Source organism: Phocoena phocoena, chromosome 10 (assembly GCF_963924675.1).
Source record: "Phocoena phocoena chromosome 10, mPhoPho1.1, whole genome shotgun sequence".
Lineage (NCBI taxonomy): Eukaryota > Metazoa > Chordata > Mammalia > Artiodactyla > Phocoenidae > Phocoena > Phocoena phocoena.
The window spans coordinates 1,171,621-1,312,996 of record NC_089228.1 but is presented as its reverse complement, the minus strand read 5'-3'; the positions used below and the strand labels follow the sequence as shown (position 1 = coordinate 1,312,996).

Sequence of the window (141,376 nt, the reverse complement as noted above, 5' to 3'; positions counted from 1 at the left end):
GTATCTACTCTTTCCTGTAACCCCAGTGCCTTCTCTTTCTTAGCTGAGTCATTTGTCTGAGAACATCCTCCAGGAGTTTCTCGAGGGAGGTTGTGTGGGACGTAAGTGTTTTGAGAATTTACTCTGGAAAATGTCTTTATTTTCCTCTCCCACGTGATTGATAGTTTGGCGGAGGAGAGAAAGCTTCCAGGCAGGAAGTGATTTCGTGCAGAATGGAGAGGGGTGCCGAACTGCCAGCTGTGTTCCAGGGCTGCTCTTTAGAAGTCCAGTGCTGGGGTGGGGGGCACACTCATGCCCCCGACCCAAAGGTCCACAGCCGTAACCCTGGAGCCTGTGGACATGGTGCTTCACATGACAGAAGGAACTCTGCAGGTGTGACTGCATTAGGGGGTGTTGAACGAGGGGAGCTATCCTCACAGGTCAAATGGAATCACAGGGGTCCTTACCAGAGGGGGTAGGCGGGTCAGAATCAAAGGAGGAGATGTGAGAGTGGAAGCAGAGTTGAGGGTGGTTGGCAAGGGAAAGGAGGATAGAGAGGCTTGAAAATGCTATGATGCTGGCTTTGAAGATAGAGGGGCCACAAGCCAAAGAGCACAGGTGACCCCTAGAAGCCAGAAAAGGCAGAGAATCGGATTCTCCCTCAGAGTCTCCAGAAAGAGACAGCTGACCCTACATCCTGCCTTCAGCCCAGTAAGATCCATGTGGGATTTCTGATCCCCATTTAGTATCAGATACTAAATGTGTGTTGTTATTAGCCATTAAATTTGTGGTTATTGTTTATAGTAGTAATGGGAAACTAATACAATGCCAGCTTATCCAACCGATTTTTTTATTTTAATATTTACTTACTTATTTGGCTGCATCGGGTCTTAGTTGCAGCATGTGGGATCTAGTTCCCTGACCTGGGATCGAACCAGGGGCCCCTGGCTTTGGAAAGAGCGCAGAGTCTTAGTCACTGGACCACCAGGGAAGTCCCTATCCAGCTGATTTTTGAAAAAATTAAGTAATTTATTTTTGGCTGTGTTGGATCTTCGTTGCTGCACGCAGTCTCTCTAGTTGCGGCGAGCGGGGGCTACTCTCTGTTGCTGTGCACCCGCTTCTCATTGCAGTGGCTTCTCTTGTTGCGGAACACAGGCTCTAGGCACGTGGGCTTCAGTAGTTGTGGCTTGTGGGCTCTAGAGTGCAGGCTCAGTAGTTGCGGCGCATGGGCTTAGTTGCTCCGCAGCATGTGGGATCTTCCCGGACCAGGGCTCGAACCCATGTCGCCTGCATTGGCAGGCGGATTCTTAACCACTGAGCCACCAGGAAAACCTTCTATCTGATTCTCGATCTTTCCTTCTCCGTCTTCTGCTGGAAGCTCCTGCGTCTTTTCTGTCTCCAGCGTCCTGAGGTTTCAGGACCATGTGCCTCATTGGGCACTTGGTGGGTCTTTGCAGTGTGGCATCTCATCCTCTGGGGAGGTTTTTAGACCCTTCCTGCATCTGTCCCCACCCACCCTCTATTTGATTCTCTTTTTTCTGAAACTGCGGTTCTTTGAATCCTGAGCTTCACAGGCCAGTCCTTAAATTTTCTCAACTTTTCTCCTTTATTTTCCAACTTTGGTCTTGTTGTCTACTTTCTGAACTTACTTTCATCTTCTAAACCTTCTACTGAGCTTCCCATTTTGGCAATCATGATTTTAATTACCAAAATTCTTTTTTGTTCTCTGAATGTTAATTTTTATTACATCCTGTCTGTTTCATGTTTGCGATATCTTGTTTTATCTTTTTGAGGATAGTAATGATTTTTTTTTAAAGCTTTCTTCTCTTGCAAAAATCCCTGTTTTCTCCAAATTGCTGTTCTTTTTTTCCATCTTGGTCCACCTCCATCTGCATTTCGGCCCATCTTTCAGGTTAGGGCCTTTCCTCTGATGTCTGATGACCTTTGCAGGTCTCCTCATATTCGGGCATGGGACACTAAATGCCGACTGGAAACCGAGGGCCTGAGTGGGGCCTGACAACTTTGAGCTTCGCGGCAGGGTGGTGTGGCCGGGTCGTTTAGTTGGGATGTCCCAGTGTCACTCATCAGATTCCATCTAGAAAGGTCCTCCAGTCTCCTGCCTCAAGGGCTAGATTTCTGGAGACTGAGTCGGGGAGAGGGCTGGGGATTTCACCATCCAAAATACACATATCTTTTTGTTTTTTTGGTATCACAACACTCAGTTGTCCCTCGTGTCCCCCAGTCCAGAGACTCACTTTTATGTCCCCCCAAATAAATTTCTTGTCTTCTGCTAGGCTGGGGGAGGGGCAGTCACCAGTGATGCAGCGTGGGGAGGGGCCTGAGTGCCACCTGCCTCTCATCACCCCGCCTGCCACAGGGGCCTAGCACCCCAGCCCGGGCACTCCGGGGCTCTGTAGCCTGAATCTGGCTGCGCTCCTGCTCCCGCCCCGCCCCTCCTGCTTCCTCTGATCACAGGCGATGGCTTTAAAGCAACGCTGTGTTCACCTAAAAGGGAGTTCAGAGCAAAAGAGATGTCTGGGCTCAAGCTGCTACCTGTACCGGGCACGCCCTGCAAGAGAGTACTTTGTTAAACATCTCTCCTCTCATACAACAAAATTCTTTTCGGTAATCATCATGAAGTCATAATAATGAAGAAGAAGACTGTCTGGAGGAGAAATGCTGCAGGCTGAGCATCTTTTATTGAACTTTGTACGTATAATCATGTCAGTGCATACAAACACACACGTGCACACGCATGTCCAAAAAGGAAGAGGCAACATGAAAATTTTAATTACATTAATTTTCAAGAGGGGAATTTATACTGTATTCATACTCAATTTCACTGTTTTAACTTTTCACCAGAAGTAGAAACTCCAAGTCATCAGTAAAAGATGAAGAACTGAAGTAACTCATGTTCCCTTTCTTCCTCAGTGAAATGACTGTGCTATCATTTTTTGTGTTGAATCTCCTGTTTAAAAGCAGGAAGATGAGGTGTCCATACCATTGATATGTGGAGATAGGAGCCCAAAGGGAGCGAAAATGATTGCAAACTTACAATGAACATGTGTGGCTGGGTCCTCCCCGTTGGGGGCCAGCTGTGTGAGTGGGGGTTCTCCAAATTCACTGGGCAAACTGCTCCCCCCACACTGCCCTGAGGACATATGTCACATTCTGGAAGTTTCTTGAATGAATGAATGAATGATTTTGGCTCACCAGGTCTTAGTTGCGGCTCGTGGGATCTTTAGTTGCGGCATGTGGGATCTTTTAGTTGCAGCATGCGGACTCTTAGTTGTGGCATCAGACTCTTAGTTGCAGCATGTGAACCCTAGTTGCGGCATGCAGACTCTTAGTTGCGCCACGTGGGCTTCTTAGCTGCGGCGCACAGGCAGGATCTAGGTCCCTGAGCAGGGATTGAACCTGGGCCTCCTGCACTGGGAGCATGGAGTCTTACCTACTGGACCACCAGGGAAGCCCCACCCCTTAAATTATTTTTAATGTAAAATTTGTTGCCTACCTCCTGCGCTCCAGGAGCTGCTAGGAGCTTTTTCACATGTGTTCTCCTGATTCTTAGTTGAGTCCTCTTCTGTGTCCTCTTGGCGACATTCCTTGCTGCAGAGCCAGGCAATTCCCTGTCAGCTGAGCCGGAGTTAATCACTGAAATGGAAAGTCCTCCTCTAATGAAATTGAGTTTCGGGTTACTCCACCATCCAGCTGCACGAGAGTAAACCACTTCTACACACTCACAGGAAAATGGAGGGAGAGATTTCAGATCCCCCCAGAGGCCTTTGCGTTCCTTGGTTCTACCAATTGCCCCAGCAGCCAGAATTCCCAACTCCTGACAAGCCTCTGTCCTCAGGCTTAATCTGTCAGCGGCTGCTTGATGCTTTTTGATCTCATGTGTGGAAATTCACGTTTGTGTGAATATATTTTACAAGACAATCAGCCCCTTTCCTGCCTCAGCTTGTGACATTATCTTACGTGTTGTTATCAGTGGCAAACCTGATGAGGTCCCAGAGGGAGGGGTGAAGCTGACGGCCATCTTGTCCATCCAGGTTCAGCCACTGTGCACCGACAGTGCTGGGCCCACTGTGAGCCAGGGACCCCTGTGTTATGGACTGAATGTTTGTGTCTCCCCAGATCCATATGTTGAAACCTAACCCTCACACTGACAGTACTAGGAGGTGGGGCCTTTGGGAGGTGATGAGCTGATAAGGGTGGAGCTCCGTGGGTGGGATTAGTGCCTTGATAAGAGACCACAGAGGGCTAGCTCATGCTCTTGCCACCGGTGAGGACCCAAGAGGTCAGCCGTGTGCATCCCAGAAAAGGGCCCTCCCCAGGACCCGACCGTGCCAGCATCCTGACCTCAGACTTCCAGCCTCCAGACCTGTGAGCGATAAATTTCTGTTGCTTATAAACCACCCAGCCTGTTGTGCTTTGTTGTTATAGCTTGAATGGACTAAGACATCTTGCTTTTTTCCTTTTTTTAAAAAATGTAAATATTTTAGTATTTTTTACATTGTCACTGGTAGAAGCAGTAGGTCAGTAGAATCAGAATTTCTCTTGAACACATTGCCCCAGTTTAACCGTATTTTTTAAAATACATTTTATTTATTTGTTTATTTATGTCTGTGTTGGGTCTTCGTTGCTGCGTGCGGGCTTTCTCTAGTTGCGACGAGCGGGGGCTACTCTTCGTTGCCGTGCGCAGGCTTCTCACTGTGGTGGCTTCTCTTGTTGTGGAGCATGGGCTCTAGGCATGCAGGCTCAGTAGTTGTGGCACATGGGCTCAGTAGTTGTGGCTCACAGTCTCTAGAGCGCAGGCTCAGTAGTTGTGGTGCACGGGCTTAGTTGTTCTGCGGCATGTGGGATCTTCCTGGACCAGGGCTCGAACCCGTGTCCTCTGCATTGGTAGGCAGATTCTTAACCACTGTGCTACCAGGGAAGTCCCTAACCCTCTTTTATGTAATTCAAGTTCTTTCCCTTCATAGCATCTTATCTTTCTTCTCCAACTTTTATTTGAAAAATCTGAACTCCACCTCCAAATTTAAAGGAGTAATACAGTGAAAAATTATACACTGTATCCCAACTCACTGGTTGTTAACATTTTGCCACATTTTATTTTACAGTCTCTTTCTTCACGTATACTTACATACACACATTCACATTTAAAAAATCATTTGAGGGCTTCCCTGGTGGCGCAGTGCTTGAGAGTTCGCCTGCCGATGCAGGGGACATGGGTTTGTGCCCCGGTCCGGGAAGATTCCACATGCCGTGGAGCGGCTGGGCCCGTGAGCCCTGGCCGCTGAGCCTGTGCTCCGCAGCAGGATAGGCCACAACAGCGAGAGGCCCGCGTACCACAAAAAAAAAAATCATTTGAAAGTAAATTTCAGTTATCATGATACTGCACCTCTAAATAAATCAGCATGTGTTTCCTGAGAGAAAGGGCATAAGCCTACTTAACCATCACAAGATTCTCTGTCAACGAATTTAACATTGACACACACTATTATTTAATGTATAGTTTATATTCAATTTTTCCCAGTTGTTACAACAATGTCCTTTACAGGTTTTCCTGATGGAAGATTTCCAATGTTTGTGTTCATTAGTTACACTTCTTCACCTCCTTTAAGCAAGAATAGTTCCCTCTCCTTTGTGTGCACATGTGCATGTGTGTGTTCCATGACACTGATATTTTTGAGTCCAGGTCAGTTGTTTTCTAAAATGTCCCTTGATCTGAGTTTGTCTGCGTTTCTTCATTATTAAATTCAGATCACGCGTTTTTAGAAGGAGCATCATAGAGGTGATGATTCTCTGTCCCCAGTGCAGTGCAGTAGGTGGACGTGATGTCACTTTGTCCCCTTATTACACCTGTTAGGATTGATCACCTGGCTAACGCATCATTAGAAACATGCCCATGTCTCTTTACAAGAAACTAGGTTTTTAAATCCTTTCTTGGGGTGTAGTTTCTATCCAAGCGCTCTGCACATAGTAACTGACAGCCGATGTCCTGAGTTCGAAGGAAAGCAAGACGTTTTTTGAGCTTCCTCTATGGGTCAATTCTAGTACCTCATTTAATTTGGCCAAGGAGAGTCATTATTATCCCCATTTTACAGGTGATGTAGTTGAAGCCAAGAAAGGTGAGTAATTTGTCCCCAGTAGCACACTAAGTGATACACTGGGCTTCCAACCCCAAACGGTGAAAGTTGACATCAGCCTCATTGCCCACCGCCCCCCCCCCCCCCAACGCTCTGTTCTTGTCTCCTTAGCCTGGGGACACGAGCTCATGAATTGCTAGTATAAACTTGGGCACTGGATACATGCCAGAGGTTCGAAAGGGTCCTTTGAAACAGTGTCCGAATTTGTGCTTACAAAGCACGTGAGTGGGTCAGCACTCATTCATTACTCGCTGGCATTGAATAACTGCTCACATCCTGAAAAGTCTAGTTTTGAGGAATCGAAAAATCACTGTCGAGCCAGCATGTCAGAATAAGTGAAGCAGAAAATGCAAGGCTGTTGCATCAGTTTCTCCCCCAAAGCATTGCAGAGATCTCTGGTACAGCGAGAAAAGCAGCTGACGGCCCCTGCAGGCTCCATCCTCCCCTTCCTGTTCCTGGAAACAGGACCTCCCATGTTTAACTTGGCCCCCGGTTGCCCATACAGCCGCCCAGAGCAAGAACTACATTTCCCAGGCTTCCTCGCAGCTAGGTTTTCCCTGTGAGCCGTATGTGCAATATCCAGGTGTTCCCAGAGAGGGAATTCGTTTGTCCTCCTCTTCCCCCTTCCAGCCAGAATGTAGAATGTGAGTATATAAAAGTGGTAGGGGTGAATTTAGGATGTGCTGTGAATATCGAAGTGGTAGGGGTGGATAGGGAGTGCCCGGAGGGTGTGCTGTCACTTCAGCCGTGGAGAGGATAGAGTGCAGGAGTCGAGGGGGCGGGTACAGGGTGCAGGGGCTGAGCCTTGTTGGACCATGTGGGCGAGGACCAGGCGTGGCATATGGAAGGAGCCTGGGTCTCTGACACAGAGAAGACTTTCTGCCAGCCCTGGACCTCTCATGCTCATATTATTATATGAGAGAGAAATTTTGTTTGTTTGATTGATTTTATTCAGTTTTTCATTTTAGAAAGTTTTAGATGTACAGGAAATTTGGGAAGATAGTTCAAAGAGTTCCCATATACTCCGCGTCCTGTTTGCCCTCTTGCTAACATCTCACGTTCGAATAGTGCGTTTGTTACGATGAATGAATGCTGAGACACTTCTATTAACTAAAGTGCATACTTTATTCAGGTTGTCTTAGTCTTTCCCCAGTGTCCTTTTTCTGTCCCAGAGCCACGTCCACGACACCACACTACATTCAATCAAGTCTCCTTAAGTTCCTTGTGGCTGTGACAGTTCCTCAGACTTGCTTTTAAAACATATTTATTCTTAAAGCCATTTTTATCTGGGGACATATTTTTGAAGACAGGCTGAACCCATGTCCAAACTAACACTGAGGCCGCCGTCAACTTCATCTCACCCCACTTTCCATCCTCCTTTCGCACTGCTGGTCTCTAAGGATGCGCAAACTTACCCATACATGCTTCTGCTTATGCGTTTTGTACATGGTCTTCCTCGGCTTTCATCTGCCTGGTAAACTCCTACTCACCCTACGGTACTCCACTCAGACATCCTCTCCTCCAGAAGCCTGCTTGGACCCCCATCTCTCGCCAGCCAGGAGTCATTATATCCCTTCCTTGAGCCCATAGTAAAGTGTCCAAACCTCTGTTATACTTACCTCGTGGCACCATAATTATTTTCTCACATGAGGATCTCTAGAACTAGACTGGTTTTCTGGAAGTCAGGGACCATATTTTATTCATTTTTTGTATCCCTAAAAACAAATTTGTAAGAGGCACATAAAGATCTTTGGTGAATGGATGAATGAGCTCAGATGATTTAATTACATGTATGCCCACAAATCCTAACCTTAAAAGTGTTTCCTTTTTTAAAAAATTTAACTTATTTTTTTATACAGCAGGTTCTTATTAGTTATCTGTTTTATACATATTAGTGTATACATGTCAATCCCAATCTCCCAATTCATCCCACCACCACCACTACCACCTTTCCCACCCACCGCTTTCCCCTCTTGGTGTCCATACATTTTTCTCTACATCTGTGTCTCTCTTTCTGCCCTGAAAACTGGTTCATCTGTACCATTTTTGTAGGTTCCACATACATACGTTAATATACGATATTTGTTTTTCTCTTTCTGACTTACTTCACTCTGTATGACAGTCTGTGTGTCCATCCATGTCTCTACAAGTGACCCAATCTCATTCCTTTTTATGGCTGAGTAATAGTCCATTGTATATATGTACCACACCTCCCTAATCCATTTGTCTGTCGATGGACATTTAGGTTGCTTCCATGACCTGGCTATTGTAAATAGTGCTGCAGTGAACATCGGGGTGCATGTGTCTTTTTGAATTATGGTTTTCTCTGGGTGTATGCCCAGTAGTGGAATTGCTGGGTCATATGGTAATTCTATTTGTAGTTTTTTAAGGAACCTCCATATGGTTCTCCATGGTGGCTGTATAAATTTATATTCCCACCAACAGTGCAAGAGGGTTCCCTTTTCTCCACACCCTCTCCAGCATTTGTTGTGTGTAGATTTTCTGATGATGCCCATTCTAACAGGTGAGAGGTGATACCTCAGTGTAGTTTTGATTTGCATTTCTCTAATGATTAGTGATGTTGAGCAGCTTTGCATGTGCCTCTTGCCCATCTCTATGTCTTCTTTGGAGAAATGTCTATTTAGGTCTTCTGCCCATTTTTTTGGGTTGGGTTGTTTGTTTTTTTAATATTGAGCTGGGCTTCTCTGGTGGTGCAGTGGTTAAGAATCCGCCTGCCAGTGCAGGGGCCATGGGTTTAAGCCCTGGTCCAGGAAGATCCCACATGTCATGGAGCCACTAAGCCCGTGTGCCACAAGTACTGAGCCTGTGATCTAGAGCCTGCAAGCCACAGCTACTGAGCCCATGTGCCACAACTGCTGAAGCCCACGCACCTAGAGCCCTGCTCCGCAACAATAGAAGCCACCGCAGTGAGAAGCCCGCGCACTGCAACGAAGAAGAGCCCCCGCACGCCACAACTAGAGAAAGCCCCTGCACAGAAACAAAGACCCAGTGCAGCCAAAAATAAATAAATTAATTAAAAAATACATTGAGCTATATGAGCTGTTTTTATATTTTGGAGATTAATCCTTTGTCCATTGATTCGTTTGCAAATATTTTCTCCCATTCTGAGGGTTATCTTTTTGTCTTGTTTATAGTTTCCTTTGCTGTGCAAAAGCTTTTACGTTTCATTAGGTCCCATTTGTTTATTTTTGTTTTCATTTCCATTACTCTAGGAGGTGGGTCAAAAAAGATCTTGCTGTGATTTATGTCAAAGAGTGTTCAACCTACGTTTTCTTCTAAGAGTTTTATAGTGTCCTGTCTTACTTTTAGGGCTTTAATCCATTTTGAGTTTATTTTTGTGTATGGTGTTAGGGAGTGTTCTAATTTCTTTCTTTTACACGTAGCTGTCCAGTTTTCCCAGCACCACTTATTGAAGAGACTATCTTTTCTTCTCTGTATATCCTTGCCTCCTTTGTCATAGATTAGTCGACCCTAGGTGCGTGGGTTTATCTCTGGGCTTTCTATCCTGTTCCAATGATCTATCTTTCTGTTTTTGTGCCAGTACCATACTGTCTTGATTACTGTAGCCTTGTAGTATAGTCTGAAGTCAGGGAGCCTGATTCCTCCAGCTCCATTTTTTCTTCTCAAGATTGATTGGGCTATTCAGGGTCTTTTGTGTTTCCATACAAATTGTGAAATTTTTTGTTCTAGTTCTGTGAAAAATGCCAGTGGTAGTTTGATAGGGATTGCATTGAATCTGTAGATTGCTTTGGGTAGTAGAGTCATTTTCACAATGTTGATTCTTCCAATCCAAGAACATGGTATATCTCTCCATCTATTTGTATCATCTTTAATTTCTTTCATCAGTGTCTTATAATTTTCTGCATACAGGTCTTCTGTCTCCTTAGGTAGGTTTACTCCTAGATATTTTATTCTTTTTGTTGCAGTGGTAAATGGGAGTGTTTTCTTGATTTCACTTTCAGATTTTTCATCATTAGTGTATAGGAATGCTAGAGATTTCTGTGCATTAATTTTGTATCCTGCAACTTTACCAAATTCATTGATTAGCTCTAGTAGTTTTCTGGTAGCATCTTTAGGATTCTCTATGTATAGTATCATGTCACCTGCCAACAGTGACTTGTTTACTTCGTCTTTTCCGATTTGGATTCCTTTTATTTCCTTTTCTTCTCTGACTGCTGTGGCTAAAACTTCCAAAACTATATTGAATAAGAGTGGTGAGAGTGGGCAACCTTGTCTTGTTCCTGATCTTAGTGGAAATGCTTTCAGTTTTTCACCATTGAGGATGATGTTGGCTGTGGGTTTGTCATATATGGCCTTTATTATGTTGAGGAAAGTTCCCTCTGTGCCTACTTTCTGCAGGGTTTTTATCATAAATGGGTATTGAATTTTGTCGAAAGCTTTCTCTGCATCTATTGAGATGATCATATGGTTTTTCTCATTCAATTTGTTAATATGATGTATCACGTTGATTGATTTGCGTTTATTGAAGAATCCTTGCATTCCTGGAATAAACCCCACTTGATCATGGTGTATGATCCTTTTAATGTGCTGTTGGATTCTGTTTGCTAGTATTTTGTTGAGGATTTTTGCATCTATGTTCATCAGTGATACTGGCCTGTAGTTTTCTTTCTTTGTGACATCCTTGTGTGGTTTTGGTATCAAGGTGATGGTGGCCTCGTAGAATGAGTTTGGGAGTGTTCCTCCCCCTGCTATATTTTGGAAGAGTTTGAGAAGGATAGGTGTTAGCTCTTTTCTAAATGTTTGAGAGAATTCGCCTGTGAAGCCATCTGGTCCTGGGCTTTTGTTTGTTGGAAGATTTTTAATCACAGTTTCAATTTCAGTGCTTGTGATTGGTCTGTTCACATTTTCTACTTCTTCCTGATTCAGTCTTGGCAGGTTGTGCATTTCTAAGAATTTGTCCATTTCTTCCAGGTTGTCCATTTTATTGGCATAGAGTTGCTTGTAGTAGTCTCTTAGGATGCTTTGTGTTTCTGCAGTGTCCGTTGTAACTTCTCCTTTTTCATTTCTAATTTTATTTTTATCTATTTATTTTTAAAATAAATTTATATTATTTTCATTTTTGGCTGCGTTGGGTCTTTGTTGCTGTGTGCGGGCTTTCTGTAGTTGTGGTGAGCGGGGGCTACTCTTCGTTGCAGTGCGCGGGCTTCTCATCACGGTGGCTTCTCTTGTTGCGGAGCACAGACTCTAGGTGCGCAGGCTTCAGTTGTTGTGGCAGGCAGGCTCAGTAGTTGTGGCTCACAGACCCTACAGTGCCTGCTCAGTAGTTGCAGTGCATGGGCTTAGTTGCTCCATGGCATGTGGGATCTTCCCAGACCAGGGCTTGAACCTGTGTCCCCTGCATTGGCAGGCGGATTCTTAACCTCTGCACCACCAGAGAAACCTCTCTAATTTTATTGATTTGAGTCCTCTCCCTCTTTTTATTGATGAGACTGGCTAAAGGTTTATCAATTATGTTTATCTTCTCAAAGAACCAACTTTTAGTTTTATTGATCTTTGCTGTTGTTTTCTTTGTTTCTGTTCCATTTATTTCTGCTCTGATCTTTATGATTTCTTTCCTTCTACTAACTTTGGGTTTTGTTTGTTCTTCTTTCTCTAGTTCCTTTAGGTATACAGTTAGATTGCTTATTTGAGATTTTTCTTGTTTCTTGAGGTAGGATTGTATTGCTGTAAACTTCTGTCTTAGAAATGCTTTTGCTGCATCCCACAGATTTTGGATTGTCGTGTTTTCGTTGTCATTTGTCTTTAGGTATTTTTTGAATCCCACTTTGATTTCTTCAGTGATATGCTGGTTATTTAGTAACATATTGTTTAGTTTCTATGTGTGTTTTTTACGTTTCTTTCCCTGTAATTTATTTCTAATTTCATAGTGTTGTGGTCGGCAAAGATGCTTGATATGATTTCAGTTTTCTTAAATTTACCAAGGCTTGATTTGTAGCCCAAGATGTGATCTATCCTGGATAATGTTCCATGTGCACTTGAGAAGAAAGTGTAATCTGCTGATTTCGGATGGAATGTCCTATAAATATCAATTAAATCTTTCTGGTCTGTTGTGTCATTTAAAGCTTGTGTTTCCTTATAAATTTTCTGTCTGGATGATCTGTCCATTGGTGTAAGTAAGGTGTTAAAGTGCCCCACTATTAGTGTGTTACTATCGATTTCCTTTTTTTTTTTAAATTGTATTTATTTTGGCTGCGTTTTTTTGGATCTTTGTTGCTGCGTGCAGGCTTTCTCTAGTTGAGGCTCACGGGGGCTACTCTTCCTTTGGGTGTGCAGGCTTCTCATTTCATTGGCTTCTCTCGTTGCAGAGCACAGGCTCTAGGTGCGTGAGCGTCAGTAGTTGTGGCACACAGGCCCAGTTGCTCCGCGGCATGTGGGATCTTCCCAGACCAGGGATCGAACCCATGTCCCATGCATTCGAAGGAGGATTCTTAACCACTGTGCCACAAGGGAAGTCCGTCGATTTCCTCTTTTATAGCTGTTAGCAGTTGCTTTATGTATTGAGGTGCTCCTATGTTGGGTGCATATATATTTATAATTGTTATATCTTCTTGGATTGATCCCTTGATGATTATGTAGTGTCCTTCCTTGTCTCTTGTAACAGTCTTTATTTTAAAGTCTATTTTATCTGATATGAGTATTGCTACTCCAGCTTTCTTTTGATTCCCATTTGCATGGAGTATCTTTTTCCATCCCCTCACTTTCAGTCTGTATGTGTCTCTCGGTCTGAAGCTGGTGTCTTGTAGACAGCGTATATATGGGTCTTGTTTTTGTACCCGTTCAGCGAGCCTGTGTCTTTTGGTTGGAGCATTTAATCCATTCACATTTAAGGTAATTATTGATAAGTATGTTCCTGTTACCATTTTCTTAATTGTTTTGGGTTTGTTTTTGTAGGCCCTTTTCTCCTCTTGTGTTTCCCACCTAGAGAAGTTCCTTTAGCAGTTGTTGTAGAAGTGGTTTGGTGGTGCTTAATTCACTTAGCTTTTGCTTGTCTGTAAAGCTTTTGATTTCTCCAGTGAATCTAAATGAGATCCTTGCCAGGTAGAGTACTCTTGGTTGTAGGTTCTTCCTTTTCATCACTTGAAATATATCGTGCCACTCCCTTCTGGCTTGTAGAGTTTCTGCTGAGAAATCAGCTGTTAACCTTATGGGAGTTCCCTCGTATGTTATTTGTCATTTCCTCCTTGTTGCTTTTAATAATTTTTCTTTGTGTTTAATTTTTGTCAGTTTGATTACTGTGTGTCTTGGTGTGTTTCTCCTTGGGTTTATCCTGCCTGGGACTTTCTGCACTTCCTGGTCTTGGGTGGCTGTTTCCTTTCCCATGTTAGGGAAGTTTTCAACTATAATCTCTTCAAATATTTTCTAGGGTTCTTTCTCCGTCTCTTCTCCTTCGGGGACCCCTATAATGCGAATGTTGGTGCGTTTAATGTTGCCCCAGAGGTTTCTTAGGCTGTCTTCATTTCTTTTCATTCTTTTTTCTTTAGTCTGTTCTGCAGTGGTGAATTTCACTCTTCTGTCTTCCAGGTCACTTATCCATTCTTCTGCCTCACTTATTCTGCTATTGATTCCTTCTAGTATAGTTTTCATTTCAGTTTTTGTATTGTTCATCTCTGTTTGTTTGTTCTTTAATGCTTCTAGGTCTTTGTTCAACATTTCTTGCATCTTCTTGATCTCTGCCTCCATTCTTTTTCTGAGGTCCTGGATCATCTTTGCTATCAGTATTCTGAATTCTTCTTCTGGAAGGTTACCTATCTCCACTTCATTTAGTTGTTTTTCTGGGGTTTTATCTCATTCCTTCATCTGGTACAGAGTCCTCTGCCTTTTCATCTTGTCTGTCTTTCTGTGAATGTGGTTTTCGTGCCACAGGCTGCAGGATTGTAGTTCTTCTTGCTTCTGCTGTCTGCCCTCTGGTGGATGAGGCTATCTAAGAGGCTTGTTCAAGCTTCCTGATGGGAGGGACTGGTGGTGGGTAGAGCTGGCTGTTGCTCTGGTGGGCAGAGCTCAGTAAAACTTTAATCCACTTGTCTGCTGGTGGGTGGGGCTGGGTTACCTCCCAGTTGGTTGTTTGGCCTGAGGCGACCCAACACTGGAGCCTACCTGGGCTCTTTGGTGGGTCTAATGGCGGACCCTGGGAGGGCTCCCGCCAAGGAGTACTTCACAGAATTTCTGCTGCCAGTGTCTTGTCCGTGCAGTGAGCCATAGCTGCCCCCTGCCTCTGCAGGAGACCCTCCAACACTAGCAGGTAGGTCTGGTTCAGTCTCCCCTGGGGTCACTGCTCCTTCCCCTGGGTCCCGATGCGCACACTACTTCGTGTGTGCCCTCCAAGAGTGGAGTCTCTGTTTCCCCCAGTCCTGTCAGAGTCCTGCAGTCAAACCCCAGCAGCCTTCAAAGTCTGATTCTCTGGGAATTCCTCCTCCCATTGCCTGATCCCTAGCTTGGGAAGCCTGACGTGGGGCTCAGAACCTTCACTCCAGTGGGTGGACTTCTGTGATATAAGTGTTCTCTAGTTTGTGAGTCACCCACCCAGCAGTTATGGGATTTTATTTTATTGTGATTGTGCCCCTCCTACCATCTCATTGTGGCTTCTCCTTTGTCTTTGGATGTGGGTCTCTTTTTTGGTGAGTTCCAGCGTCTTCCTGTCGATGATTGTTCAGCAGTTAGTTGATTCTGGTGCTCTCGCAAGAGGGAGTGAGCGCATGTCCTTCTACTCCACCATCTTGAACCAGTCTCCTCAGTGTTTCCTTTTATAGTAAGACACCACTTGTGAATAGCACACCCATCCGTCCTGCAGAAATTCGTTGGGCATCAGTGTAGTAGTACATAATTCATAAGCCAGGGACTGATTACGTATTGCCCAAAAGCCTGCATTACAGTTTGCCAGGTCTCCTTTGCTGAGCCACCCTGCGCGTGGGCTCCCTGCCCTGGTGCTGCGGTGACTGCAGAATGTTAAATCAATGCCCTTGTTCGTTGTTTCTGGCTCCTTTCAGCTCAGAGCCAGCGATCTGGGCGGTAGTGCTAGCAGTTTCCAGAAGGCGCTGGGGCATGCTCAGAGCATTTTCCTGCCCTGGAGCGCTGCAGAGTTCAGGGCTTTTCAGGCGAGCGAGTTCTATTCCAGTGGGTGTCATGTTTTGCTTTTCTTTCATTCTGTGCCAAATATCATAGCAACACTAACAACTCTGCAGGTGCGTTTTGTACTACTTTTGTACTAATGCTAATACTGGTATTAAAATGACTTTTTCTTCTCTAGAAATGTAATTTTTAGCATTTTCTAGGTTTCGACATGCAATGTATGTGACAAGTCTTGGAGCTGTCCCACATTAATGGCACTCAGCTGGGACTAAATGCTCCTTTACACAGTGGCTTCTGTGTTCTCAAATCTAGCCTGGGTTTTATTTCTGCAGAGATTTATCTTAGATATCCTTAACTTGTAAAAGTCCTAGAATTATACTCAAACAGTTCCACTGCCCAACTTTATCCACCAAGCTGTGGATTTTAAAATTGAATTGAGAACATGGATTCCATTCTCTGAGCGTGCAGTAATAAAGCACATAGAATACATATGTATGTATGTGCTTGTGTGCTCATTTTCTGTCTCCTTCAGACAGAATATAAGCTCCAGTAAGAGACCTTGTCTGTTTTATTCTGGCTGTGTCCCCGGCACTGGCATATAGGAAGTGCTCAGTAATTCTGCAGAGTGACTGAGTGGGCGGCATCTCTCCGCAGGTAGATGTCTTTGCTGCTTCAGCAGCTGCTCCGAGTGGGGGGCGCCTGCCTGGGGCCGGGACGCAGAGGCTGGTTCTCAGTGCTTGCCCCTCCTGTCCTCACTGCTGACCCCTCCTTTCCTGCTCAGGCATCTGGCACCTTTCTGACCCCCTGGCCTTCGCTGTCTCGGCTGCTACCCCACACTGCTCCCTCTGATGAGATTGTTTGTTTGTTTTTCTTTCCCTTTCTTCCACCTGTCCTTTCAGGATAATTAGATTACTTTATCCATAAAACGGGCTCTTCAAAATGCAGTAACTATTTTGGAAAAGAATTAAGGTTATTTCCAAACACACTTTAAGATCTAACCAAGAAGGGAGCAAATCAGGACAGGGGCTTAGTTAAGCGGACAAGGAAGGGTGTTGGCATCCTATGTAATGATGTCGTCAGGGGGCAAGGAATTGCGAGAGAGTGAGGACAGAGGGAGAGAATGCAGTGGACACAGGGTCCCGCTAACAAGTGACTGAAGCCTGAACTGTGCACCAGGTGCTCTCCTAGACGCCGGGACAAGACAAAGTCCGTATTCTCACAGGATGTTCATCCTAGATCACTGCTGTCCAGAGGAAACAGGACGAAAATCACAAATGCAAGCCACATGTGGAAGTTAAACTTGTCTAGTAGGCACACTGACAGAGTAAAAAGACGTAAATGAAATTGATTTCAGTATTAAATTGTGGGTAACCCAATATATTGAGTTAATCCAAAATTTATTGTTTCAACATGTAATCAATATAAAAATCACTGGTGAGATCCTTTACCTTCTGTCTTTTTGCTAAGTCTTCAAAATCCAGTGTGTGTTTTACACTTGTAGCACTCCTCAGTTCAGACCCGCCGAACCCCAAGTGTTGCTAGAGGTTACCGTGCTGGACGGTGGTGTCCTAGACAGTAAACAAGTAAAGACAGAAAGATATACGAAGTATTAATGCATTTATAAATACTATAATTTTAGTATTGAGTGCTGTGACCTATTATGAAGTACTCAGAATAGTGAGGGTGTTGTGAAGGGAACAGAAGGAAGGAGGTCGGGCGATAGAGGATCAGGGGCTACTTGGTTGGGAGAGGGCAGGGGGGCCTGTCTGGAGCTGACACCCGAGCAGAACCTGAGAGAGTGAGGGACAGTCCTGCTAATAAGGTTGGACAGCACAGGGCTTCCGGGGTGGAGGACCCACAGGAACAAAGGCCCTGAGTCAGGACCAGTGGGCGCGTTCAAAGTGGCGGGTGTGGAGGGGGCAACAGAAGGGTTAGATTGGGGGGGTGGTGCTCAGAGCTGTCGGGGTAGGGCCGGACCCGTGGAACCTTGCAGGCCAGGCAAGGAGCTTGTTTCTGGAGGATGTGAATCCGTGCTCCTGTTTCCTAGGTGCTCCCAGCTCTTCCATGTCAAAGGATGCTGTCTTAGGCCTTAACCCTTAAATGCAGCCGTGTGTGTGCCTTCTGTCAGTTTCCCTGAGGGTTTCTTTGTACAGCAACTGCCATGAATCCTCTGTGATTGGACATGGGGACACCTTGTCTGGGGTTTGAGAGCGTCACATGCCAACGCACCTGCTTAAAGGCATTTTCTCCCTGCAGGTGTCACAAGTCACCGTCATGCCCGCTGAATGTATCTATTCCACACATATCACGATCATGCTTTAAAAGGGTTATAAATGTGCCTCAGCCTTTCTCTAGGATCAGATGTTTGGAGAGGTTTTCCTCTTCCTTAACAGAGGAAGGCAGCTCTTGTCTGCGCTGCTGACCAGCTCAAGTCCCGGCACTCTGAACACACACTGGTGTTTGCAGCGCTGCCTAAGGGCAGAGCCTCCCCTCTGCCACCACCACGCCCCCCGCCCCTGCCCCCGGCTGTGCATCTGCGGCTCTGAGGCTGCAGCGCGCATCCCTGCAAGGCTGACTTTCTGCTGCAGCCCCTTCCGCTCTCCCTGTGGACCCCTCAGTATTTACAGATGTGTTCTCCCTTTCCCAGCCCCTTCCCTTGCAGCGCCCTTCCGCACCAGCCCCAGAAGCTCTGAGCTTGCCTGCTGGCCTCTGGGGTTGGGAGGCCGGGGTGCTGTTGTCACTTCCTCTGCTGAGCAGGTTCTGACCCGTGCTCAGGAGGCCGCCAAGTCATGCTTGTCACTCTCGGGAAGTGATTTAAGATCTTAACTGGGCTACGCGCTCCCCCATCTGGGTTCCTGTTACAACAGGTGGGGGGGCTGCTGGCGATGTGAAAACAACTTCTTTTGACCTCAAAAAAGAAACTCTAAGTGTTACCACCCCTGTAATAGCTTTGCCTGACCGGTGGCTCCCTTCCGACCCAAGCTGCCCGGTGCCTGATCTGACCCAGCGGTGCTCCTTCACCGCTGCGCCGGGTAGGGGCTGCAGTGACGCCACCGACTCTTCTGGGTTAATCTCTAAATCAGCTCAGGAGAGTTTTAACTTAGAGAGAGAACCACACGTTGTTTTCAGCATTTTTGAACTTGATCCTCGTGGTCGCTTCAGGTGCAAGGGTGTCTGGGAAATGTCTGGTGGTTGCCGTGAGCTGGCAGTCTTTGCACAAATGTGGGTATAAAACGTCCTGTGCATCACAGCTGCACAGTGGGTGAGCCAGGTGGTCTGAAAACTGAAACAAGTGTATTGGCTCGGCCAAAAGGTTCGTCGATTAGTGAATACGGTGTTCAATACAGTTCTTGGTGAAAATGAAAAATCTTTTATTTTTACTTAAAACCGAACGAATTTTTTTTGCCAACCCAATACTTGTTTTCAGAGGGACACTCTGCCTTTTCAGTTACTTTGCCAAAGCGTTGAAATCCCAGCTTCTGAGAGTCAGGAGGGACATGAGAGTCCTGGCTTTCTGGTGGTTTCTTTTTTTTACATCTAGATCTCTGACCCCTTTGTAATTTGTTCTTATGTATGGTGTGAGCTGCAGATCTGGTATCTTCTTTCAAACAACTAATCAGTTTCTTTGTTAAAAAGTCCTTTTTTGCCCCAATGACTTGAGACGCCACGTTTATCAAATGCCAAATTCCTACATGTGCCTGGCTCTATTTTTGGACTTTCTGTTCTTTTCCACGGATCCTTCAGTCATTTGTGCGCCGATACCACACTGTCTGAAAAGCTTGCTTCAGCGTCTGGTCAGGCGTTCTTGCCTGTCAGGCGTTCTTGCCTATCAGGCATTAAATTTGATTCTTGCATTTTTAAGGTTAAGAGCTTTCGTATCAGTTGTCTAACTTCACAAAGAAGCTTGTTGCTATTTTTGTTGGGATTGTTTAAACTTTATAAATTAATTTAAGGAAAACTTAATTTTACGATGATGCCATTCTAAGAACAAGGAATGTCTTTTCATTTGTTCACATCTATTTTCCGTGTCTTTCGAAGGTGTTTAATGTAGGTTTTGCATGTTTCTTATTAAGTTTATTCCTAAATATCTTATCTTCTTTGTTGTTATTATAAAAGGGATTTTATCTTCCTAATGTCCTCGGAGATATATATTTAAGGCTGTTGATTTCTGTGTGCTAATTTTATCTTTTGTGCATTTGCTTTATTGCAGGCTAGTGGTTATAATAAAATTAGTTCTATTCCACATTATTGGTTCATAATTAGAAATACATGAACAAAACAGATACCATCTCCCCAAGTCTTCTATGGCTAAACAATTAAACTGTCTATGTGCTAATTTTAGAGCCTGTCTTACAGTTTTTTGTTTTGTTTTGTTAAAAAAAATCAGCATTTTTCAACCTAAGAGCCACCTAAGGAACATTTTCAAGTAGAGATGCTGAGGCTCCCTCCCCTGTCCGAGGTTGCAGAGAATGTCAGGAAACGAGGGGAGTTCAGGTGGCACTCTGCTCCCTTGGTCAGAACCCACTGATTAAGACCCAGAATGTGAGGAGCTCAGATCCACGAGTCAGAGAGAGTGGGGCTGGGCTGAGTAATGGGTTCACCCGCTGCTTGAGTGATTGCATTTCCCCAGGAGAAGGAGGGAAGAACTACCTCTCAGCAGTGGGAATCGGGGCATCCACATGCAAGATGCAGAGACAGTTTGCATGAAAAGGGCAGCAGGCCCAGAGGCTGGGCAGAACTGAGCAGCAGCCGGGAGGCCAGGGCTCCCGAGGGTCAGAGAAGTGGGTACCTCGGAGTGAGCCCCAAAGGGGACGATGACAGTGACTGTAGACCCCCATGGTTACTTATTTATTTACAGGTTTGTGTTTGAACTTCAGGTGCAGAGGACTGGGCCGAGAGTACCCCTCATTTCATGCTACTTACCATGCCTGGTTTTTTCTTCTTGCACTTTATTTACATTTTTCTTCTTTACTTATTATTTTATTGTTTGCTCTTTATTATTTTTATTACTTCTTTCTCTCATTTATCATTTTCTGTATCTCTGCATCCTCTCCCGATTCTCCTTCCAAGCAAATACAACTTTTCTATTCTGAATATGTAGCTCATGATTGCAAACTATGTTTGGGGTGCCTGTGTTTTTAAGTACATATAAATGGAAGTGGGTTATAGATTTCTGTTTTTCACTTTGTTTACTAAGTGCTCTGCAGGTGTTTCTGTTACTTTGGGTGTGTCTGGCCATTGCTTTGAATTCTGCATAACCTTCTGTGATTGGTCCACTGCCCCAGCAACGGCGCTCAGGGAGCATGGATGGCTGCCCACAAAGGGTTGTGCTGCCCCCTCTGGAGCTGTGTGAGAATGGGACTGGGAGGTGCCGGCCGGGGGTGCGAGGCTGTCCACTCCCACCAGCCGGGTGCAGCTCTCCTGCAGCCCCTTCCTGAGCCCAGCCTTCTCTCGTTGCCAGGCTGACACAGGCTTGTACAGAGTGATGTGTCGATGTTATTTAGTTGTGCATTTCTCTGATTACTGATGATTTTGAGCATCTCTTTGATACACTTGTTAGCTTTTTGGTATTCTGTTTCTGTAAATCCCCTGTTTATATTCTCTGCCCACTTTTTTCCCTCTTAGGCCAGTTGACTTTTTCTTGTTGATTTTCAAGAGTTCCTTGTGCCTTTTATAAATTAATCCCTAATTTGTCTTTGGTAAATATCTCCACCTTGTCCTTGTCTTCCCCTGTTTGTCCTTGGTGTCCTTTGTCGAACGGAAATCCTTAATTTTGATGTAATCAGATTCTTTTTTTTTTTTTTGTCTTATGGTTTGTATTTTTAAAATTTGCTTTAAGATGCCTTCCCTACACCTAGGGTAACAAAGACATTCTCTGGTATTTTCTTTTAAAGTCTGTCTCTCACTGTTGGGTCTATAACTCGTGTGGTATTAGGTAGAAATTCAGCTTTATTTTCCAGTACTATTTACTAAACCCTCTGCCACCTCTAGTTCTTGCTCTATTGTGGAGAGAAATTGGTGATTCAACTACATTCATATCAGGGTTGAAAATATAATTAATTGTACTCAGTGTCCCTTAATTGAAGCCACTCATTCTGCTCTTTTGGTTCTTCTTAATGAATCCCTTTGTTTTAAAAGCTTCAAGCCCTTTTAGATGTTGAGAGGTTAACAGCTGGATCCTGGTAGACTAGGGTTGCCAGATTCAGCAATTAAAAATACAGGACGCAAAACAGTTCCATTTGAATTTCAGATACACAATGAGTAAAAACAGGAATTCTACTAAAAATTTAAAAATATTACGTGGGGGACTTCCCTGGTGGTGCAGTCGTTAAGAATCCGCCTGCCAACGCAGGGGACACGGGTTGGAGCCCTGGTCTGGGAGATCCCATTTTCCGCGGAGCAACTGGGCCCGTGCGCCACCACTCCTGAGGCTGCTCGTCTGTGAAATGGGGCTAATTGAAGAGCTCCCCCTTCCTAAGGTTGTGGTGAGCGTTACATAGGCCTGTAGACACAGAATATCAACCCGGAGCCTAAGCGGTGGGTGTCATCAGGCCTTACCATCCCTATTCGTGACTTAATTTCCATCCCCTGGGGGATGAGGTCCTGGGGACTCAGGAGAAACACAAGGTTATTTGCATGGTGTCTCCACAGAGTCTCCTGCAGGTGAAGAGGCTAGTCTTCTAGGCTCTGCATTTTATTCTATTTTATTTTATTGGCCGAACCACACAACTTGCGGGATCTTAGTTCCCTGACCAGGGATTGAACCCACGCCCTCGGCAGTGAAAGTGCGGAGTCCTAACCACTGCACGCCAGGGAATTCCCTAGGATCTGCATTTTAGTCCTTCAGAAAAATAAGTGAATAAAATTCAACTAAATGCAGAGTTGGCTGTCTCCATTTGCCATTAGACAGTCTTATTAAGGGGCAGGAATCCTAGGAATATGTCTGTATCTGTGTTTTGGAGATTGTTCGGTGCCACAGACTAAATGTTTGTGTCCCCCACACCACCACCACGCCCAAGTTTGTATGTTGCAATCTATCTCCCAACGTGATGGTATTAGAAGCTGGGGCCAGGGACTTCCCTGGCCGTCCAGTGGTTAGGGCTCTGTGCTTCTACTGCAGGGCCCATGTGCCACAACTACTGAAGCCTGCACGCCTAGAGCCCATGCTCCACAGCAAGAGAAGCCACCTCAGTGAGAAGCCCGCACACCGCAACGAAGAGCAGCCCCCGCTCGCCGCAACTAGAGAAAGCCCGCGCACAGCAACGAAGACCCAGTGCAGCCATAAATAAATAAATAAATAGGGAAAAAAAACAGGTCTTTGATTGCAAGCAACAGAAATCAAATCTGGCTGACTTAAGCCAAAAGGGCCTTTATTGGAGCCCTGTTGGATCCACTCACAGGATGCACCAGAGCCTGGAAGCTTGGAAACCACAGATCAGGGCCCACGACGTGCAACAGGCATCCTGCAGCAGGAACTAACTCCTCCCCACCCCCCAGCTACCATGCCCAGAAAGCATAGGTGTGAGTGAGCTCTGCCTGTACCTTCCATCCCATGTCACTCTGTGCAAGGGTCTGGGAGCCTCCAGTGGCCTTCCTTGGGCCCTGGACCAAACCGTCTGGAGGGAGGCACACACTTTGATTGACAGTGGCCCCAAGAATTTACACAGTGGTGGAGAATTCCTTAAAAGGAAATATAACTGTTGTTGGAAAAGAGAAAGTGTTGCTTGGTGGTCAAAAAACAAATTAGAGAAAACAAATGTCCACAGAGACCTCTTGTGGACTTGAAGGAAATGAGCGGGGGAAGGTCTGACACTGCCTGTGGCAGCATGTGGGTGAGGGACCCCAAGCATCATAATCCCTGGTTTCCAATTGCTTTTTATACCGGAAACACTAAGAATCCACTGGGAATGAAAGCAGGTGATGTAAATTGTACCCAAGATGCAAAAGGAGCAGCCTGGGCCCTGTTCTGTACTTGACCGCCAACTTGCTGTGCAACCTTGGGCAAGTCACCTCACCCCTCTGGTTTCAGTTGTTTCATCTACAGAATGGTGGCTTTAGAATGGATGATGTCTAGGACAGCTTTCAGTTGTAAAATCCTTCCTTAAGCTCACCAGTTTTGCTTGACGTACAGGGAAGTGTACATTTAACATTGTATACGGTCACACGATTTCCTAAGACACAGGTTCTCAGGCGTGTGGTATTTACAAAGGCAATTTGGAGAGGGAGTGTTGATGCTGTGTTACAAATAATAATAATAATAAAAGAATATAGCTCACACGTAAAGCATTTACTGTATGCCCAGCATTGTTCTCAGCATTTTAATGTGTCAGTTCATTTAGTCCTCACAGCCATTCTGTGAAGCAAGTAATATTACCACATTCCTTTTACTGATGAGGACACTGAGGCACAGAGAGGCTAAGTAACTTGCTCAAAGGCACAGAGCCTGAAAGTCCAAGAGCTGATTAAGACCCCAGGGTCTATGCCCATAACAAGCCTCTCTGACCAAAATCAGCCAGATGAAAACAGACGAGAAAATATGACGTTGTTTAGAGATGCTGTGCACCGTGCCTCCCCGCAGACTGCCTTGAGTGTCTGGAAATGTCCGTACCTGTGCACCGTGCCTCCCCCCAAATTGCCTCGAGTGTCTGGAAATGTCCATACATCTGCAGCGCTGTCTGCAGTTACTCAGCCGTCACTGGACTTTCCCTGCCTGAACGTAACCACGACCTCATTTGCCTTCAGAGGCCAACCTTCAGCACTAGGGGAGTGGCATCTATTTCCAGTGAAGTTGAAAAGACATTTTTAAAATAAAAATAGATGTGTGTTACCCACCACTGTTACTTGCTAGCGGAGTCCGTTTTACTTGTACTTAGAATGACCCTGACGGAATATTTTTCGGTGTGTATAACCTTAACTGCTCCATTAACCAGATTAGTCAGTGGAAGCATTTCTCCTTTACTGCTGAGTGCAAATCTCATTACAGTGATTGGGCCCGGTTACTAATTGCTGACATTGTGGACTTGCCAAACGCATTTAAAGGGGGTGGCATGTGGATGGGAACCTGCGTTTTCATCTTTGTGGATCTGATTGGACTTAATGGCCTTTCCCAGTAGGCCTGGCCCTGGTGCTTAAATATATAGCAAAAATAGCCCTCCTCAGATGACTTTCTGAGAATGACCTTGGAGACCCTCTGTGCCGACCGTTATTCTGACCCACAGGAGGCTGAAGCCTAGCAGCAAGGTCTCGGGCTGGCGTGGGAGGAGCCTGAACCAGGACGCGCTGTCGGCAGGTAGAGGCCGAGCGCCTCCACCCCGGGGCTCCTCCCTGGGCGTCCCTGACTCACTCACGGCCACACCACTGACGTTGTAGCTTCGCCGTGTCTGTGGACCACATGCTCTGTATTTACTTCACTGTCTTTCTTTACATTAACTGGTGTTAAACTTCATTTATTTTAAAGGTTTCTTTAAATAGAAAATGAACTCTTGCCACAAATTTAAGGTAACCCTACAAATAAATGAATGAAGACAAAGCCAAGTGGTTAACTTCTAGGGACGCGTGGTTGCCTTTATCAGAAAGGGAGATGAGTGAGCCTTTACGGATGCATAAAAACCTAACGAAGAGTTTTCCTCAGAAAGATGCAGGCACTGAAGGGGATTTTCCCATGATGCAGCTGAGTGGCACTCAACCCCTGCCTGTGAGCACCTGCATCCATCCTCCCCAGAAACCTCGGCCCACATGGCAGTCTGTAGGAGAGGAAAGGACATGGGGTGCGGACAGATGGGGTTCAGGGGCTGCTTCTGCCTCCCAACATGTGGGCTGTGGCCAAGGAAAGGCAGTGCAGTTTCTTCAGCTGTCAAATTCCCCCTTTTAATTGAACCCCCTGTTTTGATTCCAGTGGATGTAACTGCTGTGGGAACCACACTAAAAGGATTAGAATTCCACTGTTTTGTCTTTCCTGCAGAACTCTCAGTGGTCAGGGAAAGCCAGGGATGTGCCTTGAGCGCCGTGCCGCCCTGCCGGTGTAGCCACCCTCAGTGTCCTCGGCAAGAGTCCGTGGAGGCGGAGTCACCTCAGGAGTTTCTCTGCACCCACACGCGTCTTAGGACTTCCACGTGCATTTAACACCCAGCAGCCCTTTCTCAACCATGGCCGTTAGTGGCCCCAAGTCTCCTATGCAGGAAGAATTGATGAAGAAGGAGCTTAAGACTTTATGGGAAAAGTAAAGAAGGGGGGCCAAGGCAGAAACGATGTTAGGGAATTTTAAACACACTTCAATAAGGCAGAACAACAGAATCAATATACTCTGTCATAGTAGCCCTAGGATTTTTTTTTTTTAAATGACCTTTTTAGCTACAGCTTTGGGTACATCCTATTAACCTGTTCGTTGTCATCTGTAAATTCTTTTTTGTAGATAGTGTATACACTACAGTGTTCCCTTTTCCTTCCTCCATCCAAATTTTCAGTGATTTTTAAAAAACGTTTACACTTGGAACTGTTGAATCCCACCTCCCAGGTCCCGCAGTGATGCCGGAGAAAGAAACCTGTGAGTGTGGAAGAAGGCACATGTAATGGGGGACCTGCTGTGTCACGAGTCACCCCAGGACTTAGGGCTTCAAACAGCCACCATCTATTCAGCTTATGATTCTGGGGGCTGGACTCAGCCAGTGGCGGTGGATGTTGGTCCCGGCCAGGCTCCCTCAGGCACTGTGGGCAGCAGCAGGTGAGCAGGGCACAGCTGCTTCTGGACAGGCTGCTTGTGAGCTGCGGAGCCTCTGTTTTCTCCACGTGTTCATTCTCCCTGCGCCTTGATAGTGGCTCCATTGAGCTGTCCAGGCGGGTTGACACAGCAGAGGGAAGGGAGAGGAAGCATGGCAGGTCTCTTGCAGTGGCTTGGAACAGGCTTAGAATGAGCACAGCATCATTTCCGCCACATTCTATTGGCCAGAGCAAGTCGTGGAGCCAGTCCAGATTCAAGGCAGGGGATCTGGACTCCATCTCTCCATGGGAAGAGCTGCACAGTTACAAATGCAGATGGCGTAGGGAGTGAGTGGCCCTTCACAGGGGCTGTTGATGCAACAAACCTCGACACCTGCTGAGCAGCAGTTTCACGGGCCCTGTCCTCACCGCCCACGCCCAGCAGCTGGTTCTGCCTCTTTAAGGAGCCACTAGAAATTCAGTTACTCTCACTGGCGTTTGGTGCCCTTGCATCTTAGCTCCTCCCTTCTTCCTCATAGATGTTTCCGGCATTTCCCACTCTCCTCAGACCTCAGAGTGGGTCTGGAAGGTCACTCGAGCACCTGCAGGGAGGTTACCCCTGGGGACAGGAGTGGGAAGGAGACTCACCATTCACTGATTACTTTTTGGTTCTCGCTGGCATTTTTCACACATGCACATATATTACCTTAACTTAGAAATCGTGAGGTTTTATTGTACCGGGCGCTGTGCTAAGTACTTGACCTGCGCTGTTCTATTCAGCCCTGTGAACTAGAAAGTAATCGTAATTATCCTCACTTTGTGGAGGCATAAAGAGGGTAAACCACCCGCCCAAGATCATGTCGCTGAAGTCAGCACAGCTGGGCTCTGCATCCAGGCTGTCTGGCCCCCGTCCGGCCCCCAAACCCATCGACTTCACCACTGTGCTCTTCTGCCCCTTCTTCACAGAAAATATCCTGAGACGGTTGTCTCCACTCGCTGCCTCACTCCCTTTCACTCACTTCATAATGCAGTTCGGGCTGTCTTCTGCCCTGATGAACCATGAACTGGGTTATCTCCAAGGTCACATGTGACCTCCCTGTCATCAAATCTATTGTGCACACCTCAGTCCTCTTGATTGATTTCTGGACAGTAGTATTAGACTCTGTTGGTCCTTTTTTCTTACCATATGCTGTACCTTTGGATTCTGAGATCACACCCTCCAGATCATCTTCCTCTGTCTCCATCACCTTTGCAAACTCCCCTCCCCCTCCCCTCCCCTCCCCCTACCCCCTTTTCCTTCCCCTTCCCCTCCCCCTCCTCCACATTTCTTGGACAAGTTACTCCATTCTCATGACCTCAATTACCAATTATTTCCAAATGCCTGAGTCTCATTCTGCACCTGCCCATCAGGCCTCTCCTTGGATGTCTCAGAGAACTCAAAATGTCTAGAATTACATGTCACCCCACCATCAACACCTACTCCCCCTCCTTTATGTTCCAACCCAGTAAAATAGACCAGAAACCTTAGGATTGGAGTTTTGGGAGGTGGGCATGGCAGAGGGGCTGGCAGATGGGCACATACATGCACCACCTGAAATAAAAACCCCAAGAGATGGGTTCAAAGGCAGAATGGAGGTGACAGAGGAAAGAATTAGTGAACTGGAGGATAGGACACTAGAAATTACCCACTCTGGACAACAGAGAGGAAACAGACTGGAAAAAAGTGAGCAGACCCTCAGGGACCTATGGAAATATAATGAAAGATCTAACATTTGTATCATCAGAGTCCCAAAGAGAGAGGAGAAAAGATGGTGGGGCTGAAAAAGGAACAGAAGAAATAATGGCTGAAAATGTCCTAGATTTGGCAAGAGACATAAAGCTATGAATCCAAGAAGGTGAACAAACCTCAGATGGTATATACTCTAAGAAATCCATGCTAAGACACATCATCACCAAACTTCTGAGAACTGAAGTCAAAGAAAAATCTTGAAAGCAGCAAGAGAGAAATGACATGGTGCCTGTAAGAGAAAAACAATTTGAATGACAGTGGATATCTGTTCAGATTCCATGAGGCCATAAGAGAGTGGCAAGACCTGTTTCAAGTCCTGAAAGAAAAGAACTATTAACCAGAATCCTATATCCAGCAAACATATCCTTCAGGAATGAAGGGGAAATCAAGACATTCTCAAATGAAGGAAAATAAAGAGAATTTTTTTCCAGCAGACCTACCCTCAAAAAATGGCTCAAGTAAGTTCTCCAAACAGAAAGAAAATGATAAATTGATCCTTGGAATACCAGGAAGGAAAAAAAGAACATGGTGAGCAAAAATACATGGAAATAAAATAGGTTTTACTTTTCCTCTCGAGTTTTCTAAATTATATCTGATGGTCAAAGCAAAACTTATAACACAGTCTGATCTGTTTCTCAGAGTACATAGAGGAACTATTTGACAAATGTAGTAGAAATGGGGGAGAGTGAAGGGACATAAGGAGATGTTAGGTTTTTGTAGTTCACTAGAACTGGTAAAATGATATCAGTGAACATGATATATGTGTACATATATGTATATATATGTAATATACATGCAATATATGCTCTCTCTATATATTTGCAGTACTAGAGCAACCACTGAAAGTCTATACAAAGAAATACACTCAAACACAGTACAGATAAATAAAAATGTATAGAATTATAAAACGACCCTGTTCCAGTAACCCACAGGAAGGCAAGAAAAATAAAACAGAAAAAGGAAAAAGAGAAATAACAGAAAACAAATAAAATGGTGGACTTAAGCCCTAACTTAACAATCGTTACAGTAAATGTTCTAAATATACCAATTAAAAGACAGAGGTTGGCAGAATTAATTTTTTTTAAATGAACCAACTATATGTTGCCTACAAGAAACGCCAAATATGATGATAGTCTATATGGAAAATCCCAAGAAGCTGCAAAAACGAACAACAGCAACAGACACCCTCCTACTAAGTGAGTTCAGCAAGGTCAGAGGATACAAGATGAACCTACAAAAATCAGTTGTCTTTCCACGCACTGGAAGTGAACACATGGAAACCGAGGTTAAAATTACATGACAGTTACAATTATTTGAAAAAAGAAAGATGTAAATGTGACAAAAGATGTATAAAACGTGTATACTAAAAACTATACGACACCGAGGGAACTCAAAGAAGACCTGAGTAAATGGAGTGACATACCAAGAAGAATCGACATAGTAACAATGTCATCAGCATAATTGATGTGCATGTTTAACACAATTCCTATCAAAATCCTACCAAGACTCTTTATAGATATAGACAAGCTTATTCTAAAATTTATATTGAAAGGTGAAGGAACTAGAAGAGCTAAAAAATGTATAAAATAAGCATAAAGTGGGAGGAACCAGTTTATCCAATTTTAAGATTTCTTAGATTGCTACAATAATGAAGACAGTGAGGTCCTGATGAAGAAATAGACACATAGATCAAAACAGAATGGAGAATCCAGAAACAGATCTAACAAGTTGGGCAGAGTGATTTTTGACAAAGTTGTGAAACAGTTCAGTGGGGGGCAGGGGAAGCCTTTTCAGCAAACTGGAGCAATTGGACATCAACAGACAAAAAACACAAAAAACAAAACTGATCTAAGTCTCACACCTTATACAACAGTTAACTTAGACTAGATCAGAGGCTGAAATGTAAAACATAAAGAGAAAAACATAGGAGAAAATCTTCAGATGTAGTACGAGGTAAAGAGTTTTTAGACTTGACACCAAAAGCAAACTCTGTAAGGTGAAAAATTGATAAATTGTATCATAAAAATTAAAAACTTCTGCTTTGCAAAAGACCACATTAACAAGATGAAAAGACAAGCTACAAATGGGAAAAATATGCAAATCATATCCAACAAATGATTAATATCTAAAATATAGAACTCTCAGGACTCAACAGTAAAAACTAAAACAAATAGAAACTAAAAAAAAATCCAATTAGAAAATGGTCAAAAGCCATGAAGAGGCATCCAGTAAATTAGATATACAGATGGCAAATAAGTACATAAATGATACTCAACATGAGCCATTAGACAAATGAAAATTAAAATCGCAGTGAGATACCACTATATATCTAACAGAATGGCAAAACAAAAACAAAGAAACAGTGAACGGTAAATGCGGACAAGGTTGATGAGAAAGTGGATCTCTCATACATTTCTGGTGGGAATATGAAATGGGACAACCACTCTGAAATACGTTTTGGCAATCTCTTAAGAAACTGAACATGCAGTTTCCATAGGGCCCAGCAATTGTACTCCAGGGCATTTATCCCAGAGACGTGCAAAACCTGCAGATGAATGTTTACAGAAGTTTTATTCGTAGTAGCCAGACACTGGAAACAATCCAGACGTCCTTCACCTGGTGAACTGGTTAAACCATGTGGCACGTCCATACCATGGGATGCTACATGACAACCTGGAAATGCTGAAAGAAGAAAGCGAATCCTAAAAGGCTACGTACTGTGCGATTCAATTTATAAAACTTCTTAAATTAGAAAAGCTTAGAGATGGAGAACGTCTTAGTGGCTACCAGGGCGCGTGGGGAGAGTGCGGATGGGAGAGCAGAGGGTGTGACTAAGAGGGCAACATGAGGGATCTTTGTGCAGTTGGAAGGTTATGTCAACATCCATATCCCAGTTGTGACATGGCCCTGTAGTTTTGCAAGATGTTATCTCTGGATTAAAGGGTACACAGTATCTCTCTGTATTATTTCTGAATTGAATCTACGTTTATATAATTGAATAATCGAGCCTACAATTTTCTCAAAATAAAAAGTTTAATTAAAAAAAAAAGCCAGATACGGAACAGCACAATCCCACTCTCTTAACTCCCAGTGTGGGTGCTGACCAACCCCCGTGCTCTCGTTTACGTTGGTAACCAAACTAGGAGCGACTCTTCAAGCTCTTAACCATCACTTCCACTGGGGTTCTGCTGAAGACTGTCCCCCAAACTTTCACAGTGTGTATTCAAAATCATGAGATGCTGGAGCTGGGAAAATGTGAAACAACTGCATACAGGGGACTCGGTGGGCTTTGGGTCCCCCACAGTGTCCATTGGACCCCAATGGCCACTCCTTGAATAAATTCTAATCCAGGTGCTTGCAGTGTGACAGCCTCCACCTCCGGGCTCTCTGCTCTGAGATGGCTGCTGCAGACTTGGCGTGCCTGGGTCCTGTCACTTAGCCACCCCTCTCCGCAGCCCTTACACCCAAGCGGCTTCTCAACGGCTTCTCTCGTTGTATTTCTTAATTTGGAGCACAGGCCTTCAGCAGCCTGGGTCCCCCCCCTCAAGACGTGTGACCCTGAGATGGGAGTTTCTGGAGGACAGTGGTTCTTTTTAACACTGCTATGGTGTAAAGTTGTTTGTGAAAGAAGGAAGGACGCAAAGGCCTTCCGAGGTCAGTGTGAGCAGGGGCACCTGTCACTCAGGGACAGAGATACTGTCAGTCGTGGGTTGCAGGTGAGGAGACGAAGCCTCACAGGCAAATTGGAGCTGCTAATGTGGAGCCCAGGTGGTCTAGACTCCCTGTGCCCCAGCTACACTGCCAGCTGCACTGGAAGCTGTTCAGAATTCCCGTTCCCAGGGGTTTTGTTAGGAGCCCAGGGAGGGTTTCTGGGGCAAGGCCTGCCCTTGTCTGCCTCTCCCCTACCTCTTGGGGATTGTGCACATCCTCCCCCAAACCCCCAGCTTTTTGTGTGTGTGTCTGTGTGGTGTGTGTGTGTGTGATGTGTGTGTCTCTCTGTCTGCATGGGGTGTCTGTGTCTGAGTGCCTCTCTTTTCCTTTTTATGTGTTATGTGGGTTTGTGTGTCTCTGTGGATCGCGTGTGTCTGTCTTTGTGTATTGAGTGTGTGTCCGTGCAGTTTGTTGTTTGCATGCGTGGTGCCCACGTGTGTGTATCTGTGGGGAGGTCTGTGTGCATGTGTGTCCCTGCATGTGTCTCTGTGCGGGTGGCTGTGCGCGCGTGGGTGTGGCGTGTCCTCCCGCTCGGAGGCTCCCGAGAGCCGACCCCGTTCGGGGAGTGACAGTCCCCGGCGCGGCCACCCCGGGGCGCGGCCGGCGGGGAGGAGCGCGTGGCGGGTCCGCCAGCCGCACACGTGGGCCCGGCGCCGCCTCTCGCGTTCCCACCCCCTCCGGCCGCCCCCGCCGAGAGCCGGGATAAGTGGCGGCGCGGACGCCGCGCCCTGTCTCTGCGGAGTCGGCAGCGCGCAGCTCTCCGGCCCTGGCCCGCCACAGACGAGGACCGCGCTCGGGGACGCGACAGCGGCGCTCGTGGCCCCGGTAACTGCCTCCCGTACCCGCCCCCGGCTGCCGCGCCGTCCCCGGGTGGGGCAGCCCCGGGTCCCCGCGTTCCCGCGTCCGGGCTCGGCGTGGGCTCCCGCGCCCCTGCGCGCGTGTGCGCGCGTGTCTGTGTGTGCATTGGTGCGCGCGCGCCCCGCTCCCCAGCAGCAGCCCCGAACCAACTTGGACCCGTCAACTCCGTGTCCCCGTGCCCGTCCGCGAGCAGAGCAGCTGGCAGCACCTCCAGAGACAGCGCGGGGCTGTGCTGCCTGCGCTGGTGGAGACAGGAGGGGAACAAAGTTTGTCGGGAGCCCGGGTGACTTTCCTCGGGGACCCGCATGTGTGCGTGTGCGGGGGGCCTGGGAGCGCGGAGCTGGTTCCCTGGCTTCCCGGGCAGTGGGCGCCGGGCTCCCGGCCCCCCTTCACGCCGCCTCAGTGGTTTGTTTAGGAAAAGTGATGGTGAACTAGTAGTGGAGGTTCGCAGGCGCCCGCTGCCCGCCCCGCGGAGGGAGGGCGGCCCCGGAGGGCTGAGAGGGCGCCGCACCCTTCAAGCCCAGGCGGCATATGTGAGCCAGGGCTCGAGGTGGGAACCTGTGACCGCCGAGATGAGGGAACAGCCCGTGTTTGCCTGGCTCTAACTGTCAAGGCTGTGTGGTTGTGGACCGCAAAAGCCAGGACGTGATGGAAACAGGTTTGTCACGGCATCCTTGGAATTTCAGACAGGAGGAGTTAATCGCAATATCATCCACCTCATTATCGTGCCCCTTTGAAACTTCCTGGGGGATTTTAAGATAGATGGGTCTTTTGCAGCTGGGTCTTTATACCCATAGAGCTGACTATGATTTCCACTTGATTACAGCTAAAGTAGTCTTTAAGATGAAGTTTCCTGAAATGATTTAAAATAAACACAGATGGGAAGGGGGAAAAAGCTGTAATGAGGCACTTAAAAAAATAAAGTGAGCATTTTTCTTAACGAATGGGATTTTTCAGTCTTAAGGAATATATATGTATTTTTAAAATCTTTGAAATGGAGGTTTTTTGTTTTTAACCTGCTTTAAAAAATTGTTACTGACTCTGAACAAGGTTTCCCTCCTGATCTCTATGTGTTTTGCCATATCCCTGACTTTGGAATGTGTCCTCCTTCCTTCCCAGGACCTGAAGATCCTTTGAGAATGCCGGAGGAAAGTTCTCCCAGGCGGACCCCGCAGAGTGTTCCGTACCAGGACCTCCCTCACCTGGTCAACGCCGATGGACAGTACCTCTTCTGCCGGTACTGGAAACCCTCGGGCACACCCAGGTAAGTCTCCCCCAGGTGCTACCCGGATGTGCCCTGGGGGGGGTTCATGTCCCCTCTCCCCCTTTGTGTGCAGCTCCCGTGCGGCCACTTTCTCCATGACCAACTTCACGTGCCATTTTAACATCAGGCACAGTGGGCTAACAGAACTGAGATTTATATATCTTTTTTTAAAATTAAGAAGCAGACGTTCTATTTTCATTATAACAACTAGGATACGGATTCTACCGTATGGCAGTTTTCAAAAATTCCACATGACTTTATTTTTTGTACTGGAGTTGATTTCCTGTTGTACAGGCATTCCTTTAAAATCCAACCCAGCAGTTACAGAAAACCACCTAATCAGATAAGATCAAAATAATGGATATATAGTAACTTTTGTTCTCGTTTCCTGTTTGAGTATGAGCTTCAGAAGGTGTCATACCTGTGTAACAGAGAGAAAGGGGTCTGGGTGTTTCCTTCTGATTTCTTGCCAGCTCAGTTACTTTGTACATTTTCCATCAAGGAGTTGTCTTGCTCTTAGAAGCAGGCGTTGGGACCTGCACACAGTAAGATAGCTGGTCTCCTGCTTCCCTCCTCTTGTACGAAACAGGGAAAACCCTGCTTGTTTGCGTTGTTCAGGGAAAGAAATTATTTGTGGTAACCAGTTGGCCTAGTGAAAAGTGAACATTTTCTGTTCCATGGACATGTTACCTGTTTCACAGGCCTGTTGTCTCCTAGGGGACATGTATGGTGTGCTGTGGCTTATAGGATTATGTCTCCCTTTGTGTTTCAGTCATCACCCAACCCTAGTACAGATACAAAATTCCTCCTACATTTTCAACAAGGTGTGTATAATCCAGGTAGCTGCACATTAAAAAACAAAAACAAAAGCAGAGATATGGACTTTAAAGACCTGGTTTAAAATCATAGCTTCAGGGCAGCTATATAAACCGGCTATTGTAATGGGCAGTTAAGAGTTCCTACAGGGCTTCCCTGGTGGCGCAGTGGTTGAGAGTCCGCCTGCCGATGCAGGGGACACGGGTTCGTGCCCCGGTCCCACATGTGGGAAGATCCCACATGCCGCGGAGCGGCTGGGCCCGTGAGCCATGGCCGCTGAGCCTGCGCGTCCGGAGCCTGTGCTCCGTGACAGGAGAGGCCACAACAGTGAGAGGCCCGCGTACCGCAAAACAAACAAACAAACAAAAAAAGAGTTCTTACAGGTCTGGCCATGTCCTTCTTAAAGATTTCCTCTACAGGAGAGAGTATGTGTGTATGTGCATGTGTGTCAGACGGGGAGGTGGGGTTGTCAGGCATTATCATTAATTCTCCATTCTGACTTAATTGGCAGTACAAGTGCACACTCTTGGTTTAATTTCTAACAACTTCGTGGTATGTGGTGCATTATTTGGTCCATATACAAAAAGAGGACAAAGAATTGGGAGCTAAGTTTGTGATGTTTGAGTCTCAGACGTTGGGGGCTTTCCTGGTTAAGTGGGGAGGTTGTCCTCGCTGGAGGTTGATGGAAGGGAGACCCTGCGGTCCTCAAATGGGCGGGGCGGTGCTGAGTGGGTGGGCCAAGGCAGAATGGCTGCCCTTCCCTGGGCTGTGAGTGGTTTTCACAGTCTCCACCCTGAGTCGCACTGTGGGGAGCTCTGTGCTCCCTCGCTTTTGCTCTAGTTAGAGATGGCAAACGCCACTCCCAGTTGTTTAAACCGAGTGTCTCTTGGGGTTAGTGTTTACCTTGCAGCGGACGCTGATGGGAATAAGAACGGGGGCCGATGGTTGAGGCAGCTGGGCCCTGGGCTTTGGAAGAGAGGCTGCCCGCCTACCTGCTCGGCCTCCACCCCCTGAGATGATGCAGGTCGATAAACTCCCTCTGGGATTGGCCCCCCTCTTTCAGGGGGTCCTTAAAACATTTCACCACCAGCCCTGACCAGTTGGAAAGTCCTGGAGGCCCCCGCGGTGACAGATGCCGCATCCTGGCGTCCTGGGGGAGGGGTCAGGGCAGGCCGAGTGGTGAGGACGCAGCGGGGGGGCCTCAGGGCAGAGGTCTGTGCCGGCTGGTGAGGGAGCGTGTCCCTATCAGAGAAGCTGAGCCCAGCTGCTCTGGCAGATAGCAGTGTGGCAGCCCAGCCCTCTTGCTGCTCTGGGACAGCTCTGCTGCTTCGTGTCAGCACGGCTGCCTCTAGGAGCGGGAGGGGACCACTGGCCTCCGCCTTTCCCCTCCAGGGAGTGTCCTCCATGGTCTTTCCCCCAGTTAGCTCAGAGTCTTGTCTGCTCTAATCGGCGGGGAAAACACCAGCAAATGTCCCTTTTCTCTGCTCCTTTTAAAAAATCTTTCCCGCAGAGGCCCTTGGGACCTCAGAAGCCACTGTCTTACAGACTGTGTCCAACAGAGGGGTCGGTGCCTGTCTCTCTTAGTTGGCACTGGGATGGGTTGGATTCCTGGTCAACAAGTTGGGCCTGTTCAGAACACCTGCCAGAACATTCAGCCCCCGGAGGATTTGCTGGGTTCCCAGACCAGCTCTGCAGGCGGCTCAGAGCGACCCAGGGTCATGGCATCAGCCACACTGGGAAGTCGGCTTAACCTGCTGATGGAAACATTGTGTCTCTACAAATGCTGGCCTCCTCACCCTGGGCCCTGGGGTCGCTGTTCCCATGTGTGCGTCCAAACTCAGTGTTGTTTTTAACAGAGCTGGCCAGAGACGCGGTCTTTAATCACTATGAACCAGAGGCTTAAAGCCTACGCTTGGTTCCGCCAAGGCAGATTCGTGCTCATCTGGTAGTATTTACTGTAGCAACAAACATCGTGCTTAAGGTGTAGCAGAATTATCTCATATGAATCAGTATCGTGTGTTCTGGAGTCCGGACTAGTCTCTTAGACGTGATCTCGTTTTATCTTCACGTCAACCTGTGGGGCAGATGTTATCATTGTTTTCCCTCTTTTAAAGCTGGTCCAACTGCATTTTGTCCACATTCCTCTGGTTCCAAGTCTCTTACTAAGGAAGACAGACTTTTGTCTAAGTACTGTCTTCCTGATAAATTCTTATATTTTTTGTTAGGGTAAAGGTCACTTCTTATGGTAAAGAGGAATAGAATAATTAATCTTCCCTAATTGTTTCTTCATAATATATTAAAAGTGGGAAATAGATTAAGATATGATCCATTCTGAAACAAAACCTTCTGATGCCCTGGGGACTGGCTGCCTTATCGAGACTCGGTACTTTGGAATTGTAAAATACTGGTTCTTCAGCAAGTTTCCACTGATGGTGTTTTCAGGGTAGTGGAGACTAGCCCAGGTGAGGCTTGAGTTGCTCTGTGGGCTCTCGTGCCCTTGGGTAGTATTTCACACCTTTGGATTCAGTCCACCACCGGGCCCTCAGTCCACTTAAAGGGCAACTTTGAATTAACTTCTGAATGTTACTTAGCCATCCTGCCCCACAGGATGAATGACTGGGCAACATCATTGCGGGGTCTGAAACAATACTCAGTTTGGTGACTTGGCTGCAAAGAAGTCCTCCCTTGGTTCCGCTGGACCAGGAGGGCTAGAGAGCCCGCTGTAATTGTGTGATCGCGCAGCTGCCACCTTCTGGGCGGTTAGTTCCCGGCGTGGACCGGTCATGCCCAAGGCCGGTGTGAAATAGACACTTGTGGAATCAATGCCCAGATGCTCCTTTGAGCAGGGGCTCCCCTCGTGCTGAGTGTGCTCTGTCTCGGAGGAGCACCCCCTCCCCCGCCCCGCCCAACACTGAGGAACTGACCAGGCTCTCCTGCAGCTTCTGTGGTGATGACAGCCAGTGTATCGAGGGAGCCGTTTCAAAGAGCACTGTCCCTCCATGGGCCGATGGCCTGATGCAGATGCCTGGGTCACTCCGCAGTGGAAGCTCCAGAGCCCCTGCCTTTGCGGGGACCTCCCAACCTGAGCCCCGGAGCCCCTTCTGCAGTCTGCCTGGCTTTGCCCGCTTCTCCTTTCTTGCCTCCACTCAGGAGCTGGCCTTCCTCCAGTGACCCCGTGGCCACTGGTTGCCGTGGACGCCTCCTCTCCCCTCCCCAGCTCCACGCGTCCAAGCTGCCCCCTTGCAGTCTCAGCCGGTGTGGTTGTCAGGACTTTCCTCTTGGTGACAGGGTGCTGGGAGTGGGGCCCATGGCAGGGGCTGGACTAAGGAGGGTGGCGTGGCGTCGTTTCGGGAATGTACCTGTGTTCTCAGAGCCATGGCTGTTGTCGGTGGATCTAGAATCAACAAGCCAAGGCCCCTTCTCCCCTCTTTATTCCCATTCCCCAGAACGGGGCTCAGCTGACATCCCCTACCCCTGCTCTACCCTTTACTGGGTCACTTTGCTCCCTTTCAGACACGAGGACTTCGCAGTCTGTGTCTGGAGTTTCGGGCGATGCCGTCTTAGGGCACTTCCTCCCACCTATGCACATTTACCTGGAGAAGAAGCCATTCCCTGAAGCTGGGATATATTTAAATGCTAGAGAATGTCCTCCCTTCCTGCCACCCCTCACAATGTCCTTCCATCAGTCACCAGCCACTTGGGTGTGGCATCTGTGACTCCAGGAGCTGGGCCCCTCCAGGCCAACCTGGTCCAGACCACAGAGAGGCAGAGTCTCCATCATCTGGTTGGACTTGATTTCCACCGCCCGCCCTCTGGAAATTCTGTTCCCTTTGATGAGGTTGGCGTCTGCCCATCCTCCCCTCCGCCTTAGGCTTTCCAATCAGGTTGTGTGTCAGTTACTTGGTGCCTTTCTCCCCGCTGCTCACGGTGTGGGTTCAGTGTCCTGGGCAGCATTACCCGCGTTCTGTGTTTCTTGGAGTGTTTCTCCCTCTCTGTGGGCCCCTGCAGCCCTCATGACCCCACCCCCTCTGAACTCCTGCCACCTGTGTGGCTAGGCGTCACCGAATCACTTACCTTTGGTTGGTACATCCCCAGGGCCAAGCATATCACGTCCTTTCACTGTCCCTAAAAGTAGCCACTTTGAACTCCATTCGCTTGGTCTCCTTGGGCGTGAGGGCCACCACGCATCTAGCTCCCAGCCCAGCCCCTTGGACCTTCCCCCAATTGTGAGGGTCTGGGATAGCTCTTGGGCTCCCCAGAGCCTCTGCAGGAAGGCAGGCCCTGAGGGCTCAGCTCCGTGAATATCCGCTCTTCGCGCTTACCCATAGCCACACTGCCACCCAAAAAGTCGGTTAGCAGACCCTGATTTATTGAAGCCTGCGTGTCCCAGACAGAGCTGGGCACCAGGGTGGGGAGAGAGGAGCAAAGGCCGCTGTGTTGCAGGAAGCGGTGGGTGTAGTTATTGTATGAGGGGCAGGTACCTGGAGACGGGACCACTGCTGGCCACACAACACCTTGGTGTAAGTTAGACAAAGGAGCACATCCAGGTAGACGTGGCCTCACAGGTGTGAGGTTTGGTGAGGAGAGCGTGGGCTGGGTTTCAGCTCCTACTCATCCTTCCAGCCAGCGCCCTTGAACGGTATTGCACCTGTGAGAAGGGCGTGCAGGACAGGGAACCACGTGAAGCTAGAAAGGTGGGCGGGTGGGGCCAGGCGCCCAGGGTCCTGAAGGCCAAGCTGCAGGCTTGAACTTGAGCCTCAAGGGGTGGGTGGGGAGCCACGGACAGGTGTTAGGCCAGGAAGTGGTGCCGTCAGGCATGTGACCTGGACAGCCAGCTGGGTGGAGGTGTTTGCCATCATCCAGGTGGCAGGTGAAGGGGGCTGAGTCAGGAGTGGTAGTGGCACCTCAAGTTGCAAGGGACTGACCGTGTGTGGTGGTGATGGTGGTGGTGGGGCGCTCCCAGGTGTCTCCCTGGGTGACGGCGCACAGGGAACACCTCTAGATTGCTCTGCTCTGAAGACGCGGGGCTGCCCTCTGCCTGTGACGACATGTGGCACTCCAGGCGCCGTGGGACACCTTGCTGGAACATCCTTGATAAGCCAGTAGGAGAAGTGGAGGAGAGGTATCGGGGCCGCAAAACGAACCATACTGCGAGCATCACCAGTAAGATACTAATGCGGGGGCGGGTGGTTTCCTGAAGGTAAGAAAGGAGTCCTTCCTGGCTTCCACCTTCTCCCCACGCTGAAGAATCAAAAACCGCCCTTGACTTATATGTGTTGGCTCATGAAATTTCTACATAGACACTGAGAAAATGGACCTTACTATGAGTTTTATAGCAAGGACATTATTTTTAATGCAATCACTGCCTTCCAGTACGACTTCAGATTTCTCTTGCCTATTTTAAGAATTTCCAAAAGTTCCTTCCCCTTGTAAGGAGCCGCTGGTCCTCCTCCTGTTGCTTCTGCCATTCTTACAGCACAGCAAACTGCCTTAGTTTTAAATAGGGCATCTCTTCTGGGCTTTTCTTTTTTTTTTTTTTAAGATTCTTCAAACAGCAAAGATCTTTTGATGGTGAGAGGAAAGGCCGCAGCTCTTCTTGCAGCTGATTTTTCCAGCAGCTACATTAAGGGATGATTTTTTCCAGTTGCTTTGAGAATGTTCTGCAGATACAAGTCTGGCTTTGTTTGCAGTGGAGATGAAGAAGGAAATAGCAAAATAAGCTGCTTCCTGAACGAGAGCCATGTTCACCATTGTCTGTCTCTTGGCACCTTTTAGGTAGAGATGCTGATCCCAGGCACACTTTGTCCCCAGGGCCAGCCAAACATCGGTTATTGTGTCAATGGGGAAGCGGTCCTTAGTGGTGCGAATCTTTGCAGCTGAGATTACAGGATGACCCTTGTCCCATATTTAGGGTCAGCCAAGTCTCTTGTTGGAGGAGGTGCTTTCACTTCACACAGGCTTGTTCACTGGGGTGGGGGTGGGGAGGCAGTGGTGGCCATCGAGTGGGGCTGGGGGTGACGTTTTCTCTGTATCGAGGGCCTGGTCCACTCGCAGAGGGGTGGGTGCAGGGAAGAGGGCCGCCAGAGGAGCTTGCTCTGTGTCACGTTGTTGGGTCTCATGGCAGGCGTCCCTCCCCCACTTGCTGGCCATCAGTCTCTGCTCTGGCGTTTGGCAGGCTCTCTGGTATGCAGCGGTGGAAAGTTTCTCACCTTCCTCAGAAAGGTTCAAAGGAGCTCTTCTCGTTAACCTTCTGGAAGGAAAGGGGGAGGAGGGAGGAAGAGGAGGGGCAGAACAGGAGGAGGGTTTGGGCACTGCGTCCTCCCTGGGCGCTTCCCACGGCTGGTGGAGGGTTTAGTGGGTGGAGTTTGCGGGCCTGTTGGCATCATGATGTGCGAGTATAAGCCGTTTCCCGGAAAGGACGGTGGATCACAGGCTCGCCCGGACTGTCCAGGTCGGGGCGGCCCGTGGCCCCAGCACTCCGTGCAGCCTCATTGCGTGCAGGGGAGGTGGCTCAGGGGGTGCGCATGGCCACCCAGGGGCTGGCGGGGCCAGAGGGCAGTCCTGGAGTTCTTCCGCCCCACCCTGTCTCTCAGAAGCTGCTCCCACACCTTCCTCTTGTGGGTTTAAAGTACAGATCAGCCCTTCCCAGTAAGCGTTTAAACAAATGTCTGGCTTGGGGCCCGACTTAGAGAGGTCCTAATTGCCACCCTTCTCCCCGCCCCCTGCCCCCACCAAAGGAATCATTTCCCACGCCTCTGTCCTGGTGGCTTTGTTTTCAGTGGTGAAGAGTGTGTGGGCACCTGTGCGGTGCCCAGGGGGCTGAGGAGCGGGGGTAGACGGACCTCAGGAGGACGCAGGAGACTGACTTAGACCCAGAGGTGGGAGGAGAAGCCCGGAGGCCTCTAGGAACAAAAGAGAAGAAGCGGAGGAGATGGGGGCCCCCGAGTGGAGTGGGGGGAGGGTGGAAGAAAGAATGTCGAGAGAAGGAGCTGGAGCGGCGGCTGGATTAGAGGTGAAAGGCCCCCCGCTTAGGAAGCGCTGCCCTTGGACATTTAGGAGCTCCGCTCTGTTCTTCCTGTTGAGTCACTCTTGTAGAGGCATGTGCACAGCTGGGTGGTGCGGCAGAGAATGGTGAAGACCGCGGAGCCAGGCCCCAGGACCAGCCTGAGTCCACACGGACGGCGTGGGGGCCGTCACTGGACCAGTGTGTTGGTCTTCTCACCTTTCCCCCAGGTGATTATACGGTTAGACATCAGTGGGTGGTCAGCGCCTGGCACCCGGTAATGAGATGTGTGTCCTCTTTGCCTCCACCGTCTGGCTGGTGAGCTCTGGGGACCGATGGCTTGTCTGTTACTCACCACCCTTCCTTATTCCCCTCCACCCTCTCGTCTGGCATCAGTCACAGAGACCCAGAGGCAAAGCAGTAGCCTATTTTTTTTTTTTTTTTTTTTGCGGTATGCGGGCCTCTCACTGTTGTGGCCTGTCCCGCTGTGGAGCACAGGCTCCGGACGCGCAGGGTCAGCGGCCATGGCTCACGGGCGCAGCCGCTCCGTGGCATGTGGCATCTTCCCGGACCGGGGCACGAACCCGCGTCCCCGGCATCGGCAGGTGGACTCTCAACCACTGCGCCACCAGGGAAGCCCAAAGTAGTAACCTTTATTAACTCCACCTTGACCTCTCTCCCCATGTTGCAGGCTGTGTGCTTTCCCCAGACTCCAGGTTTTGACTTTTTTTTTTCCCTTAACAGTTAAAACTCAGTTCCATTTCAGTGAGATTTCAAACTCCACGATAAACTTCTGTAGATGCTTAGTTTACTAAGTCACGGGGAAGCCGTTGGTGGTGAAATTCTTTTTGAGATAACACATAGGTAGCAAATTAGATACTTTCTTTAATGTCACACGAGACCTCTGTGACAGTGTTTGTGGTGTCACTCTAGACTGGTTGGAGGACCAAATGAGTCTTAGGGAGGGAGGCTGGGGGCCAGTGCAGACAGACCCACCCGCTTCTCAGAGTCCCATCTCCAGTGGCCTCAGTCCTTGTCGTGTGTTTCTCCTTTGGTCCCGATTGTGGGCTGGGGTGTGTGGAGATGCTTGTGCTATGAGCTTGTGCTACAAGGGCTGTCCTGGCACCTGCCGTGTCTGCAGTGGCAGGGTGGTCGGTGCATCAGGGATCCTCTGGGTTGGCGCCCTGTGCTGGACTCAGCCGGGCAGTCCTTGTGCTAGTCTTGGCTGGGCTCTCCATGTGTCTCTGTGCAGGACTGGCAGCTGGCGGGGGGCTGCTGGTCTCAAGTGTCTGGCCCTGGCAGACTGTTGGCAGGAGCACGTCTGTCCTTCCCCACATCCCCTGTCCTCCTCTCCCAGGCCATTAGGGTGGCAGTGTTTCGTGAGCAGCAGCTGCTTTCCAGGTCTCTGCTTGTGTGGAGTTTGCAAATGTCAAAGTCAGTCGGCCCAGAGGCGGTGGGGACACATCCACGGAGCAAGGCGAGGGGAGGATGGTTTGTGGCCATTGTTGAATCTATAGCATTCAACAGTGGGAAAGGTTTTTGTGCTGAGATTTGGGAAACCAGGGTTGAAATTTTATTTCTGCCTCTGAGTGACTCTAGACAAGGTACCCTCAATTAGACCTTCCAGCAAGTTCCCAGAGGGTTTTGTATTTTATGTAACTCTGGTGTGTTTTGCATCTCATAGTGGTAGAACAACCTGTGAGCTTCTCCAGGGCAGAATTCATGCTTCCTTAGTGCGTGCCCCTTGTAGACTTCTGTGCCTGGCACAAACTAAGGGATCTAAACATGTTTGTTGAATGAATGAATGAACTTCCCATATTTAGAGTAAGGTGATTGGGCTACATGAGTCTCAAAAATCCCTTCTGGCATGGTTTTTGAGGAAAAGAACCGAGCATTTCCATCAAGTGTAGGTCAGAGGGGCTAACTGTTTGTGCAGGAAATGCAGCACCTAAATCCAGAAGCACGAGTGAAGAAGTTAGTAACACCTAGGATGGGAACATTCCCTACAGGTGATCCCCTGGGATTACTAGGTGGCTGGGTTTTAGCCAATTTAACTTTGAAGTAAAGGTCTGTGTGTGAAGACACACCTACAAGTGAGAACTGCAGGACGGCAGACAGTGTTTTCCGTGTTAGCACAGAAGTCAGCGTGGACGCCAGAATCTGGAGTGGTGTCAGCTTCCCCTTGATGTGGGGGATGATTCAGTGGGCGTTAACTGAGCTCCAGATGTAAACTCAGTGCTGTGGTAGACAGCGATGGGGGGTCCTCAAAGCGACATGGAGACTCAGGGTCTGCTTGACTGCAGACCTCCAATCCCATGAGTTTTTTCTGAACATCTTGTGTGTGCCGTGTCTCATTCTGGTTTGGAGATATGGAAATGAAACAGCCCCCATCTGCCTTTGAAGACATCTCCCCACATTTATCAGGGAGACAGTTCCAAGCACCGTGGGAGTTTGCTTGTGAGGGCAATGCGTTTGGAGGGAGGGGGTGGTTTCAGGGAAAAGTTGAGGTGACTTTAAGCCAGCCCTTGAATGTGATTGGAGAAACCACTTTCGCACAGGCATGGAGGTATGTTCTGAAAACGAAGTCTTTGGAAACTATAGTCTACGGTACGTGGCAGAAGGAGAGTTTGGAATCACTGGTTCAGGAGCCTGAATTTGAATGGCCCTTGTATTAGTCTGCTAGGGCTGCCATAACAAAATACCACAGACCTGGTGGCTTAAACAACGGACATTTATTTTTCTCACAGTCCTGAAGGCTGAAGGTCCACGATCCAGGTGCTGGTTGGGTTGGTTTCTGGTGAGAGCTCTCTTCTGGCTTGTAGATGGCCACCTTCTCTCTGTTTCTTCACGTGATGTTTCCTCTGTGAGTCTTTCCTCTAACTGGGTAAACCTTCCAGGATTGAAGTTGGATGAGGATCCTGACTTTTCACATATTTGCTTCTCTGTGATTCCATGGTAGATGCCCCAGCCTGTCTGAAGTTGCCTTTGCCTTGATGTCTTGTGTCTAAGACCACCTGGTTTCAGCAAACCCTACTGGCCGGCTGGCCTAAGGCAGGTTCAGACACAGGAGTGGGAGATACCAGGGACAAGTTCTGTCAGTACTGTGCAGACCCAGTAGTTGCCTTCTCTCTAGCCATTCCTCTTTCTTTCTTACTGATTTTTGTCCCCGGGGTGGGAGGGGCGGTGGTATGACTAATGATTGGGATATTTACACCTGATTAAAACCATTCTCACTTACCAGTGTTATTTGTAGCTAGAGGTGGCTGTAGGACCGGTGTATCTCCTTAAGACACTAGAAAAAGAACAGTAAATTAAACCTAAAGCAAGCAGAAGGAAGGAAATAATAAAGATGAGAGCAGAAATTAATGAAGTAGAGAATAGAGAAACAATAGAGAAAGTAAACGAATCCAAAAGTTGGCTGTTTGAAAAGCTCAACAAAACTGACAGATCTCTAGATTGATCAAGAAGAAAAGGGAGAAGACTCAAATTACTAGAATCAGAAATGAAAGAGGAAACCTTAGTAGCAATCTTGCATAAATAAAAAGTTATAAAGGAATAGTACGAGCAGTTGTACACCAGGTACATTTAGGTAACTTAGATAAAGGGAACACGTTTCTAGAAAGATGCAGACTAGCAAAACCGACCTAAGAAGAAATGCAAAAAATCGGAATAGACTTGTAACAAGTAATGAGATCTAATTAATAAGCAAAACAACTACCCACAAAGAGAAGCCCAGGCCCAGATGGCTTCACTATTGAAATCTACTAAGTATGTAAAGAAGAATTAATACTAATTATTCACAGATTTTTCTTAGAAGAGGAAGCACTTCCCAACTCATTCTAAGTGGCCATTATTACCGGGATACCAAAAGCAAACAAAGACATGCAAGAAAAGAAAACTACAGGCTAATATTTCTTATAAACATTGATGCAGAAATCCTCAGTTAAATATTAACAAACTGAATCCAACAACAGAAAAAAGAATTATACAATATTACCAAGTGAGATTTATCCTCAGAATGCAAGGACGGTTTAATATCTGAAACTCAGTTACTACAATACACTATATTAGTAAAATTTAAAAAAACTCACATGATCATCTCAGTACATGCAGAAAGTGTTTGACAGAATCCAACACACTTTCATGATAAAAACATCCAACAAACTATGAATTGAGGGGACCTTCCTCAGCCTGATAAAGAACAATGAGAAAAGTCTCAAGCTAATACTATACTTAATGATAAATGACTGTATGCTTTTCTCCTAAGATAAGGAACAAGACAAGGATGTCCATCTTACCACTGCTATTCATCACTGTACTGAGGGTCTAGTTATGGCAGTGAGGCAAGAAAAAGAAAGAAAAGGGATCCAGATTGAAGAGGAAGAACTAGAACTATCTCTATTTGCAGATGACATGATCTTGTATGTAGTAAATTCTAAGGAATCCACTAAAAACTATTAGAACTAATAAATGAATTCAACAAGACTAGAAGATACAGGATGAATATATAAAAATCGATTGTAGGGCTTCCCTGGTGGCACAGTGGTTGAGAGTCTGCCTGCCGTTGCAGGGGACACGGGTTCGTGCCCTGGTCTGGGAAGATCAGGTCTGGGAAGATCCCACATGCCGCGGAGCGGCTGGGCCCGTGAGCCATGGCTGCTGTGCGTCCAGAGCCTGTGCTCCGCAACGGGAGAGGCCACAACAGTGAGAGGCCCATGTACCGCAAAAAAAAAAAAAAAATTAAAAAAAAATCGATTGTATTTCTACATACATGCAGTGAACAATCTGAAAATGAAATTAAGACAATTTCATTTAAAAGAGCGTCAGAGAGAATAGAAGTGCTTAGAAGTAAATTTAACAAAAGAAATGCAAAACTTGTACTCTGAAAACTGCAAAACATCACTGAGAGAAGTTAAAGAAAATCCAAATGAGTGTAAAGACATTCCATATTCATGGTTGGGAAGACTTAATATTGTTAACATGGCAGTACTCCCCAAATTGATCTACAGATTTAATATACTCCCTATGAGAATCCCAGATGGCTTCTTTCTGGAAATTGATCAGCTCTTTGTAAAATTCATGTGGAAACTCAAGGGGCCCAGAAAAGCCAAAACAGTCTTGAAGAAGAAGAACAAAGTTGGAGGACTCACATTTTCTGATTTCAAAACTTACTATAAAACAACAATAATCAAACCAGTGTGCTATTGGCATAAGGATGGACAAGAATTGAGAGTCCAGGAAAACCCATATATCTATGATTAATTGATTTTTGACAAGTATGCCAAAAGAACTCAGTAGGAAAATGATAGTCTTCTCAACAAATGTTGCTGGGACACTTGGAATCTGCATGCAGAGGAAGGAAGTTGGACCTCTTCCTCACACAAAAGTAAACTCAAAAACCTAAATGCAAGGGCTACAACTGTAAAACTCGTAGAAGAAGACATAGGAGCAAATCTTCATGACCTTGGATTTGACAGTGGTTTCTTAGATGTGACACCAAAAGGACAAGTTACAAAAGAAAAAACTGGTATATTGGACTTGATCAGAATTAAAAAACTTTCGTGCTTCAAAGTAAACTGTCAAGAAAACGAAAAGTTCACAAAATGGGAGAAAATACTTGTAAATCATGTATGTGGTAAGTGAATTGTATCTAGAATGTAAAAAGAATGCTTGTAATTCAGTGATAGAAAGACAACCCAATCAAAAAAATGGGCAAAAGACCCGAGTAACATTTGCCCAAAGAAGATACACAAATGGCCAATGAGCATATAAAAAGATGCTCAGCATCAAGTGTCGTCAGGAAAATGCAAGTGAAAACCACAGTGAGGTACCACTTCCCATCCACCAGGGTGGCTGTAATAAAAAAGACAGAGAATGCCAAGTATCGGTGAGGATGTGGAGAAGTCTGGACCCTCACGCACTGCTGGAGGGGATTTTCAATGCTGCAGCCACTTTGGAAGATCGTCTGACAGTTACTCAAAAGTTACAGTGTTAGCGTATGACCCAGCAATTCCATTCCTAGGTAGATAGCAAAAACAATCCGGGTTTAACAGGTACACACTACTCTATATAAAATAGATAAATAAGGACCTACTGTACATCACAGGAAACTATAATGTTTTGTAATAACCTGTATTGGAAAAGAACCTGAAAAAGAATATATATATATATATATATATATATATATTTGCATTTCCCTGATGACACTTGTACACAAATATTCATAGCAGCATTATTCATAATAGTCAAAATGTGGAAACAATCCAATGTCTGTAACTGATGAATGGATAAATAAAATGTGGCGTATCAATACAATGGAATATTATTTGGGCTTAAAAAATATTTTGGTGAACCTGAAACAGTTATGCTCAGTGAAAGAAGCCAGTCACAAAAGGTGACATATTATATGACTCCATTTACATGAAGTGTCCAGCACAGGCAAATCTGTGGAGCCAGGAAGTAGATTAGTGGTTGCCAGGGGCTGGGGCAGAGATTGGGAAAGTTGCCGGCTGATAGCTAAGGTTACAAGGTTTCTTTTTGGGGTGATGAAAATGTTCTAAAACTGATTATGGTGATGGTTGTACTATTCTGTAAATATAATAAAAACCACTGAGTTGTACACTTTAAAAGAGCAAATTATATGATCTGTGAATTATATCTCATTAAAGCTGTTACCAAAAAATGCAGATACCTAAGGAAATGAGTTAGGGAATGTTATGCGAACATTTTTAACAATGTTTACCAAAAAAACTAACGACACAAAGTTATTTAGGATATAATGGTACAGAGAAAAAGTATAAATTTAAGTATAAAGCTGTGATCTCAACCATATTAAAAATATAATCATGGAAAAGAGGTTAGAAATTTGACTACAAAAATTGAATGCATGTCTTCAGGCCTTGCATCATCTTTGGAAAGGAAAGGAAACTAGTCTTCAGAAAGGCCCACCCCTGAGTCTGACACCTTGCTAAATACTTCTTTGGCTTCACCTCCCTGAATCTCACAACATGCCAGCGGGTTGGCATCGTTCTTGATATTTTATTGACGTGGAAACTGGTCCCAGAGAACCATGGGCTAATGAATGCAGAGCCAGGATTTGAACCCACATCTGTTTGCTTTAAAGGCACTGTTCTTCTCTCCAGCACCCAGCTCTGCCATATCAAACGCTTACAGAACTGCTCATAGAACCCAGCTGTGTGCACAGGCGCTGTTTATAATGCTCTTGGCAGTTGGTGAAGGTAGGGATGACAGCCCCACCTTATAGATGAGACTGATGCTTGGAAAGGCACAGTGGCTCTGATGAGGGACCCTGGTTCAGTGACAGGTCGTGGTGTGAGCCCATGGTCCGTGGTCCATCCACCTCCATTCGCGTTCAACTCTGCCGTCTGCTCTGATTAGGCCGTCCTGACTGTAGCTGCCTGTCAGGGCAGTGTATTTACAGAGTAGTACAACCGTCACCATAATCAGTTTTAGAACATTTCATAACAGGGCTCTGAGCTGTGTGCCCATAAGGTTGGGACCATTTCCCTTAAATTCATCACTGTGTGCTCGTCTTACCTCTCCTGCATTCTTAGTAAATTCCCGATTGTTTATTGCCATCCGTTTGGCATTTCACCACCCAGAAGAACTTGGAGCCATCTGCAGACTTGGAAAGTTCATGCTTTTCTCCTTCCAGGAAAAAAAAAAAGAATGTTACGTAAGATGGGACCGAGCACATTCTTATCGGAAGGTCGGGAGCCACTTCTCAGCCTGAAGAATCCCTGTTACCTCTGCCCGTTACTTCCTGTTTCATCCAGGTCCAAAATCACACTGCAGCTATCTTTGCAAACACGGTTCCTTGCAAAACCTCTAAGAATAAGTGTTGCCTCCATTCCCACACAGAACTGCCCTGTCTTCAGGGTCTCCTCTGGGTCTGAGGAGAGGTTCCTCCTTGAGAACTCATGGGCCTTCCTCTAGGCAGTCTGTGCTGGTCACATTGTCCTCCATCCTTCAAGCAGGGATAGGAGTCATCTCTGGGGGCAGAGGTCCCCAGGACCCTCGCCCACCTCCTCCTAGCGCCTCTCCAACTGTGGCCATTTCTCCCTCGTGGAACAGTCTCTTCCCGACTCGCTCATCTTGGGTCATTTAATTTTGTTGTCGTAAATAAAATTTGCTGTCTTCTTTTGTGAACATATTCATGATAAGACATTGAGAAATTAAGGAAGAGTGGAAAGCTAGGACGACTGACCACCCCAGGACAATCCTTGTTAACATTCGTGGACTCTGAGAAACTGGAAAGCACCATAAAGATGACCAGCCCCTTGGCTCTGCAGATGGGGAGCCGGAGGAGCTAGGACCGTTCAGTCACCTGCAGAGGCCTGGCGCCTGTGGCAGGAATCGGGTCTGAGCCGAGTGGGCTGCGGGCCCACCTCCAGGAAGCCGGAAGTCGGCAGGCAAGCAAGAAGGTGAGGGGCAGGTGACCAGTGAGCCCAGGGGATCACCTGACTCTGCTGGGGTGGCTTCGAGCTGAGGGGACCTTGACCTGGGTCTGGACATGAACCTGCTGTCCAGTGAGGAGGCGGCCCGGGGCTCTGTGTCCACCTGCCATCCAGCCCTCTGCTGCCCGAGGCTCGCCCTGGTGCTCGCCTCACTGGCAGTGGGGCTTTCTGCTTCCGCCTCCTCCAGGAGCGTTTGAAGGTTTGCCTAATAAATGTCCACCTCCTGTGCGGGTCATTTCTGTGTCCAGCCTCCTCCACCTCTGCTCTCGGTGAGTCTTCAAATGCCCGGTGGTGAGAGAGGGGCCTGGTGACCCCCTCCCTGTCAGATGAAGACCCTGCGTGTCCTCGTTGCCACAGGCCACCGGTGCTCTGGCGGCTGCAGCTGTCTGAATTGAGTTATCATTTCCTCGTTGTTCTCTTTGACTCAACTTTCCTTTTCACTGGCAAGCTATTTTAAGAGGAAGGGTTATTCTAACTCGGGAAATGGAAACCAGTATCAGGGGCCATCAGTGGAAGGTGACCACAGGACAAAAGAAAACCCTGGCACTGAATCCTAGCTCTACCCCGGGCTTGCCCCCAGCCTGGGCCTGTGGCTTCTCTCTGTCCTGAGAACGGAGGCGGGTCGTGTTGGAGATCTCTTTCAGACAGACCGGCACCTCGCCCAGGGCTCCGTGCATTCAGGGTGGAATGGGAGGGATGAAGGAGTAGTAGCGTCGCCCTGTGCACGTTCCCGTTCCTTGATGCTGTGCCTCCAGCCCTCCCCGGTTCAGCCTGAGTGCTGCCCGCATGGGGGCCCCACAGGTTGGGAGCCCGAAGACAGGTGTGCCATCCCCCACCCCCGTGACGCGTTGCACCAACTGGGAAGCGTCGAGGCTTGCACCTTCCCTTCCAGAGACTGGTGGTCTGGCTTCTCCCGGTGCACACATGTCCACACCACACACCCGTGTTCACAAGTCCCCCGCGAGAGCCTGCCGCTCTCCTGTGGAATGTGACACTGCAGCAAGAGCGTCCCAGGTGGCGTGGGGTGCCTGCATCACCGTTGCTGTGCACTGGCTGGCCCCTGGGAGGATGCAGGGGAGCAGCGGCAGGCCAGAGCAGCCCTGGGTGCAGCCCCTCCTCGTGGCCTGCAGGCGGCGGCTCACTGTTGGCAGGAAGAGCAAGCACAGGCCCTTTTCTGTGCAGCGAAAAGGAGCCCTGGGCTTGGAGACGGAGCTCAGAGCGCTTCCCCGCGGAGACCACGTCAGTCACACCAGCATCTGGCCCTGGGCTTCCCTGTTCTGAAATCTTGGGACAGCTGTGAAGCTCTTCATTAATGGACCATCCTAAAAGCCATGCCACGTGCCTTCCGCAGACCATTAGTGATTTCCCAGAAGGCCAGTTCTAGATTGATCTCTGCAGCGGCCCCCAAGGAGCCCTTTGGCACGAGAACCTTTTCAGAGCCGCAGGGCCACGGCCGCCAGAAGACGCCTCTGAAGAGATCACACATGTTAATGAAGGGTCTTAATCTCCTGCCCCCTTACAGTTCAGAACTGCTTTGCGATTGAAGATAAATCATTCCTGGAGGTTGCATCCCCCAAAGCGTAGGAAATTACTTTGAGGCAGGAGGAATAATAATTTCCATATCAGTTTCGAACTTGGTTTATGGAAGGCAGTTATCCGCCTCACTTCAGTGGAACCTTGAGCAGATGATAGGAGGAGGGGCTGACATGGGAGGGGCTGAGGAATCTCCATCAGGGCATCCAGATGCCACTTGTGCTCACTGGATTTTGGGCGCTGGGGCTGTTAGCTGCTGAGTACCTCAGAGGGCCCCGTATTTGGTTGGTTCTGCATTTTATTGGCAGCAATAAGGCATGCGGCTGAGTTAGTGACACCCTCTCTGACCAAACTCTTTGTTGTCGCTGATGTTGCTTTCCCGTTTTATTGAGATGTGATTGACATATAGCACTGTATGAGCTTAAGGTGCGCGGCGTAATGATTTGACTTAATGGACTTAGAAATGATTATCACATTAGGCTGATAAACATTGCTCATCTCAGATAGATGGAAAAAAAAAGTGTTTTTTTTCCTCCTTGTGATGAGAACTCTTAGGGTCTGCTCTCTTAACAACTTTCCTGTACCATGTACAGCAGTGGTAACTGTGGTCACCATGCTGTACATCACATCCCAGGACTTACTTATCTTATAACTGGAAGTTTGTACTTTTTGACCTGCTTCTTCCAGTTCCCCCTCCTCCCACCCCCATCTTTGGTAACCACAAATCTGATCTCTTGTTCTGAGAGTTTCCTTATTTTGCTGTTGTTTCTGTTTCGGCTCCATGTATGGGTGAGAGCATGTGCTATTTGTCTTTCTCTGACTTATTTCACTTAGCATAATGCCCTGAAGGTCCATCCATATTGTTGCACATGGTAGAATTTCCTCGATTTTTATGGCTGAATTATATTCCACCGTATATATTGGGTTGGCCAAGAAGTCCATTTGGGTTTTTCCATAACGTCTTGCGGTGAAACCCGAACGAACTTTTTGGCCAACCCAATATATGCCACATCTTCATCCATTCGTCTGTCGACGGATGCTTAGGTTGTTTCCATAACTTGGCGACAGTAAACAATGCTGCTATGAACATGGGGGTGCAGATATCTCTTGGACATAGTGTTTTCATTTCCTTTGGATATATTCTCAAGTGAAATTGCTGGATCATATGGTAGCTTTATTTTTAGTTTTTGAGGAGCCTCCATACTGTTTTCCACAGTGGCTGCACCAATCTACGTTCCCACCAGCAGTGTAGGAGGGCTCCCTTTTCTGCACACCCTCTCTAGCATTTGTTATTTGTAGGCTTTTTAATGGTGGCCATTCTGACCAGCGTGAGGTGGTAGCTCAGTGTGGTTCTGATTTGCATTTCCCTGATGACTAGTGACGTTGAGCATCTTTTCATGTGCCTGTTGGCCATCCATGCATCTTCTTTGGAAAATGTCTGACCGCAGTCTTGGACCTGGTGTGTCTAGGGTGTCTGGTGCTGCAGGAAGCAATGCTGCACTCTGAGGGGTGGAGCACAGTGGCGCTTGGCCCCTAACCCTGACTGTTTTCTCCATGGCGCTTTAATGTGACCTGGCATACGTTTATTTGCTGATTATTCTGTCTCCACCAGGGTAGGGACTTTATCTAATTCAGATGTGTCCTCAGAGCCTAAGCCAGAGCCTGGTCCAGAAACCCAGCGCTCAGTCAATCTCTGTTACTGAAGAAATGAGGGGCTGAGAGCCGGGCAGCCATTGGACTGTGCCCAGTGGTCCTGTTGCTCCTCCACCTGGTGTTACAGGTGGAGTCATCGCAGCCTTCCATCCCCTTTCATGGGTCTTTGTCTTCTCTAGGGAAAAATATGTCTATGTCTGTATCTGTCTACATATAGATGGATGGATGGATGGACCCTTTCATGGGGCTTCGTCTTCTCTAGGGAAAAATATGTCTGTGTCTATGTGCATATAGCTGGATGGATAAATAGATTTTTTTTTTTTAAGGAAATAGATGCTCTGGGAAACATGCTGGAGGAGCCTTGCAGCATTGGAACTTTGCAGTTCTTACCAGTGTGCTTGTTAGGATCTTGCGTTAAAATGGATGTGAGGACGGTAATATCAATTGGGGCAGGAAGACAGTAGCTGACCCCATGGGACCCACATAAAACCTGCCTCCTCCAGCACAGGCTGACTGACAGGGGGCTGTTGGCAGGAGAACACTCCACTACGCTGACAGTAGCCAGCTTTGTGGTGTGTGTGCTGTGTCATCTGCACTGCCGGTCCTGTGTTACCCTCGTTTCACACGGGAGGAAGCAGAGAATTCAGCAACTTGCCCACCGTTGCAGTTAGGGAACAGCAGAGCCTGGGCGTGAACCCACATCAGCTTGCACCTGCATGTGTGAAGGGATCTCGTACACGAGGGTCTGCATTTGTTAAGGTTCAGCCTGAGTGTTGTGAAAAAGAAACATGGTGCTTATGTAAGATGGAGGTCTGTGTCTCTCTCCATCACCAGTCCAGGGGTCCACACGGCCACTCAGGGCACAAGTCCCTCCTGCCTTGTTGCCCCACCCTCCAAGGGTTTGGGGGCTTCCAAGAAGCCCAGTTCACTGTCTCTGCTGGTAGTGTAGCTGGGAGATGAGCTGTCGGCCACCAAACAGGGAAGAGTAAAGAGGCTGAGTCACGATTTCACTCATCCTTCACTCCCCTTCATTTGCCCGTCTCACCGTAAGAGAGGACTTGAGGCTGGTAGCTGGTCACATACAGTTGGCAAAATGCAGTCCGTACGCATAATCTCTTTCATCTTCTTGCCACCCCCCCAAAAGGGGCGGGTAGGTCCATGCTGGTGAGGGCTGGAGCCATGAGCTGGGGCTCTCGGGGATCCTGGTGGGATTGGCAGGGTACAGGTTCAAGGTCAGGTGGATCCAGATTCTACTTCTGACTCTTCTTTTTTTTTTGAAAAAAAATTATTTATTTATTTATTTATTTATGGCTCTGTTGGGTCTTCGTTTCTGTGCGTGGACTTTCTCTAGTTGGAGTGAGCGGGGGCCACTCTTCATTGGCCCGCGGTGCGCGGACATCTCACTGTCGTGGCTTCTCTTGTTGCGGAGCACAAGCTCCAGATGCGCAGGCTCAGTAGTTGTGGCTCACAGGCCTAGTTGGTCTGCGGCATGTGGGATCTTCCCAGATCAGGGCTCGAACCCGTGTCCCCTGCATCGGCAGGCGGACTCTCAACCACTGCACCACCAGGGAAGCCCAACTTCTGATGTTTCTGATTGCTAGTGCGTTAACTTCAGCTCTTTGAGTCTCCGTTTTCTCCTTTGCAAAATTGGCTACTTATGTCACAGGACTCCTGGGAAGAGTCTGCTGGGATGAAGGGTACGGCTTTGGGTAAGTGGACGGCCCCAGGCGTATTTCCTTCCCTCTGGCTGCTTCGGAGCCCCTGGTCCCTGACCGTTTGCCCCGCGTGTTTGATGACGTCCGAGGCAGCCCTGCCTGTCCCTTCCATCGTGGGGACTCTGCCAGCCCTTGTCCTGAGCCTTGTTACCTGTGGTCCTGTGACTCCTCCCACCGCCCGCTTGCTCTGCCCATGGTGTCTCTTGGCCACTCCCCAGCTGGGCCGCATTGTCCGTGGCCTCAGCTCCCTGCGGCTGCCCTGACCACCCATGTCCTCCCCAGACCCCTGTGGCTGGGACACCCTGGGAGGGCCCGGAGCAGAGCCTCTTAGGGCAGGCAGAGGTGCAGAGCCCGGACAGGGGCCTGGCAGAGGAGAGGGCCCAGTGAAGGCGCAGATGTCAGCACGCCAGAAAGCTGGGGTTTGTGTTGGCACAGATTGGAGTGGGAGGGCTGGGGGCAGGGTGTGGAGTTGGAGGCTGTTGTGATCCTCGATCTGGGGGAATGGGGGCCGGGGGTGGTAGCAGAAGGGGTGGAGAGAGTGCACATGAGAGGCGAGGCCCGTCTCGGGGGGTCAGGCCCGGGGCTCCGTGTCCAGAGGCTGCAGGGGTGGCCGGCACGGCCGCAGAGGTAGGCCTGGGGCTCAAAGCAGAGGCCGAGCTGGAGGCCGGCTGCCTGTGACGCGCGCCCAGGATGCACCTTGAGCACCGGAGGCTCAGGGGGCCGGCGAGGAGTCCACACCTGTCTTTTCACCTAAATCGAACTTCCCACCTGAACCAAAGTACTCTCTGCTGGGATGAGCAAGTTTTCCTTCAAAGCTGATGGAATCCATCAGCATAGTGAGCGGCTTGCTCTGTGCCGGGCATGTTCTTTTGTTTGTTTGTTTTTTAATAAATTTATTTATTTTTTGGCTGCATTGGGTCTTTGTTGCTGCTCACTGGCTTTCTCTAGTTGCGGCGAGCAGGGCCTACTCTCTGTTGTGGTGTGCGGGCTTCTCATGGTGGCTTCTCTTGCTGCGGAGCCTGGGCTCTAGGCACGCCGGCTTCAGTAGTTGTGGCACACAGGCTCAGTAGTCGTGGCTCGTGGGCTCTAGAGCGCAGGCTCAGCAGCTGTGGTGCACGGGCTTCGTTGCTCCGCGGCATGTGGGATCTTCCCGGACCAGGGCTCGATCCCACGTGTCCTGCATTGGCAGGTGGATTCTTAACCACTGCGCCACCAGGGAAGTCCCATTTTGTCTTGTTTTCAATTGTATGCTGTTTTCCTAAGCTGGCATATTTTAGGATATTAGTGGTATTCAGAATACGTAAAATCGTAGGTATGTAAGTAAGGAGTTAGAGACAATTATAATGGAAGGATGGTGTTAGATCTCAGTCTTTTTGCCCCAGGGTTCTGCTTTCAGAGGGCTTCCAGCTCAGAAAAAGGCTGTGTGCAGAGCAAGACTAGATCGAGTCTTGAAAGGTCAAGAGACATATCACGTAGGAGACGTGGTAGTCCTGTGCATCCTCGAGACACCTGGCTTTGCCTGCAGACATTAAGGCTGTGGGCTGGCGAGGAACCTCAGCCTTGCTCTGCCAGGCCCAGGTCTTCTCGGGGACAGCCACACGGGGCGGAGGGCTGAGGGGAGCCAACCAGGAGAAGCTGGCAGAGACCCAGGAGTGCGTGTGCTGGAAGCAGAGTGGTGAGCAGTCTGGGGATAACGTCCTCTGCAGAGAGACGAGGACAGTGGGGCTGGGGGCCAGGCTGGTGCGGACCCCCCACGCCCGGTGACGGGGCGGCACTGCGTGCTGCTCCCTGCTGGCCCTGACTGCAGGCACGCCTGTCAGTCGCGGGAGCCCAAGGGCTCTGCAGAGTAGGTGAGCTATCGCATTAGCAGGCTAGGTAAGCCCGGCATCCGGGTGGCCCGGGGGGGATGCGATAAGTGCCCAAAGAGTGATGTTAGCAGTGAGATAAATTATGGGTTAAAAAGGCATCAGACTGTCCATCGCCCTCTGCTTCAAGCTGGTTGATGCTGGATTTGCTTTTGCACATTTGTATGGAAACACACCTTTGGTGTGGCCTGTGATTTCCTAGTTGACTGACTTCAGGGCAGGCCAACTTTGGGATTTCATTATCCTCGCCCAGGGAAACCTTTGCCGAGTGGAGTCAGTGCTGGAAGAGTGGCTGCTCCAGGCGTCCTGTGACACCTCCCGGGGCACCATCGGCTTCCGTGTGTTGCTGTCTGGAGGGTTGTGTGACAGTGTTCCTTCGATGGCCCAGGAATCAAGGAGCTCTGGTCTCAAGCTAAATCGAGCCCCGTCACTGTCGTGATGCTGGGAGGCCAGACCCCGATTTTGGAACCCATGTGCAGTGGTTTCACGGTACTCATTCGTGAAGGTCGCGTTGAATGCAGAAGGACCAGCTGCAGGTCCACAGAATGCGAGAGCCTTGATGCTCCAAGTGGTGGTGACATCATCCTGGGGGAATTAGGAATTGAAGCTGTTCAGAACCAGCCTTTTCAAAACCAAGACCCAGTGTAGGAACACAGTATGAGTCCCGAGTGTGGAGCTGAAAAGGCTCAGAGGCTTCCTGGGTTCAGCAGAACAGGGAGCTGTGGTTGATTAGTGATGTCTGCTCTGGATGCAGGAGGGATGTTTATCGTCTGACCGTTTCCTGGGTGCTTCCCAGGTGCGGGCGCAGTGCCGGGGGGGCCTTCTCAGGTGTTCCGTCCGTTCACTCACAGCAGCTCTGGAAGTAGGTGGTGCCGCACTTCCTGCAGGAAACTTCATGGAAAGACGTTGAGGAATCAAAAGAGGGGTCCAAAATGGAACATAAGTGTGATTACAATTATAAACCACAATTACAGTTGTAATTATAAATTTATAATTAACTTACAAATAATGAAGAACAAAATTTAATGTCTGTGGAGAGGGAGAACCTGGAAGGAAATGTAATGTTCCTGACAGTATCACTGGGTGGTGGGATTATGGATGGATTTGATTTTTCTTTATGCTTGTCTGTATTTTTCCATTTTTCAAAATGACCCATATTCCTTTTTCAAACTTACATAAAGTATCTGTGTGTGGGTGTGGGTGTGTGTGTTTTTTCATGTTATACTTGTGGAGATTTGGTGGCCTTTGTCCCTTCATAAATTCACCAGGAACATTAATTACTCCTCCTCCTGTGAGTCTCGGTGGCTCCCTAGGGGTAGTTCCGCACCTTTTGCTTCAGCTGGACTAAAAGGTTTGGGCAGGACCCTCACAACTGCCCCTCATTTCTTGATACTGGGCACATCTTGACCTTTTTCAAAAAGGATGAGCAAAAGATGAAAATCACCAGAAATCCAGACTTTACAGCTCCACAGAAGGGCATCCTTCTGAGGACTCGAGGAAACGTATTATCAGATAGCTCTGCTACAAGAAATTTAGAAACTTTCCAATAACTTCCAACAGGATCCAGGAAGACTTGGCTATAAAACATTCTGTAAAATAAGAATGGGCACTTACGAAGAGGGAATAAACTGAAATCTGAAAAAGCTCCAGGAGATCCAGAGCTTTTCCAGCCTGGGGGCTGAGATTGTGCATACAGAGTGCAGAGCCCAGCACCTGGCACACAGGCACTCAAAATATGCCATTCTTATCATTTGTAAAATCAGATATGTTTATGTTATAACGCACACACACACATTACCTGTTTTTAATGTTTCAGTAACGTTGGCATATGGGGATTTAGGCGAAGTGGGGTTTTGAAACCACCCTGTTGTGCAGATCTGCCAAAGCAGGCCCTTCTTCCCATGGACATGTGTGGGTTGCAGTGAGAGCTGCTGAACCAGCCAAGGCCCCGGGCGGCTGTCGTCCTGCTGCATGCCTGCTTCCACTCGGCTGCTTTATTTCTTTGGTGGGAGCCACTCTTGTTAGCGTGTTGGAGCCGGGAAGACTTCTGGCTGGCTGGCAGCCATGGGGCGTGGAGGGCTCCTGCAGCCTTGGGTGGGCTGACAGTCCAGCACTGCTCCCGTGTCCAAATGGCTCGAGTCGTGACCTCCTGTTGGCTTTAGGTCCATTTTGGGCACAGGTGGGGCTGCTTATGTGTAGAATACCCAGAGTGGAAGACCAGGAGGTGACCTGCCTGGTAACCGAATGGCTGTGTGGAGCAGGAGCTGCAAGTGCAAGCACCCTGGTGTGTTCCCAGGTGGCCCGGCTCACGCAGCGCCGCCGTGGGCTGAACAGGGAGAGGAAGCCGAGCGCCACGTGCTGGGCAGGCACCTTGAGGGCGTCGTCATTTACACCTCTGCGAGGCAGGGATTGCTTTTCCCTTTTTACGGGTACCTACCCGAGTGACTTTCTCAGATGGTGGAGGTGGGGTCCGAACTCAGGGAGAGCTGATTTTTAAAGCTCACCCCTTTTTGGTGACTCTAGGTTTTCTCTGTGGCCTTCCTGTCAGGTCTTACAGAAGGACGTTTGTGGACCACAGCCAAGTTTTTCTGCAATGTTACTGGTCTGTGAGATAAAAATAAAGTGAACGGATTGATTTAGCACGAGTATCTTAAAGCCAGGTCCGTAGCTGTTGGTCTCCATAGAGAGAGATGTGTGGACTTGGCCCCCTGAGTGGCCCCAGGCACAATGCACTCGAAAAGACAGGGACCCTGGCCCCTCCTTCCCATGAGGACGGAACATCAGCAGATGGAGCCAGTTGCAGCGTGAACAATTTCCGTGAAAGTGAGGGAAAAACTCCTGGCCTCAGGGGTTCAGTGCTGGGGGGAGTGGGCCGCATGGTGTCCCGGGGGCGCAGCAAGCAGGGAGCTCATTCAGCAGGATGACTCGACCTCACTCAGCAGATAAGAATTTCTCCGCTTCTGTGTCTTGGGACAGCTAAGAGATGCAGAAGACACCTCCAGCCTAGAGACAGACATAACCAGCTGCCACTGTGTGGAGTAACCAGGGCGTGGACATTAGCTCTGGCTGGGCAGTGGTCACCGTGGAGGCTGCAGGGTGCTTTGAACGAGGAGGGCACACAGACCAGAGGGGAAGGGAGGCGGGCAGCTCCGTCTGCAGGGCATGTGGGTGCACAGGATGAGGTTTCAGCTCTCTAGATCTGGCCTTTCGGGCGACCTGGAAACAAGCTCGTGGTGAAGGGTACAGCTCAGAGTGCGGGGATGTGGGGAAGCTCGGTGGTCTCCGCTCGGCTTGTCTTCTGTTTCTGGGAGCGTCTTGGTATTGGGTGGGGGGCATGCGCGTCATCGAAAGGAAGCGGAAGAGGGCCTCACAGGGGCTCGCCGGCCATGCCTTACATGTGCACTCTGGGGACCCGGCCACGCTCTCCAGCGGGGAGGGCAGGAGCGGGCGGCCTGGAGGACCAGGGTCACATCAGAGCAGGAGGGAAGGGGGTGGGGAGTGGGGGCCCAGGCGGGAGGAGGAGTCACACGGGTAGCGGGCGGGCAGCCCAGGCGTGCACTCTGGAGGCTCTGGGAAGGCAGCACCACGGGTTACTCATGGCCTTCAGCCCCGCTTTGTGCTCGTAAGTCCAGTAAGTCAGGGAAAGCAAAGGGCCTGCTGCACTCATCTCAGGGTTATCAACTCAGAGCAAACCTTGTGTAGGTGTCCTGCAGTCTCCCACTACTGCCCAGGGCGAGGGCCTTTGGGACGCCACCTGACTGCACATCTGGACGTGGCCTTATCTTCCCCTTATCACGTGGTCCCACAGTGGCCCAGCGTGCAGGTTCAAACCTTACAGCTCTGTGACCCCAGGAGAGTTGCTTAGCCTCTCGGGGCCCCACTTCTCTCATCTGTAAAATGGGGAAGCTAGTGGTGCCCACATCTGGGTTGTTGTGAGCCCTGAGTGAGCTAGTACCCAGCACACTTAGACCAGTATCTGGCCAAAGTAAATACCAGCTGTCAGCACTGGCTGTTACATAACGCCTGACTGCCCCCCGCGTCCTGCTGGGTTATTTTCCATAAATTCTCTCAATCATTCCTCACAAGGCCCGGGAGATAGGCATTATCGATCTGTTTTACAAACGAGAGGTCTATTTCTAGTTCCCTCTGTGAAGTCTTAGACCCCCTTCACTGGCTCTGTTCTGTCTCTGTCCCCACTGCACACTGTTCACGCCGTGGGAGCCCTGCCAGGGAGGAGGGACCAAGTCCGCCGGCAGCTGGGTTTGGACTCTGCAGAGCCCGGTGTGCTCCCGCTCTCGTTATGGGGAAGGGGTCCAAGCCAGCCTCACAGTCCCACCCGCAGGCCTGGTGACACATGCGCTGGGGTTTTTTGTTTGTTTGTTTTTTTAAGGCTGCGTTGGGTCCTCGTTGCTGCGCGCGGGCTTTCTCTGGTTGAGTTGCGGTGAGCGGGGGCTACTCTTCACTGCAGTGCACTGGTTTCTCACTGGGGTGGCTTCTCTTGTTGTGGAGCACGGGCTCTAGGCACACGGGCTTCAGTAGTTGTGGTGCACGGGCTCAGTTGCTCCGCGGCATGTGGGATCCTCCCGGACCGGGGCACGAACCCGTGTCCCCTGCATTGGCAGGCGGATTCTCAACCACTGTGCTACCAGGGAAGCCCCAGGGGAATTTTTTTACGTCATAAAACTTGGCAGTAACGAGCGTGGTGGATGTGGATGCTGCTGTGTCCATCTAGTTTTCTGAGCGGGACGCCTTGGAAATAAGCAATTACAGCCCCTGAAGAGGCAGGAGGATCCCCTCGCGCCCCCTGCATTGGGGGACGTTATGAGGGTCAGTGGGGCTGGTGCCCACAAAGCCTGCCGCTTCCTGGGTCAGGTGACCCCACCTGAGCTGCTGCCTGCTGGTGCAAACATCTACTGTGTCCCTCCGACCAAAAATCTCCTCCAGGAAATCCTTGGGTTTGTTTTTTGTTTTTTCTTCCTAATAAAATAAAATAATAAAAGGAGCAGAACATCTCTTCAGCTGGGCAGTCAGTTCTTCCTTTGATGAGTCAGCATGTCTGGGAAAAGGGTGAGCAGGAAGGAGGCTGACGTTTTCTCCTTCAGCCAGGCCAGGCTGAGTGTTTTACGTTGGTCCCCTTAGTTCTCCCGACGGCCGTGTGCCCACCCTGCAGGTGTGCAGACGGAGGTGGGAGCAGGTCTCAGCCGAGGCCGAAGTCCTGTAGGAGATAGGTGGGGATGAGTTCTTTGCATCCCAGCACCGGTCTCTGTCTTCGAAGCACATGAGGCTGCTGGCCCGTTTCCCACCCACCCTTCCAGGGGCTTCTGCACAGTGTGGGTCCATGAATGGGCTCGCTGTCCAGCGGGTGAGTGAGGCAGAGCCCATGACAGGGGCTGCAGAGCCCCTCAGCGTATTTTCACATACCTTCTCTCATCTCATCTCCAACCCCGTCGAGGAGGCGCCAGTGCCCCCGTTTCACAGGTGGGGAAACCGAGGCCCACAGAGGTGCAGGAGCCAGCTCACGGGGGCTGCAGCGTGAACCGGCCTCCAGGCTGCAAGTAGGACCCCCTGTGCCGTCGGAGAAACATCCTCGCCGAGGACAGTGCCAGGCAGGACCCAGAGCCTTCCACACCTGTTTTCTTGTTTACCTTGCGATTCCTCTGTGGTCAGTGGTTTTAGGATTGTCCCCCTTTTACAGCTGAGAAAACTGAGCCCCAGAGAGGTCAGTCACTTAAACAATGAACAAGCAGAGGAATAAAGCGAATCAGTTATTTGATGGAGGGCGAGTTCCGCTTTGTCAAACCCAGGCACAGGTAAACGGGCCCTGGCTTGTAAATGCCGAGGAGCTCCACAGCGTGTTCATCTCAGGGGCGGCATGTGCTTTGCTGGGAGCTGCCCCACCTCCCAGGGCTGGATGCCAGGCAGGCCATCTGCTCCCGGGGCCGGGCCGACAGTCGCCCTCTCCCGGAATGGGAGCGACCGGCTCCCGACTGGCTGCAGCCGGCGAAGAAGTTCCAGAAAGAAGATCCTCGCCAGCGTCTTCTGGAGCCTCGTTCCTGCCGCTGCCGGTATTGCCTTGTCTGCATAAACGGCCTCACTGGTGTTCCGATGCTGTCCTTTGTCGGGGATGCAAACACGAGGGGAGGAAGGAGGGAGGGGATCGCCTTCCCTGGCACCTGCTGGGGGCCTGGCCACGCGGGTTCCTCGGCAGACGTCGTCCCCTGCCTCCCTGCTCTGTTGTCCACAGCAGCTCCGGGGGCTTCAGGAAGTCAGATCGGGTCACTGCCCTGCTCGGTCCCACCCTCTGCATGCAGAACCCCCGGCTCTTCGCAGCAGCGTCCACATGGGAGGCCTTCTCTCTGGGCCTGGGGCGGGCAGGACCCTGCAAAGGACAGCTCTCATTCCCACCACGCCTGTCTCTTTCTCGGCCTGCCTTCCCGGCCGCTCCCTCCAGGGCCGATCAGGCTCCCTGTAGCCCCCCTGTGTGTTCACAGTGCTTCTCACAGCACACGCTGACGTGTGTGTTCTCTGCTGAGGCCTGTCTTTCCCACTGGACTGTCAGCTGTGTGAGGGCAGGGGCAGTGCTGTTCATCCGTCTCGTGTCCCTGGGGCCTGGCACGTGGTAAGCCTTGAGTCCGTATTTCTGGGTGATCTCAGTTAAAGGACTGCCGTTGCTGCCATCCTGTGAGTGGCTAGGGGCCTTGCCCGGGGTCACGAGCGGCAATGCCGGGAATCAAACCAAGTTGTCCTGGCTTCAGACGTTGCTCCCTGTTCACAGCCTTGAGTGAGGCTGGTGTTTATTTACTTGGCATGCTGGTTCCACAGTGCTGTTTCCCAGAGCTGAAATGTAATAACGGGGTCTCGTGAAACCCCAAAGGAGCAATGCCAGGTGACGGCCAGCATGCAGTGGTGAATGTGCTGGGGGCTTCCCTTTTCCCCAGAGACACAGCGTAAACACGCAGCTCGGGAAATGGCTGGATGTTCCCGTGGCAGCGAGGTGGGGACCTGGGAGGGGCTGGGGCCCGGCCTCAGGTTTAGATCGCAGGACGGGACAGTGAGCAGGGGCTCCACCTACAGCAGGCCTGGGGGTGGGGGAGGCAGGAAGGTCTGCCGGGTGAGGGGGCTGTCCTGACGGGTGGGTGGGGCGAGGCAGAGGGACACCCCGGGCATGAGGTCTGAGCCTGTGGGATGCGGTGGGCAGAGGGATCCAGGCTCCAGGGGTCTTGCAGCCTGTCAGCACATCCTTCCTAAGCTCCTGTGTGTGCCAGCATCTTCCTCAGCTGAGAACTTGGTCGTAAATGAGCTAAATGAGACCTCTGCTCTGGAGAGTACGTGCCGGTCAGGGGTCGGGGAGGCAAAGCAAAGCGTGGCCGTGGACCAGTACTTCAGACGGTGTCGCTTGCTGAAGGGACCCTTCACCTGAGGTGGTCAGAAAAGGCCTGAGACCCAAGCGACAGTCCAAGCACAGTCAGAAAAGAGGGGTCCCCAGAGAGGCCTCGGTTGGCGCAGGGGTTCCGTGCCGGCGCCCACCTGCCTGGCTCTCGGGAGTCGACTGTGTACACCTCTCCCCAGCACCGTGTCCGGTGGTGTCACATTAATAACTTGAAATCCGCTGTGCTGAGAGCATTTACACCGTGGAAACTGGCAAACACTACAAATGAGGACCACTCCCTACGGTTATTAAACATTTAGCAGTGCACCCCGATCTGCTTATCTGAGCGCTAGGAAGAAGGGTAGCCCTCGGCCGAGGGGAGAAGGGAGATGAGGGCGTGACCACGGGGCCTGTAGCTTCTCTCTGACGCAGCGAGAAGTCTCATGTGACTGGATCTTCACTTTGCTAGACGCGTTCTACAAAACAAAGGCTCAGGTCCAGGGAGCAGGGAAGTGTGGGGAGCAGGAGGGCAGACTGGTGTTTCAGAATTGGGGTCCAGGTGAGAGCTGAAACTAGCAACTAAGGGGAACCCACTTAATGGCAGCAGGAGCTTAGGACCAGTCGAGGCCAGTACCGGAGGACGTGTCTGTGGAGAAGCCTGGCCTGGGTCTGGGGGAGGCGAGCGTGCAGGTGCTGCCCATCTGTGCGGGGTGTGTGGGTGGGTGGGTGGGGCAGAGGCCTCTGCTGCCCGCAGTGGATGGCCACGTCGGTCTGCTTGTTTCCAAAGGGGTGTCGGCAGGATGGCTTAGAAGCCTCTACAGCGATCCAGATAAGCCTGTGGTTTACCCAGCATGTCCCTCTGGGAGATAAGTGGCTCCAGAAGTCTCCATGCCAGAAGGGCTGCTTTCTCGCCACTGGGGATCCCACGTGGCGTCTGAGCAGCATCGTTGGCCGCACTGCACGTGGTGAGAGGTGCTTCTCTGCCTCGGCCGCACAGCGGAACCTCTGGGACACTCTCCCACCCAGACCAGTTAACCAGAGCAGCTTCCGGGGGTGGGACACAGCCTTGGCACTTTGGAAAGCTCTGCAGGTGATTTCAGGTGTGGCCAAAGTTGAGAACCACTGGGGGAGAAGTTGTTCCTGTACAGTAAGAGCACCCGTTCTCCCACACGTTGTGTCCAGGCTGGGTTCTGTTAACGGACAGTTCCAGGCATGGTGGCAGTGATGCCGTGTGCCACCCCTGTGGATGCAAACTGAGACCCTGAAGTCCTCCTCCACCCAGTGGGTCCTGACCGCAGGGAGAGGCTGGCTGTCACGTGACCCGGCTTGTCTGTCCACGTTAGCCGTGGGCTGAATTAATCCAGCAGCTGCCGCGTTCCCCAAGGATATTAAAGTGCTTGAGCTGCCCCTTCTGGGAGCACAGCCCCTTGTGCCGATGGCAGGTGATGGCTCTTTAGAGGTTCCAGCCATGCTTCTGGGTAGCTGAGGGACATCCCGTCAGCCGACCCCGGAAGTGTCAGGTGGGCAGGTGTAATCTGCCCACATTGACATCTGATCAAGCAGAGGTGGCTGGACATTCCGTGGAGCAGTGAAGAGGGTGTGAGATTCTGTTGTATTTTAGGAAAAGGGCAGGGAGGACAGATGCAGAAGGAAACTGAGGTTAGTGCTGGGGCTTTGTGTGCCGCTCAGAGAATAAAATGCGGGGTGCAGAGGGGAGCTGCAGAGAGAACCCAGGAGTCTGCTCGCTCACCACGTATGTGCCAGTGCCACTAGGCTGGGGCAGCTCTGGGATTCTGCCAGCAGCAAGGTGGACAAGGCTTCTGGCCTCTTGAGCTGACCTCGAAGTGGAGGAGAGAGCCAGGAACCAAGTGAGCAAGTGAATAACAAAGCAGTGGCAAACTGTGACGTGCAGTGTGGGCCCAGTGTAAACAAGGGCAAACTGTGAGGTGCAATGAGGGCCCAGTGTAAACAAGGACAAACTGTGAGGTGCAATGAGGGCCCAGTGTAAACAAGGACAAACTGTGAGGTGCAATGAGGGCCCAGTGCAAACAAGGACAAACTGTGACGTGCAATGAGGGCCCAGTGCAAACAAGGACAAACTGACGTGCAGTGAGGGCCCAGTGCAAACAAGGGCAAACTGTGATGTGTAGTGAGGGCCCAGTGCAGGTCAGAAAGGCCAGAGGCACAGAGGCCGCTCCAGGAGACGTCTTCCATGAGTCCCAGGCACGAGGAGCAGCCATGGGAGGTCTGGGGGAGGGTCCTCCGGGGAGACGCGCCAAAGACCCTGAGGTGGGAAGAGCTGGTGCTGCTGAAGAATGGCCGGAAGCTCCTCGTGAGGACGGGCGGTGAGCGGGAAGGGGCTGAGGAGTGGTGAGACAGGAAGGGACAGGACGACCTGTACTCTGGGCCTGCTGGTTGCCCGCTGGAGACCTGAAAGCCGGGTGATGACATGCTCTGCTCTACATTTTACCCACTTGTTGTGTGACCTCTCTGGTTTTCACTCTCAGCTGTAAAGAAGGTAAAGGTAGGATGATTATGAGGGTTAGAAACCTGTATGTGGACTTAGCGGAGGAACTGTCACATGGTAAATGCTCGGTGAAAGGGCAGCTGCTGTCCTCCCCCTCCTGCCCCCTCTCCCTCCCCCTCCTCTTTATGGGCGTGGCTCACAGGAGTTCCTCCCTTGCCTGAAGGGGACTCTAGCCTCTCTGGGCCGCATGCTGAGTACTAGACTGGGCAGTTGTATATTCAAGAATCTGAGTGCCCTCCTGTAACCCTCCACTGCTGGGTCACTCTGGGGTGAGCCGCGGCGCGATGGGGGCTGCTCTCTGTGTCCGCAGGTGGGCTCACCACATGGAAGGCTTTCGGCGGCTGGGGGACTGGGCGCCCAGCCAGGCTCTGCTTCCAGGCCTGAGGCTTCCACTGCACAGATCTTGGGTGCGAGATACCGTGTTTATTTCAGAACGTCACAGCCTCTTTCTTCCTTCCTTCCTTCCTTCATTCATTCATTCAAACCGCATTTGCAGAGTGCCAGCTGTAGCTCAAAACCGTGCCAGCCACAAAGAGGCAGCGAGAGAGAGAGAGAGAGAGAGAGAGAGAGAGAGAGTGAGAGAGAGAGAGAGAGAGTGAGAGAGAGAGAGAGTGAGAGAGTGAGAGTCAGTGTGTCCTCAAGAAGGTTACAGCCAGCGGGGAGGGCAGCAAGCTGCTTGGCCCCTGCTGGGCAGAGGGTTTGGAGCCCAGAGGAAGCTGTGGAATCTCCCTCAGAGGAGGGGCCCTGAGTGGGGCCTGGAAGGGAGGAGGAGGGAGCCGGGTAGGCAAAGCGGGGAAGAGAAGAAAAGGTGCACACGGAGCACAAACTCCAGCAGCTGAGGGCAAGCACGTGCAAATGGAGTTATCCGCACGACAGTGGGAAGAACTGTCTGTCGGCACAAGTGACAGAAAACCCAGTGCCTGCACGGCACAGCCAGGAGCAGGGCTGGGAGCGTGCTGGCTTCAGGTCTGGCTGGATTCAGGGCCCAGACAACACCGTTAGGACTGGGTTCCCCCTACGTGCCTCTCCTCTCTTGGGTTGACCTGTCCTCTAGGGTCGGCTCCTCCTGGACCCATTCGCTTGGCTGGAGCCGCTTGAGCCAGTGACTGCGGCTGCGACCCTGGTGCCCTGATTGGCTCAGGTCTGTCCCCTTGGGTGGGGCCGATGGAGGACCCGCCGTAAGCCAGCACCTGCAGAAGTGAGCTCCCGGGACTCCCTCAGCCCCCGGCTGGAGACACTGTTGTAGTGCCTGTTCTATAGGAACCGGCTCCGATCTGGGTGACCCTGAAGCCCATGTTTTAACAGCGTGCCCTCTCACTTAGACCCGTGATTTAGTGTTTGGCTCTCCGCTGATGTTGCGGGAGCCCTGCCCCGCCCTGGACACTGCCTCCATGGCCTGCACCTTCCTAACAGCCGTCTCTCATCCCTGCAGGGCCCTGGTCTTTGTGTCCCACGGAGCGGGGGAGCACTGTGGCCGCTACGACGAGCTGGCTCGGATGCTGGTGGGGCTGGAGCTGCTGGTGTTCGCCCACGACCATGGTGAGTAGCCCGGGGCTGAGCCCCCGCTCCGGGGCGCCCCCTTCCAGTCCTCCCTCCTCCTCAGTTTTCCACTTCTGATTCATGCACTGAAACTGGGAAAAGACGTTCTCCACGGGATGTTTGTAAGTAAAAAATGTGCAGTTATGTAAACCAGAAATGTGTCTGACCAGCAGTTTCTGTTGAGTCTGGGATTGAATGCAGGCTGATTAGAAACCTCCACTGAAAAGCCCCAAAGTCGGGATGTGTTTGTGTAAGAACTTGCCTCAGGCCAAGTCACCCTCTCTCACGTTTATAAAGCGCTCTCTGCACAGAGCGGGCCCCGGTTTCCCCCACAGGACTTCAGGCAATGCCATGTTCTCAGTGCAGGTGCCTTACACAGCCCAGTGCGGCCTCAGGTTGCTTCCAAAGCACTCAGGCCAGGAGAACAGTAAGGGTCTCAAGGGCCGTGTGGTCACGAGAAAACCGCGAACACGGGCACATACAGATGCACTCACACATGTACACACACGTCCCCAGGCCGAGTCTCTGATTCTTCATCAGTAACAAAATCCATAGTAACCATCAGAATTTGTTGCCTAAATCAGTATGTAGTTCCTTAATCGTTTGGGTGACCTTCTCTGTGGCTGGGAAGGCTCCCAGTCGAGATCTTTCTTTGTCTAACAGTCTTAAGAATGAAGAGTTCCTTGTGACGGACCATGGTGATTTCTGCACTGCTTCAATGTAGAAATCTATCATCCTGGCCTAGATCCAGAAACGTTGCTTCCGTTTTATCTGATAGGGAAATAATTACGTGAAAAGAGGGGTAGGGGAGAAGTGACAGGCCTGGGAGTCCTTGTGACAGGAGGGAAAGCTTGCCTGGGGCGTTTTGTATATAAGGAACTGCAGTTTGGTCTACCAAGAGCCCTTTTTCAGCCAGATATGTGCAAGGGTCCTCATAACTGAGAATATTGACTAAATTTACTGTGGTCATAATGTTCTGTAGTGCTTTGCAAACAGTCCCGGTGATATTTGTGAGACTGTTTGAGAGAGAATATCCGAGGGTTATCCTGATTTTCACTGTGGGACTGTCTTTATTTACTTTGACACCTTCTACACTGTAAGGCCCATGATAGGAATGACCTTTTTCCTATCGCTTTTGTCTCTGTTAACGTTTGTTGAAGTGAGCTGAACAACATGGGGGCCTTCTGAAAGAAAAGAATGTTTGTACTACGCAAACACGAAACACCTCCAACGGAATTTTAAGTTACCTGCTTTTAACCTTGAGGTCAACTACCCTCTTATCAGCTGCCTTTGGCCAAATCTGTGGCGGGGGAGTAACTGTCATGCCTTATTTATGCTGTCTGGCCGTAGAAGTTTGAAAAACAATTTGAAAAGCCTTCTTTTTTAGAGTAAAGAGAGAAGAAACAGCCTGCCTTTTGATGTTTCCAAATTACCATCCAGATCTGAGGCCTGGCTCTCTGTGACATTCTGAATATAGCTCAAAGCTGCTTGTTTGCGTTCACCTGTTTTAAGTTCCTTGATTGATCAGTTTCTTCCAACGACTCATGGGAAATCTCTCTGGCAAGTGCCTGTGGGAGGTGTTTTATTCAAGAAACGAACCCAGTGTGACTTTGGTTGTCTGGAGATGAGTGTGGCTGTGGCTTCCTTAGTGGGAGAAAGCGGGTGCTGGGCTGCCTTTGTGGGGTCTTGTGCCGGCTGGGGAAGCAGACACTGGTGGTTACGCCTCTCGCAGAGGTGTGGAGGGGAGCGGGGGACGTGGAGGGGATTGAGCCCAGGCCTGCTGGTTCTGCAGCCCAGCCTCCCTTTATCACACCGCACATGACTTGGTGTTCACACAGGCATGAAGCCTACAGAGAGGTGCTTCATTCTTTCCTGCATAGCTTTTAAATTTAAATAAAACCTCTGTGGGGAAAATGTCAGGGCATTTATGGGGCCAGTTGGAGGGATACAAAGATTAAAAACACAGAGCAAAAACACCTCTCAAGGCTCCAGGGCCTCGCCAGTGCCAGGCTGGCCTAAACCTCCCCGTTTCCAGTCCTGCTGTCGGTTGTCATCTGCACTCCTGTGCTTCCGGGGGGACCTGCCCCCCAGATGACAGAAGGGCCGCGACGCAGACACACCTGGGGCCAGGTGTCTACTGGACTGCAATTCCAGCCGTGGGCCTTAGACGCCTAACCATTCCGAGCCTTAGTTTTTTCATCTACCAAACGGGCCAGACAGTGCAGTGATAGAATAAAATAAGGCATACAGGGGCCCAGGGGAGGGTGGTACCTCTTCCCCTTCACTCTGCCAGCTCCTAGACACCCTCCAGCCCCAACGGGGGGACACCGAGGCTGGGAGCCGTGGTACCGGGTTCTTGGGTCCCCTGCCCGGCTGCAGAGGCTGCGGTGAAGATTGGCTGAAGGATAGATGGAAAGTGCTTCACAAAGTAAACAGATACCAAGGGCGGTTTCGTGGCGGTTTCTATAACACAATTTGTAGAAACACGGGTTTCTACAAATCCTATGCTAACTTGATTTTAAGTTAAATCTTCTTGCTCAGCTGTGCTCCAGTAAGAAACCTGGAGACGCTGGGTTGGGTGGTCTGGCTGGCCGCCTGGTGTGCACAGCAAGGTGCTCAATTAGCATCCCGTTTACCTTTGTTTTCTTTTTCTTTTTTTTCTCGGTACGCGGGCCTCTCACTGTCGTGGCCTCTCCCGTTGCGGAGCACAGGCTCCGGACGCGCAGGCTCAGCGGTCATGGCTCACGGGCCCAGCCGCTCCGCGGCACGTGGGATCTTCCCGGACCAGGGCACGAACCTGCGTCCCCTGCATCGGCAGGCGGACTCTCAACCACCGTGCCACCAGGGAAGCCCCTTTGTTTTCTATTTGACCTTAGAATTTTACAGGATGGCCTCCTGGGCCTGCAGGGCTTTGCCAGAAATGAGAATTATATTCCTGCCCTTCACTGAGTGCCACCTGCATGCCAGGCTCTAACCAAGGCCCTTTTCGTGCATTATTTCCTATCCCTCATAACAGTTAGTCAGAGGTGAGGGTCTGAGGCTCTCCTTGTCCACCAGAGCACACGTACCGGTCGGGGGCTCTTTGACTGCATCAGACCCCTGACCTCGCTAGCTTAACAAACAAAGGTTTATTTTTCTCCCGTGACATGAGAAGGCCGAGGCGGCTTCGGGACACCGCTGTGCCATCCACGCCCAAGGCTCCCTCTGTAGCTTTGCTCAGCTGTTCTCATTGCATGGCTTTCATGCCCACGGGTACCGGCTCCAGCTCCCGGGCTCAGCAGGAGGCAGTACAGAGCTCCCCGTCGTGTTGCAGCTACACCGCAGGTTCCAGGACAGCATCACACGGCCAGGCCCCAGCTGCACGGGAGGCGAGAGATCTAACTTGTTTGCTGCGTGTTTGCTGGTTCGGACAAAACAGGGCCTGGTTGCTAAGAAAGGCACCCAGGATGGACGCTAAAGCACCGTCTCCTCTGACAGCCGTGCTTCCAGGCGTGTTCTTTAAGAGAGCGTTTCTCATCCGTGTCTACGTTATATGTTTTCTGAGCTATGTTCAGCTCACCGTGTCCCCTTTCTGTGAGCTTTCAGAAGGTCTAGATGTGAAGGCTAGTATTAGGGTCATCAGTATGTAGCGGTGAAGGCTGCTAATCGTGCATTAACTGGGGTCAGGTCCTGTACAAGGAGCAGTGCACGGACACAGGCGCTGGCATCCTGATGGCCGAGGGACCTGTCCGCCCAGCCCCCTTAAGCAGCCCCGTGAAGCGCTCAGCTTTGTCCTAGTAGTTTTACCCTGAGGGGTACCTCTTCCTTCGGCTGGAGGCAGCGGAAGCTGACGTACGGTGTCGTGTGCTCGCTTCTCCCTCAGCCCCACAGCCTTCTCCCTGCCATGCAGCCCAGGCCTGAGCAGAGTAGAGGCATCACCAGTGTTTGCTGGATGCACGAAGGAGTGTATGGCCCGGAATAGATCAGACCAGAGATGCTGTGAATATCAGCAGACACTCACGTGAAAGTGTCAGCGTCAGCAGGGTGGAGAGGACCCAGCAGAGGGACCAGGACTCGGTCTGGTGGCTAAGGCTGGGGCGGGGCTGCTGTCGACTGGAGCTGGGGCACAGGAGCCTCGAGGCCTGTAGCTCAGGTGCTCGAGGCAGGCTCGGCCACCCAGCGGCACACGGCTTCCCAAAGCCTGGCGGGTTGGCGAGGTTCTGGGTCTTGTCGGCTGAGTAGAGGAGCCTGAGGGGAGAAGAAAGGGTGTAGAGGAGGGGCCCGTAGCTGAGAGCCATGGTCCTCTCCGGGGATGCCCCTGAAACACTGCGGTGGGGGCCTTGAAAAATACTGATGCTGGGGCCCCTCACTCCACAGAGACTCTGATCTCTCGGGACTTTGGTGTGGCCGTGGTGTCAAGACCTTTGAAATCCCCCAGGTGAGTCTAACGAGTGGCTGAGGTTGAGAACCGTTCCAGGCAGAGGAGGCCGTACGGTACTGGCAAAACTCAGATGCATGGGATCGCATGCTTACGTCCTGTTCAGATGGGACTCCCGGCCCGAGGGTTTAGCTAGATCCTGGAGTCTAGCCCCAGGAACGGAGGGGGAGCCAGCCCCTGGCCTGCGAAGCTCAGGGCTCTGTGGTGAGACCCTGTGGACGCTCGGGAAGGATGCTAAGCAGGGAGTAACCCCCGGCGAGATGGGATCCAGGGCAGGGCCAGCGAGGGAGGGGGCGGCAGGCAGAGTTGGGGGAGCTTCCGCGAGGTCTGAGCAGGTGGAGAACCAGGGGTGGGAGTTTCTGTGCTGTTCTAAATACAGCACTGAGGAAGCCCGGCCTCTCGTTCACGCCGTCCCTGGTCACCAGCTGCTCATGGTGACTCACTGGAAACCCCTTGGAGCAGTGGTATGAGCAGGGGAGAGGGGCCGGAGAGGCGGGCAGCCCCCAGTCCCACCTGCCGCTGGGGCAGGAGTGTTGGGAGGACTTGGGCGGCCAGCACAGCGGCTCCAGGCCCTTCCCACGAGCAGCCTCCTGACTCTGCACCGTGGTGCATTCAGAGTTACATTGGTGGGGCCCGAGTTGCCCTCTCTTTATTTACGGAGTATAAAAGAACCATTCCTAGCTGATTAACAGTGAGTTAATATCTGCAAATATTTGAGGGAAAGGGTTAAAGGCAGTTTGTATGTGTCTTATTTATTTTTTAACTTTTTAAAAAAACTCAGACAGGGCTGGGGTGTATGTGAGAAGAGGAAGCTCTGGGGGAGTGTCTGTGGGCGGCAGTTAAGCCTGACTCTCTTTGGTGGGAGCCCTGCCCAGTCAGAAGAAGAGTATTCAGGAAATTCAGGGGAGAAGAAGCTACCTGTGTGTTTTCCACACAGGGAGAGTTTTGAGTCAAGGCCCCTTGCGGGATCTAGTCTATAATTGCTGTCAGTTACACTCATATGTTCTGTTTCCAGTGGTTGAAAACTGTGTACGTTTTCTTGCTGTAGTAAACATGAGAGTGAAGTGGATGCCTGGAGAGGGCACGGGACCCCACCCGCGGTGGGTGCAGGCGTCAGACGCAGAAGGCAGGCCCCGGCCGCCTCTGGGTCCCTTCCAGGCCTTCGTGGTCCCTCCTCCTTGCCCTTCTGTATTCACGTTACACATCCCCAGACCTGCCAGCTTGGATATCCGTCTCTGACATGGGATTGTTTGGGATTGACTCTTTCTTGCGTAAAGCAAAAACGTCCACGAGCCTCCGTTTGCTCATCTGTAAAATGAAGGTGGTGATGACGATGATACCAACAACAGTGAAGTTACCTGTGGCTGAGACAAAGTGGGAGAGATGGGGTTCACACCTGGGGGAGGCCAGGGTCCCGGGAAGGCTGGTGGAAACCCCGACGGCTGGGCCCACCCCCACATTTTCAGCTTCAATTGGGCAGGTTCCAAGAAGTGGGCCAGGGTCACCACAGGTGTTTCTTGGGTAGAATTTACTTTAAATAAGGTGCAGCGTCGGGAATTCCCTGGCGGTCCAGTGGTTAGGACTCCGCGCTTCCACTGCATGGTCGGGGAACTAAGATCCTGCATGCCATGTGGTGCGGCCAAAAAACAAAAAGTGCAGCGTCAGTGTCGTTAAACTTGGAAGTGGAATATCTGCAGTCAGCAGACTGGGCATCTCCTGCAGCAGATACAGCCCGGGGACCTCCCTTGTGCAGTCTGTGCTGGGCGTAGGCTGCAGAAATGACACAGACCCGGGTACCTACCTCCAGAGCCTCCCAGGGCAGGGAAGGCGGCAGGTACCCTGGGCCTCTGGTGGAAGTGTCCCTGGGGGTAAAGGGGGACGGGTCTTCCCTGGAGGGTGAGCATGGGGAGAGGCTTCAGAGTACACGACTCCGGTGACCTTGGACAGGGCACTAAGCCTCCCCGAGCCTCCGTTTCCCCACCTGTGACTGAGTCAGAGCATCTGCCTGGTGAGGAAACATGATGTGGTAGCTGCCGGGCGCGTATCAATATCAGTAGATATCGGCGCTGCCCCCCGCCCACCCCCAGACCCCTGCTCTCTGCGTCCCCAGACGCAGTCTTCAAGAAGAGGACCTCGTCCCTCTCCCCGCAGACTAGGGGCGTGCTTCCCATCTCCTCTGAAGCAAGGGGCTCACACCCCCCATTTTATTTAAGCCGAACTCCATGTCACCCTCGACGGGACCTCTATAGGGATGTCCCTGTCACCGAGCACCCTCTTTATCACCATCTGGGGGCTTCCGTTTATCATGTCCGTTCTTTACCCACGACTGATTCCATTTTTAAAGACATATAGGGGACGTCCCTGGCGGCCCAGCGGTTAAGGCTTCGCATTCCAGTGCCGCGAGTGCGGGTTCGATCCCTGTTCAGGGAGCTAAGATCCCACATGCCTCACGGCCAAAACACCAAAACAAGATAGAAGCAATATTGTAATAAATTCACTAAGGCCTTTAAAAATGGTCCACATCAAAAAAAATCTTAAAAAAACAATGAATAAAAATAAAGACATTTAGACAGTGATTGCTGGGGAAGGTGCCCTGATCTATTCACATGTGAAGCAGGTGACAAAAACACGCAGCCCTTTTGAGGGTTAGAGGCAAGTTTTGGTCTGAATCCTGCATCAGGCTCAGCGTGAGGGGCTTTGAGAGCCACATGGATGCTTCTGGAAGCCCAGTGCCGTCTTTTCTCGTCTCAGGGCAGGAAGTACCTGGTAACTTGCCACCCTGTTACCTTTCTAAAGGAATTTCCTCCAAGGGAGTGTTTGTTCACTCAAAACTACTCACCTGGCCCCGAGGTGGAAATATTTGAGGCTTTCTGGTAAGGAGAAAACAGTCTCCACTCTCCGTCTCTGGAGGAAGCAGTTTCTGGAGTGTTCAGGTGTGTCACGTGTTGGAGGAGAACAGTCGAATTACCTACACGTGGTGCTGTGCTAAAAAGGAAAAGTGGATAATTCTAGGGAAGGGAGTTCTTCTCAGCACCACGGATGCTCTGTCCACACGTCAGGAACTGAGAGAAGATGGACCTCATTTTAACGTATATGTAGGTTATATTTGAAAGTAGAGCAAAACATGTACCTTAGTATCTGGAAGACTTGAGTTCAAGTCAGTTCAACCACTTACTTGCTGTGTGACTCTGGACAAGTTACCCAGGCTCCCTGAACCTCAGTGTTCTCATCTACAGCAAGAGAAGGATCAAAGTCTCTACCTACCCCATAGGGTCAGTGAAGGGACCAAGTGAGGTAGTGCACTTAGAGTGCCTGGCCCCTTGTGGGGACTGGACACCTGACACCCACACAGGCCCCACCCCCTCCAAGTGCAGGTCACTAGGGTAAGGGAAACAGGGAAGAACGAGACAGCCAGGGCGGGGGGACGGTCCCTGCAGAAATGGCTCCAGGTGAGCTGAGACTTGAATGACAGCTGGGACTCCATCCAGGCAGAGGTGCAGAGGCACAGAGGCCCGGGCAGGACGCGGGCACGGGCTTCCCCGTCACGAGCTAGGCACCACGAGCCAGAGGCGTGTCCTCCTGCATTAAAGGTGAGCATCCCAAGCTTTGGGGAGGCAGAGGCCAGGTCACGTAGTAGGAAGGGCATGCGGGTTCCCTGCACCATCCAGGATGCGGACGGTTGAGAAGAGAAGCCATGATCGGGCTGGGTGACCAAAGCCTGGGGCTTGGGGACCATCAGCTGCTCGGGAGGAAGGGAACCTGCTGGTACCAGAGCCTCACAGACGGCCTGGACCAGGGTGCCGAGCAGGGCGTGGCTGCTTCAAACGGATCAACTCCTGGGTCTCTACAACCACCGTTAGGCAGCTTGGTGCTGCCCACGTGGCCAAGGGATTTTGGAGGCCTGGGTAGCGTCAGCCACCTCCTAACGCACTGCTTTGTGTGGGCGCTGGACCAGCGTGTGCCCACGGCTGCAGCCTACCCGACGGCCTGGCCACCTCCAGCACCAGCTGCGGGCCTGCCAGTGCCCACCCTCCCACCGGGTGTCCCTGCCCCGGGTCCCCTCAGTGCTCCTGCAGCACCTTCCAGCAGAGGAAGGTTCTTCTCCACGGTGCCTTTTCGGCTGTCTGTCCACGCGTTGGCCTCTTAGCTCCTCCAGCTTTGGAGGCAGGACTTTTTCTCCTGGTCACTCCCTGAGGGGAGGTGTCATGACTGGGAAATAAGGAAGCTGAGTGGCCGCCTGAGGTCACTGCCTTCCTCTCTCCAGTCGGGGCCCATCCTTGGGGGGAGCGAGATGGGGAGAGACGGGGTCGGGGGAAGGAGGATGCTGGAGGAGACCCCACGGAGGGCAGGGTCATGGGCGCAGAGGTCAGAGCAGAGCAGGAAATGGACACCAGCCCGGGCCTGCACCGGGTCAGCAGCAGGACATGTCCGGGGCCCTTGTGCTTGGACAGCAGAGGTCCCCGCCTGGTTTGGGCGGGAAGGAGGGGGCCTCGTGGCCTTCAGTGTCCGGAGCCTCCCATTCCGGGCCGAGTCAGAGCTGTCCTTGACCCTTCAGAGCCTGCAGCTGTGGACGGGCTGCTGGCCAGGCGGCTCGGGAGGGTGGTGCCTTTAGCTGTCAATTTATGACACCCTTGGTCACGGGCGTCTTAAAAATGAGCTCTGGAGATGTGCCCTCTGGGCCTTTTCTTCCCAGGCAGCTGCTCCCTGGCTGCTGGGTTCATGTGCCGGCAGCCCTGGCGACCCCCGAGCACGCCAGCCCGTGCCCTGCATCGCGCTCCACGAGGCCAGCTCCTCCCCACCGCGTGCCAGACGCCTTCTAAATGGAAAGTCTGCACCCGCTTAGGTAACAATTACTTTGGATTATTTTTTCCCATCTGCAAACACTGAGTCTTTTCCTGAAGACGTTCAAGTCGGGTGGATCGGCACCTGTCCCCAGTGTTAGGGACCCGCAGGCTCTTCCAGCGCACGTGAGACCAGGGGCCAGGAGCGGCCAGGGTGAGTGGCAGGACCTGGGGTGATCGCCTGGGTTCAAACCACCAGGCAGGTGGTGTGGTCAGGGACGCGACCCGCGGCCCCCCTTCCTTGTGAGGTGGGGGTGCTGGCGGTGGTGCCTGGATGCAGAGCTCCCATGGTCACCACCCGGGAGGCCCGAGGGTGAGCAGGCCTGGCCCAGGGGAGCCCGGCAGGGGTGGCGCGGGCCCTACACGCGGACTCGTGACTGAAGCTGAAATGGTGATTGTAGCTGCCGTCCTCACTTGGTCCCCGACGAAGCCGCAGGCCGCAGCAAGCCTGCAGGGATGGCCCGTCTCCTCGATTCAGGCGCGGTGGGTGCGGGTTCAGGATCCCACCCTGAACAGCAGGCTGGGGCCGGGACCCAGGTCCCCCACACGTCTCCCCAGGCTTGGAAGCTGCCGCTGCCCTTCAGTACGTTAACATTAGAAATAACTGGCTGCAGATGGACCGGGAAGAGGAGCCACCGAAAGAAATTTTAGAACAGTGGGGCCAGAGTCGGCTTCATTGGGATGTGTCCCTGGGGAAGGCCACACTGACTGCCGCGGGGGGGGGCTGCCTGGGGGAGGGGCCTCGTCTCTGTTCTGTGAGCTGGAGCCTTTTGGAAGTGGGAGCACAACAAGGCCCGGTCCCACCAAGGGCTAAAAATAACTGCTGAGATGCCGCCAAGGGCCAGGGCCTCTGGGAGAAGGGGAGCAGCCGGCGGGTTCCCTCCCCCCACCCCGGGAAAGGGCCCCATGTGGCAGACGAGGTGCTTCACAAGTACCTGTTACCCACCTGCAGATAATAAATGCCCAGCTGCGCTTGCCCCTTTCCCGAGGGTGTCTGTAGCCTTTGCTTAATTTCGCTGCGCACGTTGCTCCCGAGGTAGCAAGAGAGATCTTCAGTGCATTTCCCAGGTGAGGCAATGAGCTGGGCGGGCCAGGACCAGAACCAGAACTCCTGCTCACAGCTCTGGGAAGCGCCCTCAGTGCCTTGATTTCTGTCCCATTAGCGGTAAGAGGAAGAAGTCAGAGACCACCGAGGAGCCCAGCGGGATACTCAGACCAGGGGCATCTCATGGACAGGCACCCTGGGGGCACCTCGCGTATTCAGCACCTGCCTGGACATCCGCAAAGGAAGCTCTGCCTGTGAAACCTGGGCGAGTCGGAGCCGGAGAGCTGGGCTCCCAGGGGCCAGGCCGGAGAAGTGAGTTTGCAGGACACGCTGGGACGGAGGCGCCCTGAGTGGCTGCACCCAGGCTCTGCCCCAGACGAGCTGTGTGCCGGGCCTCTCTGGGCCTCTGCCTCTGCAAAAATGAGACCAGCGAAACTTGCGGCGTGAGCTGGGCCTATGCAGGACATGCTCGGAACCGAGCGTGAAGTCGGGGTGCAGTCTCTGCCCGAGGCCACTGCACAGTGGCAGCTTCCCCAGGAGGACCGTGGGCTCCTGCCCTGCTTCTGGAAGCGGCTGGAGCTGGAGGAGCCCTGGAGAGACCCCCGTCCCTTAGCATCTCACGCCCACCCAGATCCAAGCCAGCCAGCCTGACACAGCAGTGTGGAGGAAGGGGGTTGCCTGGCGAGCCCCAGAAAGCAGGCAGACTGGTCATCACCTCCCAGGGGACGACCCCCACACTGCAGGCCCCTCTCAGCGTAGTCAGCCACCAGCACGCACCCAACTGTAAGCGCCAGGACAGCAGCCCAGGGACCCGCTTCCTGGGTCCTGCCCGGGGCCGCGTCCGTAACAGGGTCTCGGTGAGCATCTGTGGATATGAGGCAGTTGACTAAAAATGATCGTTTCTCTGGGTTTGCCCAAGTTCAGGCTCGTGAATGTGTGTGTGTGTGTGTGTGTGTATGAATTTGGACTAGAGGATGGGCCCTGTTTAAAGAAAATCAAATAACGCTTTCCCACTGGGGAACATCCGTCATCTCTGTGCTGGTATTTTTTTCCATGGATCACCCCTCATTTAACCCTTGCAGCAGTGTGGTGAGACAACCAACATGCCCATGGAGGCAGCCAGCTGGCTCAGAGATGGAGAGTAACTTGCCCAAGGCAACACAGCCAATGCGGGGAGGTGGGAGAGGAGCAAAGCTGGATTCAAATCCCCACACTCTTTGCCTTGTTAAGACCTTGACTTTTGAAAAACTGCTTTGGAGTGAGGTGTCGCAGGCCCTTTCAGACCTGCGATGGCCGTGAGCAGCCTGGCTTGGAGTGCAGTCCCCAGGCAAGTGGCCCTGGGGTTTCTGCACCTCCCGACAGACAGAAGTGCCAGAGCAGCTCCAGGAACAGCTCATGACGCGCAGTCTGTCGGGGGAGGGGTGCCGGCTCCCCACCGAGCCCTCCGCCAGGGCTCTGCTCGAAGATGCCCTGACCCCCACGGGTGGCACACAAGCTCAGCCAATGGACAGAGAGTGTTGGGCCGATTCCAGGAGTGGAAACGCAGTCCTTCTGCCCCCCCCCCCCCGATTCCTCAGAGACGGCGTCACCGCATTTCCCACACTGACGGCATCCTCTGAGCACCACGGGGGTGGGGCTCCCCGTTTTCAGGGTGAGCCCAGCCTGGACGAGCTTGGTGTGATGCTCCAGAGGGACGCGGCTCAGGACCTGGCCCCGTGTTTCTGGCTGTGTGGCTGGGACAGTCCAGTCTCTCTCTCAGAGCTACATTTTCCCCATCTGTGATGGGCCTGAGGCTTCCCCTAGAGACCATAAATCACTGCAACCAACACGAACTCCATGTGCAGTAAACGCATGATTCTTCCCCTCCTCTCCGCTCTGCTCTCGTTAGGAGCTTTGAGACCGCCCTCCCTGCCACGCTTGCTTCCGTCCTTCAACACAGAAAACCAAGTTGGCTGGCAGGGGCCAGCTGTCTTCCCCAGAGTCGTGGAGAAGGGCTGGATCATTTTGGCACCATAATAGTAATTATTTCTTTCCTCGGCTGTTCTGCAGATGTCACCAGATCGGAAAACTTGCTTAGAGGGTTTATTCAGTGGAAACTTCCTCTTTTACCAAAAAAGGAGAGGAATCATCTGTGGTGCTTCATCTCAAGGCCCAGGGGCAGAGTCCAGGGTCCCTGGGGGCGGAGGGAGGGCTGGGCTGATCTGGAGCAGCTCAACCCCTCCTTTTGTCCACAGACCCACCAACCAAGAGCCCCTGAGGTCATGCGGCTCCCGGGCTTGAAGCATCTCGGTAAAACGGCACCGTTTCTGTGAACTAAAGTTTCTCCAAGTGGGAGAAGCTGCCGTGAGATGTGAGGACGGGCCTGTGATGAGATTTCTAAATGATGCAGGTGGACACAGACGTCCCTCTCGAGCTCGAGACCCAGGACGGGGATGAGCTGACCTCTACTGAACACGCTGTGTGCCGGGCACGACACTGAGGGCTCTCTCTCACATCTGTGTGGGGACAGGTCCGGACACAGTTGAGACGTTGGCTGGTCTGCCGGCACCCGCCTGACCCCGTGCGTTTCCCCTGCCGCTGTCACAGAATAGGGGACCATTTGAAGTAGCCGTAGGGAGCCTCCTAGACCATCCTCACCTGCGAGGACACCGTTCACAGTTTGAAGCTAGTGTGTTTATATACATTTTCAAGTTTCCCCTTTAGCGATAGCTTGTCATCGGCATGGTAAATTGACTGGTTTTCCCATAAAGTACGTCTGACTTTACGGCCTTTTTAAAGAGTGATCGAGAAAAGAAAACTGTAAATGATGTCCCCACTCTCCGTGCTCCAACAGCAGAACTGCTGAGGGCACAGAGGGTGCTTTGTCTCCCAGTGCCAGGGACGGGGGGGCGCTCAGGAGGAGGTGCTGTGGGTTGAACCTGCTGCGGGGCCGGGATCGTGGGTCAGTTTGCACAGAGAACTCGTGCCATTTCCTCCACACCCGAGAGCCTCACTCCTTCATCTGTTCATTTCTTCATTCACTTGTTCATTCTGTGATTTACTGATCACCTGCCAGGGCCAGGCCGGCTTCACACCTGTGAAGGAGACGGCGCAGTCCCTGCCCTTGTCAGACACTAAGCGGAAATGAATGACTTCAGAGTGTATAACTCAGAGATCGGTGTCAGAAGGAAGGTGAAACGGGGTGGGGTGGGCAGTGGAGCAGGAGGCTGGCCTCACTGAGCTGGTGACAGCTAAGCCAGGACCAGAGGAGGGGAGGGGGGCCGTGAGTATCCGGGCCACAGGGCACCTGCAGAGGCCAGGCAGCAGGAGAGCAGGCGCCGTGGGGGGAGGGGGAGGTGACACAGGTGACAAGGGCAGGCCACGTAGGGCCCAGTGGACCCTGGGCCCCTCATCTGTAAAATGGGGGTAAGAGACCTCACACACTGTGCTGCAGACTTGATGGCATCGCCGGCACCGACACGTGTGGGAGGAGCTCAGTGACCTTGAGCAAACACGCACCCCTTTCCTGCAGCACACACGCAGGCTGGCAGCCTTCATCCCAAGGCGCTGATGCACCTGGCTAAAGGCAGCTGAGTTGGGGTACCCTGAGCCGACTTCAGATGTCCCCCAGCTCACGACACCATCGCAGCTTCCTTCGTGTCCCCAGGGCTCTTCCGGGACTTTTATCTTTTAGGAGTTCAGGGAGGAGTTTCTTTCTCTGGGGGAATCCATTCATCTGGGAATGGGGACACATCTCCTGCCAGACTCATGGCTGGGCCTCGAGCTATCTCACTGGTTTTGGGAAGTTGGAGGGTCCCAGAGCTAAGATGTAGAATCCTTGAGGACAGGAACTGTGTTGCTAATTTTACACGTATGTGTGTATTATGTACTGTATATTGTATATGTGTCTGTGCACTGGGATATGCCTCATACAGGTTCTCAGAAACAGTAAGAAATCAATAGTGAATTCCCTGGTGTTCCAGTGGTTAGGACTCAGCGCTCTCACTGCCCAGGCCCTGGGTTCAACCCCTGGTCGGGGAACTAAGATCCTGCATGGTGCAGCCAGAAAAAAAGAAAAGAAATCAAGAAATACTTGTAGATCACAGCGTTTCTGACCGAATCAGTCAGCAATTGCCACAGTAATATTGTATAGCAAGGCCCCCCAGACTCGTGAGCACAAGACAGCAATAGCGTTGTTCTTCTTGTGTATCTGTAGGTCGGCTGACTTGGGCCGCGCCTGGCTGCGCTCAGATTGGGTCCGGTCCTCTCCACGAGCTCTCGTCCTCCTTGGGCCAGGGGTCTAGCCAAATCCTGCTCCTCCCAGGACCATGTCAGAAGCATGAGAGAATGGTGGGACCATGTAGTGCTTTTTAAAGCCTCAGCTCAGACTGGCCCCACCATCACCTCTGCCCATAGTCTACTGGCCAAGCCCAAGGTCGGGACATCCTACATTCCTCACCTGGCGTGAGGACCCGCAGTGACTTGGGGCAGAGAGCTCAGGTGGAGGAGGCTTCCCTAGAAAAGAGCTGAGGCTCATCCCAGTGTTGACCTGGGCCCAGGTTATCAAGGATGGAGCCCAAGCTGATTTTAAACAGTACGTAGGCAATCACTTCTTATTTTAAAAGATACATATTTATTGACCAGAGGGCAGACAGTAGAGGCAAGGAGAACTACAATCCTGCAGCCTGTGGAACAAAAACCACATTCACAGAAAGATAGACAAAATGAAAAGGCAGAGGGTGATGTACCAGATGAAGGAACAAGATAAAACCCCAGAAAAACAAATGAAGTGGAGATAGGCAACCTTCCAGAAAAAGAATTCAGAATAATGATAGTGAAGATGATCCAGGACCTCGGAAAGAAGAATGGAGGCAAAGATCAAGAAGATGCAAGAAATGTTTAACAAAGACCTAGAAGCACTAAAGAACAAACAAACAGTGATGAACAATACAATAACTGAAATGAAAAATACACTAGAAGGAATCAGTAGCAGAATAACTGAGGCAGACGAACGGATAAGTGACCAGAAAGACAGAATGGTGGAATTCACTGCTGCAGAACAGAATAAAGAAAAAAGAATGAAAAGAAATGAAGACAGCCTAAGAGACCTCCGGGACAACATTAAACACAACAACATTCGCATTCTAGGGGTCCCAGAAGGAGAAGAGAGAGAGAAAGGACCGGAGAAAATATTTGAAGAGATTATAATCGAAAACTTCCCTCACATGGGAAAGGAAATAGCCACCCAAGTCCAGGAAGCACAGAGAGTCCCATACAGGATAAACCCAAGGAGGAACACTCCGAGTCACATAGTAATCAAATTGGCAAAAAGTAAAGAAAGATTATTGAAAGCAGCAAGGGAAAAATGACAAATAACATACAAGGGAACTCCCATAAGGTTAACAGCTGATTTCTCAGCAGAAACGCTACAAGCCAGAAGGGAGTGGCATGACATGTTTAAAGTGATGAAAGGGAAGAACCTACAACCAAGATTACTCTACCCGGCCAGGATCTCATTCAGATTGGATGGAGAAATCAAAAGCTTCACAGACAAGCAAAAGCTAAGAGAATTCACCATCGCCAAACCAGCTCTCCAACAAATGCTAAAGGAACTTCTCTAAGTGGTAAACACAAGAGAAGAAAAGCACCTACAAAAACAAACCCAAAACAATTTAAAAAATGGTAATAGGAACATACTTACAGATAATTACCTTAAACGTGAATGGATTAAGTGCTCCAAGCAAAAGACACAGGATCGGTGAGTGGATACAAAAACAAGACCCATATATATATATATATATATATACTGTCTACAAGAGACCCAGTTCAGACCTAGGGACACATACAGACTGAAAGTGAGGGGATGTAAAAAGATATTCCATGCAAATGGAAATCAGAAGAAAGCTGGAGTAGCAATACTCATATCAGACAAAATAGACATTCAAATAAAGAATGTTACAAGAGACAAGGAAGGACACTACGTAATGATCAAGGGATCAATCCAAGAAGATGTAACAATTATAAATATATATGCACTCAACATAGGAGCACCTCAATACCTAAGGCAACTGCTAACAGCTATAAAAGAGGAAATCGACAGTAACACAATAATAGTGGGGGACTTGAACACACCAATGGAGAGATCATCCAAACAGAAAATTAATAAGGAAACACAAGCTTTAAATGACACAACAGACCAGACAAATTTAATTGATATTTATAGGACATTCCATCTAAAAACAGCAGATTACACTTTCTTGTCAAGTGCACACAGAACATTCTCCAGGATAGATCACATCTTGGCTCACAAATCAAGCCTCAGTAAATTTAAGAAAATTGAAATCATATCAGGCATCTTTTCTGACCACAATGCTATGAGATTAGAAACCAATTACAGGGAAAGAAACATAAACACAAACACATGGAGGCTAAACGATATGTTACGAAATAACCAAGAGATCAGTGAAGAAATAAAAGAGGAAATCAAAATACCTAGAGACAAATGACAACAAAAACACGACGATCCAAAGCCTATGGGATGAAGCAAAAGCGGTTCTAAGAGGGATGTTTATAGCTATAGAATCCTACCTCAAGAAACAACAAACATCTCAAATAAACAATCTAACCTTACACCTAAAGGAATTAGAGAAAGAAGAACAAACAAAACCCAAAGTTAGTAGAGGGAAAGAAATCCTAAAGATTAGAGCAGAAATAAATGAAATAGAAACAAAGAAAACAATAGCAAAGATCAATAAAACTAAAAGCTGGTTCTTTGAGAAGATAAACAAAATTGATAAGCCATTAGCCAGACGTATCAAGAAAAAGAGGGAGAGGACTCAGATCATTAAAATTAGAAATGAAAAAGAAGTTACAACAGACACCACAGAAATACAAAGCATCCTAAGAGACTACTACAAGCAACTCTATGCCAAGAAAATGGACAACCTGGAAGAAATGGGCAAGTTCTTAGAAAGGGATAACCTTCCAAGACTGAACCAGGAAGAAATAGAAAATAGGAACAGACCAATCACAAGTAATGAAATTGAAACTGTAATTAAAAATCTTCCAACAAACAAAAGTCCAGGACCAGATAGCTTCACAGGTGCATTCTATCAAACATTTAGAGAAGAGCTAACACCCATCCTTCTCAACCTCTTCCGAAAAATTGCAGAGGAAGGAACACTCCCAAACTCATTCTATGAGGCCACCATCATGCTGATACCAAAACCATAAAAAGATATTACAGAAAAAGAAAGCTACAGACCAATATGACTGATGAATATAGATGCAAAAATCCTCAACAAAATACTAGCATACAGAATCCAATAACACATTAAAAGGATCGTACACCATAATCAAGTGGGATTTATCTCAGGGATGCAAGGATTCTTCAGTATATGCAAATCAATGTGATACACCATATTAACAACTTGAAGAAGAAAAACCACATGATCATCTCAATAGATGCAGAGAAAGCTTTTGACAAAATTCAACACCCAGTTATGATAAAAACTCTCCAGAAAGTGGGCATAGAGGGAACCTACCTCAACATAATAAAGGTCATATATGACAAACCCACAGCAAACATCATTCTCAGTGGTGAAAAACTGAAAGCATTTCCTCTAAGATCAGGAACAAGACGAGGATTTCCACTCTCACCACTATTATTCAACATACTTTTGGAACTCCTAGCCACAGCAATCAGAGAAGAAAAAGAAATAAAAGGAGTACAAATTGGAAAAGAAGAAGTAAAACTGTCACTGTTTGCAGATGACATGATACTATACATAGAGAATCCTAAAGATGCCACCAGAAAACTACTAGATCTAATCAATGAATTTGGTAAAGTTGCAGGATATAAAATTAATGCACAGAAATCTCTTGCATTCCTATACACTAATGATGAAAAATCTGAAAGAGAAATTAAGAAAACACTCCCATTTACCATTGCAAAAAAAGAATAAAATACCTAGGAATAAACCTACCTAGGGAGACAAAAGACCTGTATGCAGAAAACTATAAGACACTGCTGGAAGAAATTAAAGATGATACCAACAGATGAAGAGATATACCATGTTCTTGGATTGGAAGAATCAGTATTGTGAAAATGACTATACTACCCAAAGCAATCTACAGATTCGGTGCAGTCCCTGTCAAATTACCAATGGCATTTTATACAGAACTAGAACAAAAAAATCTTAAAATTTGTGTGGAGACACAAAAGACCCTGAATAGCCAAAGCAATCTTGAGGGAAAAAAACGGAGCTGGAGGAAGCAGACCCCCTGACTTCAGACTATACTACAAAGCTAGAGTAATCAAGACAGTATGGTACTGGCACAAAAACAGAAATATAGATCAATGGAACAGGATAGAAAGCTGAGATAGAAACCCATGCATCTATGGTCAACTAATCTGTGACAAAGGAGGCAAGGATATACAATGGAGAAAAGACAGTCTCTTCAATAAGTGGTGCTGGGAGAACTGGAGACAGCTACAAGTAAAAGAATGAAATTAGAGCACTCCCTAACACCATACACAAAAACAAACTCAAAATGGATTAGAGACCTAAATGTAAGACTGGACACTATAAAACTCTTAGAGGAAAGTGTAGGAAGAATGCTCTTTGACATAAATCACAGCAAGATCTTTTTTGATCCACCTCCTAGAGTAATGGAAATAAAAACAAACAAGTGGGACCTAATGAAACGTAAAAGCTTTTGCACAGCAAAGGAAACTACAAACAAGACGAAAAGACAACCCTCAGAATGGGAGAAAATACTTGCAAACAAATCAACAGACAAAGGATTAATCTCCAAAATATATAAACAGCTCCTGCAGCTCAGTATTAAAACAACAAGCAACCCAATCCAAAAACGGGCAGAAGACCTAAATAGGCGTTTCTCCCAAGAAGACATACAGGTGGCCAAGAAGCACATGTAAAGCTGATCAACATCACTAATTATTAGAGAAATGCAAATCAAAACTACACTGAGGTATCACCTCTCACCTGTTAGAATGGGCATCATCAGAAAATCTACAAACAACAAATGCTGGAGAGGGTGCGGAGAAAAGGGAACCCTCTTGCCTTGTTGTTGGGAATGTAAATTGATACAGCCAGTATGGAGAACAGTATGGAGGTTCCTTAAAAAACTGAAAATAGAATTACCATATGACCCAGCAATCCCACTACTGGGCATATACCCAGAGAAAACCATAATTCAAAAAGACACGTGCACCCTAATGTTCATTGCAGCACTATTTACACTAGCCAGGTCATGGAAGTAACCTAAATGCCCACTGACAGATGAACGGATAAAGAAGATGTGGTAGTATATACAATGGAATATTACTGAGCCATGAAAAGGAACGAAATTGGGTCATTTATAGAGATGTGGATGGATCTAGAGACTGTCATACAGAGGGAAGTAAGTCAGAAAGAGAAAAACGAATATGGTATATTAACACATGAATGTGGAACCTAGAAAAATGGTACAGATGAACTGGTTTGCAGGGCAGAAGTTGAGCCACAGATGTAGAGAACAAACGTATGGACACCAAGGGGGGAAAGTGGCAGGGGGGTGGTGCTGGTGGTGGGATAAACTGGGAGATTGGGATTGACATGTATACACTAATATGTATAAAATAGATAACTAATAAGAACCTGCTGTATATTAAAAAAAAGAAATCGTAAAATAAATATATATCAGTTAGGAATTAAGTTTGGTTGCTGGAATAAGATGGATCATAACAGTGGGTTAAACAAGAAAAAGTTAATTTCTCTCTAACTGGAAAGATGTCTGGAGATATTCCAGGCCTGTGTTTTAAGGTGTAGGTTTTATTATTACTCAGGTATGGTGAGATCAACAGATCAGGTACAGGAGACAACTGCCATTGAAAAGATAGTTGTAAGAAAAAAAAAAGGTAATTGTTACAGTCCCAGAAGTGGGGGATGCCACCCCCATGCAGGGCCACATGAGGAAGGACCAAGGAGGGGCAGGGGGAGCAGGGAACTGAGGACAGGACGCTTTATTGTGGTTTCCCTGGAGAGGGGTGGTGAGGCAGGGTGAGCAGGCTGAGGACTGGCTGGTTTGAATAATTTCGGTGGGCTCTGGGGAGTGGGGGCCCGTCTCTAGTTGTCTGGTTCAGACCCTGGGGTGATGAGGGCAGGAGGATATTGGCCTGAGTGTGAGAGCCAGATAGAGGAGAAGGGGGTGGGGTGAGTGGGCTCTGGATTGGTTAGTTTGCATACGAAAGGCACCCTGGAAGGCAGGTTGATATTCTGTGGGAGTTGGATAGCCCTAGGAGGGCTTCCCGCCCCCCACCCCCCACCCCCGGTTTCCCCAGGGTCCATAAGGCCCCAGATGTCAAAATATTATAACAGAAGACACGTTTAATACACCCTGGGATGACAGCTCTATTGTGTTGTCAAGAAACCAGCTTTCTTCTATCTGTTCTGCCAGAGAGAAGAGCGTCCAGCCTCAAGTGTCCGTCTTGGTCCAGAACGGCAGCCAGAGTACCACCCATCACATCACATTTATATTTCAGACATTAGAAATGCTGCCTACCTTCCGTCTAGATAGTTTCATCCATCAGTCTCCTCATATGTCTTAATGACTAGAACTTAGTCATGTGGCCACACCTGATTACTAGGGAGGCTGGAAGCTAGAGTGCTCTAGCTGGGTTTCTTGCCAGTGTGAATAAAATCAGGGTTAGGTTACTAAGAAGGGAGAGAACGGCTACCAGGTAGGCAAACAGCAGTCTGTGCCAGTTACTCTCTGTTTATGGGAAGCGACTCTGGTTCTCCCTTAACAGTAGTGTTCGAAAGTGTCTGGTTAAGTGTGTTGGTATAAGATACGAGTCCCCGTGTAAAGAGATATACTGGGCAAATGTTAACACATTTGGTGCGTGGCCAGGACACAATTGTGATGGACGCTGGGTGACTGCCTCCTCTGCAAGAGGTTTGGGGCCACAGAAGGCTCGGTGCATTTGCCGGAGCCCGCAGTGGGTGCCCCTCGTTCTGGGTTCGGAACAACAGTGACACGTGTCCCACAGATCTGCCAGCATCCAGTTGTACTGAGTCACCGCCGGCTGGTGGCCGCCCTCCTGACCACGCGCCACGTCTGTATGCTCCCACCCACGTGCGCTCAGAAGCAGCTTTCTCTTGCAGCTGTCGTTAAAACGTCCTTTGATATGTGCCTGACGTTCCGTGTCACTGCCGTGTGTGGGGAGGGGGCTGAGACATGGGAGGGCGGGCGGGGCGGGATAGCATCCTGTACTTTATGGAGCTGCACGCAGATATTTAAGCCTGTCACAGAGACCAGAGCACAGCTCATGTGAACCCAGCTTTAACTTTGGATTTTCCCCTGTTCCCGGGTCATGGTGGCTCACGGGAAGCGAAATTGAATTTAGGCTTTGTTTTCTGCTTTTCTTTCTGAGGTTGAGCAATGTTGGGGCAGCCCCGTGCAGATGGGGCTGTGTCCGCTGGGAGAGTGGCCGGGGTCTGATGGCCCTCCTGTAGCCAGCCCCTCCCAAAGGCTAAGGGCGCCGGGAGGCACGCGTAGAAACAAAACACCCGATGCCTTGTCAGAGGTTGCGTCCCTCCTACGCAGTCCCCTCCCTTGGGCTCAGGGCGAATTTTGAAACAGAAAGCAGCATCGGGGGACGTTCCTGTCTAAAGGGTGCAGGATATGTGAACGTGAGTGCACACATTGGAAAATACATCTCAGAAGATGCCTGCCCAGAAAACCCCTTTCTTTTCAACATTCCCCTCTCCCTCGCCGTGGTTGTGGTTGGTTTCTCAGCTGCTGAGTGGGAGAGGGTATGGGGAGCCCAGCTGGGCGCCCTGCAGGGAGAGGCTGGGTGCAGGCACAAGCCTCCGGCCTCCCGGGACCAGGCCTTGGGGAATTCGGGCACGCCTCCCTCTCCCAGGCACCAGTCAGGACCCTGCCTCCCAGCCTGTAGGGTGAACCTGCTGGGACTAACAGACGAAGGTGGCCAGCTGTGGACCCGGGCGCTGTGGGTCTCCTCCTCCTGGGTCGGATGGGGGACCAGCAGCTGCACCCGCCTAGTAGGGCTGCTTTGGGAAGTAGTCCAGGTGATGTACGCGGAGGCCCTGGGTGCACGTACAGTATTTCTAGGTTTCCCAGTAGCCTTCCCTCCCTCAGCAAGAGATTTAAGAATTCTCATCTTATGGTTGAGGAAACTGGAGCAGAAGTGAAGTATTTCTTGCAATCTTGGAACATTTTGGTATGGAGCTTTTTATATATATTTTTTGTTTCTTCTTTATTTTGCCTTTTATGGTCGTGAGGGTGACAGCAGGACTGATTCCCTAAAATGGAGAAATTTTCTCACTTAGTCTGGGCGCCTCCTCCTTTCACGGGCATCCCAGGAGCTCAGTGTGAACTGGGTGGGACTGTGGATGGTGAGCCTGGCAGGTCACAGAGTCAGAGGTTGCCACGCGGGCTCTCGCTGGCCGGTGCTGCGTTCGCAGAGGGAAGCACCAGCAGGAGAAGGAAGCTCAGAGAAACGGGAGGGGGGCAAGTGCGGCCCCCTCCCCACCCCAGCCGCTGAAATGGCCACCAACCAGAAGTGACCGAAACAGGACACTGGCGTGTGGGAGGCAGGGCCTGCAGACCCAGGAATCCAGCTGAGAAGTGCACAGCGGGGCAGAGCCCCAGAGGCTGTGACATGGCTGTGACGGGAGTGCCACCCAAGGAAAGACGGGGCTCGGCCGGTACCAGCTGGTTCAGACTGGTCCAGGCTGGCCCTCCCTGCACACCACGCCAGAGGCAGGGGTGGAAGTGGAGACCTATCTGTGAGGACCGGGTGCCTGCTGGGGGTGGCGAGACCTGCATGTCCCGAGGGCCAGGGTCCTCGTCATCCTGTAGCATGTGGCCCTGTGTCATCAGCGGCTTCCGAGCTTCCTTTTTTTTTTGCAGAAGGAACTTTCCTCCCCATGGACCACATGCTGCCCTTGTTACTGTCAGCACTTCCGGCGAGGAGAGAGGTGACAGTGTTTGCACAGGGCTCCCGAATGGCAGCGCCGAAACTCAGGCCCAAGAGTGCCTGATGCTGATTAAGTGAAAGTACAGAGACCCAGCTTAGCAGCTGATCCACACACGCCCAGAGAATCCATGGAACAGAGATCCATGCCAGCTTGGAAAACCTTGGGTCCGGGGCCGTCGTGCGTGGGCTCAGGCCTGACCCCTGAGGGCATTCCCGGGTCCTTCACCACCAGGGAGAGGGTGCGGAAGCGAATGTGCCTTCACTGGGCCAGGTGGCCCCCATCCGGCGGGGGCTCCATGCTGCTTCACTTTGTTCTGCCGCTTCTCTTCCTTTTGTCTTTTTTCTTTATCTTTTTGGGTTCCTTTTGCACTTCTGTGAATGTTGTCTCCCATTTTCGTACTGATTCCTTTCCTAGTCTTTCTCCTGTAAGAATCTGTTGTTTATTTTACAATGCAAAAGTAGAAAGTATTTTTTAAAAAAATTTTTTAAATGCAAGGCTGTTGACTCAGAAAAATCAATCAAAGGTACCAGAGCAAGTAAGTGGGGCAGTTCTCTCCTCTCTTGGGTAAATATAGCAGCTTCAGCAGACATGCTTTTTTAGATTAAGGCAGGAAAGATTAAACTGTATTTGACAGTCCCGTGCTATGTGGGCTTGAGGCTGCAGGAGGGGAGGCAAGGGAGGGAGCCTGAGAGAGATGGGAGCGACACAAACCAGAAGCACAGGGCCAGGGAAGCTCTGCTGGCTTTTCCGGAATCGTCAGTTCAGTGGTCTGTGGCTTTTGGCGTCTCCACCCACTGCTTTTTTCTCTTTAAAATGCTTGCTTGACCAATGAGTCCACATTTCTTTCCACCCAGGGGGGCCCAGCGTGTATGCACAAACTGCTCTAGTTGAAAAGTCGGGAACAGCCCTCGTGCCCACCCAGAGGGGCGGCTAGTGCAGACCAGGGCACGCTCAGACCCCGCCTGCTGAGAGGAAAGAGAGGTATAATTTTGGCTGTGGAGAGGCCTCTAAGACATATTGTTAAGGAGAAAAATAGAGTGCCGTTTATGGAAAGAAAAAGAAGAGCCTAACACAGAATTATCCGGAGGCACAGACGTGAGTGTGACTGTAGAAAGAGGTCTCGCGAACACACACCCAAGTGATAGGGTTAGCAGATGGGAGGCTGTGTTCATGTGCTTTGTCATTTAAAGTAAATACCAGCTTAAAAATCAAAGATGCAAAGCTTGTTGACTCAGGTATTACTTACGGCTCTTCACCTGCCACAGTGCCTGGCCTGGCCAGGCCCCGGGGGGCTGGGAGACCCAGATGCCCATCACAGGAGAACGAGCCTCAGCGTGTAAAACAGCGTTCTCTGAGGGCAGGTTCAGACTGTGCCAAGGTTTTCTCACCCAGGACGGTGTGACAGTTGTCGTGAGAAGCCACCTGCCGTGTGTCTAGCTTGTGGTCCTGTGAGTCCATGCGGTGGCCTGGGCTGTAGAGGTGCCGGGCTGGTTAGCAGGGCTTCTGGAAGCTGCGAGACCTCTGGAGCCTGGGCCCAGATCTGGCCGACGTCAGCGGCGTCCACGCCGGGGTCAGGCCCGGCGGGGAGGAGCTGCGGGCCCACTGTAAAGGGTGCTGTGGGGGGAGGTGCAGCTGTGTTCCCGCCAGCCCAGCAGGGGACCGCGAGGAGCCCACAGGAGTGTTTCCGAGAAGGCAGAGATGGCAACATGTAATGAAAAGTGTTTGTTGGAGCTGTTTTTGATAGGCGCTTTTTTCTGTCTCGGGGGTGGTTAGGGAATTGTGTTGATGGCGCTGATCCAGGCCAGCAGCCACAACATCGCTCGTTAAAGGGCCCTTCAGACTGATTGTCGTTACCTCCTCATCCCCGGCCCAGCTCCCTAGGCTCCAAGCTCGCGACACCTAGCTGAGTCCCCGCCTGTCACTTTCACACCTGAATGCACTAACTCCAAGTACAGTCACTTCTCGAGAGCAGATAGGATTGTAGGCTGGTTGCAGAGCTGGCTGATTTTATTTTCAGGCTTTATGGTCCTGTGCTTATGTACAGGTATGATTTTTAACAAAATGATTAAAAAGCCTTAATTTTTTCCCCTGATGGCAAAATACCTGTTCATTGTAGAAATTTGGGGAAATACAAAAAAAAAAAAAAAAAAAAAAGACAAAAAAACTAACCTTAATCTGATTACCCAGAGACAGTACCCCATTTTGTGGTAATATTCTTTCGGCTGTGTGCGTGCGTGTGTGTAAATGAGATCAGAGTGGACAGATGTCCCCTTACAGGTCACTGGGCTGGCCTCCACCTGCTGTCTGGGGCGTTCTCTGTCTCCTCTTTTTTTTTTTTTTTTTTTTTGTGGTACGCAGGCCTCTCACTGTTGTGGCCTCTCCCGTTGCGGAGCACAGGCTCCAGACGCGCAGGCTCAGCGGCCATGGCTCACGGGCCCAGCCGCTCCGCGGCATGTGGGATCTTCCCGGACCGGGGCACGAACCCGTGTCCCCTGCATCGGCAGGCGGACTCTCAACCACTGTGCCACCAGGGAAGCCCTGTCTCCTTCATTTTTGCACTTCCCTCTGCTTTTTCTGAAATGGGAAAGTGGGAGCACAGCATCTTGACGCCCGATGGTAGCAGATATGGAGGCCGTGAGCTTAACTGCACAGATGGAGAGGCAAGGCCCAGAGAGGGCAAGTATCTTGCTCAAGGCCACCCAGCAGGCTGGGGACAGGATGGTGACTCGATTCCTGGCCCAGGGTCCCAGACCACCTGTGTGGCCTCCTTGTCCCTCGGAGGCTTCATCTACAGCAAACCCCAAGGAAAGAAGGGGCCTGAGTTTCACCAGGAAGCTGTGACGGTCCCACTTGCTTGGGCTGGGCTGGACTTGGTACCCGGCGGTCCGTTCCCATGGGCCTGTCAGTTGACCTGGGGAGGCCCTCGCGTTTGTGACCCACAGCCTCTGGCTCTTGTTGCTCCTTGCATCCTTGAGAGTCTGCTGTGAGCCTGCAGATGCGGGGATGAGATGAGGTGTCCTTGCCCCAGGAGCACTGTCTGTGGGGGGTGTGGTTCTCCAGGTAGAGCGTGGTCACCCTATCATGTGCTGACACTGGAGCCGGGGACCCCAGAGGACAGTGAGAAATCAGGGGGTCTCCTGGGGGGGACAGGATGAGACAGGAGAGCTGAGCTCCACGAGGGGGGAGGGGAGTGTTCCAGAAGGAGCCCCGGAGCATGTGCAAGGCTGGACGTGCGTGGTGCCTTTGGAGGACAGAGGGCAGAGGCCTGGGACGCGACCTGGGTACTGACCCTTCCTCTGAGCCCCAGGCCATCGAAGGGCAGGAGCTGGAGAGGTGCCCAAGGAGCTCCCCGTTTCTGCTGAGTAGGAGGGGCAGGACCTTCTCGCACCCCGTGGTCCACTCGCTCGCAGGGGCGTCCCTGTCAGGGTCTAGAACAGGGCCCATCAGATTAGCAGACCACCTTCCTGGGAAAAATGAGGAGGGAGGAGGGTGGGGGCAGGGGCATGTCCCCGCTGGGCCCGAAGACCGGGAGCGTTTTGCAGACAGTGCTGGGCCAGAGGAGGCCGGGTGCTGCCGAGCATGGGGGTCGGGGAGAGTGTGAATCAGTGAGTCGGCGGGCAGGCTCCCCAGGAGGGGTGAGCGAGGGGCAGGGGCAGCCAGAGGAGGACCCTGAGGTTCTACCACCAGGGCAGGTGAGGGACGCAGCACGAGAGGCCTGGGCTGGAGGGGAGCTGCGGGGAAACATGGCAGTGGGACCTGGGAGCCCAGTGAGACGGGAAATTGCCCGGGCTGGACCAGGGAGGGGAACGGGTGGCTGCCGTCTGCACAGGGTGTGAGCAGCTTGGAGAGACTCGGGGCACATAGAACATCAGACGCTTGGAGGAAGTGGCCATGGCTATTTAGTTTTGGTTTTTCCCTGAAGGAGAATGAAGAAGACTTGCCTGTTGCAGCTGGACTCTGCTCCGTGTTGGCCACCCCCCGAGCCCCCTGGCTGTCTCCCGACCTTCTGGCTCCACCACTCTCCCTCTTGCATTCCCCCTGATTTGTGCCCGTCTGGGCCACCTCTGTCCCAGGCTCCTGGCTACTGAGTCCTGTTCTGGTTTTTTTAAATAAATGTATTCATTTTATTTATTTATTATTTTTGGCTGCACTGGGTCTTCGTTGCTGCCGCGCGTGGGCTTTCTCTAGTTGTGGCGAGCAGGGGCTGCTCTTTGTTGCAGTGCGCGGGCTTCTCATTGTGGTGGCTTCTCTTGTTGTGGAGCACGGGCTCTAGGCGTGCGGGCTCAGTAGTCAAGGCACGGGGGCTCAGTAGTTGTGGCTTGCGGGCTCTAGAGCGCGGGCTCAGTAGTAGTGGCGCACAGGCTTAGTTGCTCTACAGCATGTGGGATCTTCCCGGACCAGGGCTTGAACCCGTGTCCCCTTCATTGGCTGGCGGATTCTTAACCACTGTGCCACCAGGGAAGCCCTCCTGTTCTGTTTAAACTCTGCTCTTTGCGTTTGCTGCAGAAAAGTCAAAGCCACTTTGTTAGCAGGGTAGGTGAAAGCAGGAGATTTCACAGCCAGTCTCGTAGGAGGTGGTGCCCTGTGCAGCCACCCCTTCCATGCTCCACAGCCGGTCCCTACGACAGGCGCCAAGGGGGCCGCTCTGGGTGAGGCTCAGGCCTCCTCGGCCTGAGTGGGGGCCACATCGTAGAGGGGGGCAGACCCCGTGCTGGGACTCAAGCGTCCCCGGACAGGCTTTCCCGTTCCTAGAGTTGCCACCGCAAGGACGAAAGGCAGAGCATGGAAGAAGAGGAGCAGCGTTTGCTGGGTGATGTTCGCTGCTTTCATCTGCGTTCTCGTTTAATCCTCCAGCACCTGCCGGCTAGAGTCAGGGCAGTTTTAACTGATGGGAGAAACAGGACCACAACAGGGAAGCGGTTGCCCGAGCTCACAGCCGAAACGCAGCAGGGTTTGAACCCACACCTGCTTCCAAAGCTGTGTTCTTTCTTCTTCCAGAAACTCTGCCAGTCGAGGGGTTTATGGGGTCGAGGAAAACATGAGAGTCAGAACGTGGTCTATTTAATCTGTCTTCTAACAAAAATAAAGCTGACCTTAAGGACACGGAGAAGGTAGTTTAAGAAGGAAGTATCTGTAAAAGCCGGGTCAGGTCGGGCACTTGCCTGGTCAGGCATGGTGTCGCCCATCCCTTGGACATTATATTAAATTTTTTTTAACATTAAACCTTTTCCTGAACTTTCAAGCTCTTGGGATTGCTGATCTTGTGGAGCTCTGTCCTTTGCCTCGAGCGTTGTTTGGAATTTGCGGAGCATCCTGTTATTGTGTCACAGACTTCTATTCCTTGATCTCATCGCATCCTGGAGTTGCTGTTGAGGATGCCTCTCCCTGCCCCACAGCTGTTGCCTGTTTATAAGCCACGGGCACTTTCTGTATGTGTTCAGCTTTCATCGAGAGATCTGGGTGAAAGGTCTGGTAGTTCTGGGTGATTCTGCGTCACCCAGAGTTGCCCAGAGCCGCCCAGAGCCCTGCCTGCTCAAGAGACAGGAAAGGAACGTGATGTGTGGGAAGGGGTGGCTGATCGCACGGGGGAACCGGCCTCGCCCAGTCATCCTGCAGCTTGATACAAAAGGAAGATCATCTCGCTAGACACCACGAGCCATAGTTATGACACTTCTGGTCATGCTTCCTCTTATTTATGCAGTGGAGAGTAGGGTGTTTTCAAATAAACCCTCTAAATATGAAATCCTGAGAATGCATTCTTTCTGAAACGCTGCACCGTTAACAGCCTTTTAGCTGGTTATATTATAAAGCATGTTGTAACAGCTCAAAAAAAAAAATATCTGAGCCGAAATGTGTTTCCGTAGCCCATATGCTGAATTCTGGCATCTTTATACCTTTTTCAAGCTGTTGTCAATTAGTAGAGAAATTAATTTCTCTCTTTGTGTCCTTCGTACAGTCGAGCTTGTGCACGGATGCCGCAGGGAACTCCCTTTTCTCCTCCCATCGAGGGGAGCTCGTGCAGCAGGAGTTCAGGAGATGAAAGCGTGTTGGTCCAGGTGTCCATGATGGAAGCCTGGACCATCAGCAAACAGAAAACGAGGAAATGGCTTTTGTTGAGGGAAACAAACTGTTTTCCAGGCCAGCAAGCTGTGATCTTGGACTTTCTGCCATATGCACGTTTTTTTAGAGAGAGACAGACAGAAGCAGAACCTCCCGGATCACACGGTATTCCCCGAGAGGCAGCACGAAGGTCCTGTCCAGCCTGCACCAAATCGCCTGTGAGCCCTTCGCCCTCCGAGTGTCCTTTTGTCCCACACTCTCTGCTCTTGGAGCCTCACAAGGGCGTTTTTAGCATTGGCGGACTGTGTCGGCTGATGACTGAACATGATTTTTGGTGGCCTTTTAGCTGAAGGATGCAGCTCCTCTACTTTTAACTTGTCTTCGGTCTCGTGTCCTTACACTTCAGTATAGAATGCTGTTGCTCATGGGACTCCTGCAACATGAAATCCCACGATTGGGGACTGTCACAGGAGCGCGGAAAGCAAGCCAGACCTTCGTTAGAAACGGGCTTTGAAACCCCGATGGCTAAATCTTAAGTAGCGTGATCACATTGCGGCCGAAGGTGGGGAGGATCTATGGGGATTCTGGCATCCTCGTTCCAAAAGAGCTTTGAGGGGAACTCAGTGGAAGCAGAAACTACAGAACAGTCTCAGGGAAACCTGCTGGACCTGGAATGTGTGCGCTTTCTGTCGCATCTCTTCTGGGGGCACCTGGTGTGGCCCAAGTAGTCACACAGCTGCTCCTGGCAGTGGGGGCTTCCACCTGGCTCAGCCCAGAGCCCTGGTTATCTTACGAACCATTCTTTGGGTCACTATGTGTTCTGTGGCTCTCTCCCTACCACGGGTAGAGAAATGAACTGCCTTTAAAAGAGGAGAGAAAAACATTTGATTACAAGTTCTTCAGACCCAAACAGTAGCTTTCCGTAGGGTTTTTACCTGGAAGCAAAGTACCGTGATGGGAAGAAAGTGGGTTTGCTACCTCCTCTAATAAACAAAGAGCTGTAACTCCCGGTGTGGACAAGGACATGAGGAAATTCAAATTTCTGTGCTTGGCTGGGGACAACGGAAATTCTCAAGTTGGAATGCATTTTTGGTTCTATAAATGGGGACTCCCCAAAATATTCATATCTTTTGATCTAGAAATCCCATCTTGGCAAGTTTATCCTGACAGTTGTATAAATATCTGTGAAAAGATGTTCATCTCAGTGTTATTTAGAATAGCAAACATTGCTGGCAACCTCAGTGCTCCACCATTGAAAGTAAAGTGAGTTTTGATTTTTATCCCCCTGATGGGACATCATGCAGTCAGTATAAATCCCAAGTATACATTTTGTGTGAAAGTGGGGGAAATATTACAGTCTTATGTGTTAAGTTGAAAATCAGCCCCCTGCCCCAGAGCCTAGCCAAGACCGGACACCCAACAGGTAATTAGGAAGCGTGTGTTCCAGTTGAAGTGGTCGGCTTTTACCTTCTTCCTGCAGCAGCCCCTACAGAGGACTCTTGTCAACTGCAGGACTGACCTCCCCAACCGCCTCCTGACGTGTACCGCCTGGATGGGAGATGAGGGTGTTGACTGAACGAGGAGTCCGGTTGTACTCCCGGCTGCTCTGGCTGGAAAGCACTCCTGGCCACCTCCACCAGGACCCTCTGCCCCACTGGGAGGCCCATGGGTGCCCCAGCGTGAGCCTCTCACCCGGCGGAGGACGCGGTGGCTTCGTCTTGTCTGCGAGAACTCAGGCTGGCTGGGAAGAGCCAGGAGGCCGTGCCAGCCGGCCCTGACCCTGCCAGGGTAGCACCCGGGCCACAGGCAGGACAGGGAATAGACAGTATGGTTTTATGGGTTGCTAAAAACACCAGTGGTGACAATGGAGGCACCCCTCACAATCTGAGTTCTTTTTCTCCCAGTGATGTGTGCTGGAGGGTGTCCCAGGTCAGCTGGTCCCGTTCACTTTGGCCGCTACAGAAATGAGACCAGACTTTCATTGTGTTTACTCCTGCTTGGCGAGGGCAGGACTGGTTTGTTGCTTTAGGAAAAAAAAATTTATTTATTTGTTTGTTTGTTTGGGTGCGCCGGGTCTTAGCTGTGGCGTGCGGGATCTTCAGTTGCTGCATGCGGGCTCTTAGTTGCGGCAGGCCTGTGGGCTCTAGTTCCCTGAGCAGGGATCGAACCCGGACCCCCTGACCACCAGGGAAGTCCCCGTTGCTTTTTTGTGGTTAATTTTTCATTTCCACAGCTAATATTTGCCGTCCACTTTGTGCCCAGCCCTGACCTGTACACTTCACACAGGTGGTCTCGGTTCACGTTTCCCACAGTCCAGGGAGCAGGGGTGAGGAGACAGGGGCCCAGAGGAGCTGAAACCGTGCAGGAGGCTGCACCCTGCTGGGCCGGGTTAGGTCCAAGGACGTCTGACCCCAGAGCCGTCCCGTGACCCGTACTCGGGCTGCCCGACGCTTTCCTGGCTCCCCCAGAAAGCGGCCGTGAACGTGTGTTACTTCTGTAATCAGAGGAGGGGTGCAGGGTTTTATTATTTAAGTAACATTTTAAATACAGGCCAACGGATCCAGGTGTTTTTCCTCATTCCACATGGCACCTCCGCAATAGAAATTGTTTTCAACGCTGCCTAACGGAACGTTCCGTGATGGGGCTGGTGAGGCTGAGGACCTGCGTTTTGACGGTTTGCACTTTAGTGAATTTAAATTTGCCCCACGTGGCCGTGGCTGCCGCCCCTCCAGAGTCGCTGCCCCATGGCGTCTGGGGACCGGGCGCCCTCGTCTGGGGCCCCACCGCCACCCTCCTGCCTGCTCCCCCCGGGACCGAGCTCTACCCTCTGCAGGGAGCCTCGCCTCGCACCCAGGTGGCCCATCTCTAACCCTTTCAAGGGCAGGCCCGGGGTGGGGGGTGGTCGGGGCCAGCAGGACGCCCACGGTCCAGCCGATGGCCTTGGCACAAGGCCTCCTGCTGCCTTGTCTGTTGCTCTGACAACACCAGAGGGTGGAGGATGCCTGAGGCCGGACTCCAGGCCCCCAGCCTCCACCCCACGCGGTGATCCCACGGGACCCCCATGGCTCCTTAAGAAGCAGAGACTTGGGGTATACTTGCCCCTGCGTCTGCTTGAGGAATCAACAGGAAAGGTCCAGATTCCCGGACCTGCCAGCACGCCGACCTCATCCTCATCTCCTAATTTCATAGCCTCGTGTGCAGTAGCGATGCTGATGCATGATTAACGCCGGGTTTGAGGATCGAGGGTGCTTTCACTGTGTCCTGGGGGTAGTTGGTGTGTCCTGGAGTTGAAAACGGCAGGGAACACTGCCCAGAGAACGCAGGGCTGCTCTGGGTCCCCGCCTGCGTCCTCACCTGACCAGCAATGCAGTGAGCCGTTACTCAGTGCTTGCTGTGTGCTGCATTCAGGGCTGACCACCGTGCCTCACTCTCCCTGACTCCCCACGCACCCTGTGGAGTGGGGTCCACGAGCGCCCCTTTGTGCAGGCGGGGAGGCTGAGCCGGCCGAGGTGAAGTCACCTGCCCAAGCTCACAGGGAGGTGAGGTGGAGCTGACTCCTGACCTCCACGCTCAGCTCTGTCCTCCATATCCCGTCCTTCCCTGGTTCTCCTGGTCCTTAAATGGGGTGGTGACTCTTCCTCGAGATTTGCACTGTTGTCATCAAACAGGAGGAGCCACGGGTCCAGGGGCTGGCACGGGGCGGGAGCTAATATGTGCTCCTCTTCTCGCCTTTGTAACATCTTATCTGAATTTGAACTTGCAGTAGTGTTGGTTCAGTACCCAGGTGTGTAAGGGCCTGTCCCCTGCCAGGCCCTGCCGGGGCCTCAGTGTGCAGAGCTGGCCCTTTGTCAGGGGCGGAGGGGGCCGTTTCTCCTGCCCGCTCGCTCTGTGGTCGCTTCCATTGACTCTCTGTGGTTGAGAAACGCTGACGACCTTCTGTCTTTTCTGAAAGCTCTGGGGTCCTGACTTCAGCTGGTTTTAGTTGCTGGCATCTCCAAGGCTTTCAGAAAGTTCTGCTTCCTAAGTATTAACAATACAGCGTCTCCCGTCCTGGAGAAAGGGATCTGTGCTTCTTTCTAAAGCAGTTCACTTCACCATGGGTGATCTCCTTTGCTTTTTAAAAGTAGCATTTGTTGCAGTTTCAACAGAGGTTAAACTTGGGTTGCCCAGTTCTCATGTTTTTCTGTGGGTTACAGAAGCTCCAAACAACTGTCAGGCGCCACATGGGAGCTTCTGTCATCTGGTGGGGACTGAACAGACCTACCTTAATGTTTTGAGGAGAAAAGTTCTGTTAGATGTTAAATTTATTTTTAGTTAGAAGGAAACCAAGGCAAAAGCAAGCCATGATTATGCAGAGGAGAAATACAGGTTAGACATGCAGAAGAACCTCTGATGGGGAAGAGCCCTAAACACCACGACAACTTACGGGTTTTCTCCTCTGAGACTGTGTGGGGATGGAAGGGAGCGTTTGGTGAAGACCCACTACTTGCCGGGTGTGCTGCTCTGGTTCATTTATTCCAGCAGCTTTACGATGAGGTCAGGAGATGTCTCCTAGTTTTACAGATGGGCAAGTGACTAGCGGTAACTACCATCTTAAAATTTGTGTTTCATTCCCTTGCTTTTTTATTCTGTGCTTTAATCACATAGGTTTGGCTCTCTAAAAATATAGTTTGCTTTTGCTTGTTTTTTCGTTTTCTTTTTTGATTTTTTTTTTAGCTTTCTATAAAATGGCTAAACTTGAATACCTTACTTTCTTTTTTTCACTTTGTATTTTGTTTCTAAGTTTCCTACATGTAGCTTTCGTTTATTCATTTTTTCACTACTGTAGAATAATCCCTTTAGCTACAATGTGTCCATTCTCCAGCTGTGACAACAGGCTGTAGCGAAGGATGTTACCCCGTCTCCTATGGTGCCTGCACAGGAATTTCTCTTGGGTGTATGAATGCCTGGGGGTGGAATGGCTGGGTTGTAAAGTATGGAATTCCAACCTTGCGAGATGCCAGATAGGCTTCCAAAGTGGTTGTACCGGCTTCTGTCTGTGTAACATATACGGGCTAGTGGCGCCCTTTAAGTTTGGACACGGGAGCTCAATCAGGTCTCCTCCCGGCCCCTCACAGTGCTCTGTTACACCAGAGCTCGTCCAAGTGGCTTTATTCTCCCTCTGGGTCTGTGTGGCTGTGATTCCCACACGTGGCTCCTGCCCGTCCAGTCCTGTGGTGCTTGAGGCCAGAGGCGCCACAGTGACCGTCTGTCTCGCTGGCCTGAACCGCACGTCCCACAGGAGTCCCCCTCCTCCTTCGTGCTGGCCTGTGCGCCGGCCAGGAATGCAGGGCCAGCCCCCCGCGGGATGGAAGGAAGTCCGTCCTCTTACTGGTCAGATTTTCCCAGGGAGACAAAGCCATGTCCCTAGAGCCTGGGTCAGGGAAATGCTGTCTGCTTGGAGCCTCCAAAGGAGCAGAGGCGAGAAATGAGAAATCTGTTTGTGCAGAACCCCCAGTGGGGAGCGTGTGGTCCGCACTTAGGGCCCTGCTGTGGACCCCTCACCAGACAGGGCGTGTGGCCATGCTTTTGCTGTGAAAATGGCAAAATTGGGAGCCTGGTACCCCAGCGTCTGGAGGAAACCATCTCATCGTTTAGACTTGCGGGCCTGGTGTGAATGCCTGCCTGTGTTTTCAGTCACACGCACCCATCTCTTCTGATTAAAACAGGAAGAACGTTTGAGGCAGATTTAGGGGTAGAATAGAAGAGCACAGAGGCAGCGTGTGAGTCACCACCGTGTAGGGGGCGGGCTCTGGAGTCAGACTTCCCTGGGTCACATCCAGCTGTGCCGCGAGTCTCCTTGTTGGCAAGGCAAGTGGCTGTAAAAGCACCAGATTTGGGGTCTGAAATCAGTGCTTGAGCCCTTGCTCGACCTGTAACTCACCGGGAGCATGAGCTCCATCCAGTCTGTCCGAGGGTCAGTTTTGTCTGCTAGAAAATGGGGGAAAGAATCTCTAATTCATGGGGTTGTGAGGATCACGTGAAATAACCCTGGGAACAGGGCTGTGCAAATTACAACCTGCTGCGTAAATGTGGGGTGTTGTCATTACTGGTTTTTTAATGCTTTGTCTCTCTTTCCTTACTCAAGGCTACATTTCACCAGATTTCTCTTCTCTAAGAAAATGAGTACTGAGTGGAAGTGGTTCCCTAAGAAAAGGGAAGTCAGATGCTCATTTCTTCCTATTCCAGCTTTAACGGGATCATCAGCTTTCTGGATACTTCCTCACGATCTCTTTAGCACACGGTGGTGCCGTGGAAAGTTATTTTCAGGTAGAAATATTTTGTATGAGACAAAGAGACGGGGATTATTTCATCATTCAACAAAGAATTATTAACTACTTAACTGTGCACGGAATACGACGCTAGAGTGTTTTAAGGGTCCTTGGGATTGGTTTTAATCAGATGTGGTGAGACACACAGACACGGAAATGGCTGTCATGAGGGACAATTTATTATATTCACAATTCCCTAGAAAGGAGGCAGGGCACCCCATACAGGGCCACTCAGGGAAGCACCAGGGCTGGTCAGGAGGCAGAGGGAGTGGGGGGAATATAGATGGGAGCCGTTACTGCATTTTCTACGAGAAGGAATGGTGAGGCGGGCTGAGCAGGCTGAGGATTGGTTGGTTTGAATAATTTCAGTGGGCTCGCGGGCTCAGGGGCTGCCCTGGTTGTCCGGTACCTGGCCCTGGGTGACAAGGACAGCAGGCGAGTAGCCCAGAAAGTGAGAGGTGTGATGCAGGCTCTGGGAGGGTTGGTTTGCATGTGAAAGGCCAGCTCACAGGCCAGTTCTTTCCTGTCTCTAGAAATTCGCTAACCCTGGGAGCAGTGGTCCCTCCAGGGCCAGCTTTAACCAGGTGGTAAAGCATCAAAATACAGAAACTAAAAAACACAGTACATAGCAGAATCAGGGCAAACAAAACAAAAATATGCTGGATTAAGGCCTGTGGCGCAGGGTTCTTTCTTTTAAAAAATATGAGGAAAAGGATTTTCATTGCAAATGCAGAACTGTTGCTCAGTGTACGTGGCGGGAAAGGAAATGTATCCATCAGTGTGGCCAGGGTGATGGAGATGAATCTCTGGTGAGTGGCCATTATGGAAATCCTGGCTACAGTTCATTTCAGCAGGTGTATAGCAGGCACCTGCCCCCCATGCCAGGCCATTGCGAGGAGCCCTGAGGCATGTGCGGAAGAACAGAATGGGATCCTCGATCCCGAGGTCAGCCCTGGCGGGTGTGGGGCACATGCGGGCCCAGCCTCCTCCCCGAGCCCGTGGCAGACGTCACCAGTCTCCCACAGCGCAGTGCAGTGGGGGCCACCAGCCACCCATCAGAGCTGCTTGTCAGCCGGGCTCTAGGGCCCCTCGGTCCATGGGGGAGGAGTGGTGCTGGAGGAGAGAAGCGGGGAGAGCTCCGGTCAGCTCACCTGAGATAGAGGCAAGACCTGGTTGAGGGGGAAGGGGAAACTTGCACCTGTGTGGAGGGAATTGACTCCGTGGAAGGGTTAGGAGTGGCGATGGGCCTTGAAGGGTTTGCTCCTGGCTTGGTGTAGGGCTGAGGGCCCCGCAGCAGGCGGCTGCTGTATGAGAGGTGCAGTGGAAAAGCGTGGATGTGCTTTGAGGGACAGCGGGTGGGGAGGTGTGAGTGTGGTTCCGATTGTGCTTTCTAGTGAGGGAGCAGGACCAGTAGGAGCCTTTACCAGAGGCCCCGAAAACTGGGCTGGCACACGCGGACCGAGCTCTGAGACAGTGGAGACTCTGACCCCTGCAGGATCAGAGCAGCTTCCAGAGGGGTGCAGAGGGGGTTAGGGCAGCGGGGGGCTGGGTGGGAAGCTGTCGCCAGGGAAAAGGCGATGAGCGTCTCACCCCCTGCTAGTGGCGTAGGCATGCAAAGGAGCAGGCCGATCCAGGAGGCCGAGGACCTAGAAGTCTGGAAGGGTTTGGGGACCAGCTCGACATAGGGTAGAATGAAGGTCAAAGATAGCAGGCCTGTTTTGAGCCTGAATGATTCAGAAGGTGAATGGAACCTGGGAGCAGAGCCGCTTTGGAAGCTGTTTGAGGGTCAACAGGACAGTCGGGGGATTCTTCTGACCAGGGGTTCACGAGGCGGATCTGCAGCTCTGGGAGGAACTTGCCAGAGCGGGGAGAGCGGGCGCGGGTGGGCGCGGGCGGGGCGCACAGCGTGCGTCGCGGAGAGAAGCAGCCACGGGACAGTGGAGAGGAGCGCGGGAGGGCCTGCGGGGCGGCCCGGGCGGGTAGCACGGCAGCGCCCTCGTCATGGGGGCTGACTTGTGAGCAGGCAGGCCAGCAGAACCGAGCAGCCCTCCAAAAACAGGCCAGGCTCCAGTCTGGGGAACCTTCACATGGGATCGGGGGGGGGGCGCCACAGTTCAGTGAGGTGATGAGGGACTTCTTCATAAATTCCACTAGAACAATTAAGAACCATTTAGGAACTTGGTAGAGGTGGTTGAACAGCGCTGTGAATATACAAGATGCCGTCGAATTGGCACACTTTACAATGGTTAACGTTGCGTTATGTGAACTTCACCTCGATTTTAAGAAGAAAAGAACTGTCAGGAAAGAGATCGTGTCTCATACCAGGTACCACGATAAGCTGCAGGTGGATCAAAGGTTAACATGTACAAAATGAAACCAAATCTGGAGATGATGGTGGCAATGGTTGCACAAAAGTGTGAATGTACTTGATGCCACTGAGCTGTGCACCTAAGAATGGTTAATGTAGGACTTCCTGGTTGTCCAGTGGTTAAGACTCAGCGCTTCCACTGCAGGGGGCATGGGTTTGATCCCTGGTCGGGGAACTAAGATCCCACATGCCGTGCGGCATGGCCAAAAAAAAAAAAAGGTTAATGTAAATTTTATGTTATGTATATGTTTTCCCCCCGCCCACAAGAAATGAAACCATAAAGGAACTCATAGAAAAAATGCTGAGTTCCTTTATACCCCTGGAGTAGAGAAGGCTTTTATAACTAAGAATCGAAACTCAGAAGCCATAAAAAGAAAAGATTGATAATTTTTTAAGGGTTTTCTTTTTTTAAAGCAACTAGTGCTCAAGCTGTTTTTTTTTTTTTTAATGAATTTATTTTTTATTTATTTATTTTTGGCTGCGTTGGGTCTTTGTTGCTGCATGCGGGCTTTCTCTAGTTGCGGCGAGCGGGGGCTACTCTTCATTGTGGTGCACGGGCTTCTCATTGCGGTGGCTTCTCTTGTTGCGGAGCACGGGCTCTAGGCACGCGGGCTTCAGTAGTTGTGGCTCTCGGGCTCTAGAGCACAGGCTCAGTAGTTGTGACGCATGGGCTTAGTTGTTCCACGGCATGTGGGATCCTCTGGGACCAGGGATCAAACCCGTGTCCCCTGCATTGGCAGGCGGATTCTTAACCAATGCAGCACAAGGGAAGTCCCAAGATTGATAAGTTTTTCAAATAAAAATCTTCTGTAGCTTAAACACAACATCAAGTCAAAGGACAAATGACTAGCTCATGTACAGAGAGCTCTTAAATATCAAGAAATGCAAAACCCTGCAAGCAAAGACAGAAATTCTCAGTTTACCAGAAAAAAAATACAAGTGAGTCTTGAAATGTAAGGAGATGTTCGACCTATACTTTCTCCTCTGTCTTAAGGGCAAGAATACAAACACTGAACGACCTGCTTTGTTGGGAGGCTGATAGATTCAACTCAGCACATCCCACGTGGACGGCAAGTGGGCGACTTCTACTGAAATGGCACCTGCATGCACCTTTCAACCAAACAACCTTGCCACCTAGACATACACCCTGAAGGCACACCTTCACAAAGATGGCATAAAACATTCCCAGTGATTTGTTACAGTCCGATGTTTAATAAACGAGAGGTTGGATGTCACACAAATGGGTTTTGATGAGAGATGGCCAGAATAATCTGTACTCCACCCACACAGAGGAGCGCTGCACAGCCCTAAGACAGAGGAAGAGCTCTTGGCCTGTTTGTGATACAAAATAACCTCCAGAATACGTTAAAAGGGGAAAAAACTGGCGCAGAATAGGGTGGGCCTGTAGCATGCTACCTTCTATGTAAAAATAAATAAATAACTATTTTTGCAAAAACAATTGCTTTGAAAGAAAAAACAGAGGATAGTCAAAATGATGAGCCATGGGGCGCGAGAGGGGAGAGGTAGAGGAGGCAGGAGCAGCAGCAAGATGTCCCTGGATGAATCTTTTTTTTTATTTTTCTAACTTTTGAGCCAGGTAAATGTTTACATATTCACAAAAGAAAGTGAAAAGTAAAACAGCAAAATCTATAGTTGTGAACAAATTTATTTTGAAACTAATGAATGTAATCGTATATCAAATTAGTAACATAAGCACACAGAGAAAATAATGCTCACGTATTTGTAATAACTCGAACTTTAAACATAATACTCTGGGGCTTTCCTGGTGGCGCAGTGGTTAAGAATCCGCCTGCCAGTGCAGGGTTTGAGCCCTGGTCGGGGAAGATCCCACATGCCGCGGAGCAGCTAAGCCCGTGCGCCACAACTACTGAGCCTGCGCTCTGGAGCCCGTGAGCCACAACTGCTGAAGCCCACATGCCTAGAGCCCGTGCTCCGCAACGAGAGAAGCCACCGCCATGAGAAGCCTGTGCACCACAACGAAGAGTAGCCCCTGCTCGCCGCAACTAGAGAAAGCCCGCGCACAGCAACGAAGATCCAATGCAGCCAAAAATAAATAAATAAATAAATAAATTTATCTTTTAAATGGCAGTATTAAACATAATACTCTGGCCATTTCATTACTGAGCTGTTTTCCAAGGACGGGAGGTGGGGTAGGGGGAGTATTGTTTAGTGGGTGTATCAGTCAGCTTGGGCTGCCATAACAAAGTACCCCAGGCTGAGTGACGTAAACGATAGCAACTTATTTTCTGAAAGTTCTGGAGGCCGGAAGTCCAAGATGAAGGTGTCGACAGGGCTGGTTCCTCCTGAGGCCTCTCCCCAGGGCTTGCAGACGGGCGTCCCTCTGTGTGTGTCTGTGTCCTAATCTCCTTCTCTTACAAGGACACCAGTCAGATTGGGTTAGGGGCAAGCCCAGCGACCTCATTTTAACTTAATCACCTCTTTAAAGACCTGTCTCCAAATACAGTCATGTTCTGAGCTGTGGGGATTAGGACTTCAGCACGTGAAGGGAGTGGGGAAGGGGGATGCAGTTCAGCCTGCGCCAGGAGCATGAGGTTTTAGTCTGAGGAAGGTGGGAAGGTTCTGGGGGTGCGTATGGTGGCGACGGTTGTGCAGCAACGTGAACGTGCTCGATACTGCTGAGCTTGTACTGGAAGATGGCGAAGATGCTGTGTTATCACAATAAAAAAAATAAAAATGAGTTTAAGGGGACTGAGGGTGCCGCTGAGAGAGTGACAGAAGGCTGTGTGCGATGGGCACTCGTGGGGGACGGACAGTAGGAAACAGGAGTTCGTGGTCTGACCACACAGAGGGTTTCCGAGTGTGAGGTCTGGGTGGCCAGCCGTTCCAGCCGCTGTGAGCACCCCCTCCACTCTCCATCCGTGAAGCGGACGGCGTGGTCACTGCAGCTCTGGGCAGGTCCGCTTGCTGTGCTTCTGTGTGCTCTGGGAGCTCCTCCTTGTTGGCAATTTTCAAACCCTCACATTGCGTGGTTTCTATGGCGACCGACGTCCCTCCGAGAGGGGAGCATGGAGGGACCCTCAGAAAGAACGCAGGGAAGTGAACAGCACGGATATGGGACAGGCAGTACAATCCAGGAGGGAGGGAGCATGACCTAGTTTTACGGCTGCTTCGCTGAGAAGGTTCTGGCAGGTGCACTTGACTGTCAAGTCTGTTGTACTGTCTTCACCAAGAGCTGTAAAGGGAGGCGACAGGATGCAGCACTTTACCTGGTGAAAAGCTAACGCTTGGAAACACAACTCTGAGGCTCAAGGACTTGGGAAAGCCCAGGGAATTCCAAGCCTCATCCGTCTTGTTTCTGGCCACTTGGGGAGAAACGAGGCCTAGTGAGACTCCACGTGCCTGTCCTTTCTTTTTTCCTGGGATACGGCCACAAGGAAGGCATCCTGGCTGCGTGGACAGGCTTTGTGATGTTCACATCCTGGCTCATGACTTCTGGCTGTGTGATCTTCAGCACGTTCCTTAACCTCTCTGTGCTTCAACTTCCTAGTCTGTAAAATGGGGAGAAGAGTTCCCACGGTCAAGAGTTCTTGGAAGGGCTTGGTGGGTCCTCCCTAAAGAGTGGCTCATAATTCCGTGAGGAGACCCCTGGGCTTGGCAGGAGTCAGCCTCTGGTAACTGGTTCTGTTTCCTCTTCTCTCCCAGTCGGCCACGGGCAGAGCGAGGGGGAGAGGATGGTGGTGTCTGACTTCCAGGTTTTCATCAGGGACGTGTTGCAGCACGTGGACGTTGTGCAGAAGGACCACCCGGGGCTTCCCATCTTCCTCCTGGGCCACTCCATGGTGAGTAGACCACGGAAGAGCCCTCTAAGTCAAGCCGGGCCCCAGCCCCAGCCTTGCAGTGGGTGGAGGGTGAGGGTCCCGGGATGCAGGGGGCCGCCCTGCCTCTGGCCCCATTGCGCGCTGCCTGGGCAGCACGGCCCCCTCTGGGAGTTCCCAGACAATTTATGCTCAGGAAACGAGGGCCAGCATCTTGGAGGCAGCCCCAGAGAAGCTCACCTCCGCCTGTTCCTTCCTCAGGGCCCAAGGCGCCAGGAAGGTGCCACTTCATGGTGGGGCCCCAAGGGCACTTCTCCCTGCACGGCCGCATCTCAGGGCAGGAGGGCCCCTCAGTCAGCCTGTGGAGATACACAGGTCCTATGCGTCCTGCCCGTTTCAGAGTCACACAGTACACATGGGAATTAGGACGGGGTTCCAGAGGAAAAGTCCTTAAAGGTCATTCCAAATCCCATTCACCTTTTAAATACATTAAACCCCCTAAGGATCAGCCAACTCTAATGTATAAATCAGGGCTTCTCAAACTGGCAGCATCCAGGCCGGATCTGCCTCTAGACCCTCTGCCCCAGTGGCTGGCAAAGAACGTTTTGAGCTGCTTGGTTTTGAAATCTGGGTGACTTTTCCCTCCCTTCCAGCCCGGTCACTGTCGGGCTCTGTTCCTGTGCGTCTGTTACCTGCCTGGCCCTCGTAAGCGTGTGTGGTGTCAGCCCTTGGTTCAGGTCACCTTCAGCTTCAGCAAATAGCCAATCCACATCCCTTCAGCACCACCCACGCTCACTAACTATTTTTCTTGGAACCTAAATTTCTGGGACCTTTACTGAACCAGGAAAACAAGAAAAGTGTAGCAGTCTCTTATCAGATTTTTTCAGATCTCCTGTTAAGGCTGAGGGAATGGGTGAGTTGGGAGTCTGCCAGCTTTGGGCTTGAAATGAAATAGACACATGTTATTGTTTAACTTGCAGCCCACAAGCAGGAGCCTTATTTAGATCTCCCTGAAATGTTTGCTGTTGGAAAACCCGGAGAAGAAAACATGTGAAAGCAAGTAATTGCAGGTCTAGTTTATCCAACATTTGAGGGTGTCCATTCCAAGGTACCGTCCTTGGGGCTCTGGGCCGGGACTGCAGCCCAGCAGGAGACCCGCGATGGGGCGGTTAAGAGCCCATGCTGGCGACACCCACACCCACATGCTGCCCGTTCTCATTGCAGGGAGGTGCCATCACCATCCTCACGGCCGCAGAGAGGCCCGGCCACTTCTCCGGGATGGTTCTGATCTCCCCGCTGGTTCTTGCCAATCCCGAGTCTGCCACGACTTTCAAGGTAAAGGGACTTCCGGTTCCATGAGACTCCTGCAGCTTTCCTGGCCCCGGGGCGTCCGTTCACAGCTAGAGTCTGGGGGAAAGGGCTTCTCCCACGGTTGTGATAAGGTTTGGACAAGTAGCAAGCATTGTTGCCCCTGGAATCCCGTAGTTTCTCAAGTCAGGTACTTTTTTTCCCAAAGGCAAAAGAAAAATGACTTCCTGCTTGTGCATGTTTCTCTGGTGAACGTTAGAAGGAGGAAAGGTTACGTGGGTTAGGAATCCAGCGAAGGGGCCTCTGTTAAGAAGCCATGTGCTGGGCTGGAGCTCATTTCCGGGGACCGTTGGCCAGCATCGGCCACGGCATGCGGACAGCGGAGCTGCAGGCAGTTACTAACGGGACAGCGCCGGCGCCTTGGCTGTAGTGCTCTCCATCCCTGAGCACTTTCACCTCTGACCTGTCGGATCCTCCATTCTGTTTTTCTGGCTGTAATGTTCCACGCGGCGCAACCCAGTGGTTCCCGCGTTGAGCTGGGCCTCCTCCCCCTGAGGAAGGAGATGGGACTCGTGGCCTCGGCAGGGCTGCCGGGTTGTTGACACATTATGGACCTGAGGTTTCAGAGACGGGTAACCCGGTGAGGGTGGGGAATCCCAGCCCCGAGTCTCCCCGAGCAACGGTCAGTCTGTCCTGGTCGCTGGGGGGCACTGCTGCCCCCGAGCCAGGTCTCAGGACTCTCAAAGGAGCACGAGGGGTGAGTGAGGCAGTGAGCGGGTCAGGATCATTCAGTGGTCCTGGTCCGAGTAGAGTAAGCAAGACCAGGATCGCAAAAAGAGGGGGTCCCCACGGCGCGCTGCATGCTTTGATTCGTGATTCGTTCTGCCCGTTGACTGCCGGGCGCGTGCTGGGCTCACACGTGAATCATCTCCCTCGGCTCCCGCCCTCACCCCAGGAGAGGTCGAGGCCTGCGTTTTACGGTCGGGACGACTGAGGCTTGGAAGGGACGAGCGACTCTCCAGCTCCACACCCCAGTGTGGTGGATTGGGATCTGGGGCTGTCCTCTCCTCTCTCCGTCAAGGGTGTTTCCCCAGAGAAGAAAGTGGATGTTTTCCCTTTGGGAACAGTCCAGGACCATGGGGATTTTTGGATGAAGTGCACCAGGGGATCAGGGCAGCTGGGCCCCAAAGTGGAGCCCACAAGCTTTCCCCCGAGTCACTGGCAAAGGGGGAACTTCTGGGCAAGGCCACCAGCGTGACCTTCCGAGCCTGCCGCTAATAGATCACCTTGTCAAATCAGGAGCCAGCTGTCCCCGGGGGGGATGCAAGTCTCCTCTCATTAACCGAGACAAATGAGATTGCCCGTTGCCCCCAGACCAGAGGACACATCCTCCCCATGAAATCTGTTGCTGCTCCAGGCTTCGGCAGTTCTGACTGACATTCTGTGATTCGTCTGCCACCCCCGGACCACGGGGTTACCCTCCACGTCTCGCCTGACAGCCTTCTGAAGGAGTCTCACGGAATCTTTGTTTAAAATTTAATTGACGCATTCTTAAAATAATGTATCTATACGGTTCAAAATGTGAGAGAGGGAAAGGGCACGAGCGGAGTCTCCTCACGGTTGCAGGCGGGCAGCCATTTAGCAGAGCTTGTGCATCTCTGCGATGCGCACACCACTGTGGGTCCCTGTGTTTCACACACGTGGGAACGCGCTCTCTGTGCTTCCTGTTTTGTTCTTTTGGTGGCCTGTTTGTTTTTGAGGGTGGGGTTTAGTTTGGTCATTTTTCTTTGTGATACCTCTTGGCGCATAGGACTAGGAAAGGCCTCGCTGCAGGCCTTGGGTCAGGTGAGGCCCAAGGGGGATGGCCCTGGGTCAGGTGAGGCGCCCTATGGGGATGGCCCTGGGTCAGGTGAGGCCCCCCTGGACAGATGGCCCTGGGTCAGGTGAGGCCCCCCTGCAGGGATGGCCCTGGGTCAGGTGAAGCACCCTATGGGGATGACCCTGGGTCAGGTGAAGCCCCCTGCAGGGATGGCCCTGGGTCAGGTGAGGCCCCCTGCAGGGATGGCCCTGGGTCAGGTGAGGCACCCTGCAGGGATGGCCCTGGGTCAGGTGAGGCCCCCTGCAGGATGGCCCTGGGTCAGGTGAGGCACCCTGCAGGGATGGCCCTGGGTCAGGTGAGGTACCCTATGGGGATGACCCTGGGTCAGGTGAAGCCCCCTGAAGGGATGGCCCTGGGTCAGGTGAGGCCCCCTGCAGGATGGCCCTGGGTCAGGTGAGGCCCCCTGCAGGATGGCCCTGGGTCAGGTGAGGCACCCTGCAGGGATGGTCCTGGGTCAGGTGAGGTGCCCTATGGGGATGGCCCTGGGTCAGGTGAGGCGCCCTATGGGGATGGCCCTGGGTCAGGTGAGGTACCCTATGGGGATGGCCCTGGGTCAGGTGAGGCGCCCTGCAGGGATGGCCCTGGGTCAGGTGAGGCACCCTGCAGGGATGGCCCTGGGTCAGGTGAGGCACCCTGTACAGATGGCCCTGGGTCAGGTGAGGCCCCCTGCAGGATGGCCCTGGGTCAGGTGAGGCCCCCTATGCGGATGACCCTGGGTCAGGTGAAGCCCCCTGCAGGGATGGCCCTGGGTCAGGTGAGGCGCCCCATGGGGATGGCCCTGGGTCAGGTGAGGTGCCCTATGGAGATGGTCCTGGGTCAGGTGAGGCCCCCCTGGACAGATGGCCCTGGGTCAGGTGAGGCCCCCCTGCAGGGATGGCCCTGGGTCAGGTGAGGCACCCTATGGGGATGACCCTGGGTCAGGTGAAGCCCCCTGCAGGGATGGCCCTGGGTCAGGTGAGGCCCCCTGCAGGATGGCCCTGGGTCAGGTGAGGCACCCTGCAGGGATGGCCCCCGGGTCAGGTGAGGCACCCTATGGGGATGGCCCTGGGTCAGGTGAGGCACTCTATGGGGATGACCCTGGGTCAGGTGAAGCCCCCTGCAGGGATGGCCCTGGGTCAGGTGAGGCACCCTGCAGGGATGGCCCTGGGTCAGGTGAGGCCCCCTGCAGGATAGCCCTGGGTCAGGTGAGGCACCCTGCAGGGATGGCCCTGGGTCAGGTGAGGCGCCCTATGGGGCTGGCCCTGGGTCAGGTGAGGCACCCTGCAGGGATGGCCCTGGGTCAGGTGAGGCGCCCTATGGGGCTGGCCCTGGGTCAGGTGAGGCCCCCCTGCAGCGATGGCCCTGGGTCAGGTGAGGCAGGCGCCCTATGGGGATGGCCCTGGGTCAGGTGAGGCCCCACTGACTGGCCTTTGGGTCTTCCCAGTGGTTCACTCTTACGGACCCCAAAGACAGACAGCCTCCTGGAGACCACCCTGGCTGAGGGGGAGGAGGGGACCCTTCCCTGGGTGGAGTCACACTGTCACGGCACAGAGCACAGGGCAGTGTCCTGTTCTGTGACTCTTCTCCCAGAGCGAGGCTGCTTGACAGGTCAGAGGTTTGTTTCATGGCAGCCAGTACCTGATGGGGAGGTTTTGAAAATCATTATAGCCAGCCAGTGTGAGATACCCAAGGCTTGGAGCACAGACGGGCTTGTGGAAGATGACAGCTCCCCGCTCCAAACGTGAGAATGCCAGACCACCCCCCCACCCCAGATCCCGCACATCTGGTTCTTACTCCATTTTCAACAAGCTGGGGTATATTTAGCCTGGAGAACAGACAAGGAGGACAGAGTCTCCTGGTCCCAAATGCTGTCTGTGTTCAGATCGTGGTGGAAGCAGGAGAAATTTAGAAACAAAAGCCCTGTGCATGAGAACAAGTCTCAGTGGTCAATGGGAGGTTTCCTGGGGATTGGCTCACGCCCCCGGGCATGCTCTGGGGAAGGCAGCACTGCAGCCAGCCCTGGGCACACGGGGGAACGCTTGGGAACAGGTGTCACACCCTGAGCTTGCCAGGCCTTGTCCCGGGGCGACACGCAGGAGGGGCTGCAGGTTAACCCAGTCCTTTCTCTGGGGAAAAACCCGACATCCCCCTGGATTTCTGCCCGGGGTCAGGGCGGGGACTCAGGCTGCCCAGAGGGTAATCCTCTAAATGACCTTCTCTGCCTGTTGCCTGGAGGTTGTCCCCTGGGGTCAGGTCCGAGATGCAGGAGCCATCCCAGTGCTTCCGGATGCTTCTCCACCACCACCACCACCCCCGTCCCGCCCGCCAACCAGGGCACCTGGCCAGGTGGGGCTTGAGTGGCCGCTGTATACCCAGCACTCATGCCAGACACGTACCATCTTATTTCCCCTCCGTCACCAGCCCGTTCCCGTTTACAGACGAGGAAACGAGGCTGATTGTCTCGCTGAAGGTCAGCGTGAGCTCTGGCTCAGGCGGCAGGCGTGGCAGGGTGTTCCCTTCCCCCCAGACTGCCCTGGATCAACTCTAGCCCACTTCCCCTCTGAATGTCACTCTTCTGCTTCCGGAGTCCGGAAGGCCCTGGAGCAGGGGGTGGAGAAGGGACACGGAAGGGGTCTGGGGAGTGGCCACTCATTCAAACTTCAGGTAAAATTAGACTCAGGAGTCAGGGCTTAGCTAGGTCATAAACTGGCCCCTGAATCTGGCAACAGTGATGCACCAGGCGTGTTGTTACCTCTGTAAGGCGTGCGGGCTTCCTATCGTCTGCCGGGAGGTGCATGCACTCTGCCCCACCCCAGAAACTCTGGGCTGTGCCCCGGCCATGCGCCCCTGCGCCCACGGAGGCCTGCACTTCTGGCCTCCTGTGCGTGGGTCAGCCTGTTGAGCTGCTGTATAAAAGTGAGTGTAATTACTTCCCTCGTGTCAAGTCTTTCAGTGGCAGAAGCTTAAAAATGATCTGCGGGAGCCATTAAAACCTTTTGGATCAATAGAGACATTTGTGCAAGTCACTAGCACTTAAAGCGATGGGGCTGCAGTTAACCCAGGGGCGCCCCAAGGGCAGGCCAAGGACACGTGACCGTCCGCTCGCTTGCTTGTCAGGGGTGGACCTCACTTCCCGGAGAGTCATCCTCTTTTGTCACTGAGGTAGTTTGGGGCTCCAGCTGTCACCTGGTTCCGCAGGTCACCTCCTTCCTGGGGTCCCCACTCTGAATGACATCAGCATTTGCTCAGTCGACCAAGGAGTGTTGGTGGAGCTTCTCCTTGGGGCCGGAAACCAGAGGGCGGTTAGGGACGAGCTCTGGAGGAATTAGGTGTCACGCAGCCTCTTAGCAGCCCATCAAACTTCGTTTCATTTTCTCCATTTTAGAAATGGAGACACTGAGGATCGTAGACCTTCTCCGGGATTCAGAACCACAGTTCGAATCCCACTTTGCCCAGCTCTGAGTCTCCAGGACCGATTCCCCCACTTCATTACCTTCCCTTTCCAGGGCTGGGGTCCAGTGACTGTGTGTAAGTCGTCATGGGTCTCGGCCCCCAAATTGTCCTCAGGCGATATGCCCTGGGGCCCCCGTTGAGTCGGGGTCACTGGGACCTGTGTGGTGGCACAGACCTGACTTAGCCTGTTGAAGTCACGATGAGGGTGGGGTCTCTCCTCCAGGGGGCCCGGCAGGGGTCGCCCCTCTCCTGAGCTGGATCTGGGGCTCTCTCCAACGCCCCTGCAGGGTTGTCCGAAGAGTTCAGAACACTTGCTCAGAATGGCATCAAGATCCACAGTGTCTTGCATCCCACTCCCTTTTTGGGTGAGCCACTGCCCCTCACTCTTCTTCCTGTGGACACAGGTGCGGGGCTCTCGCGGGGAGATGACGGCAGGAAGCAGCAGCAACCTGGACAAGTTGCTCTTTCGGGCGTGGGGTCTGCTGGGCTCCCTCCGATCCCCCTGCCTCCTCACCACGTGACCTCAGCCCCCCTCCTGAACCTCATCTTCCTTGATCCACCACTCCCGCTGCTCCGTTTCCTAACGGAGAAGCTAATGAAATAGACCAACCCTAAAAGAGCAGCAGGGAAAGTGAGTGTGCCGAGCAACCGTTCAGAGCATCCTTCCCCGCGTGCCGCCTCTTTTCCTTCTCTGGTGTTTGCGGGGAAAAGGCTAAGAAACACCTGATTGTTTTAGCTGTGACATTATTGCCATCAAAGGTTTGTCTCTACCCAGTTGACTCTTGTTGGAAATGTGGCCAGAATTTACTCTGCTGGTTTAGAAGAAGAGCTGAGGGTCAGGGTGGTGCAAAGATGTCTCACTGTGACTCCTTTGAAAGAGAGGCTTACACATTAGGTGTGTCCGTGTCCCTGGTCCTGCGCTGTGGGGGTCGGGGACACTGCACCACCTGGGCCACAGCTCAGAGCAGGTCAGGCAGAACCTCGTAGGGTGGTGCTTCTCTGACTCAGGCTACCTGCCCCTCCACCTTCAGGGCACACACGAACACCGGGGGTCCCGTGAAAATGCAGAGCCTGATGCCTGGCAGCTGCCGGTGCTGCTGGTCTGAGGACCACACGTAGAGCAGGGGTCATGGAACATCAGGAAGGGACAGGGCCTGACGGGGGCCACGCCCGCTGCCAGTACACCAGCGGGGTTCAAAACCAAGCGCCGTCTTCTGTGGAGACCAGGGGCTCAGGGCCATAGGCTGTCGGAGCTGCAGCAGGAGAGGCCCCGCCGGAACTCGGCGATTGTACCGGGACAGGAAGGTGAGGGGGCAGCCGAACTGCTGTGCATTATCTGGTGCCTCCAGGGACCGGACCCTTGCACTGTTCTTTTCGTAAAGCAAATGCTTGTCCAGAAACGGCTCTCTTCCTCTTTGTTTCCCGTGAGGCTCTTGAAGCTTCCCATGGCTGTGCAGAGTTCCTGTTAGTGATGCAGAGAAGACTACATGCTCAGGGACGGAGGCCAGGGCAGGTTTCCCTGTGGCCCTCTCCTAGAGGCAGCGTCTCCCCTGGCTGCCTCGTGCCCACACCCACCCCGGGAAACTAGAATGAGGACGGCATGAGTCTCGGCCCGCCTGGCCTGATCCTCGTGGAGCCTGAGCTGTCAGTGTCTCTTCCTGGGGTAGAGGCCTTGGCACTTTGGGGTGTGAATGTTTGGGTTGAGAGGTGCCCATGGTGGGAGCAGAGACCACAAGGGTGAAGGTGAGTCTGACCCTCCATGAACAGCTGGCAGCGTGCCCGTGTCCACGCAGAAACGGTGCCCGGCTTGGACAGTGGAGTGGACCCTGTACAGTCTCTGCCTTCACGCCTGCCACGGGGCAGGTGCCCAGGCGGTGTGTCCCTGGGCCTTTTCCTGCTGTCGGCTATCTGATCGGGGAGTGGGTAGGAAGCTACTTGCCGAGAAAGAGCCGTGTCCTTGAGGAGTCCGTGCTGGACGAGGCAGGCAGACGGGCCAAAGTGGGCAGCAGGGTCTGGTTGCATCACACACGGCCTCCCCAGACTCCTGGGCCTGGCAGGGTCACACGTGGAGTCAGCTGAGAGGCTCCGTGTCCTTCAGGAGGCCGTGGCAGGGCATCAAGGACAGCGGAAAGTCTAGGATCAGTTTTACAAGCTTTGGGATCCACGTCGTTTTCCCTAATAACGTTGCCCTTGGGCCACTGTTGCTGGAAGAGAGAGGGCAGCTGCATCCCAGGCCCCTGCCCACTTCCCGCTGGCCGTGTGCAGTGGCACTGAGCCTCTGTGTAACAGACAGTGTCCTTGTCTGTTACACGAGGGTAAACCCTCACCTCACAGCATTTGCGTCAAGATTAAAAGACTGGGCGCCTGGGACCGTGCCCAGCACACCCAGGGGTTGTCACTGAGTGGATGTGTGTGCCCTCCCGGGATGCAGGGTGCCAAGAGGCAGCACCTGTCAGCTCTGTGACACACGCCCTCCGCGCAGACCGAGGAGTCACTGCTCGCCACCTTCCGTGCAATTCTAATTTCAGCGTTTCTCAGCTCGCTTTTGAAATAGCATCTCTCATCCCCGGGTGTCTGCACAGCCCAGAAACGGGAACAGCCCCCCTCTGCAGGCAGACGTGTGAGATCCAGGTTCACGCTTTTCCTGGGTAAACACCAGATCCAGCAGGAGGGGGTGGGAAGGCCTGGACCTGAGCCAGGACCATATTCAAGGAGCACGCGTTGAGCACCTCCCGTGTGCCGGTGCCTTTGCTCACCGTGGTCCCGTGGGGAGCTAAGGGGACAGGCTCGGTGATGTGCAGCTCCATCCACACACCTGGGGCCACACGACCAGCAGTCAGATCGGTGTCTCCCTCGGCGCCGTGTCTAATCAGCCCAGTGACTGTTTGTGCCCCAAGACAGTCAGCAGGCGCTTCCGGATCAGAGCGTGTCCTGCCTCATCTCGGGTGACCGGGTGCGTCTGCTCCTGCCGTGTTTCTTAAGGTCCTCTGAGAGGTGCTTGTGCGCAAGCACTCGGCTAGGAGGTCCTGCACATCATTCAAGATCATGACCCGTGAGGGATCTAGGGAGGGTAACTGCACAGAATCAGGGTCAGCAAAAAACACATGTGGTGTCCCGCTGTCACCACACGGCCTCCCCTCGCCCGGCTCACCCACAGTGGCCCAGGGCCAGACCAGTGAGGCCGTCTGGTCGGAGAGAGGAGGGTCCTTGGGTGCCCAGCCCGGGACCAGGCCTGGCTGAGGTCCAGTCTGGGTGTCCCTCTCCTGAGCTGGCCCCGAGGGCAGCCGGGTGGGGGTCCCACTGCGCTCACCCTGGCTTCCCTCCCACCTAGGTCCTTGCTGTGAAAGTCCTCAACCTTGTCCTGCCGAACGTGTCCCTGGGCCGGATCGACAGCAGCACACTCTCACGGAATAAGACAGAGGTGAGTCTTTCTGAAGACCTGGGGCAGCCGGGGCTGGTGGGGTGGGAAGGCGCCAGCCCCGGGGGGGAAATGCAGGCTTTAGCTCTGCCTCGGCCGTTTACCACCATTCAGCCGAGGCTCTGTGCGAGGTGACGGGGACTTGAAGACGTGTGAGATGCTGTCTGGCTTCAGGATTGGGTGGGAAGGAGTGGGTGGCGGTGCTGCCTGAGCTGTACCCACGTGTGCAGAGGAGCTGACCAGATGAAACTCTGTGTGTATCAGCCAGGTCTCTTTTGGTTGTAAGTGACAGAAACCCAACTCAAAGTGATTTGAGCAAAAAGAGGGATTTATTGGTGAGTGTAACTAAAGGCTTCAGGCATGGCTGGGTCCAGGGGCGCAGAGTCTTGTTCACCATCTCTCTTCCCACCTCTCATATCCCCTGGTTTGGCCTCATTCCCAACCAAATTCTCCCCAAGTGGAGGCAAAGCTGACCACCAGCAGCTTTACATGAGCAACTGCGGTGGAAAGGCAGCACCTCTTCCTAACAGAAGTCTCAGGGCTGGTTCTTACCGGCTGACAGTCTGGGTTATTGGTCCAGGAAAGTGGACGGCATCAGTCCTACCCAACCTCATGGCCTGAGAGCAGAGAAGGGCAGTTCTGTTGGGGGGCGGGGTGGATAGGATCGAGGATGGAAGAATGGATTCAGGCCAGGCCACATGTCCACTGGGTTGGGAGCTGGAGGGGGATCAGAGGAAGGGGGTTCGTGGCAGAGGGAACAGCACGGGTGAAGATCTCGGCATGAAGAGCCTATTTGCAGAACAGCCGGTAGTTTGCTCCGGCCACAGTGTAGAGGTGAGTGGCAAGGGGTAAACTGAGGGCAGGTCAGGAGGCACCGCTGTGCCAGGGGTGGGCTACTGCCCTCAAGCAGAGCTCGCGGCCCTCTGTAGAAGCAAGACCAGCCCAGGAGGTGTAGCGTGCAGGGGGAGGCGGCCTCAGGGGAGATACGCTGGGGGGTGTGCGGTGTCACCGTCACCCGCTCTGGGACCAGACCCCAGGGTTCGGCATGAACGACGGCGCACCTTGACGCCGGGTCCGTGCAGAGACCGGGGTTGGTCTGTGAAGGCGCTGCTCAGCGAACCAAGCCCCTCCCCTCACCCCCTGCCTGTGACGGGGCCCTTACGCTCCGTGCCGGGCTTGTGTCATGTGCTCACCCATGCACAGCTCCCGTATCGCGGGGGAGCGGGCTGAGGCTCGCCCACACGCAGGCACGTGCCTGGGGTCACCCGCTGATGGGACTAGCCTCTGTCTGGGGGGCAGCAACCCCGGGGACAGGCGGCCCCCTGGGCGCCTGGAAGGGATGGTCCTCGGGGTTGAGCACATCACTGTGCTGCTCTCCTGCCTCAGCTCCCGCTTGTGTCAGGAGTTTGAGACCAGGGAGTTGCTGGCTGCCCACGGGCCCTGCAAAGTGGAGCGGGTGCCCGGCCCCCCCAGTGGCCTCCCCCGCTTCCTTGGTGCTTGAGCGGTCGGACGCTGGCTTCGTTCTAAAATATGGCCTCCTGGCCCTTTGAGCCACTCAGAGAGCAGGCAACTAAACGGGGATCGTGCCTAACGTGTAGGAAGGGACATTCCCGACCAGGGGTCAAAACCCAGGCCTCCGAGGGCCGGCTGTTTGTGAATCTGGCTTGTGTGGGCCCTGTGCGGGGAGCCTGAGGTGGGCCAGTCCGCCCAGTCGTCCACATTCCATTTGAATTTTAATTTAATCTATTTTTAAAAATATTTATTTATTTGGCTGTGCCGGGTCTTAGTTGCAGCACGCAGGATCTTTAGTTGCGGCATCCGGGATCTAGTTCCCTGACCAGGGATCGAACCCGTGCCCCCCGCCCCCTGCATTGGGAGCGCAGAGTCTTAGCCACTGGACCGCCGGGGAAGTCCCCAATCTAATTTTAAAAGCAGTAACTCCCAAACCTATGTCCTGGGGCCAAACTTGACCCACCAGGGTCAAGAATATTTGAGTAAGGGAAGAAGATTTTCATTCCAAAGGCAGATCTGTGTGGTGAGAAGGCAGTGTTAGGACCCAGAAAGACCGAAGCCAGTCATGACATGAGTGAGATCAATATTAACCCCATTTCCGAGGTGAGGAAACCGAAGCTCGGAGGTTACATAATTTGTCCGAGGTTACACAGCCAGTCAGGGGCAGAGCTGGGACCCGAAGCCTTTGATTCAAAGGTCTCCACTCGGACGCCTCCTCCCAGCTAGTACATACAAGCGTGAAGCTCTCTCTCCTGCTTTGTAATTACTGGTCCACACGGCCCGCGGCTGGAGACCATCGCTCTGTGTGCAGGATCGCTTGTGAGGGGAGTCGTGTGGGCAGGGCCTCCTCCACCTGCTGCGGCCAAATAATGGCTCTGGCTCAAACGTGCAATTTCCAGAAAAACCACTGATCTGTGTGGCAGCTGTGCTGGGACAGCAGTGGGCTGGGGGAGGGACCTCCCTTTGAGAGGACACATCGAGGTGCAAATCCCAATTGTTTATCTCACCACCTGAAACTACGCGGGCAAAAGGGAAGGAAAGAAAGGTAATGAGATGATTCCGAGCCCTCACTGTTTGAAAGTAGCAAATTTCAGAGCTTTTATCTCCATTTTGAAATAATGGAAATTTCACTGAAGGCCTTATGAAAACAGCAGAGTCTGGGCGAATACCCAGCATGCAGCCTCCCCTTGTGCGCTCATCCCCGCCCCCGTCCGTGGTGGCACACCGGCCTGTATCAGGTTTCTGACGGGTCGGGTAAGCGGGGTGATTCTTCAGAAGCACTCATGAATTTCCCTGCTGGGAAGACTCGGAGGGTGGACTCGGGCTGGAATAAATAGGAAGCAGGAGCTTCCAGTCCTTGGCATGGAGAATGAGCCCCTCTCCTGCCTTCTCTCTGAATCGCCCTTTCAACATTCTGCTGAGCGTTAAAAATAGCAATGCCGAGGGGGAAAATGTGTTCAGAAGAGGCACCTCCCAGATCCAACACCGGGTGTCTTAAGGCCCACTTTAGCCGAGACATTTCCCCTGGAGTCCTGCAGCTATAAAAGCCTCAGGAGGAAAAGAACCATTTGCTTCACAAGCTTACTGAAGTGGGACCTGGGGGAAGGGGCTGCAGGCTGGGATGCGGGGGGCCTGGTGGGCTCCCGGGGGCATTCGGAAGTCGGCTGTGTCTCTGGGGAAGCAGGACGTTTGTTTGGGGCTTGATGTGGCAGCCAGGACTGCCAGCATGACACCCTCACTTCACAGAAGCGAGCCCTCAGACGCACAGGCTACCGGCACGTAGGAGTAAAGGCAGAAATGACTGGCGTTGGCTCAGCACCACCCAGTGCACTGTGTCACGCCCCTCCGTCTCCCCGTCCACAGCTCCGGGAAGTCAGTCTTAACATCAGTATTTGCATTTGTGGAAACTTAGGCCCAGAGAGGGCAAGTCACTTATCCAGGGACACACAGCTACTAAGTAAGGATTTGAGCCTAGGTCTCTCATGTCGGAGCCTTAGTTCTGAAGTGCTCCTGGAACTGAAATCCTGGGAACAGGCAAGTGGCTGCTCGGCCTTTGTCGTGTTTGTCTGCACAGTTAGAGTCCCCAGTCAGCACACTGGCGTACTGTACTGACATACTAATCATTCCACCCTCAACCGCGGGTTTTTCGGAATGTGATGAATCCCTCCCACTCTGAAAAGCCTTGAATATTCTAAATAGTTCTCCGGCCAAGGCCACCGGAGGGGGAGGTGTGAGGGGGAGATGCTGAGGAGCTCCTGACGCCCCCTGCACACCATCCATGACCCTCCGACCGCTCACAGACAGGTACCCTGCTTCCCTTCCAGGCCCCATCCCCTGGCCCTGTGTCCAGGTCTTCTGCTGGGAACGTCCACTGTTTATATATTGGGGCAGTTTGTCTTCTAGAACCGAGTCTCTGTTCTCTGTAACTATGCTGGGACGCCCTCCAAGCGTCTCCTGGCTGGTTTACATTCGTGCCTGCTGGCCATATGGTGAGTTCCGGGCACCCAGGGAGCTGAGAAGGGGCCAGCTCTGCTCCCTTTCATTTCTGTGGTGGGTTCCGCTCCAGACCCCCACCCAGTACTTGCAGTGTGCCTGCCTCAGGGGTCAGGCCACTGTTGCCCTGTTGCCTGCGTGTCTTCTGCCCACACGGCTGGGAGGCCACCTGCCCGTGGCCCTGGGAAGCTCCTGCCAGCTCTGGGAAGGTTCGGCCATGCCGAGGCGTTTGACTCATCGTAACCAAGTCTAAAGATAGGCTGAGCCTCCCATGCTGCCCCCAGGACACAGCCTCCCACAAGCCCCTCTGAGAGCCGGTTATTACTTTCCAGTATAACCTGCTTGCTTAGCTGATCTTATTCTGTGACTCGCCATCATTCATGGCTCGTATCGCCACAGAAGACTGGTCTATTTCGGGCAGCTGATAATTTACTGATGTCTTAAAAAAAAAAAAAGGAGCCATGGGAACATCTCTTGGCGTGGGCCTCCGTGTGGGGTGGTCGGCGAGGGAGCGTGTGAGCGGGCCTAGCTCGGGCCGGTGACCTGCATAGGGTACGTTGATCTACCCCTGCCTCCCAGCCTTCCTTCCCCCGGGACTCTGGCAGAAACGGCTCCGAGCTCGAGAGGGGCGGGTCCCTGAGGTCAGCAGCTGTAATGGCAGCAGAAAAGCCAGGACCTCTGTGGAGAGCCTGTCAGGGGCAGTTCCAGCTGCCAGCCAGGCCCCAGACAAAACGAGGCACCCCCTGCCCTGCCTCTCTCCCAGGTACCTTCACGGGTCCAGCAAGAAAGCAGCTGCAGGCCGGGCAGGGCTCACCTACCACAGTCTCAGAGGTACCACCGGTGACCTCGCAGCAGGCCGGGAGATGAGGGTTGGAGGCCCGTTTATGTGTGGATAGGATGCCACTGACTTGCCAAGGCTTGGGATACTGGCCAAGCCCGATATGAGCCCCAGACAGTGCAGTCTGACCACAGGGGTCTCCTGCCCCAAACCTGCCCAGGGGATGCGTGGCTTCTCCTGACAAGGGGATAAAAATGACATGAAAGCCGAGACTGTGGGGAGGAGAGGTTAACTTCCATAATTCAGATTGGAGCTTGCCCTCCAATTTTATTGTGGAAAATTTCAAATCTACAGAAAGGTCGACGTAGTAGTATAGCATACACCTGTGTACTCCTCCCCATAATTCACCAATTGGAAGTACTCTGCCGTACTTTCTTTATCTGTGCTTAAAGATGGAATATCAATATGGACGTATATTTTAAATATGTTGCGATTTATTGTGCTAAAATACACAGAGTATGAAATTTGCCATCTTAGCCAGTTTTCCGGGTACACTTCAGTGGGATTAGACACATCCACGTTGTTCACCCGTCAGCACCGTCATCTTCAGAACTTTCTCATCTTCCCAAACTGAAGCTCCTCCCCACTGAGCACCAGCCCCTCCCCGCCGTGAAGCTGACTCCTCGAGGGGCCTCAGTGTTCGTCCTTTCATGACCAGCTTATGTCCCTGAGCATCGTGTCCTCAGGGTTCATCCGTGTGGTAGCAGGTGTCAGAATCTCCTTCCTTTTTAAGGCTGAACAATATTCCATGGTCTGTATAGACCATGTTTTGTTAATTCATTCATCCTCAGTGGACACTGGGTTGCTTCCGCTTCTCGGCTCTTGTGAATAACACTGCCGTGAACATGGGTGCGCGAGTATCTTTTCAAAACCCTGCTTTCGATTCTTTTGGGTTTATACTTAGAAGAGGGGTTGCCAGGTTGTTTTGATATGCATTTCCCTAATGATTAGTGATATTGAGCATCTTTTCACATGCTTTATTGGCCATTTGTATTGATATATCTTCTTTGGAGAAATGTCTATTCAAGTACTTTGTCCATTTTTTAATCAGGTTTGCTGTTGTTGAGTTGTAGGAGTTCTTTATATAGTCTGGATAATAACCCCTTATCCAGGTACATTGTTCGTAAATGTTTTCTCCCATTCTGTGATAGTGTTCTTTGATGAACAGAAGGTTTTCATTTTAAGGTAGTCCAGTTTATCTATTTTTTTCTTTTGTTGCCTGTGCTTTTGGTGTCATATTCAAGAAATTATTGCCAAATCCAATGCCATAAAGTAGATGCATTGTTTTGGCTGAAACTTTTTTTTATGTTTGTTTGTTTGTTTATCGATTTTGGCTTCGCCCGGTCTTAGTGGCAGTACGCGGGATCTTCGTTGCGGCATGCAGGCTTCTTAGTTGTGGCATGTGAACTCTTAGTTGAGGCATGCATGCGGGATCTAGTTCCCTGACCGGGGATTGAACCCAGGCACCCTGCATCGGGAGCATGGAGTCTTACCCACTGGACCACCAGGGAAGTCCCCTGAAACTTTTGAAAGGAAATAAGTTGCAGACCCCGTGGTCGTACTTCAACACGTGCTGCCCAAGAGGAAGGACCCAGAATAAGGACGTTCACGCACAAGCCCTTCTGTCATCACACTTTGGGAAAGTAACAGTAATTCCCTGTCATCATCATTCCTTTCATTACCTCTCACCATCTGGTCCATGTTCTGATTTCCTCAGTTGTGACCAACTTTTGATTCCAAGACATGAGACCACGCGATCTTGCTGTTTTGTGACCAGCAGTTGTGAACATGGTCCTGCAAGACCCCAGTGATTCTTTCTTGTTTCTCTTATTATTTATTCTATCCCTGGGCCTGTGAAAAGGTGGCCGTGGCCCGTGTGATTGGGTGCAGAGCGTGGGTCTGCTTTTTCCCTTCCCTCGGTGACCACTCAGGACCTGTGTCTGGTTCCAGGGTCGCACCGCAGGGACCACCACTCCTAAGGCACAAGCAAGGTGACGCTCTGCATCACTTCTGGTTCCAGTGCCCTGTGGTGGGTTTGTGCAAACCGCTTATACCCACCTGCCCAGGGCCTGACCTGCCGGCCCACCTCAGGGCTCGAAAAGCAGGTACGAGGGTGAACAGGAGTTCAAGCTTTAGTAGCAAAAAGCACTTCTCGGGAAAAGATGTTCAGTGATTCACACGCCCTTGATCCGTGGCAGTGTATACATGTAGGCTAATCCCTATTAGTCCTCTTTCTGTCCAAAGTGGAATTGCAGGTCCTTACTTCTGGCGGCTCTCCTCTGGTCTGGCTCAGGAATTTCAGTCCCCCAGGGCGGGGCGCCTGCTCCGGGGTTGGGGTCATAGCGGGAACTTGGGCCTCGGTAAACAGGGCTTGCTTCAGTCGGCCGTGCTGGGGAGACTCTGTGGAATCAGGCAGGACCCTTATGTCCCCTCCCCACCCTGCAGGCGGCACGTCAGGTCAACAGACACTGTGTCATTTGCTCTTCGGACCCAGGCCCCGTGTTCGGGGTCACATCGTGGGTCTGTTAACAGCGGACAAAGAGGCAGGGTGGTCGGGGGGAAGCTTGAGCTTTCCAACAAAAAGTCCGGAGGCAAGGCCTAGGAGAGGTTTTCTCTTGTCCAGCTCCCTCTGCAGCAGTCCTGCCGTTCAAGACCAAGGCGGGGGCGAAGACATGGCCTCTGCAAAGACCTGCCAGTTCATCTTCGGGTTCCCACAGGTTTCTGGCTCCAGAGAACTCTTGGGTAGAGTTGCCCTGCTCTCTCCAGTATGCTGGGGAAGGCTATCTGATTTCCCTGGGGTGAAAATGGGTGGATTAAGAGAGATGGAAACATCGGAGGAAGGAGATGGGAATCCCAGGTGGCCCTGAAGCAGGTGGAAGATGAGGTTTCCGTAGGCAGAGGGAGGGGATGGGCCGGAAGGAGGGTCAGGAAGACCAGCTGCGACATGTCTGTAGGTGCCTGGGAGGGAACGCAGGAGGTTGAGCCTGCTGGGCTGGGCCTCTCTGGGAAGTGTGAAATCACGTGGGCAGGACACTCACCTGTGCTCAGAGGGCCCCCCCCCACCCCGTGGCAGTCCGTGAGGGTGGCAGCACACTACAGTACTCACCAGGGACGTACCCGTTTCTCTCCTGGGGCGTGCTGGTTCCCTGCAACTCCACGCCCCCGGCCGCTTGAGCCCACAGGACTCACCTTGACTTCCCCCTGTCTAAACACGTAGCGCAGCGTGGTGAGAGGTTGGGAATGCTGATGGTGGGGCCCGACTGCCTCGTTCTCATCCTGGCTCTGTCCCTTACTTGCTGTGTGACATTGGGTGAGTCACCCAGCCTTTCTGAGCCTCAGTCTCCTCATGTGTAAAATGGATAATAATGACAGTCTCTGTGTAGGGGTCCTGCAGAGACTTGAGGAGCAAGTACATGTAAAGCACTCAGCACAGCACCTGGCACAGAGGTGAGGGCTCAGGGCTAGTTATTTCTAATACTGTTCCAACTAAAAATCTAATTTTGAGTCTATCCCAGAACAGCTTTTCAAAAAAGAGGTCAAGAGATCTGACTGGGTGGGGGTGGGGGGTGATTCCTGGAATTTGCTCAACCAGAAGTTTAAGATCGCTCCCACCTGTGGGTTGCTTCCTGTGCTTCAGGGCGAAGCTTTTTCAAAAGGCAGGCCCAGGCTTCCCTGGTGGCGCAGTGGTTCCCTGGGCCCGTGAGCCATGGCCGCTGGGCCTGCGTCCGGAGCCTGTGCTCTGCGCCGGGAGAGGCCACAACAGTGAGAGGCCCACGTACCGCAGGAAAAAAAAAAAAAAAAGGCAGGCGCCCCAGTTGGCTTGTTCCCAGCTGTCAAGTCAACCTTGCTGAGAGCCCTCAGACCCCCCCGACAGGGAAGGTGCCGGAAGAGGCTGGGGCTCGGAAGAGGACCCTTCCTCGATGGGCAACCCAGGCCGAGGAGTGTGGCGCCCCACCTCGCTGCCCCGCGCTGGGGTCGGGCAGCCGCACGGCATTAGCCTCGCTGTGGGCGCACATCCCATCCAGATGCCCGGCGTCCTCCGGGGCATGACCACCGTCACCCCCATTTCACAGATCAGCAAACTGCATCCCAGAGAGAAGAGCCTTGCCCACGTCACACAGCTGGGAAACATCAGGGCTGGGTGGTCTTCCTCACAGGGTTTCCCCCCAAGAGAAAAGACGTCATGTCTCAGCCGGTGGACACACCCCCAGAGGTTGGTCACCTGGAGCAAAGATGCCCTGGCTTGGACCTGGGTCCACAGCCTCCAGCTGATGTCTTCGCGGCTGTGCTCCAGAAATGGGGGCTAGGGGGGCAAGAGAGATCGCCAGAGACCGAGTCCTTGTTGTGCTTTTCACTATACTTGTGCTTTGAGACCTCTGATTCACGTGCAGTTGTGAGAAATCACTCAGAGGAGCTGTGTGCCTTGCCCAGTTTGCCCCAGAGCTGACATCTTGCAAAACCACAGGGTTATGGCGACCAGGATACCCTCGGGGGTGAGTCAGGCTGTCCCCACAAAGACCCCATGTTGCCATTTTGTAGCCCCACGCCCTCAAGCCTGACCACCACTTGTCTGGTCTACATTTCTCTGATTTGTCCTTTTCTTTCTTTATTTTTTTTGTGGTACGCGGGCCTGTCACTGTTGTGGCCTCTCCCGCCGCGGAGCACAGGTTCCGGATGCGCAGGCTCAGCAACCATGGCTCACGGGCCTAGCCGCTCTGCGGCATGTGGGATCTTCCCGGACCAGGGTACGAACCCGTGTCCCCTGCGTCGGCAGGCGGACTCTCAACCACTGCGCCACCAGGGAAGCCCTGTCCTTTTTTTAAAATATAAATTTATTTATTTATTTTTGGCTGTGTTGGGTCTTTGTTGCTGCGCGCGGGCTTTCTCTAGTTGTGGCAAGTGGGGGCTACTCTTTGTTGCGGTGTGCGGGCTTCTCATTGCAGTGGCTTCTCGTTGCGCAGTATGGGCTCTAGGCTCGCGGGCTTCAGTAGTTGTGGCACACAGGCTCAGTAGTTGTGGCTCGAGGGCTCTGGAGCGCAGACTCAGTAGTTGTGGCGAGCGAGGTTGGTTGCTCCGCGGCACGTGGGATCCTTCCAGACCAGGGCTCGAACCCGTGTCCCCTGCACTGGCAGGCGGATTCTTAACCACTGCACCCCCAGGGAAGCCCCCGGTTTGTCCTTTTAAGAATGTCGTGGAGATGGAATCCCACAGTAAGTGATCTTCGGGCACCGACTGTTCGGTGTTTGGTTTTGAATGGCCTCAGGCTGCTGACGGGTGCTGGGCCTGGCTTGGGCTGGGAGGGAGAACGCTGTTCCGTCTCCTGCCTGGGGGACAGGACACGACCCTCCCCCACTAGGAGAACTTTTGGTGGATTTAGGTCTTAAGCCCTCGGAAGGCAAAGGCCCTGGGGTTGGGCGGGGGTGGTTACCTTAGGGGAGGGTTTGGGCTTCTGAGCCTGTTTCCCTGAGAGGAGGCGGTCCCTGCCCTGCCTTCCCGGCCGCCCCTCTGCCCCCCGTGTGGTGGTGGCTGGCACAGGGGCCTGCCCTTTCCCCGACACAGCTGGCGGCTCCTCCCAGGTCTAGAATGGACCATTGTGTACACAGCGCCTACGTGCTCCAGTCGTGGGAAAAGAGCCAAGAGTGGGAAGCCACCTGGGCCGTCAGAGCAGTTAACCCGGAGCTGACTCCCTGCGGGGCTTCATGGCCGTCAGCAGGGCAGGCGCCAGGCCGCTCAGGAAGGAGGTGACCTCGTGGGCCCTGGCCCTGGGCGTTCGTTCACCGGGACACCTGGCAGCCAGGGCTCTCTGGCCCCGCCGCCTCTTCCCGAGCAGCCCTCCTTGCAGACCCTGAAGGAGCCCCTGCCGCTTCCGTGTTCTCAGCCCCCAGACTGGTGGCCCGGCCCCGCGGGAGGCCCGCTGTCTCCGCTGCAGTAAGGGGCTCATTCATCTCGTGTGGCTTTTCCCAAGTGGTCTGGCTCGCCTGCTCCGGAAGACTGAGGGTGGTGGGGGCACCTGGGACAGCCTGTCCCTCTGCAAGTGGATCTGGGACCCTGGATGAGGCCCTGCTGGGGAGTTGTCACAGGAAGACGCGGCCCCCGCCCGAGAGTCAGATGGAGACACAGTGGACACTCAAGCCTCCTTGCGGGCAGCTGACCCTCTGTTCCCTCACCCCTCCTGACACCACACAGCTCTTGAAAGGAGAGGTGAGGGAAGAGGTGTCACGGCCCCGACCTGGTCCAGAGGGTTCTGTGGGCATGTGTCCCGTCTCAGCTCACAGCAAGCAGGCCACTCACTGTCCCCTTGGGGCAAGAGGCGTGAAGCCAGAAAGTCAAGGACGGGGCCCGGGTAGCCCCGCAAAGGGCATGGTCAGATCCCCAGCCGCAGGCAAGGCTGGTGTCAGAGGAGGTCCCGGCCGGCTGACGGCTGCGGAGGGCAGGCCCGGCCGCTGCGCACGTCCAGCAGAGGGGCAGCCACGTCCACAGGCGCAGGGGGACAGCAGACCTGCCTCTCGGGCTGGCAGGCAGCCTGCTGGAGCCACGTCCTGCAGCCCGCGGGGGTGTCCTGCCCAAGCCTTTCCCTGGCCTCGTTCCCGCACACACAGCCCTGTGACCTGGCAGTCGTGGGTGCCCCTCACCCTCTTCAGCCAGGGGACACTGTGTCAGGACAGACAGACTTAGAGAAAACAGAATCCACTCAGACTGACACCAGACATCTTCTGAGCTGTTCCTGTGTGAACTCATCAGAGCGAACGTACGATGTCGCTCACCTGAAGAAAACCCACAGCTTGATACTGAGACCGTCCCAGGGCACAGGCGTGGGGGGGGGGTCACAGAGCAGGCTGGAAGCAGGGGCAGCGCGGCCAGACTGACCGGGGGTCCCCATCTAGGCCCGCCACCGGGGTCGGCTCTTCAGAGCCAGAGCAGGAGGGACCGTGAGGACCTGACGGGCCCCTGTCTCTCTCCTCGCGCAGGTGGACATCTACAACACGGACCCCCTCATCTGCCGCGCAGGCCTGAAGGTGTGCTTCGGCACCCAGCTGCTCAACGCCGTGTCGAGGGTGGAGCGGGCGCTGCCCAAGCTGACCCTGCCCTTCCTGCTGCTGCAGGGCTCTGCCGACCGCCTGTGCGACAGCAGGGGCGCCTACCTGCTCATGGAGTCCGCCAAGAGCCAGGACAAGACGCTCAAGGTGAGCAGCTGCCCCACGTCCCCTTGGTTTAGGGCTGGCCTGGCCCCCGGGGAGGCACGTCCGCAGCTGGCCTCCGGGCAGAAAAGGTCGTCCTCCTCAGAGAGCGTTAGGCGTGTCACGCACGGCAGGATGGAAAATGCTGTTCCAGGTGGAGTAGTTCCCAGGTGTCTGGCTGAACCGGGAAGACTGCTGGCTGGAGGGTGGGGAGAGCAGGCGCACCGGCTGTGTCCCTGCCACGTGGCAGCGGGGCCTGAAGGTGGCTCTGCGTGCTCGGCTGGGCAGACCGCCACCCGAGGGCACACGCGCGAACTGACGTGTCCCTGGACAGTGCCGCCCCAGCTTGGGCGCGGCCGAGTGGACGCCCCGGTCGAGGGCCACCTCCCGCTAGGTTATAGGGAACGCGGCAGCTCCCCGCAGGTGCCACACCTGCTGCATGGGTGCCGGGACTGGCGCTCGGCTCTCTGCCCCGCGCCCGCTGCACCGCTTGCCCCAGCACGCTGTGCTACAAAGGCTCTCACGTGTCTGCACTGTCCAGCGCCCCTCCGTCGCGGCTAAGAGTGGCAGCCCCTGGCCCAATACCCCTGCCAGAGGGAGGCCCGGATGAACCGCAGGAGGAAGGAGGGGAAGGGAAGCCGCTCCCATCACGGCGGGAGATGGTCCCAGCCGCAAGTCCCACATTGGCACACCCGAGAGAGAGTTGAAATTCAGAAAAAGAATTGAAATCAGGGTCTCGAAGAGATATTTCCACCTCATGTTCATGGCGGCCAAGAGGTGGAGGCAGCCCCGGTGCCCACTGAGGGGAGGTGGTCCGTCCAGGCAAGGGGGTGTTTTCCAGCCTCGAAAAGGGGGAAGTTCTGACGCCCGTTGCCACACGGATGAGCCTGGAGGAGGCTGTTCTCAGCGAAATGAGCCGGTCACAGAAGGCCAAATAGTGCGTGATTCCACGCACATGACATATGCAAAGTAGTCAAAGCTCATAGAAATAGAAAGTAGAGGGACTCCCCTGGCGGTCCAGTGGTTAGGGCTCCGCACTTTCACTGCTGGGGCCCTGGGCAGGGAACTAAGATCTCGCAAACCGAGTGGCGCAGCCAAAAAAAGAAAAAGGAAAGAAAGTAGGGTGGTGTTTCCAAGGGCTGGGAGGAGGGCGCTGTAACGGGGACAGGGTTCAGTTGTGGAGGATGAGAATGTGGCACCGCGTGCAGAGATACTTAACACCACTGAGCCGTACACTCAGAAGTGGTTAGGATGGTAAATTTCATGTTATATGATGTATGCTACAGTTCAAAGAAACAAACAAACAAGCTTGGAGATAGCTGTTGGAAATCGCTGAAATGGCAAGTAGGCAGGTGGTTAGACACATGGAGAGCTCGGGGGGGTCTGGCTGGAGACACAGGTTCTGAGTCATCAGTGCACGGGTGGTTTTTACAGCCAGGGGCCTGGACGGGGCTCCTGGGGAGAGGCGGAAAGAGGCCCGACCCAGCCTCGGCCGCACCAGCCTGCAGCTCAGGAGGGTGGCGTGCGGCAGCCTTGACCCAGAGGCGGGAACAAGACCAGGAGGGTTGAGAGCTGTGGGAACCACGGAGGAAGGTGTTTCTAGAAGGTTCCCCTGGTCAGCTTTTGAATGATGCTGAGAAGCCAAGTCCTACGAGAGTGCAAGTGATCCCCGGCCACCGCTATGCGAGGGCCGTGGAGCTGGTGTCAGGACCACCGCCGTGGGCGGGTAGGAGTGAGGGTCAGCCGGGTCAGGCTGGGGTCCCACAGGGAGGAGAGCAGGCGCAGGTGGGGCAAGGCTGGAGGGGGAGTGGCGTGGAGAGGGGACAGTGGTTCAAGAAAGGATCTGAAGAACATGTTGGGACCTTTCCAGCTGTTTGCAGCACCACCTGCTGACCAGGCGTGGGTGCGTGGAGAGGGGGTCCTCTCCATCCGCTGCCCGGCTGCCTTGCCCACACGTCACTCGCGGTAGCCGTGACTTCCTGTCTTTCCTAATTGCAGATTTACGAAGGTGCCTACCACATCCTCCACAAAGAGCTTCCTGAAGTGACCAACTCCGTCTTCCGTGAGATAAACACGTGGGTCTCTCAAAGGACAGCGGCGACAGGAACGGGGTCCCCGCCCTGAGTGCCCTGGCCAGCCGGGGAAGCAGGCAGAGGAAGGGCAGGAGCTGGCTTCTTAGATGTGGCTTGCCAACAAACAAACAAAAATCACAAATTGGAGGAATCCCTAGCACAATTTACTAAAAAAAAGGAAAAAGACAGTCTTGTCGCACATCAGGCCGTCCGCCACTGGATCTGCCTTAAGTGGTGGACACTTTATGCAAAAATAGGAGGTCACAGCACTTCCCAGAGAACGTGCTGGAAGGCCTTAGGCTGCAGAGCCCTGCCCCGCCTCTCCTGCTCCGCAGGGTCCCAGGACCCCCGCTGCAATAACTGGAGGGGTCCCCTCCCGCCACCCTGCGCCCCGCCCTCACTGCCTCGGCTGGGGCCCCCCTCTGGCCGCCGGATGCGGGGCGGCGTCCACTTCCCCGGCAGACTGGCGCCGCCGCGGCCCAGAACATGCCTGCACTTCCTCAGCACATGTCCCCCCGTGACCCGTGTCAGCTCCTTGTCCGCCAGGAGCCCGGGGTGGGCTGTGGGCAGGTGGGGCTTGGCCCAGAAGAGGCACCCTCGCCCCCTTCCCTCCGCGGGGCACGTCAGGGCAGCTGTTCGTCGCTGACTAGTGTTAACCTGGGGCTCAGAGGATGATTGTGTTGGAGATGGAGTGGCTCGTGTGTATAGCGTCTGTTCTGAAGCAGAGCCGGGGGGGGTGGTGGGAACCAGGGGGCTTGAAGGCATGGATGCCCAACAGCCCTGTGCAGCCCCGGGGGGCGGGCCTAGGAGCCCCGTGCGGGACACGCCTGTCCCAGTTCCCGCTTGCCGGGCCACAGCCGCCCTGGGAGCCTCGGTGCTGGCAGCACAGCTACCTCTGGTGGCCGGAGAAGCTCCCCACGCGGTGGCCCTGCCCACGGCTGCAGGCCTGAGGCCACAGCAGCCCCGCTGCCTTTCTCGGTGCCAAACCCACAGCCCCCCACCCCTTGGCCCTCAATTGCGCCAGAAGTAAACGGGGTCACCACCCACCCGGGGGGTACTTTGACTTTGAAATGGGACTCGCTGTCAGGTCTTGAGGCCCCACCTGCAGATGTGGCCGTGGTGGGGATGGAGCTGCCAGGGCGTGGAACCTTGGGGGAGGTGCGGTCCCGCCACCCCAAGGCTTCCCTGCCTGACGTGGAAGCTGGGGGCAGGACTCCCCACTCCCCTCCCCCTCCAGCGCTGGGAGCTGATGCCCCACGTGTGCCGTGTTCTTCCAGGTCTGCTTCTCGGTCCACCTCCAAGGGCCCCCGAGCTGCTCACCCCAGCGACCGTCAGCTGACGGGGACCTTGGTGCGTGTCCTGCTGCCCCTGCCCCTGCCCCTTGGGAGGGAGAGGCGCCCAGGCACCCAGCCCCGGGGGACGGCGCCTGGGTCCCAACAGAGAGCGGCTTCATCGCCACGTCTTATTCCTCTGGCTTCTCTTTGGAGGAGAAAAACATGTAGAAAATGCAAAGAGAGGTCAGCCCCACCTGCCCAGCTGGGCAGCCGTGAGAAAGTTCCTGCTCTCTGGGCTAAGGAACGGCAGAAACTCCACCCACAAACCCCAGACGCTCAGCCGTCCCGCCTGCAGGTCACAGCCCGCCCCCCACCTCGCAGAAGCATGCCATGGCAAGGCCATATCCCAGGTTAAATACCAGGCACGTGGTTTGCCCAGTAATCTTTGAATGCTTAATTTATTTACTTGAAAGCTCTTATGGAGGCTATTCCGTCACCTTTACGGATCTGGTTAAAGAATCGCCCATATTTAAAAGAAAAAAGTTATTTGAAACCAGGACTGTTTCCTCATCTGGGAGGGGACACAGGGTACGTCCACCTGCTGAGTCAGGGGTGCAGGTAGCAGCGTCTGGAGGCCCCCAGGGAGCACCCTCCCGTGCTTGCTGCACCGAGCAAGTCTTGAACTGGGGTCACCCTCCATGTTGGCGGCTCCGTGCCCATACCTGGAGCACCACCGCCGTGCCATCACCGTGGTGCAGGGGAGCTGGGTTTGGAAAGGAAGTGAGGTCACACACGGCCTGGGCTCGAGGTGACAGGAGGACAGAGGCCACAGAGGGGCCCTGGACATGCAGCCTATCCAAACCACGCCTGGGAGAATGGACATATTACTCGGGACACTGGGCCCAAGCACGCCTGTGAACTCGGTACCGCCCTGTAACTCAGAGGCCATGCTGGGCCACACGAAGTGGTTTCACGCCTGAAAAAATCTCTAGGAAAAGATGCCACCTGCAGCCACTGGAGGTCCCAACCCCGCCAGGGCCCATTCCTTTGCTGGGATGGGGGGTGGTGACCCCAGCTTCCCCTTGGCTCTTGGGGGCCCTGGGGCTTGTGATGAGAGCTCTGGAAACTCCCTGCAGGGCCCCACCCTCCTGCTCTTTCCTTCACCAACTGCTGGCATCAGCCTGTTAGGATCATAAGCCATTTACTGGTTATGCCATTGCCGCCGCTCAGCCACCTTCCTACACGTAAGCTGTTAGTGGGGCCCCGTGTATTAGAACTATTAACGCACCAGCGTCTGCCACAGCTAACCCTAATAAACCACGTGTTTTCTGATGGTGTCGTCTGCCTGTGTGATCTGACTGCAACGTCCCTTGCGGAGAGACCAGCGGCCCTTTGCGAGGCTGCACTGGGGCTCTGGGCCGGTCCCCTGATACACCCCAGTATGCGGACCTGACCGTCCCTCTTGCGGAGCAGACTGCACGCCAGCTTTCTCGTACAGACGCGGCCACCGCTGCCACCAGGGGCCAGGCCGCCCCAGTTCTGGGCTCCACGGCTGACCCTCCTCCACAGTCCCACGTAACTTCTGACAATTTAGAAATAAGTTCTGATCTCCTCCCTCGTGGCTGCACCTCTGCCTCGCCCACCTGAGCGCAGGAGGCCCCAGCTCAGGTGGGTGCCTGCACCCCTCCCTCCGTCCCCCCTGCGCCTGACCCAGAAGCAGAGGCTGTCGGCTGCCTGTCTGTCCAGGCAGACCATCTCCCTCTGGCCCCACTGGCCCCAGGGCAGTCACTGTCCCCTCCTGCCGGTGGCCACAGCAGCCTCCTCCGGGTGCCCCATCTGCCGACTTGTGTCCCATTGGTCTTTTCCCACATAGCGACCAGAGCGGGTGTTCAACGAGTCAGGTGGTGGCCCTTCCCACTCCAACCCTCGTGGTCCCATTTCATGCAGAGGCGGCCACGGCCCTCCCAAGCCTGCAGGCCCTGGGCCCGTGGCCACACGCCAGCCTCTCTGTGGAGCCTTCCCGCCACCCTGTGTGGAGCTACCCACTCCCTGGCCCCCGCCACCCCTCCTGCAGCACAGCCACTGCCATCTGACTCGACCGCATTCTGTGGACCCTCGATAGCCCTGTCACCCCACCGGAGCTGAGCTGCGGGAGCTGGGTCCTCGCGTCAGACCTCTGTGTGGTTTCCCGGGGTCCCTGGTAAATATCTGTCCAGGGAGGAGGGGGTGGGGGACCAGTGCTCTCTCTGGGCCAGGCTGGAGCCTGGAACTGGGGTTACGGGCGCAGGGCCCACTTCTTGGTGGGCGCCTGTGCCCTCACCCAGGCCACACCTCCAAGGGCCCCCTTGGGTTTAATGTTCTGCTGTCGCTGGCTTGAAATCCTCAATCTTTCTGGGCATCGTTCTCCTCCCGAGTTCCTGGACCATCCTTAGGGTCACTGCTCAGGACTCTTCCTCGGGCAGGTCGCCCAGCTCCACGTCACTTAGTTCTTCTGGGCTTTATCTTTTCCTTCGTCTGGAACATGTTTCTCTGCCCCCTCGGTTTGTCTGAGTTGCTATTTGTATTTTATGTCTGTTAGTGACGTTTCTCGACCTTGGAGAGGGGCCCTCTGTAGGAGGCGTCCTGTGTGTCCCAGCGGTGCTCTCGCCTCTCGTCACCCAAGCTGCATGCTCTGGGGGGCTGCGTGAGCCCTTCTGCGGCAGGGTGCTGACCGCGTGGGGCGTCTGGTGGGCCTGGTCGGCCCCTGGCCTGGCTGGTCGCCAGGCCTTGCCATGTGTGGATGCTGCTGGCTGCTGGTTAGTGGGGTCTGGTCACGAGGCGGAGGGTTGTGGAATCCTAGGGGACCCCAGGCTAGTGCTGGCTCCCTGGTGGGCAGAGTCGGGGTCCAGGAGACCCTGGGATGCTGCCCACCCACTGGCGGGTGAGGCCAGGTCCTGGGGTTAGTGCCGGTCTACTGGCAGGCGGAGCCGGGCCCAGGGGTCCCCGAGCTGGTGTTGGATGGCCGGTGGGGGAGCGGTTCCTGACACAGTTGGGTCTGGGGTCCAGGGTGTCCTGAAGCTTGCGGTGACCTGCCAGTGGGCAGGGCTGGGGCCCAGCTGGTCCCAGGGCGGATCTGGCCTGCTCTGGGCAGGCTGGGTCTACAAGCTGCAGGACTGTGGTTTTCTTTTTAATTTAATTTTTATTTTATATTGGAGTATAGTTGATTTATAATGTTGTGTTAGTTTCAGTCAGGTGTACAGCTAAGTGATTCAGTTATATATATACACTGTTTCTCAGATTCTTTTCCCACATAGGTTATTACAGAATATTGAGTAGAGTTCCCTGTGCTGTACAGTAGGCCCTTGTTTATTGCCTATTATATATAGTAGTGTGTATATGTTAATCCCAAACTCTTCATTTATCTCTCCTCTGCCCCCACGTTTCCCCTTTGGTAACCGTAAGTTTGTTTTCTAAGTCTGTGTGTCTGTTTTGTAAGTAAGTTCATTTGTATCTTTTTTTTCTTTTTTTCTTTTAGATTTCACACACAAGTGATATCAGATGGTATTTGTCTTTCTCTGTCTGATTTACTCAGTATGGTAATCTCTGGGTCCATCCATGTTGCTGCAGATGGCATTATTTCATTCTTTTTTATGGCTGAGCAATATTCCGTCGTGTATCTGTACCACGCCTTCTTTATCCGTTCCTCTGTCGATGGACATTCAGGTTGTCTCCATGTCCTGCCTATTGTAAACAGTGCTGCAGTGAACACTGGGGTGCGTGTATCCTTTCAAATTATGGTTTTCTCCGGATATGTGCCCAAGAGTGGGATTGCTGGGTCATATGGTAATTCTATTTTTAGTTTTGTAAGGAGCCTCCATACCGTTCTCCATAGTGGCTGTATCAATTTACATTCCCACCAACAGTGTAGGAGGGTTCCCTTTTCTCCACACCCTCTCCAGCATTTGTTGTTCCTACTTTTTGATGATGGCCATTCTGACGGGTGTGAGGTGATATCTCATTGTAGTTCTGATTTGCATTTCTCTAATAATTAGCGATGTTGAGCATCTTTTCATGTGCCTCTTGGCCTTCTGTATGTCTTCTTTGGAGAAATATCTGTCTAGATCATTTGCCCATTTTTTGATGGGGTTGTTTGGTTTTTTGATATTGAACTGCATGAGCTGATATGTTTTGGAGATTAATCCCTTGTCGGTTGCTTTGTTTGCCAGTATTTCCTCACGTTCTGTGGGTTGTCTTTTTTCTTTATGGTTTCCTTTGCTGTGCAAAAGCTTTTAAGTTTATTTAGGTCCCCTTTGTTTACTTCTGTTTTTATTTCTATTACTCTAGGAGGTGGATTGCAAGAGATCTTGCTGCGATTTACGTCATAGAGTGTTCTGCCTATGTTTTCCTGTGAGAGTTCCATAGTATCCAGCCTTACATTTAGGTCTTTAATCCATTTTGAGTTTATTTTGTGTATGGTGTTAGAGGATGTTCTAAAGTAAGTCCCCTACATAGGAATGAGTTCTGTTCCGAGAGCGCATTCGTAAGTCGTTTGTTTATAAGTCCAACAAAGTTAGCCTAGGTACCCAGCTAACACAGTGGGCTATGTACTGTACTGGAATAGGTTTATAATGCTTTTCACACAAATAATACATAAACACAAAAAATAAAACATTTCCTTTTTTTTTGTTTTGCGGTACGCGGGCCTCTCACTGCTGTGGCCTCTCCCGTTGCGGAGCACAGGCTCCGGACGCGCAGGCTCAGCGGCCATGGCTCACGGGCCCAGCCGCTCCGCGGCATGTGGGATCTTCCCGGACCGGGGCACGAACCCGCGTCCCCTGCATCGGCAGGCAGACTCCCAACCGCTGCGCCACCAGGGAAGCCCTGGACATTTTTAATCTTACAGCACCTGGAAAAGCACAGTAGTGCAACAGCTGGGATACTGGCATCAAGGGAACAGGCAAGAAGAGTTACTGACTGAGGAGGGAGAGGCGGTGGGAGACGGTAGAGCTGAAGGATCGTCAGCAATAGGAGACGGAGGGCGAGCTGCCATTTCACTCACGCCTGACGTTAGTGGAACACATATTTCGTTCGCAACTTGAGGGTTTGTATGTAGGGAACTTACAGTAATTTCATTGTTTTACATATAGTCGTCCAGTTTTAGGGCTGTGGTTTTCTTGGTCTGGTGTCTGCCCCCTGCTGGGCAAGGCTGGTCTAGCGGCCTGAGCAGGCTCCCTGGAGGGTAGGGCAGGTGCCTGCCCACTGGTGGGTGGAGCTGCGCCGTCTGGTGGGCAGGGCCGTGTCCCAGGGGGCTGTGAGCCCAGCAGGTCCCAAGGCAGCCTGTCAGCTGACGGGTGGGGCTCTGTCCCCCAGGGGGCTGTTTGGCCCAAGGCTCCCAGCACTGGGCCTGCAGGCTGTTGGGTGGTGCTTGGTCTTGGCGCTCACAGGCCAAGATGTCAGCCCAGCAGCACAGCAGCTGTGTTCACGGGCCGAATGTCCCCCAGTGTATCTGCCACCGGCGTCTGTGTCCCCAGGGTGAGCCTCAGCCGCCCCCCACCTCTGCAGGAGACCCTCCAAGAACAGCAGGGAGGTCTGGCCCAGGCTCCCATCAAATTACTGCTTCTGCCCTGGGTCCTGGTGCGTGTGAGGTTTTGTGCGGCCCTTCAGGAGTGGGGTCTCTGCTCCCTCGTCCAGTCAAGGCCCGCTGTCTTCACAGCCAGGTGCTCTGGGGGCTCCCGGTGCCGGACCCCCGGGCTGGGGAGCCTGACGTGGGGCTCAGAGCTCTCACTCCTCGGGGGGAACCTCTGCAGGGTCATTATTCTCCAGTATGTGGGTCGCCCACCTGGGGGTCAGGGACTCCTACTGTCCCGTCGTCGTTCCTTCCTCACGTCTTTAGCTGTGGAAGATACTTTCCGGTGGGGTTTGGTCTTTTCCGTGGATGGTTCTGCAGGTGGTTGTGATGTTGGTGTGCTCGTGAGAGGAGGTGAGCTGCTTTCCTGAGACGACTTGTGATGAAATTTTCAATCAGTTTGGGATAGGTCCCACGGGTGGCCAGAGCTGGCCGTCCCCTGTGCAGAGGCCCCCTGGGTGGCATGTAGACCTGAAGGACGGCCCCCTC

The 141,376-nt window shown here is 52.2% G+C and overlaps 1 protein-coding gene across 3 annotated transcripts; it reads left to right on the top strand.

The window, feature by feature from the left end:
• The first annotated feature begins 32,185 nt into the window (after window positions 1-32,185).
• Window positions 32,186-134,195, top strand: MGLL (monoglyceride lipase). 3 transcript variants are annotated; one of them, XM_065885327.1, is made up of 8 exons: window positions 32,186-32,259; window positions 33,412-33,556; window positions 67,947-68,053; window positions 109,766-109,902; window positions 111,103-111,213; window positions 119,829-119,918; window positions 131,727-131,942; window positions 133,935-134,195. In XM_065885327.1, the coding sequence occupies exons 2-8, from the start codon at window positions 33,432-33,434 to the stop codon at window positions 134,058-134,060; spliced, it is 912 nt and encodes a 303-aa protein (XP_065741399.1). In that variant the 5' UTR covers window positions 32,186-32,259; window positions 33,412-33,431; the 3' UTR covers window positions 134,061-134,195. The 3 variants fall into 3 exon arrangements, with proteins under 3 accessions (XP_065741399.1, XP_065741398.1, XP_065741401.1); XM_065885326.1 differs by lacking the exon at window positions 32,186-32,259 and adding an exon at window positions 32,941-32,950 and having other exon boundaries at window positions 133,935-134,060; XM_065885329.1 differs by lacking the exons at window positions 32,186-32,259; window positions 119,829-119,918 and adding an exon at window positions 32,941-32,950 and having other exon boundaries at window positions 133,935-134,060.
• Window positions 134,196-141,376: the final 7,181 nt, after the last annotated feature.

Bases quoted from the DNA above. Each gene is read 5' to 3' on its own strand.
- MGLL (XM_065885326.1), top strand. The intron at 33,557-67,946 runs GTAAGTCTCCCC...TCATCCCTGCAG, and splicing joins AAACCCTCGGGCACACCCAG to GGCCCTGGTCTTTGTGTCCC. The intron at 109,903-111,102 runs GTGAGTAGACCA...TTCTCATTGCAG, and splicing joins TCCTCCTGGGCCACTCCATG to GGAGGTGCCATCACCATCCT.